This window comes from Suncus etruscus, chromosome 1, assembly GCF_024139225.1.
Source record: "Suncus etruscus isolate mSunEtr1 chromosome 1, mSunEtr1.pri.cur, whole genome shotgun sequence".
NCBI classification, from domain to species: Eukaryota; Metazoa; Chordata; class Mammalia; order Eulipotyphla; family Soricidae; genus Suncus; species Suncus etruscus.
This window is the reverse complement of record NC_064848.1, coordinates 116297877-116442055: the sequence shown is the minus strand read 5'-3', so window position 1 is coordinate 116442055 and position 144179 is coordinate 116297877. Positions and strand designations below refer to the sequence as shown.

General features: G+C 40.2%; 4 protein-coding genes and 1 non-coding gene across 6 annotated transcripts in view; 1 reads left to right on the top strand and 4 right to left on the bottom strand.

The window, feature by feature from the left end:
- Positions 1–33354: 33354 nt before the first annotated feature.
- On the bottom strand, positions 33355–106371 carry LOC126022627 (B-cell receptor-associated protein 29-like). 2 transcript variants are annotated; one of them, XM_049783609.1, is made up of 8 exons: positions 106329–106371; positions 105880–105986; positions 103961–104061; positions 94763–94913; positions 93376–93511; positions 85733–85841; positions 41816–41916; positions 33355–34298 (listed from the first exon to the last, which is right to left on the bottom strand). In XM_049783609.1, exons 2-8 carry the CDS (start codon positions 105969–105971, stop codon positions 34263–34265), a joined length of 726 nt encoding a protein of 241 aa, XP_049639566.1. In that variant the 5' UTR covers positions 105972–105986; positions 106329–106371; the 3' UTR covers positions 33355–34262. The 2 variants fall into 2 exon arrangements, with proteins under 2 accessions (XP_049639566.1, XP_049639559.1); XM_049783602.1 differs by lacking the exon at positions 106329–106371 and adding an exon at positions 106173–106296.
- Positions 91307–91470, bottom strand: LOC126027954 (U1 spliceosomal RNA). The gene has a single exon (XR_007502353.1). It is a non-coding gene; the product is annotated as a U1 spliceosomal RNA (small nuclear RNA).
- Positions 106372–108022: 1651 nt separating the features above from the next.
- On the bottom strand, positions 108023–124275 carry DUS4L (dihydrouridine synthase 4 like). Its single transcript, XM_049783547.1, has 6 exons — positions 124010–124275; positions 119970–120091; positions 114181–114298; positions 112071–112193; positions 110016–110242; positions 108023–108739 (listed from the first exon to the last, which is right to left on the bottom strand). Exons 1-6 carry the CDS (start codon positions 124123–124125, stop codon positions 108492–108494), a joined length of 954 nt encoding a protein of 317 aa, XP_049639504.1. The 5' UTR covers positions 124126–124275; the 3' UTR covers positions 108023–108491.
- A 1369-nt stretch (positions 124276–125644) lies between these two features.
- On the bottom strand, positions 125645–130280 carry LOC126022608 (heterogeneous nuclear ribonucleoproteins C1/C2-like). The gene is made up of 2 exons (XM_049783581.1): positions 130216–130280; positions 125645–127184 (listed from the first exon to the last, which is right to left on the bottom strand). The coding sequence occupies exon 2, from the start codon at positions 127140–127142 to the stop codon at positions 126288–126290; it is 855 nt and encodes a 284-aa protein (XP_049639538.1). The 5' UTR covers positions 127143–127184; positions 130216–130280; the 3' UTR covers positions 125645–126287.
- A 230-nt stretch (positions 130281–130510) lies between these two features.
- COG5 (component of oligomeric golgi complex 5) overlaps positions 130511–144179 on the top strand; it is a 262931-nt gene continuing 249262 nt past the window's right edge. The window contains exons 1-2 of the mRNA XM_049783180.1: positions 130511–130630; positions 137454–137593. Of these exons, the coding sequence (XP_049639137.1) occupies positions 130519–130630; positions 137454–137593 (252 nt within the window). The 5' untranslated portion in view covers positions 130511–130518. The remainder of the gene's footprint in view (positions 130631–137453; positions 137594–144179) is intronic.

The window sequence follows — 144179 nt, the reverse complement described above, 5'->3', positions numbered from 1 at the left end:
CACAGACCTTCCTTCTACATGCAAGGCAAATGCCTTCCCTGAATGCTATCTCTCTGGCCCCCATAAAACATTTTTTAGGGAAAGTACTAAGTTACCCTCCAGCTATGAAAGTTTAATAATATTAAATTATTAATTATTAAAATTAATAATAATGAAAATGATCATTATTACTTTTAGTAATTCTATATAGTTGTCTCTAACAATTATTTAATTCATTTTGTTTTAGGGGCCACACCCAGAGAGACTAGAGGTTACTCCTGGATCTGCATAAATCCTGGCTCTGTAAAAAATTACTTCTGTCAGTGCTCGGGGACCTTAATAAATGCCAAGGATTGAACTCAGATCAGCAGCATTGGAGGCAAGCACCTTATTTATTATCATTATGGCCCATTTTATTATTTTTTTTTAACTTTGAAGGAGTACAACTAGTGGTGCTTAGAGTTTGCTCCTTGCTCCCTGACTCTGTACTAATGAATCACTTCTGGTAGTGATCTGGGGACAATATATGGTGCCAGGAACCTTTGGGGGTCTGCTGGAGGTGATGCAAGCATATTAACCCCTCTATTATCTCTCTGCCCCCCCTTTTCTGTGTTTTTGGCTCACATCTGGTGGCACTCAGTGGTTACTCCTGACTCTGCACTCAGAAATCACTCCTAGCAGGCATGGGGGACCGTATGGGATTCAAACTACCATTGTCCTGGATTGGCTGTATGCAAGGCAGATACCCTACTGCTGTGCTATCTCTCCGGACCAACTGGCCCCTTATTTTAAGTAAAAAAAAATATTGCTCCTTTTTTCATTATTTATGTTGGTATGCAATGTTTGGGGTGTCATATAGAGAGGCTCAACTGTAGATGCTGATACTTTTCCATTTTTATAGAATCAAGGTGAGTTGCAAAGTTGCAAAATTATTCATGATTGAATTTCAAGCATACAATGTTCTAACACAAACCCCTTTACCAGAGATCAGTTCCTGCCACTAATGTGTCTAGTTTCTCTCCAGTCCCATAGCAATACCTCTCTATAGCAGGCACTTTATAACTCCTTTCAATGCTGACCCATTTTGAATTATGGTGCTTATAGGAATGCGGGTGGGGCTTTCATACCAGGTTATGGTGATTGAGCCCATCACAGTGCTCACTGAGGCTTGGGTCCTTAAGTTATAGTTTGCACATATGTTCATTGGTGATTGCACTTCCTAACTGTGTAGCACAGGTATCATTCTGGTTTATTGTGGTACTACTGGGGCTGCATCCCTTTGTGGTGTTATACACCTGGTTGCTGTGCAGCTGGAAATCGATTGCTATGCCAGGAACCACAGAGAGCAGAGCTGCCAGGATTGAGCTCAGTGCTTGTGGTGACTGAGGAGACTTTGAATTTATGACCATATGTTTACAAGGTAGGCATTCTAAGCCTCCATTACTCATCTAGGCTTTGCCCAGACATAATTCATTGCACAGAGGCTGAAGAGAAAGCCCAGCAGGTAGGGTGTTTGTCTTGTATGAGGCCAACCCAGGTTCAATTCCCCAGCATCCCATATGGTCCCCTAAGCCTATCAGGAGTAATTTCTGAGTGCAGAGCCAGGAGTAACTCCTGAGTGCTGCCAGATGTGGCCCCAAAACAACAACAGCCACAAATCATTACATATTGCTTACACTTTTTTTCAATTAAAACTTTACCATGGAGGGCTGGAGTGGTGGCGCAAGCGATAAGGCATCTGCCTTGTGCATGCTAGCCTAGGATGGAAAGCAGTTTGAGCCCCAGGTGTCCCATATGGTCCCCCAAGTCAGGAGCGATTTCTAAGCGCATAGCCAGAAGTAACCTCTGAGCATCAAAGGGTATGGCCAAAAACAAAACAAAACAAACAAACAAAAACTTTACCATGGATGTCTTGCCAGGTGAATAAATACAAAGCTTCTGCCTAGAATTGCATACTATTAACTCATACACTTAATTCCATAGTAACCCACTAACAGATAACTCACCTTTTTTGGGGAGGAGGGTCACACCCGGCAATGCTCAGGGGTTACTCCTGGCTCTGAACTCAGAAGTCGCTCCTGGATGGTTTAGGGGACCATAAGGGATGCTGGGATTTGAACTGGGGTCCACCCTGTGTTGGCTGCATGCAAGGCAAACGCCTTACTGCTCTACTATTGCTCCGGCCCCAATAACTCACCATTTTTATTGAGTTAATTTGAGAGACTTGATGTCAATCAATATAACTATAGCATACAGTCCATTCTGAGATTTTTTTTGGGGGGGGGGCACACTCATTTGACGCTCAGGGGTTACTCCTGGCTATGCGCTCAGAAATTGCTCCTGGCTTGGGGGGACCATATGGGATGCCAGGGGATCGAACCATGATCCATCCTAGGCTACCACTTGCAAAGCAGACATGTCTTACCTCTAGCACCACTGCTCCGGCCCCCCATTCTGGGATTTTTATTCCTTATTATTTTGTTGTTGTTGTTGGGTTGTTTTTGTTTGTTTGGTTTGGTTTGTTTTGGTTTTTGATTTTTGGATCACATCTGGCAACGCTCAGGGGTTACTCCTGGCTCTACACTTAGAAATCGCTCCTGGGGGCCCAGAGAGATAGCATGGAGGCAAGGGCGTTTGCCTTGCATGCAGAAGGACAGTGGTTCAAATCCCCGCATCCCATATGATCCCCCGAGCCTGCCAGGAGTGATTTCTGAACGTAGAGCCAGGAGTAACCCCTGAGCGCTGCTGGGTGTGACCCAAAAAAACAAAACAAACAAACAAACAAAAAACAGAACAACAACAAAAAAGAAATCACTCCTGGCAGGCTCGGGGACCATATGGGATGCCACGATTCAAAGCACCGTCCTTCTGCATGCAAGGCAAACGCCTTACCTCCATGCTATGTCTCTGGCCCCTATTCCTTGCTATTTTGAATCATTTTTACACTGAGACATTTTGTATTTGAACTTTGTATCTGGTTTGGTGTTGGTGTTGTTAAATCAAAATGAGCCCTGTATGCTTATATAAAGATATTACCTTCTCCTAAATGCCTTTCTAGAAGAGAAAGAAGTGATACATGGGCAAATGGCATGCCTCCTACAAGTTTGTTTTTATTTTTTTTATTTTTTTTTTTCATTAAGCTATACAACTTTTTTTTTAAGGTTTTGAATTTGGTTGTATTTTTAAAAACAGAAAAGTGTAAAAGGTATTCTACCAAATTTCCCTACCCAATTTATTTGTTATATTAAACACCACAGATTACTCAGGTTTACAAATCAAGTCCACTTGCTTAACTTAGAGGTGAGTGGCTCTTATTTATTTTTTTATTTATCCAAATTTAATAGTTTCTAGTACTTCATTCAGGAAAGATGTGGAACATACTAGTAAATGTCAGACCATATTATAACTTTCCAGCACTTATCAGTTCATTCAATCCTATTTTAAAACGTAGTTTCTTATTTATCATTTATGCATTTGGAGTATAAACCAAACTTCACTGTAAACTCTACTTTCCACTCATTTGCTCATTAATTCATTCAAGGCTTTATTTTTGTGGTGCATTTGAAATTAAGATAATGCATAAAAATTATACTTAAAAAAGACAAAAAAGAAATATTTATTTATTTATTTGGGGGGGGGTTGGGCCACATTCGGCTTTATTTTTGTGATCCACTTGAAATTAAGATAATGCATAAAACTATACTTAAAAAAGAAAAAAAGAGAAAAAAAGAAATATTTATTTATTTATTTTTGGTCTTTGGTTCATACCCGGTGGCGGTCAGGGGTTACCCCTGACTCTACGCTCAGAAATCGCTCCTGGCAGGCACAGGGGACCATATGGGATGCCAGGATTCGAACAACTGTCCTTCTGCATGCAAGGTAAACACCCTCCCTCCATGCTATCTCTCCAGCTCCAAGAAATATTTGTTGAGAATGCGCTAGTATTGGACATGTTTACAACAATAGTAGACAAAAAGAACATGAATCCAGGGGCTGGAGCAATAGCACAACTGTAGGGCAATTGCCTTGCATGGTCAACATAGGATGGACACAGGTTCAATTCCCATCATCCCATATGGTCCCCCATGCGTGTCAGGGGTGATTTCGGAGCACAGATCAAGGAGTAACTCCCGAGTGCTCCCCTGCCCCCCCCCAAAAAAAAAGGAAAAGAAAATTTAATGTTAGCCCAGAACTTTTATTTTAATTATCTTTACTAATATTGTAAATTGGGCCTTCCTTCATGGAAAGCAGGCCCTCCAGCCCTGTGAGCTGACTCTCCAGTCCAGTAACTACACTTTTCATCACTTTTCTGAGCTTTTCAATAGACAACTGATTGAGTTTGTTTTCAGCAACTCTATAGCATTTGTATTTAATTATTCTTTATGCATTTCCTATATATCACTTTTTTTTTCTCATTCCAGTTATAAGATAGGTCCCTTAAAATAAAAATTGGGGGCCAAGAGAGCTAGTATAGCAAGTAGTGTGTTTGCTTTTCATGAACCAATCTGAGTTCAATTCCTGGCTCCATATGTGGTTTCCCAAGATTTACCACATGTGATCCCTGATCACAGAGTCACGTCTCAGCCTTGAGTACTACTGGGTACAGCCCCAAAACAATACAAGCAAAAACAAAATTGGGCCAGGGATGTATATCCTTTGCATCCATGAGACCTTTGCATACATTGATCCTAGCACTATTATTATTAACAATAATACCAATATTTTATTAACAACAATAGTAATAGCTCATGTATTTTGTATAGAAATAAGTTATATCTATTAAGTGGACAAATCAGAAAATATACTTAAATAGAAAATAGCAACCATTTCTTTCTTTTTTAATTTAAGCATCGTGATTACAAAATGATTTATTTTGGGGTTTTATTCATAGACTGTATACCACCTTTCACCAGTGCTCCTCTTCCATCACTGATATCTCCCATTCCCCCTTCACCCCTTCCACCACTGCCTTGTTCTAGGGCAGGCAATTTGTTTCTCTCTCTCTCTCTCTCTCTCTCTCTCTCTCTCTCTCTCTCTCTCTCTCATTCTTTCTCTGTCTCTCTCTCTCTGTCTCTCTCTGTGTGTGTCTCTCTCTCTGTCTCTCTCTCTCTCCTTTTTGTCACGGTGGTTTGTGCTATTGTAATGGAGGGGAGCCTTACATGTCTCTTTCTCCCCTTTCAGTGCCGAGTTCATGTTCAGAGTGATCAGTTTTAACTGTCATTGTCACAGTAGACCTTTCTCTACCTGCACTTACTGCTCTTTGTGTCAAGCTTCTTATCCAGGGCTGAATCTCCTGACCCTTATCTCTATTGTCTATGGATCTTATTACTATACTATCTCTTGTTTTTCTTATATCCCACCAATGAGTGAAATTATTCTGTCTATACCTTTCCCTCTGATTCATTTCACTCAGCATAATAATCTCCATGTCTACCTATATATAAGCAAATTTCATGACTTCATTTTTCCTAACAGCAGAAAATAGCAACCATTTCTTATCTCATTGTCCAGATAATCATTTAAACTTTTTCTTTATTTCTTATTTGTTTAATTTAGCCCTGCTATAAATATATGTCTACATTTCATTATATAAAAGTAACATAATAATGTTTTTGTTTTTAAATTTTATTTTTTGAAACCATTGTGATTTACAAAGTCCTTCATAATTAGATTTCAGACATAAAAATGAATCAGTGTTTGATTGGGTGTTTTTGGTCACACCAAGTGGTGCTCACAACTCACTTCTGGACCATATGGGATGCTGGGGATTGAACCCAGGTCAGTTGGGTGCAAGGCAAACATTCTACCCATTATGCTATCACCCTGGGCCCAGTGCTGGTTTTCTTTTGTATGTATCTATACATTATTTTGGTGATCTATCAGTAGTTACTGATAGAAATACTGGTTAAATAATTGATCATTTAATAATTTGATTTAAAAATCAAAACCCATGTTTAGACAGCATTGGAGTAGTACTATAGTAGTACTGTCTTGATATACAAAATTATTGCATCTTCACAACTACCAAAGTGGTCAAGTCCTCCTCCACTGTCCTTATGCCACCTTTAGTTCACCACCACCACCCCCCCCCCCCCCGCATTGCTTGGTAATACTAGTTTTGTAATCAAAGGCAAGGGTTTGTTATAATTTGATATTGTATATTCTCTTTTTTGTTTCTCTGTATACCACAAAAAATGATATCATCTGGAACAATACAGGTATTGTTCCCTGTTATTTCCCTTAATATGATACCATCTAGTTCTATTCAAGTTGCAGTGAACTGAGTGATTTCATCTTTTCTTATAGTTGAGTAATATTCCATTGTGTATTTATACCACAACATTTTTTATTCATTCATCTCTCATTGAATATTTGTTTTGTTTCCTTTTCCAGTCTATGCTGCAATGAACATAGGTGTGCATGTATGTTTTCCAATCAATGTTTTTGTGTTTGGGGTTTTTGTGTTTGGGGGGTGTCTAGAACTGGAATTCCTGAGTCATATGAAAGCCCTATTCTTAGGATTTGGACAATTCTCTATATTGTTTTCTATATTAACTGAATCAAACAACATTTCCAATAATAGAAAATGGGGTTCTTATTTGGGGGAGCAAGGCCTGCAGCTGATAATTCTCAGGTGTTAGTCTAGAGCTCAGAGGTCCTTCTTGGGGGGCTTACACATCATGTGTGGTATCAGTATTTGAACCAGAGTTGACCACAGGCAAGACAATGTGGTCTAACCCCAGTACTATCTCTCTGTCAGGTTTCCTACTTCATCACATCCCCACCAATACTAGTTGTTTCCAGTCTTTTATTTTTCTTTGCTTGCAGTGATCAGGACTTATTTCTTGCTGTGTCTAGGGATCTCTTTTAATGATGTTCAGTGGATATATGGTGCCAGGGATCAAAGTTGGATGGAAAGTGCATTAATTGTTGTATTATATCTTAACCCATCCATCCACTTATGTTTTCTATATTTTAAACATTTAACTTTTAAAACTATCTTTTGAATTATATTAACTCTATGAAATAATATAACTCAATGGAAGCAGAAAAAGAAATCTTGAGAAAAGGTCAGGTAGATAGGGATGCACTGTTTTATCCTATGTTGGATATTTAAATATTTCTCTCATTCACCCATTTTGGTTTTTCCAATTAAAAAATTATTTCAGATGTGAATGAATGAGGGAAATAGAAGGCCTGTCTTGAGTACAGGTGTGGGTGAGGTGGGGAGGAGAGAGATCTGGGAAATTGGTGGTGGGAATCTTATACTGGTGAAGGGGGGTGTTCTTTACATGACTGTAATCATACAACTACAATCAAATTTGTAATCACGGTGTTTAAATAAAGATAATTTAAAAAATTATTTCAGAAAGTATGGTTACAATAGTGTTAACATTAATGTTTTGAATATACAAGGTTATTGCAGCTCCTCCACCACCAAAGCATATCTCATTCTTTAATAGGTTCATGAGTACATTTATGTCACCCAGGTGCTAAAGATGCAAAGAACTCATAAATTTAATCACTCCATAAATCAATATATATCTGAAATAATTTTATTTATTTTATGTATATGTAGTTTTTAATTATCTTTATTTTATGAAGACAAAGATGCAAAGAAAGGACAGGGTGAAGTTACAGTGGGAAGACAATCACCTATAAATAGAATTCTCAAAAGAAATCCTCTTGCTGACACCTTAACTTTGAATTTTCTGCCAAAAAAAAATTAAGAAAAATAAAACAAAACACATGCACAATTACTTTGTCCCTCAAGTCCCCAGATTGTAGTACATTATAATATTTCTTAGCAGTACTTAAAGCTTTGTATTTTAAGATATAGAACTCTATCAAAGTAAAATAAACACTGGGTTTTGCTCTCTATCCCCTACTTGTACCAGCCACCCCTGTGCTAGGAAAAATAGTGGTGACTGAGGTTTCTGCCCTCAAAGGACTTAGGATCTCATGGAGATTAATGATTTTAAACCAGTAAATCAAATAATATTATAATTGAAGCCACAAGAACAATAGGGAGAGTGATGTCCTGTGGAATTGCTGAGGGTGTCAGTTCAGAGCACATAGAGAGGGGCTGCTACTGCTTTAGATAGGGAAGGAAGAGAGGCACCTGCTTTCAAGAAGATGATGTTTAAAGAGAGATCTTAAGTATGAGAACAACTTCCTGGAAAAGGAAGCAAATGCAGAAATTGTGAGTCATAATCTAACTCCTCAAAATAAAAAAAAGGTCTTGCTGTTGAAATCCAGATAAGTCAGATGTAATGATACCCAGCTGTGACTCCTCAGCTTGTATATGACACCTAAAACTAGGTAGTTTAAGAGATAGAGTAGGCAGATTAAAAACAAAAGAGGTCAGCAACACACCCTTGAGAGGTCACAGGAGATTGTGGGAGCAATTTTCTCTACAGTTTGTAGAAAATTCTAAACATAGGTAGAGAGAAAAATATATACAAAATATGTATTGTCTTTATGCAGGGGTCTCAAACTCAATTTACCTGGGGCCGCAGGAGGCAAAGTCTGGGTGATCCTTGAGTGCAAAGTCAGTAGTAAGCCTTGAACATTCGGGGGTGTGACCCAAACAACTAAAACTAAACAAAACAAAAAAGATTCCTCTAGGGCAGGGCCACAAAATGTTGTACAGGAGGCCGCAAACAGCCTGGGGGCCGCGACTTTGAAACCCCTGCTTTAAAGTCTTTATCTATAATAAAAGTCTAAAAGTATTTCATTCTCTGAATAAAAAGTATCCCGTTTTTAGCACTAGTAAAGGTAAAACTATGTTTTCTTCTAGTATTGCCAGTAACTAAATTTGGTGTTTCACAAATGCAAGGCAAGACCTCCATCACCAAGCAGCATACTCAGCTACCAAAATTTTCTTCTAAACCAGGTTGTATTCAATTGTTTCTAACTATTAATAATTTGGTACTGGTGGTGCTTTACTCTGTAAATTCTTCTTAGAAGTCAAGATACAGAGAGATCTGAGTAAACATGGGGCAAACTCTGACACTAATTTTGATAGAAACAAAACAAAAAACACACAATAACAAGTTAAGGCATAATATTAAATGTGAGTTCTCTATCTCTATCTCTTTTTCTCTTTTTTTTTCTCTTTTTTCTCCCTCTCTCTGTCTTTTTCTCTGACTCACTGAAAGCTACTAAACTTTATAAAGAATGCTTCTTAGGCACCAAAGAGATAGTACAGGGATTAAGGGTTATGCTTGGCCAAGTGGCACCACTGTGCATCATGGGGTGCAGCTCTGGAGACCTCTGAGCACTACAGGGTAGGCTAGCACTGCAGGGCCTAAGGAGCACCATATTCTCAGGTCCTTTCATTAACCAAGAATTCCTGGAAGGACAACACAGGCCTCCTGCTAAGTGCTAAGAACTACCCCCTATGGGAACATAAAAGAATACTTTCAGAACTCATTTTAACTTTTCTGTCAAACTACTAATTTGATAATAACACAATCAGTTGTCTATTTATTTAGTTATTTGGTTTTGGGGGCCACACGGGAGGTGTTCAGGGATTACTCTTGTCTCTGTACTCAGGGGATCATGTGTGATGTTGAGGACTAAATCTGGTTCTATGGCATGTATGGCAAATGCCTTATTCCTGTATTATCTCTCCAGTCCTTAATTCTTCATTTCAAAGACATTTTAAATATTAATAGAAAGGGAACATCTCAAACAGGGACAATTGGGGGAGATGAGCAAAGAAAGTAAAAAAAAAAAGAAGGAAGCTAAGAGAAGCTAAAAAAAAAAAAAGGATGGGCTGTGAGAGGCTGGAGGCTCAGTATTTTTCTACAAAATGTGTAATAATTCCCTCAGTGATGTGACATAAAGATTAAACTGCTTTCATGCATAGTATTATTTATGATTTATTTCTAGTTTGGAGGTCACACCCAGTAGTGCTCAAATTTTATTCTTGGCTCTGTGCTCAATGATCACTACTGGCAGGGCTCACGACCATATGGGTCTTAGGGATTGAACTGGATTAGCTGTGTGCAAGGCAAATAGTACAACTACCCATTATAGTATTGCTATGGCCCAGAGGCAGAGAAAATACATAGAAAAGTCACCTACCAGGGATCATATATGCTTGTATTTGAATTCAAGCAGACTGGCTCAAAGACTCACTCTCCCTGAAGCTGTCGAGGACTGGAGCAGCATCTGTTCATCTTACTGGTTTCTTATCATATGCCTATTCCTTGCTTCTTAACCCATCCCAAACTTCATAGCCCTTCTGTTAGCTTTCAGCTTTTAAATACAATAATGTATAATATATAGAAACATACCATAGAGATATAGTACAGGTGTACTATATTATTGCATGCAGCTAACACTGGTTCTATCTCTGGCATTTCATATGGTTTTCCAAGCATCACCAGGAGTGATCTCTGAGCACCAGTAGTTGCGGTCCCAAAACCAAACAAGAGACAATGGGATACTATCATGGTGACACACATATATGGATATGGAAAGTAAGCCAAAGCAAGATAGGAGAATAGGTACAATATACTCATTTTTTGTGTGAAAGAAAAGACTAGATAGAGATTAGATGTGTTTCTATAACATTTATCAGAATTCTTCAAAAAAAGAGAAGCCCACTGAGATAGAAATAATAAAGGTATTGTCACAAAACCTGGGAAACCACTAAGGTCTGGAGAAGTACAATAACCCTAGCTGAGAACAGGTGAATGGTTTTCACTCTTTCTGGTTTTTTTTGGGGGGGTCACACCCAGTGGTGCTCAAGCATGACTACTGGCTCTGCACTCAGAAATTACTCCTGGCAGGCTCAAGGGACCATATAGGATGTTGGAGATCAAACCCGGTTGGCCCAGTACAATGCAAATGCACTATCCACTGTGCTATCTCTCTGAGTCCCCTTCACCCACATCCACGGTTCCTTTTATAGAAGAGAATTGTCCACTGCTCTAGATGGAGATGGGAGTGGGAGGGGAGCTGAAGCAGAAACCAGTGAGCTGTGGGTGTGGCCACCCAAAGGTTACTGGGTTCTGTAGCCTTTTGCAGACGGGAATGGAGCCATTGTGAGTTCAAGGAAGTAACTGGGTAAAAAAAAATCCCTTTCTCTAATTTCCTGCAGGTTGATCCTTCCCCATAGCCCAAATTCCACATATAGACAGAGTATCTGCAAAAAGAACCCCAAGTTACTGAGTTCTTGTGAAAGTAAGAGACTTTTAAAAACACTATTTTATGGAGGTCTGGAGTCAGCACAGGGGTTAAGATGCTGGTCTTGCTTGTGACCTGGTCCCCCTCAGAACTACCCTGAGGGAGCACAGAATTTGTAATAGCCTTTTAGTATGATTGTCTTTGGCCTTCATCCTTCAGATAAATATAAAAAAATTATAAACAAATTAATCACTATTTAGAATAGTTTTCATATTTATAGAAAAACTGAGAAGATTATAGAGTTCCCATAAACCCTATATCAAATTCCTTATTTTTGTTTTGTTTTTTTTTTTGGGGGGGGATCACACTCGGCAGCGCTCAGGGGTTACTCCTGGCTCTCCGCTCAGAAATCGCTCCTGGCAGGCATGGGACCATATGGGATGTCAGGGATTGAACCACCATCTGTCCTGGATCAGATGCATGCAAGACAAACGCCTTGTCACTGTGCTATCTCTCCAAACCCCCTTGTCAAATTCATTTGTTGATCACATCTAAATTTGCCACAAATTGAAAAACCCAATATTGGTTATTGATGTTATTGTAAGGGCAAGTGAATCATGTATTCAGACTTCCTTCATTGTACCTAATGTCAGTTTCAGTTGGGGGCACTACAGTACATTTATTCAATTGTCTTGGTTTTTTTTTGTTTTGTTTTTTTTTTGTTTGTTTGTTTGTTTCGATTCCTGTGGGCTGTGACAGTTTTTCCAGCTTCCATGCTTTGGAGGACCTTGACAGTTCTGAGAAGTACAAGTGCATCTTGTAGGATGCATGTCTATCAACATTTGTCATGTTTTTCCTATTTTTAGCTAGTGCAATGAATTTTATAGGGTGGAAGATATAGAGGGAAAAAAGTAGCATTTTCATCTTTACCTTGATCACGTGGCGCTTGTTAGCTTTCTGCACTGCATATTGACTCTCTCTATTCCCTTTTCTAGCCTGCACTTGGAAAGAAAGTTCTTCTATGCAGCCCAGACTTAAGGAACAGGACTTTAATTTGCTTCTCTAAGGGTGGAGCAGTCATGCAAATGCTTGGAATTTTTCTGCAAGGGAGATTTATCTTTCTGCACTCCACCCCACCATTTTTCCTTTTATTCAAGCAAGTATTGGTTATTATGGACACAAGTATTTATTTTATTATCTGCTTTATCAGTCAATACTATTTTATGAATTAAATGAATTAAATCACTCTGTGTTTGGTCATTAGAAACTCTTCTGTATACCTTTGACATGGGCCCATCAGTATAGCACTGTGGTTTTTTTTTTTTTTTTTTTTTTTTTGGAAACAATTCCTTACATTTTTGGGGACATTTCTTTACAGTACATTTATCTTATGTATTTTCTGTACTGCTCACTGAATTAACCATATCTCTCAGGCATGGTTCATTTAATTTAATTTTGGAGGGAGGGTTGGAAACTGGTGGTACTCGAGAGTTACCTACTCTTGGAAGTGCTCAGGGGATTATATGGGAAACTGAGATCAAAACCCTTTGGCTATGTACAAGGCAATTGCCCTGCTGTGCTATTCTCTTCAACCCCATCATGGTTACTTTAATTGGATAATGATTGTAGAAAGCAGCAGTGGTACAAGTGGTAAAACGTCAGCCTTGCCCAAGCTAGTCTAGGGCTGACCGTGGTTGGATCCCCTGGCATCCCATATAATCCCCCAAGCCAGGAGCGATTTCTGAGTGCATAGCCAGGAGTAACCCCTGAGCGTCACCAGGTATGGCCCAAAAACCAAAAACCAAAAACATGGAATCTATTATGCTGAGTGAAAAAAGTCAGACAAAAAGAGAAAGACGGAGAATGGTCTCACTCATCTATGGGTTTTAAGAAAAATGAAAGATATTTCTCAACAATTTTCAGAGACAAAAGAGAGGAGGGCTGGACTTACAGCCAACCTCATGAATCTCACCACAAAGAGTGATGAGTTTAGTTAGAGAAATAACCACTATCCTAACAATTGTGAACTATCCTAACAATGAGAATATATGAGGGAAGTGGAAAGCCTGTCTAGAGTACAGGTAGGGGTGGGGAGGGGAGGAGGGATATTTGGATCATTGGTGATGGGAATGTTGCACTGGTGATAGGGGGGTGCCATCCGATATGACTGAAACCCAACCATAATCATGTTTGTAACCAAGATGTTTAAATAACAAATATTTTTTAAAAAAGCAGTATTTGGGAAACGTGAACGCTCATTGTTGCTGGGATTTCATTGCTTCTGGGCTCTCTTAGCAGACAGAGTAAAGCTAAAAAGATAGAGAGATAGAGATTGATAAGACTGGGACAGATATTTATGAAATGATATTGTGAAATATATTATGATAATACTTATCTTTCTCTACATTACCATCAGTGTCCTTATTAAACATGATTTTATAATTACAAATTTTTTTGGGGGGTCACACCTGGCAGTGCTTAGGGGTTACTCCTGGCTCTGTGCTCAGAAATTGCTCCCAGCAGGCACGAGAGGACCATATGGGATGCCGGGATTCAAACCACCTTTGGTCCTGGTTCGGCCGTTTGCAAGGCAAATGCCCTACTGCTGTGCTAACTCTCCGACCCCCTATACTTACAATTTCTTATATATATATTTTTGGATCATGCTTGTTGATGCACTGGGCTTTCTCCTGGCTTTGTGCTCAGGGATCACCCTTGGTTGTAGTCAGAAGACCGTATGTGGTGGTAGGTATTGAACTGTGATTGATTACATGGAAAACAAGTGTCTTATTCCCTGAACTATCTCTCTGGCCCCCAAAAGACATTTTAAAAATAGTATTTTGAATTAATATTTGTATTAATGTTAGATGTTTTTAGGACACAACTAATAATGCTCAGAGTTTACTCCTGACTCTGTGCCCAGGGATCACTCCTGAATAATTCTGTGCTTAGAAATCATACTTGAAAATGCTCTGGAGACCCTATGCTGTGCTGGAGATTGAACCTGTGTCAGTTGTGTGGATAAAGGTACAAAACTTTATCTATGTACTGTCTCTGCAGTTTCTTATTTAATTTTTATGGTAGTTTATATGTTGCTTTGTCTCTTTAAAAAGAAATGTTTTAAGTGTTCCAATTTTAAGATAAATTGTATAATAGCTAGTAATGAATTATAATTAAAAAACTTTTTATAGCAAAAAAGCTATTGAAAAGATGTATGACCAATAGAAATGCCATGAATCAAGCTTTTAAATATGTTAAGATAACTAGGTGATTAACATTAATCACATTCAGTTTTCTAAATATGGATTCCTTTGTGTATCTCTATGTTGCATGAGTAACTCAACACAGTAAAAATGAGATTACCTTTTGTCAACTCTGTTTTTGAAACTGCTACTGTTCCTGCATTTCCCATAATTCAGGACAGTTTCATTGCAACCACCCAGTTGCAAATGCAGAAATTTAGGAGCCATTATTATCTTCTTTTTTTTTTTTTGTCTTCTTTGTTTTGATCCTTGATGTCATTCTATTGTTAAATCTACTATTTGTATAACTTTTCAATTCTTTGCTTCTCTCCAATTCCATAGCTACTTCCTAAGTTTAGATGAATATTACCCCAACATAATTGTTTTCTGACAGAGATCTGGCTTCTCTTGCATTTACTTAGATGCTCTTCCTGTCATAGGCTCTTAGTTCCTATCTGAATATACTAATAATTATAAACTCTTATAGGGTTTTATAAACTCTTGTAGGTTCTATGAACTCTTGTAGGATCTTAGGAAGAGCCGAGTTGAGGTCTTTTCTGGCTGTTATTTTCTGCAAGATCTTAAGGATTATTTAGCTTCACTTGATTCAATGACCCTATGAATAAAGTAAGATTATCTGAGAACAGTTATAACTCATCATGTCAGTAGGAGAATTATATGCAATGCCTGGCACTTAATAAGCACTTGATAAATGTTAGGTGATTGAATTAAAATTTGGAGCCCTGGGGGCAAATTTGAATTAGATCTTGTTTTATTTTGAGCTGTATTTAAAAAATGGTACTTGAGTATATGTATATATGTCATTTGATGCTGCCAGGAATAGCCAATTTTGTCTGTCAGAAATTTCTTCCTATAACACTCTTTTGAGTCATGGATTTTGGCATTTAAGTAAACTAAAGGTTGCTAATTGGGAGAAGGGCCAGAACAAAACTTACCCATGGCTTTTGAATCACATGTTGGACAAATCTGGCATCACACGCATCAAGCTGCTATTTTTAATCATTTTTCTGTCTACTTTATTCTCTCCACCAAAAGGGATTTAATTGACTTTTGTTGCAGAGCCCATGAGAAATGTCACGAGATATAAAGCCAATTATTTTCAAGTAGGTGGGATCCATGTTTTGTAAATCTTGACATTGGTTTTATTTCAAGCTCTAGGCAGTTTAGTTGTTTCCTAGATTGAGATGATGCACCATTGATTGAAGGGAACTGGCAAGTCTTGGCTGACAGGAATCTTTCATTTCACCCACACTTCTGAAGTTATTGAGAAAAAAAAAAAAGAAAAAAGACCAGTGGCTACATTCTATATATGAAAACCTTTCTGAAAGTCTTCAAGTTATTTTTTTTTTTTTTTTTTTTTTTTTTTTTTTTTTTTTTTTTTTTTTTTTTTGGTTTTTGGGCCACACCCGGTGATGCTCAGGGGTTACTCCTGGCTATGCGCTCAGAAGTCGCTCCTGGCTTGGGGGACCATATGGGACGCCGGGGGATCGAACCGCGGTCCGTCTCCTAGGCTAGCGCAGGTAAGGCAGGCACCTTACCTCGAGCGCCACCGCCCGGCCCCGTCTTCAAGTTATTGTTTTGGGTCATAAGAGTTGATTTATGATACAAAGCCCTATCTCAAAATAACTTCCTTTGGGAAATTTTACTTTTTCCCTAAACTCTTATTTTTTTTCCCTTTCATTGCTTTATTTCCCAAAATTTATCTTTCTCCCACCCTTCAGCCTAATGATTTAAAAACAACTTCCATTCTCTTCAATTTCTTTTCTTTAACACCTTCTTTTTCTTTGTTTGTTTGGTTTTGGTTTTGGGGCCACACCCAGTGGTGCTCAGAGATTACTGTAACCTGTGCTCAGAAATCATCCCTGGCAGGCTCAAGGAACCATGGGAGATGTTGGGGATCCTGCAGGACAAACACCCTACCAGCTGTACTATTGTTTCAGCCCCACTTCCAATTATTTTTAAAATACAGGCATTTGCACCCGCTTTGAAATTTCTAAGAAAAGGGGATCTGGAAATGGCTTCTTTCAACACTCCACCCCAAATCTTGTAAAGTAGTAAACATTAAAAGAGGGGAATGAAAAGGATGGAAAAGAACAACCAGGAACAAAATACAGCTCTTTGGTCTGTCAATCTAGCACTGACCCTACAAGTCTTCAAGAAGTTCCCCTTCACAGTATCATCAAGCCTTTGTATTGAAGGCTTCTTCTTCGGAGATCTTTCTATACTTTTGTCTTTGTCACATGTAACCATCTTGTAGTTACTTAATTTTGTTTGTGTTAATCCCCAAGAGAATTGTTTTGAGGGCTAAAGCTTATTATTATTAATGACTCTGGAAACCTCTCTCCCACATTTTGGAAGTAAGAATCATTCATCACATTGTCATAATAATTAAACATTATTTTATGAACCACAGGAAAGTTTGCTATAGTCAATTCTTTTCTCAGGTTTTGTGGTTTGCTTGATGGTGCCTATTGCTATCTAGTGGCGATGGATATACATGTGATAGGCAGCCTGGATTCTGTGAGTTATGAATTTGGGTTCCTACTCAACTTTCACTATGAAAGTCAGGAAACATTTAATGTCTTAATTATTTAAATTTAATTAAAGTACGTTAAAAATTAATTTAATATTTTAATATTTAATTTATGATTAATTTTAATCTATGCCTCATTTTCCTTGGTGGTATTGATGGTATTAATAGTCTTTTTCTCAGAGGCTTCCTGCAATAAATAAATGAAAAGAGACAGACAAAACAATTAGAATAAGGCACATGACAAATACTCAGTGACTGCTATTTTCTAGTGTAAGGATGCTCGGTGTAGAATAGATGCCTACAGATGCTCAAAATAAACTTGGGAAAAACTCATAACACACCCCTTTAAATAAATACATTTGAGAAGCCAGAGTGATAGCACAGCAGTAGGGCATTTTCCTTGCATGCTGCCAACCCAGAACAGACAGGATTTCGATCCCCAGCATCCCATATGGTCCCCCAAGCCTGCCAGGGGGATTTCTGAGTGCAGAGCCACAAGTAACCCCTGAGCACCGCTTGGTATGGCCAAAAAATAAATAAATAAATAAATTTAATAAGGTAATTTCAGTAACTCTTTTCTATCGAAGGGATGTCTTCTTTTTTCTAAATTTGTCAACTTTGTCTTAAACTTAGACTTTGCAAACTTATTTGCTAGATAAGTTCAAACTGCATTCAAGAAAAAAAAAATTGTTTGGAAGATGGAAGCCAGAAGGCACTAGTAAAGATTAAGATAAAATAAGATACTTAATTCGGTTTAAAATGCCTTTATTAAACAAAAATCCCAATTTTATCAGTGTTATCATTTGTTGACTATTTCAACAAAGGCTGAATGACATAAATAATACCCTCAATCCTTTTTTCTAGTTTTGAACCACCTTCAAATTTCAAATCCTTTAACTGATTCTTTGATGTGTCTGATTGTATCTCTAAGCAACTTTCATTTGTTTCTTTTTTTTTAAGCTTTTTTTTTTAACTAAGAGATGATGATATAGGTTTTCTTTCTCTGCTCTCACCAAGCCATACCTCTGTATAATTCTCATTTACCCATCTCCAATGCAGAGACTTAATTTCAACCATATTTACAGTATTCATATTATTAAAATTCTGTTTTCTATTGTAGGGAGCTACGTGGTAAAACACTATTATTTTTATCTCCTGGACATCTTTTTTTTTAAATTTTTTTATAGGGGGTTGCAGAAAAACTGTTAGTGTTAGGAGCTTGCCTGGTATGTAGCTGAACCCAGTTCAGTCACCAGCATCACATAAGGTCCTCCAAGCACTACCAGGAATGATCCCTGAGCACAAAATCAGGAGTAAGCCCTGAAAACCACCAAGAGTAGCCCTCAAACCAAAACCTTATTTTTTTGTATTGTATTTCTTTCTTTTTTTTTTTTTTTTGGTCACACCCGGCAGCGCTCAGGGGTTACTCCTGGCTCTACGCTTAGAAATCGTTCTTGGCAGGCTCGGGGGACCATATGGGATGCTGGGATTTGAACCACCATCCTTCTGCATGCAAGGCAAACACTCTGCCTCCATGCTATCTCTCCAGCCCCATATATTGTATTTCTAATAGCTTCCACTAACACTTATCACCATGCCCTAAATTCTTCTTCAATATAGATTTTATTCCATATTCAATATGTTTATGATGTTCAATATGTCTATTTGTATCAGGCATTTGATTAACATCATCTTCTTGCAAAAATTTTACCCAGAATTATCTGATGTGCTCCATAGGTAAGTCTGCCTTTTCCCATCACCAATTAAATTCCCAATGTCTCTATTCTGTGTGGATTTCTTTTTCTTCCTTTTTCTGGGTTTACTCATCCTTTAGGTGGAGCACATTCTCCATCCACTAGCTTCCTGAAAAACTGGGTGTGGGTGGTATAATTCTTGAGAACTTGCTAAACTGAAAGCCTTTTTTTCTATGCTTACACTTGATTTATAACTTAATGAAGTATAGAATTCTAAGTTGGAAATGCGTTGTCTCAGAGCTTTGAAAATGTTGATCCCTGAGTTCCTTTTGAGAAATCTGAACAACTGACGCCCCATAATATGTTGTGTTTTCTTGCAGAATCTTCTCTTTGAATTTATTTCATTTGTGTGGGTCTAACTCAGCCACTGTAATGAAGATTTGGTGGGCCCATCTATTTTTTTCTATTGTTCCCTTTTTATAAAAAGAAAATGTTTATGGTTTCCAATTCTGATTTCATAGATTATTGAAATAAGAATCTGTGATTTGCTGAAGATGTTACAAGTTAATTGTTGGACTATGAATAAAGCAAGGTGTGGTATATATGTACAATGGAATCTTATACATAAAGGAACAGAACAAAAGGCATAGACAGGGGCTGGAACAATAGCACAGTGGGTAGGATATTTGCCTTGCATGTGGATGGCCTGAGTTTGATCCCTGGCATCTCATATAATCCCCTAAGCCTGCCAGGAGTAATTTCTGAGCACAGAATCAGGGGAAACCCCTGAGTGCCACTGGATATCGACACACACACACACACACACACACACACACACACACACACACACACACACCTGCGAAAGGCACAGACAGTATCAAATGATGACAAACCTTTACCCTTTGGTGGCAGATCTGAGAATACCAAGCAGTAAATGGAAATGAGAGAGGATAAAGAGGACTTGAAGTGACAGGGGCCAGTAATGGAGAGTCCTGGACACTTCAGTAGTGGGAAAGTGCAGTTCAAATTAAACCATATTACCTAAACTATGATAGTTTATAAAAGGTTAAGCCTGGGTCATGGCTCACTAATAGAACGCCCACCTCACCAGTACCAGACCACCATTTCATCTCCAACACTGTCCCACGTGACCAATTCAGACATCAACACTGCATTCATATCATTCCATATATCAGATCCATCTTGCCTGATATAAGTCCACATCTTTGAAACTCATGCCTGTGTTCTATACCTGACACAGCAAATGGAACCAACATGACCAAGTGTGTGACCTAGGACGCCACAACAAGTACCAGACTTCCTAACATGACCACCACCACAAACAGCTTAGCCATTATTTTTAAATGAATGTAAGTCACAATTTTTTTTTTTTTTTTTTTTTTTGGTTTTTGGGCCACACCCGGCGGTGCTCAGGGATTACTCCTGGCTGTCTGCTCAGAAATAGCTTCTGGCAGGCACGGGGGACCATATGGGACACTGGGATTCGAACCAACCACCTTTGGTCCTGGATCGGCTGCTTGCAAGGCAAACACCGCTGTGCTACCTCTCCAGGCCCCATAAGTCACAATTTTTAAATGTATGCTTTTTCCTATAAACTGTCCCTTTGCACTACATTCTTCTCTTGTTTGTTTTGGTTACATTTTTTTTTATATCCAAGGCCTGTCTCAGACTTATAGTTGCATGTTTGCTTAACTCATATTTAAACACGAGTTCTCAAGAACTACGTAAAGTTTCGGGTGTGTGGGTAAGTATAGCCATTTCTTATCCTCAATCACTTTGCTGATCCTTCAGGGCAAGATAAACAGACCAACTTGGTGGAACTCTTGATGTCAACACCCTCATCACTCATTAGTTCTTTTCTCTAGGTTTGGTTGAGTCTTATCTTTAAAAAGATCTGCTTAGTTTCCTGATTGAGGGACTTATTTCTTTATTCTGTGAGGAGGAAGAAGTCGTAAAGTTAATACGTATACTTAGTTCTATCCTATTCAGAGAGGAAATCTGGTTTCTGCTGGCATCAGCAGGCACAATCTCTCAGTAGTCTTAATCAACAGAGGGCATGTATGGTCCTAACAGCTTTGCAGACACTTTTCAACCAGTCTTCTTGATTCAGTAGACACCTGCTCCCCTTTGCTAAAGCAGCTGGTGCCACCAATTAAATTAATTTGACTTGGTTCTTGGTTTTCTTCATTGAGGAAATTGAACATATTCTTCACTGCTTCAGCTGTCAACATGACTTATCTGATTTACAGTATAACCCAAAGTGATGAAGTTAGTGCTGTTTCATCTTGGTTTCACTTTTTATTATGTTTTTAGGCCACACCTAGTGATGATCAGGGGTTACTCCTGGCTCTGTGCTCAGGAACTTTCCTTCAGTTTCCAGGGGAACGTAAGGGGTGCTGGAGATTGGACCCTAACTGATATACTATGGATGTAGGCCCTCATGTTCACTTTCTCCTGGTAGAACTTTAAAGAAAGTCCTCATGCATGAATTAAGCTTACATATGTCTCAACAATTTTATGACTTGGCAACTCCCCTAAGAGTTCCAAAACACTTTTTTATTTTGGAAAAATATTGTGTTGCTATGTTCACTGCAGCACACTTTTCACAATATACAAAATATGAAACAACCTGAGTATGACTAGAAGAGATGACTGGATAGAAAAACTGTGGTACATATACACAATAAAAACAACAATATCTGAAAAATATCTGGTACCTAGAACTATCTTGTATTTAAGAAAAGAAGAAATCGGGCCCGGAGAGATAGCACAGCGGTGTTTGCCTTGCAAGCATTTCTGAGCAGACAGCCAGGAGTAACCCCTGAGCACCACCCAAACAAACAAACAAAAAAAAAAAAAAAAAGAAGAAATCATGCAACTTGCTATTATGTGGATGCATCTGGAGGGTACTGTGCTGAGTGAAGTAAGTCAGAGGAGAGGAATCAATAAGGAAGATTTTTTTTCTTTTTTCTTTTGGAGGGGGCACACGGATAAAGAAGAATTTTTCTCATGTTTGGGATATAAAGAATATAGTAGAAAAATAATAAACAACCAAAGGTAACGGAACTTGAGAGTTGCTCTACAGAACTAAGCTTAGGGGGAGGGGTGGGGAGGTGGGTGGAAGGAGACCCTGGCATAATGATGGAGGGAAAAGGATACCCTGATGGAAGGTACAAGGTGGTGTTGGAATGTCCTTATACATGAAACCTTATTACACAGTGTTGCAAATCATGATACCTCAAATATTTTTTTAAAGATACTTATGCCTTGAAAGATGCCTTTACTAGGGCATGGGAGCTAGCACTGGCATCAGGTATGCCTGCCTTTCATGAGTGAGGACCCAAGTATCCCACTCCAAGTGTTGTAGGATGTAGCCATGTTGACCACAAACAGTACCATGTTGACTCACTCAAACACTGAACTGTCTGGCAAAGGATTTCTGGGAGTGGCCTGGGGTCCCTGAGCATGGCTTAAGATGTCCTTAAATACATAAATTATCCCCTTACTATTCAGGAACTACTCAAGGAGTGTGTTGAATTGGCTTTTTTTTTTTTTTTTTTTGGATTTTGGGCCACACCCGGCGGTGCTCAGGGGTTACTCCTGGCTGTCTGCTCAGAAATAGCTCCTGGCAGGCACGGGGGACCATATGGGACACTGGGATTCGAACCAACCACCTTTGGTCCTGGATCGGCTGCTTGCAAGGCAAATGCCGCTGTGCTATCTCTCCGGGCCTTGTAAATATTGTTAATTGAAACTCTTTCATCTATGACTTTATTAGTTGTATTTTTTTTAAACTTAACTTTTCAAAGTTTTTTATTTATTTATTTTTTGTTTTAGTTTTTGGGCCACACCCAGCAGTGCTCAGGGGTTACTCCTGGCTATCTACTCAGAAATAGCTCCTGGCAGGCATGGGGGACCATATGCGACACTGGGATTCGAACCAACCACCTTAGGTCCTGGGTTGGCTGCTTGCAAGGCAAACACCACTGTGCTATCTCTCTGGCACCTGCTTTTCAAAGTTTTTGAAAAACAAACAGGAGTGACTGTTTTTCAAAACCAGGTTCTATGGGAAAACAAACAGGTTTCTTTGGGAAAACCCAAGGAAGTCCCTATGTGTTATAGTTCTTTCTCTGTGTCTGTCTGTAATTAACCTGGTGCATGGTGATCTGAGAAAGTAGTTGATACAGTATCTATCCTCTTGATTTTATGGAAGTATGTTTAGAGGCCCAGCATGTGGTATATCTTGAAGAATGTCCCATGTGCCTTGGAGAAGAATGTATTTAGCCTTTTGTGAATGGAGAGCCCTGTATATATCTAGCAAGCCACTCTTCCATTTCTTCCTTCAGAGCCAGTATATTCTTGCTGAGTTTCAGCCTGGTTGACCTATCAAGATGTGACAGATGGGGCCCGGAGAGATAGTACAGCGGCGTTGGCCTTGCAAGCAGCCGATCCAGAACCAAAGGTGGTTGGTTCGAATCCCGGTGTCCCATATGGTCCCCCGTGCCTGCCAGGAGCTGTTTCTGAGCGGACAGCCAGGAGTAACCCCTGAGCACTGCCGGGTGTGGCCCAAAAACCAAAAAAAAAAAAAAAAAAAAAAAAAAAAAAAAAAAAAAAAAAAAAAGATGTGACAGATGGTGTTGAAGTCTCCAACTATTATTGTGTTGTTATTAATGTATTTTTTTTCAAATTTATCAGCAATTGTTTTAAATATTTTTATAGTCCCTCATTGGGTGCATATGTGTTTAGAAGTGTGATTTCTTCCTGTTATACATATCCCTTGAATTTTAAGAAACATCCATACCTAACTCAAAATTTTTTGTTTCGTTTTGTTTTCTTTCTTCCTTTTTTTTTTGGCCACAGCCGGTGATACTCAGGGGTTACTCCTGGCTATGCACTCAGAAATTACTACTGGCTTGGGGGACCATATAGGATTCTGGTGATCATCCTGGGCAGCTGTGTGCAAGGCAAATGCCCTACTGCTGTGCTATTGCTCCAGCCCCTAACTCTGGACCACACCCAGTGACACTCAGGGGTTACTCCTGGATATGCACTCAGAAATCGCTACTGGCTTGGGGTGGACCATATTGGATGTTGAGGGAGTTAACTGTGGTCTGTCCTAGGTCAACACATGCAAGGCAAATGCCCTTGCAAATACCACTTGCACCACACCACTCTGGCCCCAACTCTTACATTTTTTAAGCTTAAAGTCTGTGTTGTCTGATATTAGTATGGCCATCCTAGTCTTTTTAAGGGAATTAATTGCTTGAATGATTGTGCTCCAACCTTTGACTTTGAATTTGTCTTTGCTCTGACTATTCAGATGTGTTTCTTGAAGGCAGTATATGTTGGATTCATTTTGATCTACTTTCCACTCACTTCATGTCTCTTAATTAATGCATTTAATCCACTGACATTGAGAGAGATGATTGTCATGGGATTAAGTGTCATCTTATTGAAGGATTTTGGTTTGCTTATTGGGTCTGCCTTGGCTTAGAGTAGACTGGTCTACTTCAGTTCTTCTTTTAAGGTTGGTTTTGTGTCTGTAAAGTTTCATGTTTATCCATTAAACTGTGTATCCTTCCTTCAAACCTGAATGAAAGTTTGGCTGGTTGAAGTATCTTTGGCAAAGCATACATTTAATTGAGTTATGTCATTATACTCCACCACTGTGTCTGGGCCTTGAGGGTTGGTTTCTTGTGACAAATCTGCTGTAAATCTAAGAATGCCACTTTGTATATAATTTCCCATTTTGATTGTGTTGCTTTTACTATTATATCTCTATTTGCTGTTTTTATCATTATGACTATTATGTGCCTTGGGATGCTTTTCTTTGGAACTCTTTAGCTTGTACTCTTCGTAAATTGTTCCAAAATACAATTGCACGCACTCCTTAGTTCCATAAATTTGTCAGCAATGTTGCTTTTGACTTGATTCTATTTTTTTGACTGTTTATTCTTAATTTGGGTATTCTTCCTAGGTCTCTGGGACCCCAATTATTCTTACATTGTTTCTATTGAGTTTATCCCAGAGTTCTATTGTAATCTATTCACTTTCTTTGAGGATTTTTTCAGCCTCTTCTGTTACATGGAATTGTTATACAGCTCATCTTCTATATCACTGATTCTGTCCTCAATGGCTGCTATTCTGCTGGTGAGGTCTTCAAGTGAGGTTTTCATTTCATGTACTATGTTTTTCATTCCTGATATTTTTGTTTGAAGTTTTCTCATTTCTACTCTCATATCCTCTTGAGTCTTCTGAGCTATTTGTTCCTCATTTCTTTAAGTCCATTGAACATTCATAACATTTCCTCTCTAAAGTCTTGATCAGAGATGTTAGGAAGGTGTCAGGTGTAGGTCTCCCAAACTAGCATTTTCAGTCATAAGATATGGTGGGGTTCTGTGTGATTTTCCCATTGTGAACTTTAATGAATGGCACTGTTATTAAGTGTTGTGGTACAGTTTCTTGACTGGAAGAAATGCACAGCCATGGAGGAAAGCAGTGACTTTGGTCTGGTCTCACATTCCCTATGTGTATTTTTAATATCCCACAGATGAGTGTGATTATTCTGTGTCTCTCCATCTGACTCATTTCACTCAGCATGATACTCTCATATCTATTCGTGTATAAATAAATTTCTTTACTTCATTTTTTTCTAACAGCTGTTTAGTATTCCATTGTGTAGATATACCACAATTTCTTTATCCACTCATCTGTTCTTAGAAGATTACTCAAAGAAGAAGTACAGATGTCCGAAAGGCACAGGAAAACATGATTCACATTATTAATCATCAAGGAGATGTAAATCAAAACAACAATGCGATATCATCTCACACCATAGAGACTGGCACATATCACAAAACAAAACAAAACAAAACAAAACAAGAACAACCAGTGCTGGCATGGATGCAGGAAGAAAGGGAAGCTCATTCACTGACAGTAGGAATATCAATTGTCTCAATTGTCTTAGCCTTTTGGGAAAAACAATATGAACTTTCCTCAAATTGAAATTTGAGCTATTTCAAATTGAAATAGAAATTGAGCTTCCATTCAATTCAGTAATACCTCTCCTGGGAATATACCCTGGGGCCTGAAAAAATAATGCAGCAAAGGCATTTTCACCTCTATGTTCATTGCAGCACTATACACAATAGTCAGAATCTGGAAATAATTATTTAAATTTTGAAGTTTTCAGCAAGCTAAAAACTATAGCCTTTTTTGGGCAGGGGCACACCTGGTTATAACCGGATGTTTTGCCTGGCTCTGCACTCAAGGATCACTATGGGCAGTTCTTGGGGACCATCTGAGATGTCAGGATAGAACCCAAGTTGGGTACACTCAAGGCAAATGCCTAATGCACTACTATTTCTCTGGCTCTGATTACCATAGCCTTGACCTCCCATTTATATTTCCTTGGTACAAATTTATGTAGAGTTAATAAAATTTAAACTTTTTGACTTCTCAAGTTCACAGATGCCCTTCAAATATTGGAGTTGTGTGATGTTCTGAATAGAAGGGAGAAGGTAGGAGCCGTCAAGAAGGGTTCCTGAAATAATTGCCTAAAGAAAAGTTAGAAAAAAAATCTGAATCTCTAAGTTTCAGCACTTTTGTTTTGATTTCTATTATTTTATTTTTTTTTTTTTGTTTTGGGTATTCCTGGTAATTGTGACATTAGGATAAAATATTACACTTAGCAGTGTTCAGGATTTACTCTGTGCTTAAGGATTACAGAGCCCCCTCTTGGAGGGGCTTAGGGGTGTTAAGATCAAACTAAGATCATCAATGTATCCTGTACCCACTCTCAAACTCCATGACTTGTATTCTTATTTTAAATAAATTCCCTTATTAAAATGTACTATTTAAGGCCAGAGCAATAGTACAATGAGGAGGGCATTTGCTTTGTATGCAGCCAACTTGGCTTTCAATACTGCATCCATATGGTCCCCTAAGCACTGCTAAAAGTAATTCCTGAGTTCAGAGCCAGGAGTAAGCCTGAGTCCCACTGAGTTTGGCCCCCCACCAAAAAAACCCCTTAATTTTGCTTAGCTAACTACACACACACACACACACACACACACACACACACACACACACACACACGTGTGTGTGTGTGTGTGTTTTAGAGAACTCTTCAAATTGTTCTAGGCCATTTTGTTCAAAATCTCAGATGTCTCACCTTTTCTTTTATGAAAATTAATTTTAAGGACTGGAGAGATAGTACAGGGATTGCTGTGTTTGCCTTGCATCCTACTGGCTTTTGTTTGAACCCCCTGAACCAAATATGATCTGAACCCCCTGAACGAAATATGGTCCCCCAAGTATTACCAGGAAAATGCTCCTGAGCACAGTGCCAAGAACTGTGGCCCTAAAAACCAAAAACACCACACACACACACACACACACACACACACACACACACACACACACACACACACGGAATGAAAGCAAAGAAAAAAACCCCACCACGTTTCAGGAAGTAATCCCTGAGGATTATTTCAGTAAATACTTGGTCGAGAAGTGGCCTTCTAAAAGTCATCTGTGTTCCAGGAAACTTGCAGCCCTTGGAAAAGTAAGAATAAATTCTTTTAGCATGGGTGGTACTTTAGGAGAACAAAGCTATCAAAAGAAGCCTTATACTTTCTAGACAAACCTGGCTAACCAAGAAGGTATTTGTTTTCCTGAGGCAAAGTGGAAACTTCAAATACATAGTAGCCTCTGACTTAGGAATAAGGGCTGATAGCCCAAAATGAAGCACTGGACTAATCTTCTGTTTCCCCTAATTTGTCACAATTACTGTAAGCTCTTAAGTCCTAGATATACACCTGATGTGATGAAATGCATGAGCATGTGTGTGTGTGTGTGTGTGTGTGTGAGAGAGAGAGAAACAGGTAGCTTTTAAAAATAATTTTAATTGAATCACCATTTGATAGTTACAAAGTTGTTCATGATTGAATTTTAGTCATTCTGTCATTCAATCTTCCAACACTTATCCTTTCACCAGTGCTCAATTTCCACCACCAATGTCCAGTTTCTCTCTCTCTGGCCACCAACCTCCCAATCTGCCTTTATGGCAGACATCTTTCTCTCTCACTCTTTCTCTCTCTCTTCCTCTCTCTGCCCCCTCTCTTCTCTCTCTCATTCTCTCTCTCTCTCATTCTCCACTTTTAGGCATGGTAGTTTGCAATAAAAACACACTATGGTAATGGCAATAGTACCCAAATACAATAGAGACAAGAGCCAGGAAGACTGGTTCATGATAGGAAGCTTGCCACAAATAATGGGGGTGGGAGTGCAGTTATAGAAAGGATCACTATAACAATGATAATTGGAAGCAATCACTTGGGACAAGAAGTGAGTAGTGAGTAGTGAGTGCTGAAAGGAGGTAAAGTGATTCGCATGAAACTAGGTAGCTTTTGTTTTCTTTTGTGGCCACACCAGAGGATGCTCAGGGGTGACCCTGGCTCTTCACTCAGAAATCACACCTGGGGGCGGGAGAGATAGCATGGAGGTAAGGCTTTTGCCTTTCATGCAGAAGGACAGTAGTTTGAATCCCGGCATCCCATATGGGCCTCCGTGCCTGCCAGGGGAGATTTCTGAGCATAGAGCCAGGAGTAACCCCTGAGCGCTGCCGGGTGTGACCCAAAAACCAAAAAGAAAAAAAAAATTGCAATCCTTACATAAAAAGTGGAGAAGACAAGACAAGACCTTCTAAACAGTCTCTTGAAGACTATGGCTTTTAACTCACTTCTTTTTTTTTTTTTTGGGGGGGGGGGATGAAGCCACGTGGCTGGGGCCTAAGCACAAAGGCCTCCATCCATCGCCATCCAGCCCCATCGTTATTTATTTAATTCAACAGTGGCCAAAACAAACAAACAAACAAATAAACAACCCTGGAGACCGAAGAGCCTAAACTATCCAGTTTGGGGGCCAGAGCCATAGCACAGCAATAAGGCGTTTGCCTTGCACTTGGACGATGTGGGACGGACCAGGTTTGATCCCAGGCATCCCATGGGTGTCCCCCCAGCCTGTGCCTGCCAGGGGCGATTTATGAGTGCAGAGCCAGGAGGTTTTAACTCACTTCTAAAGCATAAAGATACTTATACATATTTCTGGTAAAAATTAAAATATCTGGTTCTTTCATTTAACTGTTTATGGAGCATCAGTTCAGAAGAGGTCTGGTGCTCCAATGTCAGGGACACACTGTCTTGTGGCTTAGAATGCATAAACTCATGTTCCAACATGGTGTCTATGTTCTGGGAAGCAGAAGTGTTGCCACCATGTGATATCACATGTGATTCTTTTTTATATTCATACCTATAAAGGGACCAGGAAATACTATCTTTTGGAAGCTATGTGAAGAAGTATCAGGTACCATATTACCACAGATGAATGAATGACAATGGAGGAATGAGCATTCTGCCAGTCATGTTGTAGGATGACTCAATCTAGGCAATTACTATTGCAGGGGCTTTCCTATAGATTGTAAAGTACTTACAACGTTTCCACTGGCCTTTCTCCACCAGAATCATCTCTGTAGTTGTGGCAATCAGAAACCTTTCTAGGCATTGCTACATATCCCCACTCCCTGATATCAACTGCTGATGTACTTGCACAGGAACTGTATTAGTCACTGGGCAGAAAACAAGACCAATATTAAAATCTCAGTGAGATCATTTTAGATAGTGATGAGGTTCTATGATGAAAACAAGATTAGGGTGAAGATGATGTTGGAATTCAGGACATAACTTATTATAAACCTCTGGGCTTGGGGAGAGTTCTCATGTTAAGGAGAATCAGACTGCTGAAGTTGGCTGGGCATGTGGACTGAGGTTAAATTAGAGAATAATGGGAGTCTGGTGAGGTCTTGTGTGAAAAAGCATGGAATGGGCAGACATCAGAGGGAATGATGTGATTCATGAGAGCATGTATATATAAAATTATAAGAAAATGTGAGACTAGTAAGTTGTCAGTCACTCAGGTGAGAAATGGTTTGCTTTATCATGTCAGTGAGAACAGAGTGAAATTAAACTGAAGGACAGGGGCCAGAGAGAGAGCATGGAGGTAGGGCGTTTGCCTTGCATGCAGGACGGTGTTTCGAATCCTGGCATCCCACATGGTCCCCCGAGCCTGCCAGGAGCGTTTTCTGAGCATAGAGCCAGGAGTCACCCCTGAGTGCTCCCAGTTGTGACCTAAAAACCAAATCAACCAAAACCAAAACAAAAAACTGAAGGAGAAAAGGATAGGAGATGCTAAGGATATCTTTGATTTACTCAAATGGCTATTGGAAAAAAGACCGTTTGGTATTATGGGTATACTTCCCACACATGCTAAAATTTCAGTCCACCCCCTTATAGACTTGCTATATTTATTTCTGCCATTAACATTCTATAAATGTATCAGATACCATACACTTTATGGTATGCAGCAACAAGCTCCTTGTCTCCTAGTAATGAAAGATGTCTGAGTTCTTTAATATCCACAGTCATGCTCCAGTGGGAGGATCTCAGGGATAGTTCACTACTTGCCATCTCTGGCTTTTCTGGCTCCTGCCCTTCAATCCCTGGCTCCCCAATAACTGTCCCCATCCCATGGCAATATTCCTTGTGTGTGAGTGTGTGTGTGTGTATGCATACACACACACACACTCACACACAAGGAATATTGCCATGGGATGGGGACAGTTATATATATATATATACTTGTATATATATATATATATATACTTGTAATTGCAGCAAGAGCATATTCAGATGATTTATTTCAAGATCTTTACCTTAATCATATCATTTCCCACAGAAATGTGATATTCCCAGGTTCCAGTGATTAGTATATGGTGGGCCATTATTTAGTCCACTGAAGAGGAACTAAAATTCCTTTAGTGTTGGAGACTACTTTTGTCTATAGACAAAATAAATTCATACATATGCATTCCAGGTATATGCTGTGTTGAGGACAAGACCTAGGTTGTTGAATGCAAGGCAAGTGCATTATCTACTGTATTCTCTCTCCACATCATGTATTTTTGGTGGTTTTATTTTTTTGGTTTGTATTTTTCTTTTATTCCTTTTTTTATATCATGTATTTTTGAGATCTAGGTGAGAAGCCAAAACAATGAAAGTAGGAAAGTAGTAACAAAATACTGCTTATACTAGAGAAGAATTGTGAAATTTTTTTAAGTGTAATTTCAAGAATTCTAGGAAAGGCAAGTCAAAAGATTAAAGAAAATCCTGAAGGCTTTATGGACTCTAGACAAGTGATTTTAGTATTAAAAATCTTAAAGGATGGGCCCGGAGAGATAGCACAGCGGTGTTTGCCTTGCAAGCAGCCGATCCAGGACCAAAGGTGGTTGGTTCGAATCCCGGTGTCCCATATGGTCCCCCGTGCCTGCCAGGAGCTATTTTTGAGCAGACAGCCAGGAGTAATCCCTGAGCACCGCCAGGTGTGGCCCAAAAACCAAAAAAAAAAAAAAACTTAAAGGATTGCTATTTTAACACAATAGAGCAGGCATTCAAGTACATAGGTATATTATGTCAGTAGTGCTGAGGATTGGTTGCTACATGGTCATGAAACACAGGTGAGAATATTAGACCCAAGGCAGTGGACAATAAAATGAGAATGCAGAACCAGACCATTCAGCACAAGGAGAACAAGCTAAATGTGCGGCTTCACACAAGTGGCTGCACTTGGGAAGCCAGGAGAGTCACTGCACGGAAGTAGATTCCAGTACTAGGAACTACTAGGATGGATATTTACATACAAATGAATACCAGCTACAAGTATGGGTATTTAAATATTTTTAAATATATATGTATATATATCATGATGTCGGACAGGATCATGATGAGTAGTTAAAATTACAGTCTACAGAGGTAGTTCAGAAGTTAAGGTGCTTGCTTTGCATAGAGTCAGCTTTGGTTAGATCACCTGCTCTGCATGATTTTCTGAGAACTTCTGGGAGTAATCCTAAACCTTCCCTTGCACCATCTTGACTCCCACTTCCAAACTCTAGACTAAGGTTCAGTATTATTTAGTTATCACTACTGGGACTAAAGATAGATTCAGACAAGCAATTGAGCATTCTTAGCTATAACTTGTTACTTCAAGGAGGTTTTTAAGTAGATAAAGTTTGAATAAATTCTACAAAAATGGGGCCGGAGAGATGGCATGGAGTTAAGGCTTTTGCCTTTCATGCAGAAGGACGGTGGTTCGAATCCTGGCATCCCATATAGTCCCCGTGCCTGCCAACAGCGATTTCTGAGCATAGAGCCAGGAGTAACCCCTGAGCATTGCCGGGTGTGACCCAAAAACAAACAAACAAACAAACAAACAAACAAAATCTACAAAAATGATGAAAAAATTATAAAACTCTTAGATCTGTAATATGGTCAAAGCTATAAAGAAGCCATTACTGACAGAAGATAGTTTTAAAAGGAGTGCAAACATATTCATGAAGTACATTTTTATTTTTAACAACAGAATCTGCTAATCAAAATCAATGGCAAGGAGAGTAAAAGAATTAACAAGCATAGTTTGAAAAACAGTTAGTTATGGTCAAGTACAGAATCTGGAATTAAATTCTTTTAAACCCTGGTTAGTATATGGTAATTGTTTTTATTCTGTTTTGTTTTGGGGCCACACGTGGATATACTCAGGGTTACTCATGTTTCTGCACCCACAAATACTCCTAGTAGTGCTTGGGAGACCCTATGAGATGCTGTGGATCGAACCTGGGTCAATCATGTGCAAGTGTCCTAGCTGCTGTACTATTGCTCTGGTCTCACATGGTAATCTTTTAATGAGCAGTAGTATATGTGTAAAGATCTCAGTATTACCAGGGAACCAAGATACCTAAATTCTAGATTCAAATCGTAACCTGAAGTTAACCAGATTTCCTGCAGAAAACTGCTCTTAATAGTTTTTGCAGATCTGTGAAAAAGAATAGTGGCTGCTAAGGTCACTTAAATGGATACTTTTAAAGTGCTTTCTGGTAGTCGTTCAAATCCTTATGCTTTTTACAGAGCACCCAGACTTGCCCCTTGCTATATAGTCTGAACAGATTCAAGAATCATTTTGCTATATTAGCTTAGAGTGCTGCAAACCTAAATTTTATTACCCCTATTTTGGAGATGGAAGTCTATCAAGTTTGAAAAATGTGTTACAAATTACATGGCTAAATTACTATCAAAATGGTATTATATTTTAGTTCAGCCAATTACACAGCTTTGTATTTCATACTATTCTGATGTTCTTTTGCCATTAAACAACTTCCATATAGTGGTAAGGAGCACAACACCAGTATTTATGCATTTCATGTAATGCTTACTTTGATATTTCTCAATTTATACTCAGGAGTTGTCATTTGTTCATTTCTCTCCATTTTAGTGCCCCTTTCCTTGTTACTTAAGATGTTGTCAATCCATAACTTCCATTTCTTAATCTTGTCAAATATCTTTTACATGTTAGTTTTCTAGCAGCAACTCCCGACTTTTTATATAAAATAAAATTCTTAGGAACCTGCTCATTTCACCCACTGTACAAAAACAAAAAATGACTAAAGTGCTAAAATGATAATAAACAACAAAAGCACAAAATAGTCAAGGAAAGTTAGCACTTTAGTAACTATGTTTTACTTTATCTTCTCTTTAGGTTTTATGAAACAAAAAACACTTTCTTGTCTAAACTCTTGAAAAACCTCAGTTATGTTACAATCATTTCTATTTTCTGAATATTTTTGTGGAAAAACAACTTTTAATACTTAGTTTTCAGAATACAGAAAAAGTGACACCAGCATATGCATATTTGAGGTAAAATTTGTATAAATCAGTAACTCTTATAATGAGAAACACCGCATTTCAAAAATGTATTCTACATTAACTAAGTTAAGAATTTCACTCTGTTCAAAAATATATTTCAGTTCGTGCTATTGTACTTATGCAAATATATGTAAACTCTTACTAGATGATCCTGAAAAAATAGACTGCTTACAATTATGTATTAATACATGTCAACAAAAATAGTGCAATGGGTGTAGAAAGCACATTAATCGAACTATTGCTAAAGTTGTCTGGAGTAAACCCTAGTATTATCAGGCTTAAACACACCCAAATGAGGTCAGGGTCATTGTTTTGTTTGTTTCAAACTCTACTCAAAGGAATGGCTAATTCTTTATCTGATCTACAGCTAATCTATGTAAACAATTATGATGCTAACTATTTCTAAATATCTAGCTGCTATCATTATCTGATTAGACAGTATTATTTTTAATGGAAGTTCATCAAAACTTTGAAAGCTATGAATGGTTTCAAGCAAATGAAATATCTAATTTTGGAAGTAAATGGCTAAAAGAATTTTTCCCTTTATGTGTACAGCTACCATATACATATTACTATCAACATAAAAATAGTGTATTTGACATGCTTGCATTTTTCTTAAGAGTTAGAATATAGGCCACTTATTATAACCTGAAACATCATTACATACTACAAAAATACCATTGTAACATAGCCTATATATCAATGTTAAATAGTTATTGGTTGACCCTAGCTACTTCATCTTTCTGAAGTGAACTGTTCATTTTCCAGACAGGGTAACATTTTTTATCATCCTGACATGGTGCAACACAATCTTCTATAACGTTCACAGGCTCTTCTTTCTACCTTTTCCTGAAATATCCTGGAAGAGAAAAATACATAACTTAGGTGGTTGTATCAGAGTAAGAAATGGATTCATAGGGACTAGAGAGATGGTACAATGGTGTTTGCCTTGCATGTGGCCCATCTAGGTTCGATCTCTGGCATCCCCTATGGTCCTCTGTGTCCACTAGGAGTGATTCCTGAATACAGAGCCAGGAGTAACTCCCTTAGTACCACCAGGTGTGGCCCCCAAACTAAAAAGAGAAATAAATGGGTTCATAGGGCTGAAGAGAATATAGCAGTGGGTGTGAAGGCCAATGCCAGTTTGATCCCCGGCACCAAACCACCAATGATCTCCCCCCTCCCCTCCAGCACACCCTAAGCACATGTAGTCCTAAAATAAAAAAAGAAAATAAATGGAGGTCATATATAGAACAATAAGTTTTTCTTTTCTTTTTTGGGGGAAGGGGAGTGTTTTCCAGTGGTGTTTGGGAGTACGAGTGAGAGCTGTCGAAGATGAGCTGCTCAGGTTGGGGTTACAGGACTGTGGTGAGTGGTCTTGATGCTTTGTAATATCTGGGCAGGGGGCTGGAGAATAACAAAGATTTTTATCCAATATTTTATTTGGGGGCCACACCTGGTGATGCTCAGGGGTTATTTCTGGCTCTGCACTTATCCATCATTCCAACCAGTCCTTAGGGTACTTAAAAGATACTAGGAATCAAACCTAGCATGCAGAGAAGCAGCCTACCCACTATACTATTCCTCTAGCCCCTCTAATATTTCCCTAGTTCATTACAATCTCCCCTAATTTAATCTGACTTAATTTTTTAATGGCAGGAAAACAAAGAAACAAACAAAAATTTCACCTCTCTTGTACTTTTTGCACAGTAAGTGCTCAGAGTTACTCCTGGCCATGCTCTCAGGTATCACACCTGGTGGGCTCAGGGGACCATATGGGATGATGGCGATCAAACCTAGCTTGGCTGCATGCAAGACAAGTGCCTTACACACTATGCTATCACTATGGCCTAAAACCCCTCTCTTGTAAATATTTTTGGTAGCAAAAGAATAAGTGGAACAAACCAAAACCCCAGATAAGACCTTTTATTTACTTATTTTTTCAGTCCTTCAGATATTTACCAACAGAACATGCTTCTTAACGTATACTCTGCTGATTATGGTATACAAGGATGACAACATATTATAAATTACCCTTAAGAGATCACTTGTGGGCCCGGAGAGAAAGCACAGCGGTGTTTGCCTTGCAAGCAGCCAATCCAGGACCAAAGGTGGTTGGTTCGAATCCCAGTGTCCCATATGGTCCCCCGTGCCTGCCAGGAGCTATTTCTGAGCAGACAGCCAGAAGTAGCCCCTGAGCAACGCCGGGTGTGGCCCAAAAACCAAAAACCAAAAAAAAAAAAAAAAAAAAAAAAAGAGATCACTTGTACAAGGCATAAATCCAGGAGACAAAAATAAATTTTCTATTTTTGCTTGCACAAAGGCAGTTTACTATGTTCTTGTTTAGGCTGAGCACTAATGCCATTAGTGCAATTGAAAGAACTGTAAGCAATCACCTAATAGGGCAGAAGGTGATATTCTGAATGGTCAAGTGATTGCTTACAGTTCTTTCAATTGCATGTCAGATATTTTTCTCAAAAAAAAAAAATCCACTTTGAAGGAGCTTTTATTCTGGATATGTCTTTTAAAAGAAAGGTGACTTTTGAAAAAAATTTCTATTTTTTCTCTTCTTGAAGAGGGCCAAGGCAAACAAGGAAAGACAAAAACTACGTATTTTGAAGAGACTGTTTTCTAATATTGATTTAGTGCTTATAACAGGGAAGATAAAAGGGGAAATCCAAAACTCTTTAAAAGATGCAAAGTGGGACTTATTCACAGTTAAAGAAACCTGCTTTCCTCCCTTCCATCTTTAAGCTTTTTCTTTTTAACATTTTAATGACCCTTTAGTTGATGAAAGTTAAAACCAACAAATGTAAAATTAAGAAAGCTGGGTCCGGAGAGATAGCATGGAGGTAAGGTGTTTGGCTTGCATGCAAAGGACGGTGGTTTGAATCCCGGGTCCCCCGAGCCTGCCAGGGGCGATTTCTGAGTGAGGAGCCAGGAAGAAAGCTAAGTTCTCCAAATTTCTTTAGGGTATATTTCAACAAATAAGACTGGTCTGGAAATAAAAATATCATTCATGAAGGAGAATTTAATTTCTTCCTTCTTCCCTTCCTTCTTTCCTTCCTCACTCCCTCCTCCCTTCCTTCTTTCTATCTTCCTCCCTCCCTTTCTTCCTCTCTCCCTCCTTCTTCCCACCCTCCTCCTTTTTCTTCCTCCCTCTCCTTCCCTATCTCCCTCTGTCCTTCTTTCCCTCTCTCTTCCTTCCTTCCTTCCTTCCTTCCTTCCTTCCTTCCTTCCTTCCTTCCTTCCTTCCTTCCTTCCTTCCTTCCTTCCTTCCTTCCTTCCTTCCTTCCTTCCTTTCCTCCCTCCTTTTTTTTTTTTTTGGTTTTTGGGTCACGTCCCGAAGTGCTCAGGTGTTACTCCTGGCTCTGTGCTCAGAAACTGCTTCTGGCTGGCTTGGGGGACCACATAGGATGCTGGGATTCGAACCAACACCCGTCCTGGGTCTGCTGTGTGCAAGGCAAATGTCCTACTGCTATACTATCTCTCTGGCCCCATGATCAAGTTTTTCACTACAGTTACTGTATTGGTTACATAGAGATCTTGTTTCTCATGCTGGGTTCAGAGGGTGAGTAACAAGTTGGAAGGCTTAATTTTAATATAATTTTTCTCATTTTATGTTACCAAACTCTCAGAATCTTATACAGCTTCTTATAGTAGACAGTGAGAGTAGGGTCATATGATATGTGTGATTAGATAGGGTTGAGGCATCCAATCAAGAAACAACTACTAACGTCTAATGGCTATAAAGAGCTTTTCTTATTTAAGACTATATAAAATGTGGGGGATGGAGCAACAGCACAGTAAAGAGGGCTTTTGCCTTGCTCATGGCCGACCTAGGCTCAATCCCCAATATCTTGTAGAGTTCCTCAACTCAGCCAGAATAATTTCTAAGTGCAGAACCAAGAGTAACCCCTAGGTGGCACTAGGTATGGCCCAAACAAACAAACAAACAACAAAGAATTAAGTGAAATGTATTTTCTTGCATAGAATCTGGCTTCCTTCTTGTTTCTAAAGTATTATAATCCTCATTCAAGTAATGAATTAGTCAAGGTACTTGGCTTTCAAACAATTCACCTGAAATTCAGAAAATTGGCAAACTATGGAAATGAGGTTTGATTTTTCTCCCAACATATATTTAAAAGCAAAATTGGTTTTATAAGTGATGAGAGTAGAACTCTGGTGTCTAAGGTTCTTTGGAGATAAGTAACAGCCAGGAGTAAAGGTCACCAGAAAGCAGCTGTTCAGCTTCTGGGGACTGGGATCATGGGCAGAAATGTGGTTGCTTCTGTAGCTGCTACTGAAAGCAGAGAAAGTAGAAAAATAAACCCCGTTTTTCCCTGATTCTGGTATGAGCTAGTATGCCACATGTCAACCTGCCCAGAAGTCATAAGCTGGGACATGTGGCTCCTGAGATAACAAAAGAGCAGAAATCCAAGAACATAGGCTCTTGAAGGAACATAGATCAAAGAACACCATGGGAATATGCATGTTTTGGAGCAAGAGTTCCAGACTCTGGGGACGGACCCATAGAACAGCATGTGCATGTGGCATTTCCCATGCATGCAGCTGTCCTGGGTTCGGCTCATCCCTGGTATCCCATATGGTTCCATGAGCTGGCCAGGAAAGACTTCTGAGTGCAGAGCCAGGAGTAATCTCGGAGTGCTGCCAGGTGTGGCCCTCAAAACTAAGAGTTCCTGACTTTGAATCCCACTTTAAATGATTAAACTTTCCTGTTCAGTGACTTTGGGTATATGCTATAATACAACCAAGTTTTGTGATCATCCACAAAATTGGGTATTAAGATATCTTAATTAAGGGTGATATATAAATATCTTAATTAAGTGGGTAGGGCTCTTGCCCATCCATTGGTCATCCAGATTCTATTGCCAGCACCAACTATGGTCCCGATTATCAAGTCAGGAGAAAGTACTGAACACAGCTCAGAGCTGAATATGGCCCAAAATACACACACACATACACACACACGGTACACCAGGCTCAATGTGTCTACTCTCTTATCACCTATAAACCAATTCCTGCTAATAAATATCTGTGCTGTACACAGATATATACACACATACATTTAATAGACTAATTTAAATAGTTTACTGTGGTGGAAAGTAAATACAATAGCATATATAAGCCCGTATATGGTTTCTGTGTTAGCCATCTACTTGGCCACATCCTTAATAGTCCATCTATTTAATACTGTACAAACCTGTATAAGCTGAAATTAGTTCAAGACCTAAATGTTTTAGTGAACAAAGTTTAACCTTACTATTCTGTAGTGAGGTTCTTTTTCTTTTTCTTTTTGGGGGGGGGGGGTTTTGGGTCACACGGGCGGTGCTCAGGGGTTACTCCTGGCTGTCTGCTCAGAAATAGCTCCTGGCAGGCACGGGGGACCATATGGGACACCGGAATTCGAACCAACCACCTTTGGTCCTGGATCGGCTGCTTGCAAGGCAAACGCTGCTGTGCTATCTCTCCGGGTCCAGTGAGATTATTTTTCAAAAAAACAAATATAGTGCTTCTTATTTTGGAAGACAAAATTATTCATCATTATGAATATGTCCTTGATCAAGAATTTGTAAATTTCATAATTTTCTTGAAAGAAACTGGGTCCCCATGATAGCAATAATAAATAAATAAAAATAATCATAATTTACCATATGGGGACATTCAGCAATGGCCAATGATAAGAAATTGAGAGAGCATTTCTGTTTTTACTTTCTCTGCACAAGGAACTGAACATTTCTGAAGCTCTGCATAGTCCACTAGTGTGGACAGTCATCCTTGCTAAGATTGTCCTGACTTCAAAAAATGGCAGGGAAAACACAGCTATTTTAGACAAGAGATTTCTGAAGTTATTTCTTCACAGCCCATGCATAGCAGATCTTGAAGAGTGCTGTGCAGGAATTCTCTTCTTGTCATGATGAAGTCAGGGGCTTCAAATGAGGGAAGAGTGGATGTACTGAACATGCCACTATCTACTCCAGACCATGGGAATGAAACTTGCAGGATCTTGAGGTTGGAGCACACCGACAATGGCTAGCCTTCTCTGACCTGTTCCTTTTTTGTACTCCTGTTTAGGTAGATTAGTTACATCAAATATGCAGCTTAACTGGGAATACCAGATTACAAATGTGATTTACATGGTTTCTGTTATGGCTTCGAATCAAGGTCAAAGTGACTGATTCAGAGTTAAATCACTCTCTTGACAAACTTCAATAAGATAATTAGTACAGGGCCCGGAGAGATAGCACAGCGGCGTTTGCCTTGCAAGCAGCCGATCCAGGACCAAAGGTGGTTGGTTCGAATCCCGGTGTCCCATATGGTCCCCGGTGCCTGCCAGGAGCTATTTCTGAGCAGACAGCCAGGAGTAACCCCTGAGCACCGCCGGGTGTGGCTCAAAAACCAAAAAAAAAAAAAAAAAAAAAAAAGATAATTAGTACAGACAGTGACCAAATGGTGACCATAACAATTTATTATTTTTTGAGTGTTTCCTCTTGGCTATGCACCTTGGTAGGTATTCTTCATATCTATTTAATTCTCTCAATACCTGTAAGGCAGATGCTATTACTGTTTCCATTTTACTGATAAAAATTTGAGACCCTAAGGGAGACAGACCTGATTGAGATAATGAAGATAGTAGTTTACTACTGCTCTATTAATGCCTGAGTATAGAATCTATTTTCCTCATACCAGGAGCAATGACCATTAAGGTGTAAAAAAAGTGAGTCCTGGGATAGGGCTTCTAGTACAATAAAATAATGTAATTATACTACAATAGCTATAATAACTAAGTAAAAACCAATCCTCCTCTCTAGTACCACCCAAAGATTTCAGAATTCTGAAGAAAAGGTCCAATTAAAAGCAGGACAGTAGAAGCCCTCCTATAGAGAGAGGAGCCTGGGAAGACAAGGGTGTCTCTGGAATGGTCTATTCCCCTGTCCTCTCACCACACTTGGCTGAAAAATCAATTCAATTAAGTGGAAGGCAGCTCAAGAAGAATGAGGAAGTCCAACAGAAATGGAAGTTAGTAACTCTCTCTCTTGCTGAACTAGGGAGAAAATAAAAAAAAAAAAAAGAAAACAAAAGGCTAAGGCTCCATGGGGCCAGAAAGATAGCACAAAGGCAGGGAGTTTGCCTTGCATGCAGAAGGATGGTGGTTCGAATCCCAGAATCCCATATGGTCCTCCGAGCCTGCCAGGAGTGATTTCTGAGAATAGAGCCAAGAGTAAACCCTGAGCACTGCCAGGTGTCTGACCCAAAAACCCACCCCCCAAAAAACCTAAGGCTCCTGACTTTGTGGCTTTAATCATAATTCTCCTTCATCCTACACACACCCCATTTTCTTTTATTCAGTTTTGGGGCCACATCCAGCAAAACTCAAGTGGTTAGTTCTGGTCCTATACTCAGGAATTAAGCCCTGGTGGTGCTCACGGAAACATACAGGATGCCAGGAACCAAACCTTGGTCAACCACATGCAAAGCAAACATCTTACCCATCGAACTATCTCTTGGACCCAGTGTACCCCTGTCATTATCATCTTTTTTTTTTTTTGGGCCACACCCATTTGATGCTCAGGGATTACTTCTGGCTATTCGCTCAGAAATCACCCCTGGCTTGGGGGGACCATATGGGATGCCGGGGGATCGAACCACTGTCCGTCCTACGCAAGGCAGACACCTTACCTCTAGTGCCACCTTCCCAGCCCCGTCATTATCATCTTTTATGTAAACTTTCACATCACATATGTTGAAAGCTTTATTATCTTCATATCACTGACTAATCAATGGGACAGGTGTGGTGCAATGGCACTTTGATCTGGGCATAAATATATCAAACATTTTAAAAGGTAAAATTAAAAATTTGCAGTCAATTTTTTAATGTTGCATTTTTTTTAGGTTCTATTATTCTGATTAAAACTTTGACAAAGCAGGGTCCGGAGAGACAGCACAGCGGTGTTTGCCTTGCAAGCAGCCAATCCAGGACCTAAGGTGGTTGGTTCAAATCCTGGCATCCCATATGGTCCCCCATGCCTGCCAGGAGCTATTTCTGAGCAGATAGCCAGGAGTAACCCCTGAATACCACCGGGTGTGGCCCAAAAAGCAAAACAAAAACAAAAACAAAAACAAAACAAAACAACTTTGACAAAGCAATTACTGCTTTGTGTTGGTATATCATTAGTTCCCTATAATGAAGAATTTTACGTCATGTTCTGATCTTTACTTCAGAGGTAAAAATCTGGTCTAATTATTTAACCAAGACATTTATTGAGTATATCCTCTTGATTTGGAATGAACAAATAAACCACACAAAAATGATATTTCTAAAACATGGGCCCCTAGATAGAATATACTGTTCACCTGAAGGTCCAAGTGCTCTTTCAGGAGTCGGTCATACTCTTTTGACAGTCTGTCTGATTGCACCTTCATTGTTATCACATCAGTTTGAGCCTTAGAAAGTGCTAGGGGAAAAGTAAAAGAGAATTAAAACAATTTTAGTTTAAAATAATTAAAAACTTACAGAAAAGTTCTTTTGTAGCAGAGAGTGCCTTACATAGCCTTAAAATTCAGTAACTGTAAATGTGTTTTATTTGTAGTTATACTTCTTTCCATTCACAAGTTATTTCCTTAGACTGGTTTGGAATACATTGTATTCTATGACCTTTTGAAGTCCATGACCTTTCAAATCAAAATGGAATAAAGATCTTAATATCAGACATGAAACCATAAAATATAGAGAAGAAAACATAGGCCAAACACTCCATGACATGGAGACTAAAGGCATCTTCAAGGAGTAAACACCACTGTCCAAGCAAGGGGAAGCAACAATAAACAAATGGGACTATATTAAACTGAGAAGCTTCTGCACCTCAAAGGAAATAGTGACTAGACTACAAAGGCCACCCACAGAATGGGAGAAACTATTCACACAATATCCATCAGATAAGGGGCTAATATCTAAGTTATACAAGATACTGACAGAACTTAACAAGAAAATAAACATCTAACCCCATCAAAAAATGGGTAGAAAAAATGAACATACAATTTCTCAAAGAAGAAATATAGATGGGGGGGGGCTAGAGCGATAACACAGCAGTAGGGCATTTGCCTTGCATGTAGCTGATTCAGGATAGACCTTGGTTTGATCCCCAGTGTCCCATTTGGTCCCCTCTGAGCCATGAGCGATTTCTGAGTGCATAGCCAGAATATGGCCAAAAAAGCAAAAAGCAAGGAAAAAAAAAATACAGATGGCCAACAGGCACATGAAAAAATGCTCCACATCAAGGAGATGCAAATCAAAATAACAATGAGGTTTCATCTCACCCTACAGAAGAATGGAACGCATCACAAAGAACAAGAACTATCAGTGCTGGCGTGGATGTGGGAAGAAAGGGACTTTCAGTGCTGGTTGGAATGCTGTCAATCCTTCTGAAAAACAATATGACTATACCTTAAAAAAATGGAAATTGAATTTCCTTATGATTCAGCATTACCACTAGTAGGAATATACCCTAGAAAAACAAAAACACAATACAAAAATGATCTCTGCACTCCTATGTTTATTGCAGCACTATTTACAATAGCCAGAATCTAGAAGCAACTCAAGATTGCTTTCAGTGTGACAACAGATGATTGACTAAAGAAACTGTGGTATATCTATACAATGAATACTATACGGCTGTTAGAAAAAAAGATGAAGCCACAAATTTTGCTTATACATGGATGGATATGGAGAGTATTATGCCGAGAGAAATGAGTCAGAGGGAGAGGGATAAACATAAAATAATCTTACTTATTACTGGGATATAAGGAAAATAAAAGTGTGGGAAAGCCCACACTTTTATATCCAGAGACAAGAGAGATAAAAATCAGGAGGACCATTCCATGGTAGGTAGTTTGCCACAAAGAGCAGAGAGTGCAATTAGTGTAGAGAAGGTCTAATATGAAAAGAGCATTCATGGTACCCCATCTTTTGCAGTAGTACAAATCACAATGTCACACAAGAGAGAGAGAGAGAAGTAAAAATGCCTGTGGCACAGGCCTCAGAAGAATGGGCATTCTCCATTCACGCCGGAACCAGGCAAGCTATCTACGAAACATCCAAGGTCTTTTATAGCAACAGCTGGAAGCAGTCCTCTACCAGGAAAGACACTACCAAGGGTCTGACATCAACCTCCTAAAAAGAGACTTCCGTTTACACTGAGAAGACTTGACAGCAACAATGACCTGCTCTACAGGTCATGGTTCTCTCTAGTGCTCCTTAAGTGTCAGGTGAAACGAGAGGATGCTCTGCACCATCCTGACTGCAATATGGGATATGCAGACTCCAGGATCTTTAATACAGAAGCATGATACCAACAACAGAGACTATGTGAGGAATGGAGGTGTATTGCCACTACAGACGATGACTTGAATTGGACAAACTAATTTGCCTGGAGCCTAGAGTCAGTCCTGTGCCAGGAAACTTCAGGGGTAGGGTCTCCTTATATTTAGACCATAATTTGTCTTTCCATGTCCCTTATGTTTTGGTGGGCCTATGCAAACAAATGCCACTTTAATACCGTTTTTACTATGTTCCCTTGACTCCAATCCTTAAGAAAAACAACCCACTAAAACTTTTGAGGTTAACTTATACTAGTTAGCATGTGCATGGAACTAGAGAAATGTACTTTGCCCTCAATGTTTTTTTTTTTTTTTTGGTTTTTGGGCCACACCCGGCGGTGCTCAGGGGTTTCTCCTGGCTGTCTGCTCAGAAATAGCTCCTGGCAGGCACGGGGGACCATATGGGACACCGGGATTCGAACCAACCACCTTTGGTCCTGGATCGGCTGCTTGCAAGGCAAACACCGCTGTGCTATCTCTCCGGGCCCTTTGCCCTCAATGTTTAAGGAGTTACATAAACCTAATGTCTTTAGATTATATTGTGTGCTGCTAAGAAATAGTATGTACTACAACTGGGGATTTGAGGGACAAAGCAATTGTATTGTACATGGGTTCAGTTTTGTTTTTCTTAATGTTCTTTGGCTGAAAGTTCAAGGCTGGGATATCATCGATGGGACTACCGAGAATTCTGTTTATGGGTGATTGGGCTTCCACTGTAACTTTACCCTGTCCTCTTTCTTTTCATCTTTGTTGTCATAATTAAAATAAAAAAATAGCAAAAAAAAAAAAGAAATATATTTACAGATATAAGCAATTTTTACTAATGGGGCTATATCTGGTAATGCTCAGGGAATCATATGGTATTAGGGATAGGACCCAGGTCTCCAGAAAGCAAAGCTTGAACCCCAGAGCTTTGTTTAATGTTTAATGTTTATCTCTTTAGCCTTAATGTTTAGTACTCATTGAGTAGCCAATATATGCTAAGAATAATAAGCACACTATATCTATTTAGCTAATTTTTTCTCATGATAGTTTTATTTGGTATGTATTTTTATAAAACTTTATACAAAACGAGAACCTAGGCTCATAATAAATAAGAAACTTTGTAGTAAAAAAAAAATGCCTGTGGCAGGTGGGAGAGGGTGGGTGGTAGAAAAGAGGGCACCAGAGAGGGTAAGATGGAAACTGTTGACACTGGTGGCAGAAAATGCGCACTGGTGAAAGTTGTTTATACATTGTATGACTGCAAGTCATGATCAACTTTATTTGTAAAAAAAAAAAAAACAAAAAACACAACAACTGCATTATCAACAACTTTGTAACCATGCATGGTGTTTAAATTAAAAAAATAGTTCATGGTCATATTAATACTTCACTGTGTATTTCCTAAGGGATAAAATAATTTATCTCATATATCTTTAGTATTAGAAAATTTACCAATCCATATCGATATCACATTTCTTTTTTGGCTTTGGGGCCATACCTGGTAGTGCGCAGGGGTTCCTCCTGGTAGTGTCTGGGGGACCACATGAGATATTGGGGATCGAATGCAGTTTGGCTGTGTACAATGCCCTATCCAGTATATTATCACTCTAGCCCCAGATCTTCTATCCATAGTCTACTCTTACTAACCCTCTAATTATATCTTTTCTTATTCTTTTCTCTCCTAGACCCATTTAGTTGTTACATCTCTTGGGCTTCCTTTAATATGGAACAATTCTCAGCACTTTTCCTTTATATCTTGACCACACAACAACACTGAGAATTTTCTTTTTCTTTGGGAACGAGTGGGTGGGCCTCATCCAGTGGTGTTAAGATACTATTCCTGGCTTTATAATCAGGGTGACTCCCAATGGTACCTGGGGAACCTTTTGGTGGTAGAGATCAAATCAGGGTCAACCAGGTTAGGCAAGTTTTTTCCTCCCACCCTTAATCCCTCTCTACCTATTCTTTCTCTCTACCCACTAATACTGGTATCTTAAAAAATACAGGCTACTTTTCTTCAATGTTATTTTGATGTGATGTACCCTCATAAGCCATTCCACTTAACACATGATTTTTTTTTTTTTTTTTGGTTTTTGGGTCACAGCAGGCAGCACTCAGGGGTTCCTCCTGACTCTACACTCAGAAATCAGTCCTGGCAGGCTCTTGGGACCATATGGGATGCCAGGATTCAAACACCGTCCTTCTGCATGCAAGGCAAATGCCTTACCTCCATGCTATCTCACTGGCCCCAACACATATGATTTAATGTTGAAAAGTTCTAAACCATAATATCCAGATGCATATCTACCCCTCTTTTTAAGTACTTTTTTGTCCCTCACCCTCAGTATCCAAAAAATAAAATGTGGGAAGTCGATGAAGGTATCCTGCTACTTGTCAAAACAAAATCCACTTTTATATTTAGCATCTATTGGTAATTCTTGCCCAATCTTAATAATGATGGTAACAAAGATAATCCAACTTCACCATTACACATTTATCAGCCAGTATTTTTCTATAATGAGCCTTTCTCTCTTTTTAGGGGGAGAAGCCTCCCAAGTGGTGTAGGGGTAGGGAGGCCTGGTGTCTGCTCGCAGTAATATGGTAATATGTGGGCCAGTAGGCTGAAAGTTCAGTTCAAAGTTCCAAGAATGTGATGTTTCTCAGGCACTTCTAGTGGGGACCAGTAGGACCTATCTTGTGGAGTTGGGGATTGGAGATGCTTTGGGGCCACAACCAGCAATTCTGGTAAAGCCATGCAGTGCCAAGAATTTAATATCGGTTGGTTCACACACCCATCTCCTAGCCACAAAAAAAACCTTCCTTTTTTCTCCATCCAACCATTTACTCATTGTTACTATGAACATAGGTTCTATTTTTATAAACTGTTCCTCAGTTATGAATAGAATCATTTGTTCTTGCTTGATTTAGGTCATATTCAGCTGTGCTCAGGATTTACTTCTGTGCTCAGGGATCACTCCTGGTAGAGACTAGGGACCATAAAGGATGTATAGTTAGTCAATCCATTGGCTCCATGCCAGGCTACACAATCTCTCCAGCTCTATTATTAGCTTTGATGTTCAAATTTCTCTCAGATCTCACTACTGGAAAACTCCTACAGGCTGGTTTCTATCCTTGACTATGTCCCCATTATTTTTTGAAGTACTTTTTTTGTTTGTTTTGTTTCTGGTACATACCCAGTGGTGCTGAGGGCTTAATTCCTGGCTCTGTGCTCAGAGATCAGAGATAAGGCTCAGAAGACCACATTAGGATGCAGGGGATTAAACCTGGGTCAACCTTGTGCAAGGCAAGTGCCCTATCCACTGTACTATCTCTCCAGCCCTTGAGTACTTTCTTTTTGGCATAAGATGATACAGACTTTATCCTAAACCTTCCTGGCTCATTCTGGACTCAGGCATTAAAAAACAGAATCAGAAGGATCTACTTTTGATAGGACCAAGAAAGAAAAATGTTATAATTTTTTGTTTGTTTTGTTTTTAAGTCACACTCAGTGATGCTAAGGGGTTGTTCCTGGCTCTCCACTGAAAAATCACTACTGGACGTGCTTGGGTAACCATATGGGATATCAGGGATTCAATCTAGCTTGGCAGCATGCAAAGCAAATGCTTCAACCACTGTATTATCTCTCTGACCCCAAATATCTTATAATTCTTACCAAGAGATGACTGACCCCATTTCCTTAACAACGAAGAGTAATTTTCTAATGCAAAGCTGAAAAATTGATGGTGTCTAACTTGCATTTAAGGTTTTTTTCCTCAAAATGATACACAAAATGCCTGTAACGTTTGCCTTTGTCTACCCAATAGTTAACAGTTTGTCAGCAGGTTAAATATGTTAATAATACATATTATCAACAGTTGTGTTAATCCACTATAGAGAAACTAATGAGCAAATATGTAAGAAGGAAAAAATGGTTTAAGATGGGCTGACGAATTCTGAATTCTTTCAGCTAGACCTATCTGTAATTTTGCATGTGTAACTTTTAGAAGTTCTGCAATTGTAAATCTTTTGGAGGGTAATGCGATTTATGAATTTAAAAGTTGTGTTGGCTTAATGGAATAATATCAGGGTTTCTACTTATAGACATTCTGGCTAACTTTCCTTTGCAAACCTATTATATGGAACTTTTTTTTTTTTTTTTTTTGGTTTTTGGGCCACACCCGGTAACGCTCAGGGGTTACTCCTGGCTATGCGCTCAGAAGTCGCTCCTGGCTTGGGGGACCATATGGGACGCCGGGGGATCGAACCGCGGTCCGTCTCCTAGGCTAGCGCAGGTAAGGCGGGCACCTTACCTCCAGCGCCACCGCCCGGCCCCTATATGGAACTTTTTAAACATATAAGTAATGTCACTATCAACCAGAACATCTTTCGTATGAGAATGATCTAGACAATGTTGTTCAAATTTGTCATTGTTCTATATCTGCTTTGTCCAATAAATGTTCTACATCTGTGCTGTTCGATAAGGTAGCTCTTCAGTATACATAATATTAAATGACTATTTTTAAGATTTATATAATCATAGTTCTTTGATTTACAATATTAATGATGGATTTTCATGCACATAATGCCAATACTACATTCATCACCAATGCACCCTTCCCCAAGAACCCCAATGTTCTTCTTCCCTCCCAACCCCGTTTCCTCCACTACTTAACTGGACAGATCAGTTCTGCTTTGTTGCTTTTTGCCCTGAGTGTTTTAGGTATACTTACGTTTTAAATGTGTCCAGTCCAGCTGAGAAAATATATGTTACATTATTTACTTTGGGAAAAGTTGTGGAGAGATCATATCCTGCAGAGCTAACGGGCCCATGGTGATGAAGAAAAATAACTAGAGTTGGCTGTATGCAAAGCAAGTGCTTTAACTCCCTATCATCTCTCTGGTCCCTAACTTTATTTTGCATTTTGATATAAGTAGACCACTGTAGTCAGTGATCCCACCCTTTTACTTCTACGTATATGTCAAATAGTATTAAAAATTTAATTTGGGGGCCGGAGAGATAACATGGAGGTAAAAGCATTTGCCTTGTATGCCGAAGGTTGGTGGTTCAAATCCCGGCATCCCATATGGTCCCCAAGCTTGCCAGGAGCGATTTCTGAGCGTAGAGCCAGGAGTCACCCCTGAGCGCTCCAGGGTGTGACCCAAAAAACAAAACAAAACAAAACAAAACAAAAACAAAAAAAGGGAGAAAGAAAAAAAAATTTTTTTTTTTTGGTTTTTTGGGCCACACCCATTTGATGCTTAAGGGTTAATCCTGGCTAAGCGCTCAGAAATTGCCCCTGGCTTTGGGGGGACCATATGGAATGCTGGGGGATCAAACCATGGTCCTTCTTGGCTAGTGCTTGCAAGGCAGGCACCTTACCTCTAGCGCCACCTCGCCGGCCCCAAAAGAAAATTTAATTTGACAATAATATAGTCACTTGGTAAAGGTATAGACTATGTATATAGGAGAGAGATTTTAGTTGTGTTAATTTCATGAGTATTATAACCACAATAAAAAACTATGTACTTGCAATCCATTTGGGTTCCACCAGGCATTCTCTGAGGCTACTTGGCAAGGTAAACATGGAAAAATATTCAGGCTTTTATTAAAAATGTATAGGAGCCTGATTTCTGGCATATAAATAGGTGAAAAAAACCCTGCAGTGGTGATTTCAAGAATGTTGATCAGGAGCTTATACAGAAGACTGAACTCAATGTGAAAAGCTATTTAAATTTCTGAAGGGAACAGGTTACACTTAGGACATTCCATAAATCTTAGTATGAACTAATTCCTTTAAAAAGATACCGTAGGGGGCCAGAGTGATAGAATGGAGGTAAGGCATTTGCCTCATGTGCAGAAGGTTGGTGGTGGTTCGAATCCTGGCATCCCATAAGGTCCCCTGAGCCTGCCAGGAGAAAATTCTGGGCGTGGAGCCAGGAGTGACCCCTGAACGCTGCTGGGTATGAGCCCCCCCCAACAAAAAAGAAATAAAAAGATACCATATTTTTTCAGAAATCACTGGAAGAAAGACAATGTGAGGTGGTCCTATAAATTTATAAAGAAAGTACAAAAGATTACTTGCATAACAATCCACATGTATCTCTGACAACTACTAGTTTGATACTATATTTTAAGCCATGGTAATACTTTTTGTGTTTCTTCTTGTTTTTGGAAGTTATTAACAAACCTGAGTTTTACTATCTTATTAAATTTACTCCAATTAGGAGAGGCTGTTATTTGCCTAAAAATAAAATTTTCCAACAAATATTGCCTACAAATATTTTGGACTATATCACAGTTTCTCCCTCTTGCTATTTTTTTTTCAAAACTTCTAGTACTGTGTTTTGGATGTTTTCTATCTCCTCCTGCACTGTAGTCATGACTAAGAGATTATATAACCTTGTTACCTGACATTTGAATATGCCTGCTTTATTTTCAACCGTATCATCTTGGAAACAGTATTTTACAGGGAAGCCATTATTAGGTACATAGGACTGAAATGATACATCTAAGCCACTACCTTCAATATTTTCATCGGCAAATAGGGGTTTCTTGCCAGCAATTTGCCAGCAGCTCTATGAAAATGAGAACAAATGGTCAGATTCAAGTAGAAACTAGTTCTAGTTATTAAGAACTTTTTGCGGTACATGCATCAACTATTAAGATAAAAAATAACCCCTCTTTATGTTGCAGTGACGTGCAACGAAATATAGTGTAGAGCAGGGGTCTCAAACTCGCGGAAAAAACGGCCCTCCATACAACATTTTGTGGCCCTGCCCTAGAGGAATCTTTGTTTTGCTTTGTTTTAGTTGTTTGGGTCACACCCCCCAATGTTCAAGGCTTACTACTGACTTTGCACTCAAGGATCACCCTGACTTTGCCTCCTGCGGCCCCCAGGTAAATTGAGTTTGAGACCCCTGGTGTAGAGGTTTGTCTAAAATGCTTTGTTAGAAGGTAAAAATATATCTGTGGCCTTTCCAAATGCCAACGTCACATTTATGCACAGTGGAAGGAGAGTGCTGTTTATATGTGTGTGTCACTGTGATTTCTAAAGAAGATAAGAGACATCAACAGAAATCAAACAACTGTGAGGTACTGGTAGGCAAACTAACTGGCTGTTGTGAAATAATTACCGTATTTGCTGGCATATAAGACGACCCCCTAATTTTGCAGTTAGAACATAGGTTTAGGCCTATGTTCGCTGTATTAGACAGAACGTTCCTGTGCTGCAACTGTAAGTACCACAGTGAGCCAATCAAAACAAGCAAAGGTTCAGAGGTTATACTGTAATAGACTTCTTCTCTGACTCTGGCCAATCTGAGCAGGCTTTTTACAGTGTAGATTCGGGTCCAAAACATTGTCTAATTTGCATGCATAAAAAGGCTCAGAATGGTGGTCCAAGTAGCCTTGCAGTGATTGGTCCTTTATCATAGGCACCTTTTCTGGTAATTCCCTGGTGACGTCAGTTAATCTCCCCCACTACATGAACCAAACAACACCCCATCCTCAGACCCTAGCACTGAACCACCAACATGGTTAGCTGGTTTTTTTGCCAGAAGTGGCTCCCAGATCTCCTGAGTACTGTTTGGGAGCCCCCAAGAAAGAAATTTGGAAACTCTGCGGCCTGATTTTTTGGTTGTTTCGTTTAGCAGCATATTGAAACATTTTTCGGGATATACTCAGCGTATAAGACAACCCCTGATTTTCGGTTGACTTTTTTTTGTTTCAAAAGTCGCCTTATATGCCGGAAAATACGGTATGAGTAGTGTATCACTGGGGAAAAACATCTAAAATTTGAATAAATTAATTATAATAATCATTCAATGATGGTTTCAGATAATTTGGCTCTATGTTGAAGACCATGAATGTAAGAAATACTGGATCTGCATAGGACTCACTTTTCATATGTATGCAATAATCATTCCTGTAATTACAGTGATCACTTACTGAACCATTCATTAATCCATAGAAATACTTCCAAGGCACTTGCGAAGTAGCCACTATTTGGTAAGGAATGTCTGTTGGTGGTTTTAATTAGTTATTTCTATATATAGCTGTATTTTTAGGGACAAGCAGGTAAGGTCTATATTTTGTTATCACTTCAGTTGTCACCCTTTCCACTTCTTTTCTTTTGCCCTGTTCTATTGATTGCATTCCATCTCATTACTATTCTCAACTCTCGCTTAGATTACTGAAATAAAAACCCACCTTGTTTCCTGGCTCCCTAATTCATCTTCAACAGCACCATGTGAGAATGTGAAATGTGAAAATGTGAGAATGACCACTCCTTTGTCAAATCCCCTCTGACAACCCCTCCCCCCCAAGGTAACACACAATCATAGCATCTGAGGCCTTTCATGATGGACTCTAGGTCTGTGGCTCATTTTTCGTACCATCCTTTCTAACCTTATGCTTAGTAACACAGCACCACTTGTAGCACTTCAAAAGAGCCGTATGCTTTCAACTACATGCTGCTCATTTTGTTAAAACATCCTTGACCATTGCCTTAATGTTCCTGCTTCACCCAGTCTCTTCATTCCATCAGGCTGATTAATATTCATTCCTCAAACTAATATCAAGTAGGTGTCCCTGATCCTAATTCTTGGCTTCTACTACATCTTGAACATACTTTTATTACAGAATTTATTATGCTGACATGTAACTATAGTCAAGAAACAAGCTATGTCTTGTCTCTGTTCTGAGCACCTAGTAGCACATGTGTGGTGTATCTAAGAAGTTCTCTGAAGGAAGAAAATAATGTATAAAATTAAAATGTGGGCTTTAGACATTTTAAAAGTTCACTTGGGTGGAAATGGTTCATTTTGTGAAAATAAGATAACTTGCAAGTAAATAATGAGGTGTCACTCAAGTCTCTGGATAGGATTCTTGGTTGAAAGTAAAAACAAGCTTATCATTAATCAGAAAAGAGAGAGGAGAGAGAGAGAGAGAGAGAGAGAGAGAGAGAGAGAGAGAGAGAGAGAGAGAGAGAGAGAGAGAGAGAGAGATCACACAAAAGGCCATTCTTCAAATAATCTGTTGAAAATATCACATGTGGGCAAAAGCTGGCTCCCTGTGTGTGACACCAGGCGGGGAAAATCCACGAAAGTACACCGGCCCAGTGGGGCTCAGCTGTGAAAGACTGTGAGTGTGACCTGTCTATGTCTGTCTACTGTCCTCTTGCGTGAAACTCTTGCGAGTGGCTCCGCTTCGCTACGCGGCCGTGCACTCTTTCTAAGGAAAGAACTCCATTGCAACAAGAAGGAAAAATCACACTAAGAACGGCGCTATATCACAGAAGCAAACATTTCTCTCTGGACTGTCTTCTCTGTTGCATGCTCGGGCCTAAGATTTGACCCAGTGTGAGGCTTCATCCACAGAGGACTCCCCTCCCTTAGAGGCAAGTCAGCCCATCCAGAAAGGGAGGAGCCAGAGGAGTGTGCTGCCTTATCATATAGACAATGAATACCACCACAACGCGTAGAAAAACCCACAATACAAGTGTGACAATGGGGAAACAACGCAGGCCAGCATCAGACATAGAGAATGAAGATGACAATTCTGAGGACCAGATAATGACTGAACAACTAATCAACCTCTCAGATAAGGACTTTAGACTAGCAATATGGAAGGTGCTCAACAGACTCCAAGAAACCATGGATCGAGTTGAACAGAACACTAATAAGAACCAAGAAAATATGAAGGCAGAAATGACAAAACTCCAAACTGAAATAACATGTCAACTAACAGGACTGAAAAAGTCAGTAAACGAAGTGAATGACAAAATGGATAAGCTCTGGGACAGGGTATCAGAAGCTGAGAATAGACTTGGTGCTGTGGAAGATGAGATACATAACAATTCCATACAGCAGGAGAGATTGGACAAAAAACTTAAAGCAAATGAGCAGACAATGGAAAAATTAGTCAAAGAATGGGAACAGACGAAAATAGAAGTCTATGATAAGATCAACAGAAACAACTTAAGAATCATTGGAGTCCCAGAGACCCAGGAAGAAAATTTCCAGGAAGAATCAATGGTCAAGAACATCATTAAAGAGAAACTTCCAGAGCTAAAGAATATATGTGATCAAATCCTGCATGCCCAAAGAGTACCAACCAAAAGAGACCCCAGAAAAACCACCCCAAGACACATCCTAGTCACAATGACAAATCCCACAGATAGAGACAGAATTCTGAAAACAGCAAGATCAAAAGGGGAAATCACGTTCAAGCAAGCTTCCCTGAGATTTACAGCAGACCTGTCACCAGAAACGCTCAATGCCAGAAAGCAGTGGTGGGATATTGTGACAAGACTGAATGAAATGAATGCTTCACCCAGAATACTATACCCAGCAAAACTCACTTTCCGGTTTGATGGAAGAATACATGGTTTCACAGACAAAAAACAGCTCAGAAACTTCACAGACACAAAACCAGTCTTAAGAGAAAAACTGAAAGACCTAATCTAAGACAAGACTACCCAAAAGACACACCAAATTTTGAAATAAAGATGGCGTTAAATCCCAGGACAATTCTTTCTCTCAACGTCAATGGACTAAATGCACCAGTTAAGAGACACAGAGTGGCTAAATGGATCAAAAAACTCAATCCAACCTTCTGCTGCCTACAAGAAACGCACCTGAATAGTCAGAACAAACATAGACTCAAAATAAAAGGCTGGAGAAAAGTTATCCAAGCAAACAACACCCATAAAAAAGCTGGAGTGGCCATACTAATATCAGATAATGCAAACTTTATACTCAGGAAGGTTGTAAGGGACAAAGACGGACATTTTATATTAATCAAGGGGTACGTAGAGCAGGAAGAATTCACTCTCCTAAACATATATGCACCGAATGAGGGGCCAGCAAAATATTTAATACAACTGTTGACAAATCTGAAAAATAATATCAACAACAACACAATAATTGTGGGGGACCTTAACACGGCTTTGTCAACACTGGACAGGTCAACCAGACTGAAACCCAACAAGAATATACTAGACCTGAGGAGAGAAATGGAAGAAAGAGGCCTAGTGGATATATATAGGACACTCCATCCCCAGAAACCTGGATACACATTCTTCTCCAATGTACATGGGACATTCTCCAGGATAGACTACATGCTGGCACATAAAACATACCTCCATAATATCAAGAGGATAGAAATTTTGCAGACTACCTTCGCTGACCACAAGGCTCTGAAATTATTTGTGAACTCCAAAGGGACTCAGAAGAAACACTTTAACACCTGGAAGTTAAACAGCCTCATGCTCAATAACCAGTGGGTCCGAGATGAAATCAAGGAGGAAATAAAAAGGTTCCTGGAAACAAATGACAATAAAGACACAAACTCTCAGAACTTATGGGACACAGCAAAAGCAGTACTGAGAGGAAAATTTATAGCTTTGCAAGCACACATCAGGAAGGAAGAAGGAGCTTACCTGAGTAGCTTAATGACACAGCTAATAGAACTAGAAAATGCTCAACAAAAGGACCCAAGAATAGGAAGACAGAAGGAAATAACAAAGTTGAGAGCAGAAATCAACGAAGTGGAAACTCAAGAAACAATCCGAAAGATCAATGAAAGTAGAAGTTGGTTCTTTGAAAAAATAAACAAGATTGATAGACCACTGGCAAACCTAACAAAGAAAGAGAGAGAGAGAAACTTGATAACTCGTATCAGGAATGAAAAAGGAGAGATCACTACTGATATGACAGAGATTCAAAGGGTAATCAGAAACTACTTTGAAAAACTCTACGCCACTAAAAATGAGAACCTGGAAGAAATGGATAAATTCTTGGACTCTTATAATCTTCCACGGTTGAAGGAAGAGGATGTAGCATATCTAAACACCCCCATCACCATTGATGAAATTAAAACAGTAATCAAATGTCTGCCGAAAAACAAAAGCCCAGGTCCAGATGGATTCACTAATGAATTCTATCAAACTTTCCAAGAGGAACTACTGCCAATCTTGGCAAGACTCTTTCATGAAATTGAACAAACAGAAACACTTCCAAATAGCTTTTATGAAGCCAACATCACCTTGATACTTAAACCAGACAGAGACGCTACCAAAAAAGAAAATTACAGACCAATATCACTGATGAATGCAGATGCAAAGATCCTCAACAAAATCCTGGCAAATAGGATTCAATGCCTCGTTAAGAAGATCATCCACTATGATCAAGTAGGTTTCATCCCAGGAATGCAAGGCTGGTTTAACATCCGTAAATCTATCAACATAATACACAACATCAATAACAAGAAAAATAAAAACCACATGATCATATCAATAGATGCAGAGAAAGCATTTGATAAGGTCCAACACCCATTCTTGATCAAAACTCTCAGCAAGATGGGAATGGAGGGAACCTTTCTCAATATAGTGAAGGCCATCTACCACAAGCCAGTGGCAAATATTATCCTCAATGGAGAAAAACTGAAAGCCTTCCCTCTAAATTCTGGCACAAGACAAGGCTGTCCTCTCTCACCACTCCTATTCAACATAGCACTGGAAGTACTTGCTATAGCGATTAGGCAAGAAAAGGATATCAAGGGAATCCAGATAGGAAAGGAAGAAGTCAAGCTCTCACTGTTTGCAGATGACATGATACTCTACTTAGAAAACCCTAAAGACTCTATCAAAAAGCTTCTAGAAACAATAGACTCATATAGCAAGGTGGCAGGCTACAAAATTAACACACAAAAATCAATGGCCTTTCTATATACCAATAGTAATAAGGATGAAATGGACATTAAGAAAACAACCCCATTCACAATAGTACCACACAAACTCAAATATCTTGGAATCAACTTGACTAAATATGTGAAGGACCTATACAAAGAAAACTATAAAACTCTGCTCCAAGAAATAAGAGAGGACACACGGAAATGGAAACACATACCCTGCTCATGGATTGGCAGGATTAACATCATCAAAATGTCAATACTCCCCAAGGCATTATACAGATTTAATGCCATCCCTCTAAAGATACCCATGACATTCTTCAAAGAAGTGGATCAGACACTCTTGAAATTCATTTGGAACAATAAACACCCTCGAATAGCTAAAGCAATCATTGGGAAAAAGAATATGGGAGGAATTACTTTTCCCAACTTTAAACTGTACTACAAAGCAACAGTTATCAAAACAGCATGGTATTGGAATAAGGATAGGTCCTCAGATCAGTGGAATAGGCTTGAATACTCAGAAAATGTTCCCCAGACATACAACCATCTAATTTTTGATAAAGGAGCAGGAAATCCTAAATGGAGCAGGGAAAGACTCTTCAACAAGTGGTGTTGGCACAATTGGATAGCCACTTGCAAAAAATTAAACTTAGACCCCCAGCTAACATCATGTACAAAGGTAAAATCCAAATGGATTAAAGACCTCGATATCAGCCCCAAAACCATAAGATATATAGAACAGCACATAGGCAAAACACTACAGGACATTACAGGCATCTTCAAGGAGGAAACTGCACTCTCCAAGCAAGTGAAAGCAGAGATTAACAGATGGGAATATATTAAGCTGAGAAGCTTCTGCACCTCAAAGGAAATAGTGCCCAGGATACAAGAGCCACCCACTGAGTGGGAGAAACTATTCACCCAATACCCATCAGATAAGGGGCTAATCTCCAAAATATACAAGGCACTGACAGAACTTTACAAGAAAAAAACATCTAACCCCATCAAAAAATGGGGAAAAGAAATGAACAGACACTTTGACAAAGAAGAAATACGCATGGCCAAAAGACACATGAAAAAATGTTCCACATCACTAATCATCAGGGAGATGCAAATCAAAACAACGATGAGATACCACCTCACACCCCAGAGAATGGCACACATCACAAAGAATGAGAATAAACAGTGTTGGCGGGGATGTGGAGAGAAAGGAACTCTTATCCACTGCTGGTGGGAATGCTGTCTAGTTCAACCTTTATGGAAAGCGATATGGAGATTCCTCCAAAAACTGGAAATCGAGCTCCCATACGATCCAGCTATACCACTCCTAGGAATATACCCTAGGAACACAAAAATACAATACAAAAACCCCTTCCTTACACCTATATTCATTGCAGCTCTATTTACCATAGCAAGACTCTGGAAACAACCAAGATGCCCTTCAACAGACGAATGGCTAAAGAAACTGTGGTACATATACACAATGGAATATTATGCAGCTGTCAGGAGAGATGAAGTCATGAAATTTTCCTATACATGGATGTACATGGAATCTATTATGCTGAGTGAAATAAGTCAGAGAGAGAGAGAAAAACGCAGAATGGTCTCACTCATCTATGGGTGTTAAGAAAAATGAAAGACACCCTTGTAATAATAATTTTCAGACACAAAAGAGAAAAGAGCTGGAAGTTCCAGCTCACCTCAGGAAGCTCACCACAAAGAGTGATGAGTTTAGTTAGAGAAATAACTACATTTTGAACTGTCCTAATATTGAGAATGTATGAGGGAAATGTAGAGCCTGTTTAGGGTACAGGCGGGGGTTGGGTGGGGAGGAGGGAGATTTGGGAGTTGGGTGATGGGAATGTTGCACTGGTGATGGGTGGTGTTCCTTTTATGACTGAAACCCAAACACAATCATGTATGTAATCCAGGTGTTTAAATAAAAAAAATTATGCATTAAAAAAAAAAAAAGAAAATATCACATGTGATGGTGTGATAGTACAGTAGGTAGGGCATTTGCCTTGCATGAAACAGACTTGGGTTTAATTGCCACATTCCATATAGTTCCCTGAACCAGCTAGGAGTGATTACTCAATGCAAAGCCAGGATTAACTCCGGAGCAGTGCAGGGTGTGCCCCCTTCAAATACAAAAACAAAACAAAACATCAAATTAAGGCTGGAGTGATATTACAGTAGGTAGGGCATTTGATTTGCACATGGTCAAGGCAAGTTCCATTCTTGAGCCTGATTAAGAGTGGTCCCTAAGAGATGCAAATCAAAACAATGAGGTATCATCTCACTCCACAGAGAATGGCACACATCACAAAGAACAAGAAAAACCAGAGCTGGGGTAGATGTGGGGAGAAAGGGACTCTCATTCACTGCTGGTGGGAATGCTGTCTTGTCCAGCCTTTCAGGAAAACAATATGGCTATTCCTTAAAAAACTGGAAATTGGAAAATTTCATGACTTCATCTCTCCTGACGGCTGCATTATATTCCATTGTGTATATGTACCACAGTTTCTTTAGCCATTCGTCTGTTGAAGGGTATCTTGGTTGTTTCCGGAGCCTGGCTATTGTGAATAGTACTGCAATAAATATAGGTGTGAGGAAGGAGTTTTTGTATTGTATTCTTGTGTTCTTAGGGTATATCCCTAAGAGTGGACTAGCTGGGTCGAATGGGAGTTCAATTTCCAGATTTTGGAGGAATCTCCATATCGCTTTCCATAGAGGTTGGACTAGACGGCATTCCCACCAGCAGTGGATAAGAGTTCCTTTCTCTCCACATCCCCACCAGCACTGATTGTTCTCATTCTTTGTGATGTATGCCAATCTCTGTGGTGTGAGATGGTATCTCATCGTTGTTTTGATTTGCATCTCCCTGATGATTAGTGATGAGGAGCGTTTTTTTCATGTGCCTTTTGGCCATTTGTATTTCTTTTTTATCCAAGTGTCTGTCCATTTCTTCTCCCCATTTTTGTAAAGAATCTATCACGCTGAGTGAAATAAGTCAGTGGGAGAGAGATGCAGAATAGTCTCACTCATCTATGGGTTTTAAGAAAAATAAAAGTAATTTTTGCAACAATCCTCAGAGACAATGAGAGGAGGGCTGGAACGTCCAGCTCACTTCATGAAGCTCACCACAAAGAGTGGTGAGTGCAGTTATAGAAATAACTACACAGAGAACTACCATAATCATGTGAATGCATGAGGGAACTGGAAAGTCTGTCTGGAGTACAGGTAGGGGTAGGGTGGGATGGAGGGAGATTTGGGACATTGGTGGTGGGAATGTTGCACTGGTGAGGGGGTGTTCTTTACATGACTGAAAACTAATCACAATCATATATGTAATCAAGATGTTCAAATAAAGAAAAAAAGAAAAAAAAGAAAAAAGAAAGTAAATGTTGCACTGGTAAAGGGGGGGGTGTTCTTTACATGACTGAAACCCAATCACAATCATGTTTGTATGTAATCAAGGTGTTTAAATAAAGATATTAAAAAAAAAGAAAAATAAGATATTTTAAAGAAAAAGAAAGCAACATATTGCCTCAGGCATTGCTTGATCCAAAAAACAAAACAAAACAAAACAAAACAAAACAAAACTGGAAATTGAGTTTCCTTATAATCCAGCAATACCATTCCTAGGGATATACCCTAGGAACACAAAAACACAATACAAAAATGCCTTCTGTATTCCTATGTTCACTGCAGCATTATTTATAATAGCCAGGCTCTAAAAGCAACCCAGGTATCTGACAATATATGATTGGCTAAAGAAACTGTGGTATGTTTACACAATGGAATACAATGCAACTGTTTGGAAAAATGAAGTTATGAAATTTGCTTATAGAAGGATGGACAGGAAGAATATGCTGAGTGAAATGAGTCAGAGGGAGAGGGATAAACATAGAACAATCTCACTTATCTATGGATATAAGGAAAATAAAAGACAGTGTGGGGATGATATTCAGAGACAATAGGTATGAGTATTAAGAGGACCAGTCTATGGTAGGAATCTTGCCACACAGTGAAAAGTTCAGTTTTAATACAGAAGGGTATAAGATGAAAGGGACATTCATGGCAACCTTTCATTACCAGTAGTGCAAACCACAATGTCAAAATTGAAAAAAGAGAGAGTCAAAGAGAGAAAGAGTAAAAAAATTTATCTGTGAAAATGATCTGCAGCATGAACAACCTTTTAACCATGGTGTTTAAATACAATTTTTCTTAAAGAGTGGTCCCTGAGTAAAAGCTAAAAGTACCCCAACATCTGACCACCCCCAGGTGTGGCCCCAAAACTCAGTGTGTAGGGTGTATGTGTGATCAAGTTACAAACATGAGAACATTCCAGATTTAACCAAAATTGAACCAATAGTATCAGAATTCAATTTATTTAAAAGAAAATAAAGGTCCCCAAAGTGATAGTACAGCAGGTAGAGGACTTGATTTTGCACAATTCTAGGCATCTAGTCTTTCTAACTGTAGTCTAACACCATTAGAAGTGAACTCTGACCAGAGTCAGGATTAAGCTCTAAACAGAATCAGAAACAAGCTATGAATACCATCAAATGTGCCCCCCCAAACAAATATAAAATGGGAGTGGGGATTTAGTACAGGGAGTCTTGCATGTGCTTTGTCCAGCTGCAATCTCCAACACCATGGGACTCCTGAGTTCTGATAGGTGTGGCCCTTGAGGCCCCAGGCATGGCTGGAGTGGCCCTAGTGGACCCAAGTACAGCAAGCTTGAGTAGTGTCACGTCCTTGGACACTAGTACTGAACTACAGGCTTGGCTGGTTGAGAATTACCCAGAACCCCCAAGCTCTGAGCACTGTATGGGAAGCACCAAAACAACACCTACAACACAAATTCTAGGTATGGGACAAGATAAACCTGAGTTAAAGTATCAGAATATAAGGAAATCTCAAAAAATGAAACCCCCGCCCCAAATCCAAAATTAGGGGGACCTGTATCCAAGTTATAAAGTTAATAAAAAATGGCTCCCAAATGCCAGAGATCAAACAACTTAAGCAACAAAATTAATAAGGTAATATTAACTATAACCTGAATCATAAAGGAAAGAGTCCAAAGTGACACAGATAAACTGAGAGAGAAGAGGTTCCAAGGAATCTTTATAGAAACTCTTTCATTAAGGAGGAGCCTAACTCCCTACTTTGTAGGAATGGGGATAGGATAAATAGTGATGTATTTCCAAAGAGGAAAGAGAGAAAGAGGAAAAAAAATGCATGGAAAAAGAAATGTATGGAAAAACATAGAAAGAGGGAAAAATGTAATCTGCAGTAGAGAAACTTGAAAAAATACTGTCTTGGTCAGGGATTCTGGACTGATGAAGCCATGTTGGTGGTATGTACTCTGATAAAATCGTTTGATAAAAGACACTTCTCTGCCAAATTCCTTCCCCATGGACCCCAGTTTTACCATGAGAAAAAGAGGAGGTAACTCCGAACATAGAAGCAGTCCTGCTCAAAACTGTTAAGGTCATAAATAGGAAGAAAGCCTGAGAAATGATTAAAGCCAACCAGAATCCATGGGGATTCGAATGCCATTAGTAGCAAGGTGGTATCATGAGTAGCAGGGTCCTGAGTGAGAACAAAAACAACAAAATTTAAGAAAATCTGAATAAACTATGGTCTTTAGGCAACCATATTATTATTAGGTCATTATTATATTAAATATATATTTATTTATATTATTAATGCAAGAAGTTAACTAAAATTAGTGTGGGATATGTGAAAATTCTTTGTGCCATTGTAAATTTTTTGTAAATATAAACTGTTCTATACAAAAAGCTGATTTAAAACAAGTTCAATGATTATGACCAATTTAATAAATCCTGGTGCTTAAATATTTAAAAAAGTTCAATAAAATAAAATAATCAAAATGATACATCCTATCTACATGTAGCCATAGATAACATAAAGTTCACTCAGCTGGAAATACTATCAAAGTAAGAACATATCATATGAACCTCTAAATTCTTGTTTTAGTTAGACAAATTTTACCAGTTTCTTCTTTTTTTATTATACCTATTTTAACTTATGTCTCACATGTAATGTGGCAAGTACGTATATATAAAAAATAAAAATCAAAGTAGTAATACTTTGACAGATAGTGAGCACTGAGAAAAAAAAAATGATGCCAAACCAGCATGGAACTAAGCAATAAGAATAACAAAGTTGGGGATCGTAGCAATAGCATAGCAGGTAGGGTATTTGTCTTGCATACAGCAAACGTCAGTTTGACCCCTGGCATCTCATATGGTCCTCTGAGCCTGCCTGAAATTATTTCTTTTCTTTTTTTTTTTTGGGGGGGGGTGAATCACTCCTGCCAGCACTCAGGGGTTACTCCTGGCTCTAAGCTCAGAAATCTCTCCTGGCAGGCTCAGGGGACCATATGGGATGCCGGGATTCGAACCACCGACCTTCTGCATGAAAGGCAAATGCCCTACCTCCATGTTATCTCTCTGGCCCATGCCTGAAATGATTTCTGAGTGCAGAGCTAGGAGTAACCCCTGTCCCCCCTAAACAAAAACACAAAAAGAATGTCAAATTAAAGGAAACATAATCTCTGTCTACCTTTATTATCTACAAAAGAATATGTTACTTAAGAGAGCTAAAGGGAAATACAGTAATAAATGTCTTGAAAATAAACCAAAATGTTTCTAGAAAATCATACACTAAGGTCAGCAGAAACAATGACTATAAAAGGCCTGTGAACACTTAGCAGCAATGCTAAACCTTTCCTGTTTTTATCAAAAATGATAAATTCCCTCCAGCCCCAGTCTCTAACTGCTTTGAATCCAAAATACGCTATGTTGAGTTCCTCTAAAGGTTTTCACTATTCATGCATGATCTTAAGCGATAGATGAAGCTGCCTTAGGATGAGTTATCCACACACTACCCATTCAACAATTTAAAGGATGTCTGCTATGCTCCAGACGTTTGTCTCAGTGCTGAGAAACAGTAAAAAGAGAGCAAAGGTCTTTGCTCTTATTACACTTATTTGCTAGTCCAGGAGAAAGATGCATAATAAATGGACAGCCAACTATTTAACTGTGAGAAAAAAAACTTAATGGGGAATTTTAAAAAGGGAGTTGTTATGATATAAATATATATAGAATAATTATTCAGCTACATTAGAATGAACAGTCAGAAACCTCTCTACAGACGTGAATGAAATTTAAGCTACTACCAGTTCTGATTGCTGGGGGAGGGGGGCCTAAAAATAGTGGACTCCAGTTGCAATGAGCACAGCTATGGCCCAGATTTTATTTTCTAAAAATATTACCTGTTTAAAGGAACCAAGAATTACTGTTAATTCAAAGGCTGAAGAAGGAAAAGTACAGCTGAGTTTGGAAGATCTTATTATACCAAAAAGCAAACATTCAACAGGATGGGAGCAAAACAGAGATGGATCCCAGTTTACAGAGACTACCTGTGGGCTGGGGAGCTAGATCAAAAGGATGGAGCACATGATTTGGATGCCTTAGTGAGGTCTGGATTCTATTCCCACAATGCAAGAGTGAGAGTCATTCCCCTCTATTATTGAGGCATGGAATATTAGGTGCATTCTAAGGACACAGGTATGACTCAGATGTTTTTGGCAAAGCACTGATTTAGTAAAGGTTATACAAGTTGCTTTGCAAAGGGTATGCTTTATAAAGAACTTTCAAGTTTCAGCAGTACACGCAGAATCTGAATTAGCAGCCTACAATCTGTGACAACTGAAGGAGTCAGTTTACTTCCACTAAGAACAAAAAACTAGCCTTACTGGATATAAGCATAGATACTACCTTAAATTATTTAATTAATGCATGTTAAACAAACATTGAGGTAAACAGTAAAATCTGCAACACCGATAGCTGAAACAACTTTCACCTCACTTATATTTAAAAAGATCTTTAGGGGCCAGAGCAATAGCACAGTAGTAGGGTGTTTGCCCTGCATGCAGCTAACCCAGGATGGACCCAGGTTCAGTTACCAGCATCCCATATGGTCCCCCTGAGCCTGCCAGGAACGATTTCTGAGCACAGAGCCCAGGGTAGTCCCTGAGCGCAGCTGCATGCTACTAAGAAACCAAAATAAAATAAAATAAAAAAGACCTTTAATTTGAATAGGGGTAAAAAGTGATCTTATAAAGATCAAATAATAAACAGCTTTACTTTCTGTGCCATACAAACTCCGTCCAGTCTATTCCATACTGAAACCACAGAAATTAAGCAAATTAAGGAGCATGAATATCTAAAATTTATATATATTTTTTAAAAAATCAGATAGAATTTGACCCACAGGAGATAGTTGATAAGCCACACTTCTAAAATAAAATTTGTGTATTTTGTCAGTTTCTTTTGGATTATAAATTTGCTCAAAATAGGGGCCAAAGCAATAGTACAGTGGGAAAGGTGCCTGCCTTGCATGATGCAGATCTGAGTTTGATCCCTGGCACTGTATATGGTTCCCTAAGCACAGCTAGGAATGATCCCTGAGTGCAGAAGCCAGAAGTAAGTCCTGAGAGCACCATCAGGGTGTGGCTCAAAAACAAACAACCAATTTTGCTCAAAAAACTCTAAAAAGGGGGCCAGAGCGATAGCATAGTGTAAGGTGTTTACCTTGTATGAGGCCAACACAGGATGAACCCCAATTCGAATCCCGGCATCCCATATGGTCCCCAGAACCTGCCAGGAACAACTTCTGAGCACAGAGCCAAGAGTAACCACTGAGAGCGACCGGGTGTGACCCCCACCAAAACAAAAAAACAAACAAAAACAAACAAAACCCCAAAAACTTTACAAAGCAAATAAAAGAAACAAGACATAAATGAAGTGTCAGAACATAAGAGAAGACCCAAATTATATGGGAAAGTTTAAGATATCTCCTAAAAGCTTCCCATTTTATCAACATCAATTTTTCTAAAGAACAGTAACTACACAGTAGGGGATGTTGCAGTGATACATTTCCCCTCTTAATTTCCAAGATCATTATCCTGGTTTGAGATTTTTCTATTCATTACAAAACTGACTGAGACAGGAACCAAAAGGGGACAATTTGGGAGAGGAGAAGGTAATTTCCACATTGCATCTTGATATGAGACTGCTTAGATTTTCATATGGCTATGACCACAATAAAGTAACTCTTTTTTCTTTTTATAAAGTAATTGTTAAAATAAAAATACTCATGCTCTAGTTTCCAAAGCAAAGCAAAACAAAATAACCCAAACAATTCATCTCATTGGTATTCACACTTTGAATGCAGAAGGTCCATAGCACTGTTTAAAGGACATTTAGCACTAAGCTGAGTGTCCCTAAACACTGCTAGGTTCGGCCCAATATCCCACCACCACAAAGAAGAATTCAAGAATAAAATATCCCAAGCTAATTAGTATATTCAAAACCCACAGATTATTGTTATTCTCCCCCTGCCCGGTTTAAAAAAATAATCTAGTTCCAGCTTTAATTAGAAAAAGAATTCAACATCTATCATTACATGTTTCATCACTGATAGGGCTGAGAGTAATTTAGAGTATCTAATATGAGTTTAAGTAACATTTGGTTCATTTATTTGTATTAATGACATTCAGAAAGAGGCACTATTATATGGATTTGGAACGTCAGCAAATTTCAAAAATATTATCCTAACCTTGAAAAAGATGTTTTGAATTATTACTATTTTTGCTTTTTTGGGCCATACGCAGTGAAGCTCAGAAGCACTTCCCAGCACATTGCTTGGTGATATTTGGACCATCTAGTCCTTAACACTATCTCCCTGACTTGAAATTAGCTTTGAAATGTTTTAGACTGACAGTTTAAGTCTATTTTCTTCAGTCATTTACTAGTCATTCAAATATTTTTTTTGAGATGACAATAACCACAAAAATAATATGCAGTTACCTTAACTTTTTTTTGTTTTTGGCTCACACCCAGGAGTGCTCAGGGGTTACTCTTGGTTCTGTGCTCAGGGTCATGCCTGGTGGTGCTCAGGGGACCATATGGGATACTGGGTATCGAACCCGGGTTAGTCACATGCAAGATAATGTTCTACCCACTGTGTCATCACTCCAGAGCAGCTATTTATTAAGCTTTAATACAGATAGGAATATTGGTCATGAATGTTCCTTAATGCAGTGGCTAGAAAGAATGATAAGCTTTTCTCTAAAGTCACATAAAAGGTTTTCTGTTTGTTTCTGGCTATATGTATTATATTATCATATATAATGTATTATGTTATATAATAGCTCAAAGTTTCTTATGTACCTCCTTTCAGTGAAAGAAAGTACAGTTCCTCCTCCTGCATGACGTCTAAGTCTTATTACCATGGCCCTGGCATTGCTCCAGTGCCCTGAGGAAGTGATATTGTCCACTCCAGGGAACACTGCTTTCCATTTTCTGTAGACTTACTTAGCGTTTGTGCACACACTGAAAAATAGAGTTTCCTAGGTACTTGGAGTCTCGAGAATCTTTAATACCACCTTTAAGTGGCAGTGAATTAAATGCCATGAGATGCCATGAGTAGTTACCAAGAACAATCTGATTCTTCTTAGCCCAACCCTCAAATATTCCAGAATTCAATGTCTTATGACTCTTTTCACTAATATATTCCTCTATTACATTGCCATCAGGTCCTTGATTTGACTACCAGATCTATCTGTATGAGCCTCTTTGTCTATATTGAGATTATCTTTCTTCCAAAATTAAACTCTTATTTCTAGCGGTTCTGTAGGCATTTTCACTAGGATATCCTGATACTCCTTAAAATCTAGAATTTTTAAAATAGTCAAACTCATTATTTTTTTTGCTTCCTCTAACTCCAAATAAAAAATCTTATTCCTCTTTTGTCTCTCCCTCACCCCCTCATTCCCTATTTTGGATAAAATATTGCCTATCTAACAACCAAATTAGAAATAGAGATCTCTTATAACATCTACTTTTCCTCATGCCCAAGATCTTGTTGATTGTTCAAACTACCTCCTAAAATTTCTTAGTTTCATAACCCAAGCTATAGACAGAATGTTCTGCAAGTTTCCAAAGGCAAAACAAAACTGGCCACACACACAAAAATAAATGGGACTGGAATAACTCTGACCTAGAAACAATAGAAGCCAGAAGATAATGAAGAACTACATTCAGATTTGAGGTTATATATTTTCTAACTAATAATGAGTCTAAAATAATGACAATCATCTTTCCATTGCAATGGGTTTCAGATTTGGAAAGAGTTCTGGTTTCATTTTATGGTTTACTAATATTCATATTGGGATTTAATGATGACCCCTTTCCCCTGAAAACCTTTTTATCCTGGGGAGGTAAAAGCATCTCTCAAGTAATGCTTAGGGGAATGAATGAGTGTGTGTGTATGTGTGTGTGTGTGTGTGTGTGTCTATTAACCCTATTGTATGTGTGTGTGTTTATTAACCCTATTGTATATGTGTGTGTGTGTGTGTGTGTGTGTGTGTGTGTGTGCATTAACCCTATTCAGCCTGCCTCTGCAGGTATAATAGTTAAATGTTAGGGTTTGGAACTGCAATGCTACTGAGACTCAGGGGTGCAATGGCAACCAGGGCTAAACAGTGCAGTTCTTGGGGACCACGTGGCATGGGGAACTATACTGAGCCTCCTAATGTAGCTACCAGAATTTTCCCACAAAGGTTTATTATTCCATATCAGTGGTTCTAACAGATGTCTAAACAACTAATCACATTATGACATTAATGAGAAATGATTATGTATACTGGCATCTGCCCTCTCTTCCTCCACCTAGGAGAATTAAGCATTTAAGATGTGTGGCGCCATTCCATTTAGTTAACTTGGGTTAAGAGCTAACAGATGGCTAAACATGCTAGGTCCTGTCCTAATGATTCAAAATGAATCATGAAATATTTTTTTCTGCATGAAATATTTTTTCTGCATGAAATATTTTTTTCTAATTTGAGAAGTAGCATTTAATTAACCACCTGCTGAATTGAACTCGGAAGAGGGACATTACGGTGCAGTTTCTGATCCGAAAAACTAATTTTTAAAAGTAAAAATGACAACACTGGATACAGTTCTTAAGGCTCAGTTATTGTTATTTGGTGCTAAATACATAAGATATTAAAAGCAACTAGTCTGTGGGTACGAGCAATAGTACAGTGGGTAGATCACCTGCCTTGCATACAGCCAACATGAGTTTTATCCCCAGCATCCCATATGATCCCTCAAATCCACCACGGATTAGTCCTGAACAGAATAAGTAACAAGCTCTTAGCACTGCCTCATGTGGCCGAAACAACAAAAACAAAAAACCAACAACAAAGTCCATTGCATCATTTTCCTGAACACTGGCTAAAATAGGTGGTGTCGTGATCAAGCCTATCCAATACATTTTGACTGTTTTTGTAATGTAGTTCATGTAACTTAGTATACTGTTAAAGAACTTTTAAAATTACTTTTAAAATAGGGAGCTACACATTAAATAATTCAGGCCACAAAACTACTTGGCTTACGTAGGTATTTGCAAGTGCTTTTCTGGGTGAGGGAAGGACAAATAATGATGTACTCTAGGTTCTGTGATTCAGGTTGGCCCTCAGAGGTGCTCAAGGGAGCATGAGGGGCTGGGGATTGAACAAGCATACAAAGCATGTGCTCAGTCAGTGTGCAATGCTACCTCTCTAGCCTTGGAAGTATAATTTTTTACATAAATAAACCTCACCTTTTCATTTTCCGAATAAAAAAAGTTCATTATAGAAAACAATTGAACCACCAGTAAGAGATTCTTCATTAGGGGCTGGAGAGATAGCCTGGAGGTAAGGCATCTACCTTCCATGCTGAAGGATGGTGGTTCGGATCCCGGTGGATCCCGGCATCCCATATGGTCCCCTGTGCCTGCCAGGGGTGATTTCTGAGCGAAGAGCCAGGAGAAACCCCTGAGTGCTGCCGGGTGTGACCCCCCCCCCCCCAAAAAAAAGAAATTCTTCATTGTGCATGCCAAAGACAGACGCTATGAATATTCTGGTGCATACCTTTTAATGAATGTATTTTTAGACACAGAACAGTCTGGTTTAATTTCTGCACTTGGCTGTAAACATAAACCTGATTGGGCTGTAACTATAACCACAAAAGCAGCTGCCATGTTCACATTGGGCCAGCTCTTTTTTCAAATGAGGTGTAAACCAAGCATGAAAAATTTGGGTACACTGGCTATGCTGGCTAGGCTGAAGCTCTCAGGAGGAGATGGCGGGCCAAGCCCCCATTCAATCCCTGAAGCCACACCTGCTGCATTCATCATCCAGAACTACTATTTTGTTGATGGCCCTGCTTCACCACCTTTCTATGAGTCCCTTCAGGGACACCAATTTGACTAACCAAACTTCAGGTATACCAGTATTTGGGCTGATATCATTACCAGGGCTTTTTAGAGCTAATGTGGACACCCTCCCCTGCATCCTCCTTTTTCCAGGAGGTCTGGCAGCTGAAAACATGCCCCACAAAAGTCACAGTATCAGTAATAGAGCTTTAAATTGCTGGACAACTTCATTTGTTTGATGCTGTCAACCCTAAAGTAACATGCTCATTTAACAAAATGGGCAGCTAACAATAAGAGCTTCCAGATCTTCTGCCACTGTGGTAATACATTATTGGAGATACAATAATTTTCACAAATGTGCTTGCTACTGTACTTCCTTCCTTCCTTCCTTCCTTCCTTCCTTCCTTCCTTCCTTCCTTCCTTCCTTCCTTCCTTCCTTCCTTCCTTCCTTCCTTCCTTCCTCCCTCCTTCCTTCCTTTCATTTCCTCCTTCCCTCCCTCCCCCCTTTCCTTCCTTCCTTCCTTCCTTCCTTCCTTCCTTCCTTCCTTCCTTCCTTCCTTCCTTCCTTCCTTCCTTCCTTCCTTCCTTCCTTCCTTCCTTCCCTCCCTCCCTCCCTCCCTCCCTCCCTCCCTCCCTCCCTCCCTCCCTCTTTTCTTCCTTCCTTTTTTCTTTTCTTTCTTTCTTGTTTTTGGGCCACACCTGGTGGCACTCAGAGGTTACTCCTGACCCTGCACCCAGAAATCACCACTGGCAGGCTCGGGGAACCATATGAGATGCCAGGAATCGAACCTGGGTCTATCCTGGGTCAGCTGTGTGCAAGGCAAATGCCCTACTGCTGTGCTATTGCTCCAGTCCACTTTTTCTTTTTCTATTCTTATTTTTTTCTTTAAACTTTCTATCACTTATCTGAAAATAAATGTATTATGGTCAACTATGTGGTGCCTTTTTTTTTTGGTTTTTGGGCCACAACCAGTGATGTGCTCAGGGGTTACTCCTAGCTCTGTGCTCAGAAATTCTCCTGGCTAGGGGACCACATGGGACGCCGGGGGATCAAACTGCTGTTTGTCCTGGGTCAGTATCATGCAAGGCAAATGCCCTACCACTGTGCCATTGCTTCAGCTCCTGTGATGCATTTAAGAAAAAGTAAAATAACCCATAAACCTGATACAAGCCGACACATATGTCATAAATACATTTACCATGGAAGCCTTAATGATCATAACTGTCTAGGCTGGGAATAAGTTAACAGGGAAAAATACAAAGCCATTTTAATCACTCTTTCCAGTCTCTGAGGAGCTCCATCAATTTATCTCTCCTTATTCGACCATATCTTGCCTTGCATTAACTTTTGACAAATAAGACAGTGATATACTTTGTTCATCTCACCACAAAAATGCCATTTTACTCCTTTTCCTGCCAGCTTGTGTGTCTAGCAATTTTAGAGAACTCTGTCTGATTATATTTTATTAGGAAAGTTCACTGTTTTATTCAGTTAGTACTTGACATATTGTATTCTAAGTGTTCTGATAAACTAACTTAGGGCAGGAAGTAAACTGCAGTCATTTTCATATATATTATGGTGAATACACATGTACAGACTATAAGCTTATGGGTTAAACACTGATTTATTTTACTTTATGCTCCATCTGGACAGCACTTGCCAATGCTATTGATGATACAGATAATATGTAAGGTATCCCTGGTGATCATCGTCAGTTACAGTTCACCTTTCTAGCTATTCCTCCTGCCTACTAACAACAATTAATATACTCATTGCATACAGGTCCTTGACACAGACAAACTGCTCATAACAAAGGAAAATTTCACAACCAAGTGGAAAACTGACAGGAAGCAGACAGGATAAAATGCCAGTGACAAATTAGTACCCAAAAAACAGTCCAATGCCAAGTTTGTCTAGTTAGACAACATGTGCATGTGTTTAGTTGACACACGTAAAGAAAAAGTAGTTAGTGGTAATTCATCCTGTAATTCACAATACCACCACCCCCTAAGAGCTAAAACCTGACTGAATGGATGAGTCTGAGATTTCATTATTATACTTCGCATACTATCAATATATACTGCCCATTTCATTATCAAATAAAGTCAACTCATTTTCTGTAATATGAATTTTCCCTTAAGTTTATTAATAAAAAATTTTGGTCAAAGCAGCAGAAATTTTCAGGCATGTAAACAGAGAAAAAATAGTTTTTTTTTTTTTTTTTTGGGTCACACCCCGCGGTGCTCAGGGGTTACTCCTGGCTGTCTGCTCAGAAATAGCTCCTGGCAGTCATGGGGGACCATATGGGACACCGGGATTCGAACCAACCACCTTTGGTCCTGGATCGGCTGCTTGCAAGGCAAACGCCGCTGTACTATCTCTCCGGGCCCGAAAAAATAGTTTTTAAAAATGATTCTTTCTCCAAAAATATTGTTCTTTCCATAATCAGTCATGAAAACTTATTAAGGGGTAAGAAAGTAAAATTTATGACTAAAAATAATATTTTTAGAAGCCTGTGGGAAGTACAATGGGTAGGGTGCTTGCATTGCACATGACTAACCCAGGTTCAATCCCCACTGTTGCATATGGCTCCCCCCAAGTCTGCCAGAAAGAAGTGACTCCTCAGAGCCGAACCACTGAGCATCACTAAGTGTGGCCCAAAACCAAGAATATTTTAAATAATGATTAAAAAATAAGATAGTAGCTTTAATAGGTTAAAGATATTGCATCCATGCTTTAAGAATTTACAAATATAGGGGCTGGAGTGATAGCGCAGTGGTAGGGCATTTGCCTTGCATGTGGCTGACCCAGGACAGAACATGGTTCGATCCCTGGTGTCCCATATAGTTCCCCAAGCAAGGAGCGATTTCTGAGTGCAGAGCCAGGAGTAACTCCTGAGCATCACCGAGTGTGGTCCAAAATCAAAAATAAATAAATAAATAAATAAATAAATAAATAAATAAATAAATAAATTTACAATTTTAGGGGCCAGAGTGATAGCACAGGAGGTAGGATGTTTGCCTTGCACATGGCCACCTGGGCTCAATCCCTGGCATCCCATATGGTCTCCTTAGCCTGCCAGAGTGATTCCTAAGCATAGAGACAGGAGTAACCACTGAGCGGCCACCATGTGACCCAAACACACACTCAAGCACACACACACACACACACACACACACACACACACGCACGCACACACACACATACACACACACATACACACACACACACACACACACACACCCTGAAATTTTTTTTTCTTTCACTATATGAAAGTATGACTTGTTTATTAATGGCTTTAGATGATGGCATTAAAAAACAAGGGGCTGGATAGATATCATGGAGGTAAGTCATTTGCCTTGCATGCAGAAGGATGGTGGTTCGAATTCCGGCATCCCACATGGTCCCCTGAGCTTGCCAGGAGCAATTTCTGAGCGTAGAGCCAGGAATAACCCCTGGGCACTGCTGGGTGTGACCCAAAAACCAAACCAAATCAAACCAAAACAAAACTCTAACAAATTCAAGGGTGGTGAAGTCAATCTGAAAAAGGAATGTTCTTTGCAAAGCAAAGTGCCACAACAGGGGAGCATTTATATATGAAGAGAGTTAAGAGTATCAATGAGAAGGTACTAAGAACATGATCAACTACAAATTTAAACAAGCATAGGTTTTGCTCCCTGAACAAATCTAAGCCTTGTTAAATACTGCCAATACACTGTAGGGTTTACATCATAGGTCTTACACTAAAATTATTACTTCTTTTTTTTTTCATTTAGGCAACTTTTACTTTATCCTTTATAGTATATATTTTAAATTGTTTTAATTATATCTTATATTTTTTGTGCCCCACCCAGTGATGCTCAGGGGCTACTCCTGCCTATGCACTCAGAAATTGCTCCTGGCTTGGGGACCATATGGGACACCGGGAGATGGAACTGCTGTCCATCCTAGGCTAGCGCAAGGCAGACACCATACCGCTTGCGCCACTGTTCCGGCCCCTAATTATATCCTATATTAAATGATCTTGCAATGGATAAATTACTTGAAAAGCTCTTTGAAAAGTTGATAGAATAAAAGGAAAGGGAAAATAAAGGTAGAATAGTATAAGGAATTAACCTCAATCTCTTTTCTCTCATTTCTTCCTCCCCCCCTTTTTGTAGGAAAAATGTATTATTATTCCATCTGTGTTGTAAGACTGCCAGACTTACAAACTTCTTTTTTTTTTTTTTTTTTTTTTTTGCCACACCTGGCGGTGCTCAGTGTTGACTCCTAGCTCTGTGCTCAAAAACCACTCCTAGAAGTGCTCAGGGGACCATAGGAGGTGCTGAAGGTCAAACCCAGGTTGGTCTTGTGCAATGCAAATGTCCTACTCACTGTACTATTACTTGGGGCCCCAGGAAACATCTTTTTAAATTAAAAAATGAACCTAAGGAGCCGGGCGGTGGCGCTGGAGGTAAGGTGCCTGCCTTGCCTGTGCTAGCCTAGAACGGACCGCGGTTCGATCCCCCGGCGTCCCATATGGTCCCCCAAGAAGCCAGGAGCAACTTCTGAGCGCATAGCCAGGAGTAACCCCTGAGCGTCACAGGGTGTGGCCCAAAAACCAAAAAAAAAAAAAAAAAAAATGAACCTAAAGGAAAAGAACATTTCTATATGCAGCTAAATCACTTTTAAAACCATATCTACTTTTCTGTAATGAATTTAAAAAATCATGCGATTTGCTTCAACATGAATGGAACTAGAGGATATTATGTTGAGTTAGATACAGAATGATCTGTCATGTGTGGGACAAAGATATAAAGCAAAAGGTTAACAAAAGGTCAAAGGCAATGAAAGAACTGATCCACAAAATTGAGTTTTTGGAGGATTGGAGGATTGAAAGAGAGGGGTGTTGGGATCCTTGAAAGAGGGAGGTAGGCACATTGAGATGGATGTGGTGTTAGAATTATGTACATAGAAAGCCATCATAACAGTACTGTAAACCATAACACTTTAAATCAATCTAGAAAAAAATGGACTGGGACTGGAGCAATAGCATAGCAGCAAGATGTTTGCCTTGCACACAGCCAAAACAGGACGGACCTCGGTTTGAATCCCAGCATCCCATATGGTCCCCTGAGTCTGCCAGGAGCGACTTCTGAGCACATAGCCAGGAATAACTCCTTAGCGATGCCGCCGCCGGCAGATGTTGGGGTAGGGCAGGAGTGATAGCACAGCAGTATGGCATTTGCCTTGCACATGGTCCCTGGCACGGATCTGGGTTCCATCCCTGGCATCCCATATGGACCCTGAGCCTGCCAGGAACGATTTCTGAACACAGAGCCAGGAGTAACTCCTGAGTGCCACTGGGTGTGGCTGAAAAAACAAAACAGAACAAACCCTGAGCACAACTGGGTGTATCCCCCAAAAAATTTAGAAGAAAAAAAAAGAGAGGGGCACAGTGATAGAGCCTTGCATGCTGCCGACCCAGGATGAACCTTGGTTCGATCACCAGCGTCCTTATGGTCCCCTGAGCACCATCAAGGTGTGGCCAAAATAAAAAAAAGAAACCTAGAAAATAATTGTTTTTGCTTTTACCATTGCTAGATGCATGCAAGAAATGAACAGTTTGTATTTCTTTGGTTTAAGGAATAAATATGGAGAAGGAATTATTTACAAGGATAAGTAGAAGTCACCATCCTGAAAGTGTCCTTTGAAGTCAATCTCCTTGAACATCACAAGGTTTTCAACTAAAAAAGCAGTCTGTTTTTATTATTAGAGCTTGTGAGCTCCACTAAATTCTTCAAAGCTTAAGGTCTCATTTTTCATGGCAGTGCTCTTTCCCAATTATTCCACATACTGGGACAACAAAATTATTGTTAAATAGTTCATTAGAAATGACAGACCAGGTCCTTCCACCTGAATAAATTAGTGCTGAGATAAATTAGGTGCTCTGGGACCTGCATGTACTCTTTGGGATCAGTAAGGCTATATTACTGCACTGAAGCAGTAATAAAGATGACAATCTGATGGTTAAAAACTGATGTGAGTTTCCTGGCACAGGACTGACTCTAGGCTCCAGGCAAACTAGTTTGTCCAATTCAAGTCATAGTCTGTAGTGGCAATACACCTCCATTCCTCACATAGTCTCTGTTGTTGGTATCATTCTTCTGTATTAAAGATCCTGGAGTCTGCATATCCCATATTGCAGTCAGGATGGTGCAGAGCATCCTCTCGTTTCACCTCACACTTAAGGGGCAATAGAGAGAACCATGTCCTGTAGAGCAGGTCATCGTTGTTGTCATGTCTTCTCGCAGGTCATTGTTGTTGTCACGTCTTCTCAGTGTAAACGGAAGTGTCTTTTTAGGAGGTCGATGTCACACCCTTGGTAGTGTCTTTCCTGGTAGAGGACTGCTTCCAACTGTTGCTATAAAAGACCTTGGATGTTTCGTAGATAGCTTGCCTGGTTCCAGCGTGAATGGAGAATGCCCATTCAACTAGGGCCTATGCCAGGTTATTATATCAATATTCAGGGTGTAAGGTACATTGTAATGAGATTTATTAGATAATAACTAATCTGTATGTATAGTGTTTTCCCATTTTAATGTGTCTATGCAAACAAGGATCAATGCCACGAAGCGTTATTGGTGCATCTGGAGGCAATAGGAACAAGACCAGCAATTTCCATGACATAGTTCAATCATAGGCATCAAACTGAGGGACAGTTCCACCACAATCCTTACTGAACAGCTTACAAAGAAAAGACAAGATGAAAAGTGGATAGAAACATCATGGTAGAAGAATATATAGAGAGTTACAGCAGTTAAAGAAAATAATCATAAAATATTCAAAAGATATATGTGTTCAATATGTGTTCGATTTATGTCCTTCTAAATAGTTCTGGGATTTGTAAGATCTACTGTATGTCTTTGGTCAGAGATTGAAGCTGTGGGTTACTGAAGTTAAGAAGGGTAAATCTGGGGTACTGATGGTTGGGAGGAGCATATGATCAAAATGTAGACTGGTATGAAATTGCCAGTGACAGCCTGAGTATAGCTGAGAAATTATCTGCCACTCCCCAGATCAAACGCCACCCCCTGATCCAAACTCTGGAGCCGGCCTGGGAGTGGGGAAAACCCAGGGTGCCCCATGAGCTCCTCCCAGAAACCCACCTGGAGATCCGGAGGAAAGGGGGAGAGGGGGTTCGGGTGACCCAGGTCCGGGCCCCCCACCCTAGGCCAGGCCAAAAGGCCGCTGGCACATACGGAGGTCTGCCAGCTGCCCGCCCGTGCTGCTAAAAATCCAGCTCCAGGAAGGGAGAGAGACCCTCCCAAGCCCGAAGGACAGGGATTTAAGCCCAACCTAGGCCGGTCCCCGGACCCGGCCTGGGAGTGGGGGAAAACCCAGGGTGCCCCATGAGCTCCTCCCAGAAACCCACCTGGAGATCCGGAGGAAAGGGGGAGAGGGGGTTCGGGTGACCCAGGTCCGGGCCCCCCACCCTAGGCCAGGCCAAAAGGCCGCTGGCACATACGGAGGTCTGCCAGCTGCCCGCCCGTGCTGCTAAAAATCCAGCTCCAGGAAGGGAGAGAGACCCTCCCAAGCCCGAAGGACAGGGTCTCCATGTATTTAGACCATAATTTGTCTTTCCATGTCCCTTATGTTTTGGTGGGCCTATGCAAACAAATGCCACTTTAATATCGTTTTTTACTATGTTCTCTTGACTCCAATCCTTAAGAAAAACAACCCATTAAAACTTTTGAGGTTAACTTAAACTAGTAAGCATGTGCATGGAACTAGATAAATGTACTTTGCCCTCAATGTTTAAAGAGTTACATAAGTCTAATATCTTTAGATTATATGGTGTGCTGCTAAGAAACAATATGTACTACAACTGGGGATTTGAGGGACAAAGTAATTGTATTGTACATGGGTTCAGTTTTGTTTTTCTTAATGTTCTTTGGCTGAAAGTTCAGGGCTGGGATATCATCGATGGAACTACTGAGAATCCTGTTTATGGGTGATTGGGCTTCCACTGTAACTTTACCCTGTCCTCTTTCTTTGCATCTTTGTTGTCATAATTAAAATAATAAAAAAAATAATTAATAAAAAAAAAAAAGAAAAAAAAAAAAACTGATGTGAGTTTGGCACTGCTGATAGGGGATGCAGAATAACTGCCTTCAGGATGCCACTTTGCCAATTAACCAGCTTAAATAAGCACTTGTATTTATGTTTTATTTCCATTCATATATACTGGAGAAAATGCTTCACTTACGTTAAAGGAACACAAAGAATAAGACAATTTTCAATTTTTATAGAAAATACAGTTTGAGGGACCAGAGAGATAGCATGGAGGTAGTGCGTTTGCCTCGTAATGCAGGTCGGTGGTTCGAATCCCGGCGTCCCATGTGGTCCCCTGAGCCTGCCAGGAGTGATTTCTGAGCGTAGAGCCAGGAGAAACCCCTGAGCACTGCTGGGTGTGGGCCCCCCCCAAAAAAAAGAAAGAAAAAGAAAAAAAAAAAAGAAAATACAGTTTGCTTTCCCTTCTCTCTCTCAATCTCTCTCAAGAACAAATCATACTGCTTTGCCATTCAGGTTTTTTTTTTTGCTTGTATGTTTTTGAGCCACACCTGGTGACATTCAGGAGTTACTCCTGGCTCTGCTCTCAGAAATCGCTCCTGGCTTGAGGGATCATAAGGGATGACGGGGAATTGAACTGTGGTTCTTCCGAGGTCAGCCGCTTGCAAGGCAAATGCCCTACCATTGTGCCACCGCTCTGATCCAGGTTTTTTTTGTTTTTGTTTTTTGGCCATACTCAGTGATGCTCAGGGGTTACTCCTGGCTATACACTCAGAAATCGCTCCTGGCTTGGGGACCATACAGGACCTAGGTTAGTCGCATACAAGGCAAATGCCCTACGGCTTGCTCCACTGCTCTGGCCTCTGCCATTCAGTTTTCAAATATAAAATAACTTCCTGAAACATTTTTAAAAATTTCCCAAGGAGGCTGGAGTAATAGTACAGCGGAAGGCCATTTGCCTTGCACGCAGCCGATGCAGGATTAGTCCTCCGTTTGATTCCCGGCATCCCATATAGTCCCCAATGCCTGCCAGGAGCAATTTCTGAGAGCAGAGCAAGGAGTAACCCCTGAGTACAGCCAGGTGTGACCCAAAAAACAAACAAAAAAATTCCCAAGGAGACAGATAGTAAACAATTTTATTTAGGAAATATGAGAAGAGAGGAATGAACTTGATAAAATTAAAGAAATTACTGGCATATCCCATTCAGAGGGTACAGATAACCCCTGAAAAGAGTAAGCCATAAAGATAAGGGAAACACTGGACTCCTGGAATAGAGGTGTGTGGGTAATCCCAAGATGGAGTGAACAGAGTAAAAGGAACTACATGCACCAAGGTTGACTGTGTGCAACCCAAAAATAAGAGTCCCAAACATTCTTTAGCAGTGTTAGCCTTCATACCCTCACTTCTTAGATACAGTGAATGTTAAGCAAGAAAGATAGAACAGTGGGTAGGGCATTTGCCTTGCATGTGGCTTAACCAGGTTAGATCCTCGACATTCTATATGATCTACTGAATGTGCCAGGACTAATTCCTGATTACTGAGCCAGGAGAAACCTTGAAACTGCTGGGTGAAGCCCCCCTCCCCCCCCCCAAAAAAAAACCCAACCCAACAAAAAGAATTCAGTGAATGTTCTGGCATTTTACTATATGTACAGAGTATTGTATTGTATACTGTTCTATTGATTTATTCCTTGCCTTAATATATTGACTGGTATAAGTGTGAAGGGATCACAGCCAAAAGGATACAGCTCCTTTTGAGAGGAAATTTCATTCTTCTCAAGGTCATTAATAATGTTATCTAAAATAATAACTTTGGGCAAATAAATTGTGTTCATAAAATATTGTACACCTTGAAGGAACCAAACAGGACACACTCAAACAGGTAAAATCTGCTTCTATCCTAACAGTGCTTCATGTCAAAAGTAGCTCTATAGTCTACACTTGAAACACAGAAGCTGGTCATATCTTAAAAGATCATCTTTTAGAAACATCTACATTCTTAAAATGTTGAGTCTCTTTACATTACTATTATTGGAAGAGGCTACCCTTATCCACAGACCTGCCAGTATGGTGCTCTGGACGGGTGCTGTGGTACCACTCAGGCTGTATGGATGATATACAGCCTGTCTGTCATTTATTTTTATTTAGTTATTTATTTTTGTTTTTTTGGGCCACACCCATTTGATACTCAGGGGTTACTCCTGGCTAAGCACTCAGAAATTGCCCCTGGCTTGGGGGGACCATATGGGACACCGGGGGATCGAACCGCGGTCCTTCCTTGGCTAGCGCTTGCAAGGTAGACACCTTACCTCTAGCGCCACCTCACCAGCCCCAAGTCATTTATTTTTGTACCACCTTGCTTACAGCATGGCGAATGGAGAAAGGAATCCTGGGCTCAGAAGAATAGCTTAGTGACTCAGAACACGTCTCTTGCAAACATAAGGCCACGAGTTCAATATCAGGTTGCTTTCACAACCTGAGCATGAGCCTGGCAGTTCTGTAGTCTGTGAGTCCTAGACCCATAAGCTATATCTGCCAGGGGATTGCAAGCACCAAGGCCAAAAAGCTGGATGCTGGGGTATTCTATGGCCAGAGTCTGACTAAGTGAGCTGCATAACTTCAGGAGTGTGATTTGCTGCAAACAGCACAACTAAAGGAGCCAGACTTTGGCAAGCACTGAAGCTTTTAAGGTGTTAGAGACCCACAACCTGGTATGTGACCTGGAAAACACCATAATTATATGACTATATGTTAAGTACAAGACTAGGAGAGTGTGTCTCGATGAATTTTTATAGCAGCAATTATCATCAATAACAAAAGGGGATTAAAAAAAGAATTATAGGGGCCGGAGAGATAGCATGGAGGTAAGGCGTTTGCCTTTCATGCAGGAGGTCATCGGTTTGACTCCTGGCGTCCCATATGGTCCCCCGTGCCTGCCAGGAGCAATTTCTGAGCCTGGAGCCAGGAATAACCCCTGAGCACTGCCGGGTGTGACCCAAAAACCACCAAAAAAAAAAAAAAAAAAGAGAGGCATTACTTTGCCCAATTTTAAGCTGTTATAAAAACAGCATGGTATTGGAATAAAGACAGACCCTCAGATCAGTGGAATAGGCTTGAGTACTCAGAGAAGGTTCTTCAGACATATAAGCACCTAGTTTTTGATAAAGGAGCAAGGAAAGCCTATTCAACAAGTGGTTTGGCACAACTGGTTAGCCACTTGCAAATAAGCGAACTCAGACCCCCAGCTAACACCATGTACAAAGGTAAAATCCAAATGGACTAAAGACCTTGATATCAGATCTGAAACTATAAGGTATATAGAACAACATGTAGGTGAAACACTCCAGGACATTGAGACTAAAGGCATCTTTAAGGAGGAGACAGCACTTTCCAAACAAGTGGAAGTAGAAATAAACAGATGGGACTATATGAAGCTGAGAAGCTTCTGTATCTCAAAGGAGATAGTGCTCAGAATACAAAGACCACCCACTGAGTAGGAGAAATTATTCACCCAATACTCATCAGATAAAGGACTAATATCCAAAATTTACAAGGTATTGACAAAACTATACAAGAAAACAACTAACCCCATCAAAAAAATCAAGAAATGAACAGACACTTTGAAAATGAAGAAAGGCAAATGGCCAAAAGGCACATGAAAAGATGCTCAACATCACTAATCGTCAGGGAGATGCAAATCAAAACTACTATGAGGTACCACCTCTCACCACTGAGATTGGCACACATAACAAAAACGGAAAACAAGCAGTGCTGGCGGGGATGTGGAGAGAAAGGAACTTTTTTTCACTGCTGGTGGGAATGCCGTCTAGTACAACCTTTGAAAGCGATATGGAGATTCCTTCACAAACTGGAAATTGAGCTTTCATACGATCCAGCTATACCACTCCTAGGAATATACCTGAGGAACACAAAAATACAATACAAAAATCCCTTCCTTAAACCTATATTCATTGCAGTACTATTTACAATAGCCAGACTCTGGAAACAACCAAGATGCTCTTCAACAGATGAGTGTCTAAAGAAACTGTGGTACATATACACAATGAAATACTATGCAGCCATCAGGAGAGATGAAGTCATGAAAGTTTCCTATACATGGATGTACATGGAATCTATTATGCTGAGTGAAGTAAGTCAGAGGGAGAGAGAAAGACGCAGAATGGTTTCACTCATCTATGGGTTTTAAGAAAAATGAAAGACATTTTTTAACAGTATCTCAGAGACAAGAGAGATGAGGGCTGGTAGGTGCAGCTCATGACATGAAGCTCATCACATAGAGTGATGAGTGCAGTTGGAGAGATGACTACACTGAAAACTATCATAACAATGTGAATGAATGAGGGAAGTAGAAAGCCTGTCTCGAGTACAGGTGTGGGGGGTGGGGAGGAGGGAGATCTGGGAAATTGATGGTGGGAATGTTGCAATGGTGAAGGGGGTGTTCTTTACATGACTGTAATCATACAACTAAATCATATTTGTACTCATGGTGTTTAAATAAAGATAATTATAAAAAAATAATATACTTAAAGATCCTTTTTTGTTTGTTTTTTTTTGGGCCACACCCATTTGATGCTCAGAGGTTATTCCTGGTTAAGTGCTCAGAAATTGCCCCTGGCTTGGGGGGACCATATGGGATGCCAGGGGATCGAACCGCAGTCCTTCCTTGGCTAGCACTTGCAAGGCAGACACCTTACCTCTAGCACCACCTCGCCGGGCCCCTAAAGATCCTTTCTTTTTTGTGTGTGGTTTTTGGGTCACACCCCGGCAGTGCTCAGGGGTTATTCCTGCTCCAGGCTCAGAAATTGCTCCTGGCAGGCACGGGGGACCATATGAGACGCCAGGATTCGAACCGATAACCTCCTGCATGAAATGCAAACGCCTTACCTCCATGCTATCTCTCCGGCCCTGATCCTTTCTTATATATAAATGAATATAAGGGTAGGAACAATCATACAGTGGAGAGGGTGCTTGTTTTCCATGAAGCCAACTTGGGTTTGATCCTCATCACCCCTTATGGTTCCATGAGCACAGTCAGGAGTGATCCCTGAGTGCAGAGTCAGGAATAACTCCTGAGCACCGCTAGGTGTGATCCAAAAACAAATTTAAAGGCATCCTGGAAGTAGAACCAGGTATCCTTGTAGGATTAGCATAGTATTTTATGTTGGGTGAAAATGGTACACTGTTTCTCTTATGAAATATCTATTATAGAGGGTAGATGACTAACACAATTATTTCAAACTTCTTACTCCTGTTTTTAGACATTTTTATTTTATTTTTGTGCCATACCTGACTATGCTTGGTGCTTACTATTAGCTCTGCACTCAAGAATAACTCTAATCTGGGCTCAGGGGATTATACGAGACACTAAGGGTTGCATCTGGCAAGCAAGCTGCCCACAGTACCATCTGTCCAGCCCCACAGTTTTAGATCTATTTGTTGCTGTTGCTTTGTTTTATTTTTGGACCATACTTGGTGGTGCTCACAGTTTATTCATGGCTGAGCTCAGAAATTACTCCTTGTAGGCTCGGGGATCATATTATGGGGTGCCAGGGATCAAATCTGGATTGGCCACGTGCACAGCAAACATTCTACCTGCTGTGCCATCATTCAAGTATTTTAGATCTTTTTGTACTAGAGAAGTCAGTAGAAATGACAATAAAAGCTTTTAAAATTTGGGCTATATCAGGACATTAAACTGTTCCTACTTGTTCATTTTCCCCTGAGATTTCTACAGGACCCCCTGCAATAGCTATTTAAAATAGGTACACAAATAAATTAACTGATAACATTTCATATATTTACTGTAATATAATTTTGTTTTAAAGTTGAGGATATCCAGTATAGACTGCAACCCAGAGTTTAAGAAGCTATGAACTAGGCCATACCACACACACTACCCTTTCCAGAAGAGTAAGCTATGTTTAAATTACTGCCTCTATCATTTTTCACTGTAAAGAAGAAAATAGCCAGATAATTTTCTGTGAAAATTATAAAATAATCATGAAAAAATTTATAGATTTTTGCTTTATAATTCTTCTCAGAAACAGCTTATATTCTGGGGCATTCCAGCTCAAATCTAAATATAACATGATATAAACACTATCCTGACATTGAGAATTAATCAATAATAGCAATTACCTTATAGGTGTCTTCTTTTTTTTTTTTTTTTGGCTTTTGGGCCACACCCTGTGACTCTAAGGCAGTGGTTCTCAAACTATGGCCCGCAGGCCACATATTGTATTTGTATCTGTTTTGTTTCTTCATTGCAAAATAAGATATATGCAGTGTGCATAAGAATTCATTCATAAGTTTTGTTTTTACTATAGTCAGACCCTCCAATGGTCTGAGGGACAGTTAACTGGCCCCTGTTTAAAAAGTTCGAGGACCCCTGCCTAAGTGGTTACTCCTGACTATATGCTTAGAAACTGCTCCTGGCTTGGGGTACCATATGGGACGCCAAGGAATCGAACCACGATCCTTCCTAGGTCAGCCACATGCAAAGCAAATGCCCTACCACTGTGCCACTGTTCTGGCCCCCTTATGGGGATCTTCTATTGTATAGCAACCATACAGTAGAAATAAATAAATACATACATTTTTTTTTAAATTTAAACTTACAAATGGCACCAAGTAGTCTCTGATTCATTCATTGGACTTTTACACCAACATAAAGTAGTGGGAAAGAACTGACACTGGAAAAGGTCTATATATTAATCACCATCTTAAACCTAACTGGCTGAGAGGTGACTGAACAGCATCAGAAAAGACATCACTGGTAGGGAATGCTGCTCTAAGGGGACACCAAAACTCTTTTTGACTAAGTGAAAGAAAAATATTGTGGGGGTGGTGGTTATTGTTTTGTTTTTGGGTCACAACTGGTGGTGCTAAGGGCTTACTCCTGGTTCTGAGGTCGGGGATCACTCCTGGCAGAGAACTACATGGTTGACAGGAACTGAATCTAGGTCGGCTGTGTGCAAGGCATGCACCCTATAGACTGTACTGTTGCTCTGGCTGTTTGCATTGCTTTTCTTAATGAAAGGAAGGAAGGAAGGAAGGAAGGAAGGGAGGGAGGGAGGGAGGGAGGGAGGGAGGGAGGGAGGAAGGAAGGAAGGAAGGAAGGAAGGAAGGAAGGAAGGAAGGAAGGAAGGAAGGAAGGAAGGAAGGAAGGAAGGAAGGAAGGAAGGAAGGAAGGAAGGAAGGAAGGAAGGAAGGAAGGAAGGAAGGAAAAGAAAAAGGAGGGAGGGAGAGGAAGTAAAGAAGGATGGAAGAAAAGAAGGAAGGAAGGAAGGAAGGAAATGGTGGTCTTCAGACAAATGGAGAGAGGATGTCCCTTCTGAGCTCTCTCTGCAATGCCTTTTGGAATGAGACATTCAGATTCTCAGTAGTAGATAACCCAGATTGAATTGTTCAATGACTATCCATTTCAGGGAATGCCTTCCTTCTGCTAGGTAAAAAACATTAGGATCTAAGATAAATAATTCATTTTCTTAGAGCAAAACTCTCCCCTGAAGCAATATATTATGATAGAAAATGTAATTTAATTTTTTAAAGATGTGCTTATAACAAAGTTTTCATGAACATAGCTAAGAGCTAAGGTAGGCACATTTATATTTACAACACAAATCTGAAACACCTACATGTTTTCTTGTATAACAGACCATGTTTCTCTTGGCCGACACAATGTTTTATCTTTATATTTGAGCAGGAATTTGTAAATAGGTCATTCTTGGTATTATAGTGAAAAGAACATAGAGCCATTAGCTTTGTTTTAGGGAAAACAGTGAAATGCAACAGCATAAAATATCATGCTTCTCTTTCTACTTTTATGCATGCATACAAAGTTACCATCTGATGTCTTTCTTAATTCCATTTGCAGTTTTTCCTGTTCTTCTAATAATTTTCTGTTTTCTTCTTCCAAATCATTTTCCTCTTCCTTGCCACAGCTTTTCAACATCTATTGCAAGAGAGTTAGAAAAAATACATAAACTTAGACTGCAAGAGCCAGTCTTCTAGAAATGGGCTTTATAATGCAGTTAAAATGAATGATCTTGACCCTTTTCAGTATTTTATAATTTTGCAACATGTTTTTGCTAACAGAAAACCTGGGAAATCTGGAAAACACAAAAATATTTCTTCTTACTATGACTGGAGACTATAAAATGAAAATGACAAAAGATTTTCTGTTTGGGCTATGACTAAAGTATTTTCAAAACTAATAGGTAAATAATGCATAATATTTATACGTCTGATGTAACTCTAAGGAAAAAAGTAGTTTTGTGAATGACAGAAATAGGATAAAAATCATGTTCCAATGGCAATGTTTACTCATACTATTTTTATATAGATGACTTTGTACGATAAAAATCAGCAAGGGTAAAGATGACAGGGATATCTATCTCTATGTTTAGAAAATCCAATTTAATTTTCCAAGAATAGTCTTCAATGACTGGTGTTTACTTAATTCTTTACAGTGTTCTTTTATATTCAGAAACCTATTCTAGTTTCAAAAATATTTAATGTTTGCAGTTTATTTTGTGAGCAAGTAAAATGAAGGTTTGAAGAGTGAAATATTTAAGATAAAAATACAGCAAACTTTTCATTGTCGGTATGTCTGGATGGAGCTTATCACTGTGAACACAATTAAGTTCACTTATCCTTAAGAAATTTAAATGACTAAGAAAGATAAATGAGAATGATCTTTGTAAAATATGTATGTACACACTGGAACAGGTTATTTGACTAAATATAGGAGCAGCAACTTGACACAGCTTTTTAGGTAAAAAAACAATTTTAATGGATAGACAGAGAGTAATTTCAGATGTAGAGTGACTCCCCTTTTTATGCAATTTAACAAAAAAAAACTTAAAACATTTCTCTTGAACACTGAATAGTGCAAGTGTTGTTTTTTTTTTATTGCTTGATGCTATCTGGGATAAAAATGTAAGAGAAATATGGTTGCTGTTCTTATATAAATTCAGTGTAGTGGAAAGGATGAGTCAAAGGCATAAAAACTGAAGCATAATCTCAAATACACTGGCTGGAGAGAGAAAGTGTTGTTAGGTGCTCACTTTACCTATGGCTGACCCAGTACCACCAGGAATGATCTCTCGAGTACAGAGCTAAGATTAGGCTCAAACAACAATAACAACAACAACAACAATATATGAAATATAATATCATGTTATAATAATCATTAGATAAGTAGAAAAATTAAAATATTTAATAAATTCTATAATCCCAATATTTTTTTAAATTTTTTTACTATAACAAAGGCTCAATCCTCCACACTAAAATTATTTTTGAAGGCTTGGAAACAAAGGGATTTATCTTTATTGATCTGGTACCCACTTCAAGTTCAAAAATAGTCCGAGCTGTTACTTCACTGCATTTAGTTTACACTCTCCAGCAATTACCCAAATTGGAAGAAAACCACTGAGTGGCAGGAGTCTTTACAGTGACTGCTTGAATTATTATGCCACTGAGTTGGAAAAGGCGGATTTGTGTTGGTCTTGTAAATAAGCTTCCATTAAGTTTGCACCTGTACAGAAAGACCAAGAAGAGCCTTGGAAACTAATTATCAATAGCTCCACCTACAGTAATGCACATTTATGTTATATTCCTTCAAACGTATTTTCCTACCCCAAAGTTCCCTATGTGTTGTTATTTATTTATTTATTTATTTTGGTTTTTGGGCCACACCCGGCGGTGCTCAGGGGTTACTCCTGGCTGTCTGTTCAGAAATAGCTCCTGGCAGGCACGGGGGACCATATGGGACACTGGGATTCGAACCAACCACCTTTGGTCCTGGATCAGCTGCATGCAAGGCAAACACCGCTGTGCTATCTCTCCGGGCCCTGTGCTGTTATTTTTAAGCAGCTGATTTTTCTTTGTTGTTTTTTATTTCATTTGATATATATATATCAATGCCAGGATTTGAACCATCATCTGTCCTGGGTTGGCTTCATGCAAGGCAAATGCCAAACCACTGTGCAATCTCTCTGGCCCTCACTTGAATATTCTTTTTTTTTTTTTTTTTGGTTTTTGGGCCACACCCGTTTGACGCTCAGGAGTTACTCCTGGCTATGTGCTCAGAAATCGCCCCTGGCTTGGGGGGACCATATGGGACGCCGGGGGATCGAACCGTGGTCGTTCCTTGGTAGCGCTTACAAGGCAGACACCTTATCTCTAGCGCCACCTTCCCGGCCCCTTGAATATTCTTTTTTTTTTTTTTTTTTTTGGTTTTTGGGCCACACCCGTTTGATGCTCAGGGGTTACTCCTGGCTATGTGCTCAGAAATCGCCCCTGGCTTGGGGGGACCATATGGGACGCCGGGGGATCGAACCGCGGTCCTTCCTTGGCTAGCGCTTGCAAGGCAGACACCTTACCTCCAGCGCCACCTACCCGGCCCCCCCTTGAATATTCTTAATGGGGGCTCCCACCTTGGGACAGAAATTACTTTGTTTTACCTCATATTTCTGTGTCTTTCTACAAACTCACAAAAGGAAGAAAAAAAAAAAAGTGGATAGGGCCCAGGGGTCAAATGGTCTCAGGTGCATTGTTGGAAAAAAAACAAAAAGAGGTCAAAACTAAATACCCAAACCAAAGTCAATGATAAATAGAATCAAGAGACCCAAACTATAACAATCTAAACTTTAAATGGACCTGTTACACTGGTAGTCCAGGGGGTTAAGGTTGGAGGTATGGGATACATGCTGGGAATTTTGATGGAGGGAGGTCAACACTGATGGTAGGAATGGCCCTAATTCACTGTCACTATATGCCTGAAATATATCTATGAAAGATTTGTAATTCTGGGCTGGAGAGGTGACGTTAGAGGTAAGGTGTCTGCCTTGCAAGAGCTAGCCAAAGAAGGACCGCAGTTTGATCCCCCAGCATCCCATATGGTCCCCCTCAAGCCAGGGGCAATTTCTGAGCGCTTAGCCAGGAGTAACCCTTGAGCATCAAATGGGTGTGGCCCAATAAAAAGAAAAAAAAAAGAAAAAAAAAGAAAGATTTGTAATTCACAATTTTCTCAATTAAAAATAAAGATAAAACAGCTGAATTAGAAATTAATTCACATTTCATTAATGGGGTCTTAAGTACCATCTATGAATAAATGTCTAAGTCAATATATGAGAACAGGGTACAGGACAGTGTAGCTGAGTGGATTACAGACTCAGGCTACTTGGATTCTAATCTTAGTTCTGCCACCTAATTGCAGAATGATTTTGTATAAATTACTTTACCTCTTAACCTTTACGTGCCTAATTCATCAAATGCAGATTATAGAGTTGCTATGAACATTTAGTTTCTAAAGTTCACTGTGAAGCATTTGAAACATTACCATATTTATAACCTTGAAATACAGAAGTTAGGAGGTGACTTGCCCTAAAATTCTCTCTTTTTTTGGGGGGGGGGTCACACCTGGCAGCGCTCAGGGGTTATACCTGGTTCTACGCTAAGAAATCGCTCCTGGCAGGCTCAGGGACCTTATGGGATGCCGGGATTCGAACCACCGTCCTTCTGCATGCAAGGCAAATGCCCTACCTCCATGCTATCTCTCTGGCCCCCTCCATTTCTATTATTGGTACTTCTGTTGTCAGAATCCAGAAGATGTCAAGGCAGTATATTATCCATTAGATAATATGTTTCTGAGAGATGAACACAAGTTCTACTAATTTTATCTTCTTTTTATGGACAGATATAAAACCTTCATCCAGAAGGCACCTTTCTTTCATTCTTAATCTATGACCTTTTTCATAAATACATATACTTTGGGCACTGAAATATTTATGTCTAGTTCACAAGCATTTCTTCAATGTGTTCTGACTTAAGCCCAGCATATTAGTGAACATATAGTGACTAACATTGGGTCACAGATACATCTAGGGAACAGGGGACTTGGTTCCTCAAAAAATAATAAAACCTAGAGGGAGGGGAGGCCAAAAAGTAGAGAAGGGTGATCACATAAGGTTCAAACTGCTACAAAACACAGACATGCCTACAGGATCCATATGGAGCCCCACAGAGGAAGCGCACAGGAGGAACCAGCAAATGGCTCTGGTTTTCTCTTAGTAGTTACAACTCATTACTTCAACAAAATGGGCATGATTTTAAATCAAGGGTGGAACCAGATAAATATACAAATACAAAGGCAGTATGTGCTTCTGTCTTATATATTAATCAAAGCTTTGAGGGTTTTTGGTTCCCCATTGGAAATAAGATCAAAGGATAAAAAAAATGAAACAAATAATAGTAAGACACAAAATGAGGCTGATAGAGCTGATGAAAATTTCAAAATAAGCAAAAATGACTTATTGCTTTTTTCTGAATATAAAAATACCTACAACTTGATTTCCAAAACCTTTATTTACTATAAAGGGAAATTTACAGATATCTATAGAGCAATACTTTACTAAATAGAACAAAAAAATTAAAAAAATATACAGACTAGCTTGGTCTTTAGAAACTTGCTTCAAGGATTTTGGTTATCATTTATTCAGACTCATTTTTTAATTTTTTTAAAATTTATTTTATTTTATATTTTGGTTTCTAGGTCACATCAAGCAGCGCTCAGGGATTACTCCTGGCTCTGGCTCAGGGGACCATAAAGGATGCCAGGAATTGAACTGAGATCCATCTGGGGTTGACCGTGTGCAAGGCAGATGCCCTACCGCTATGCTATTGCTCCAGCCCCTCAGACACATTTTTAATTGTTTCTATGAAAACAAGTCTTTCTCTTATGATAGCAGACACAAGCAAACCACAAGGCATAGTTTTTTAAATATCAAAACATGGTTTTTGAAATATGGAATAACAATACTGTAACACAAACAACAGAAAAAAAACTTTTGTAATTAATTTTTCCTTATTTAAATGTTTTTTTTTTTTTTTGGTTTTTGGGCCACACCTGGCGGTGCTCAGGGGTTACTCCTGGCTGTCTGCTCAGAAATAGCTCCTGGCAGGCACGGGGGACGATATGGGACATCCGGATTCGAACCAACCACCTTTGGTCCTGGATTGGCTGCTTGCAAGGCAAATGCCGCTGTGCTATCTCTCCGGGCCCTATTTAATATTTTTTAAAAATTATTTTGGTGCCCTTTCTGTGGCAGGAACTCGTTTTATTTTAATTTTTTAAAAACTTTATTGATTGACTTCATGATTGGTTTTTGGGCCACACCCAGCAGCGCTCAGGGGTTACTCCTGGTTCTGCACTCAGAAATCGCCCTTGGCTGTCTGGGAAACCACATGGGATGCAGAGAATTGAACTGGGTCCCTCCTGGGTTGGCCGCAAGCAAGGCAAACTGCCTACCTCTGTGCTATCTCTCCAGCTCTTATTTAATGTTTGATACTTATAATGTACTATGTAATGTGTTACGTTATTCAGAACAAATAAAGGTGGTTCGTTTTTCTCTTTTACAGGGGAGAGCGCGCACGCAGTCCCCCACTACCACAAATTATGCAGTAGAGTTTCCCACATTTGGAGAAATCGCAGGGGTCAGCACACCCAGAGTGCAATGGGTGAGCCTCGCCCTGGGGAAACCACCTTCATGATCATGGTATCTCCCCTGCCAGGTAAAGGCTCTTTCTCTATGAGGCTACATTTTAGGCATTAGATGAAGATTTAATGCTCAATTATTAGATTCAGAATACTTTTTTACATGATATAATTTGTATAATATATAACTATATTTAAATTATAAATAAGAAATAACATAAAGAATGTTTTCATCAAGAAAATGTTTCCAGGGGGCTGGAAAGATAGCACAGCGGTAGGGCGTTTGCCTTGCAAGCAACCAACCCAGGCCCAATGGTGGTTTGAATCCGGGCATCCCATATGGTCGCCCGTGCCTGCCAGGAGTGGATTCTGAGCACAGAGCCAGGAGTAACCCCTAAGCACCATCAGGTTTAAGGACACTCTCCCAAAAAAATATTTCCTGGGGCTGGAGCAATAGCACAATGGTAGGATGTTTGTCATGCATGCTGACCTAGGACAGACCTCGGTTCAATTCCCAGTATCCCATATAGTCCCTTGAGCCTGCCAGGAGTGATTTCTGAGCACAGAGCCAGGAGTAACCCGAGTGCTGCTTGCTGGGTGTGGCCCAAAAACCAAAAAAAGAAAAAAAGAGAAAAAATGTTTCTTTTCTGAATGGCTCCATTAACTATTTTCTTAGCAGTAAAATTTGAACTAAAAATGCTCAAGTTATAATATCTAACTCCTAAATTTCAAAGTAAAGAACAAAAATAGCCAAAATAACTGTATTTTTACTTTTTATTAATCTCTTCATCTATTATTATTATTATTATTATTATTATTATTTTGTTTTTTGAGTCACACTCAGCAGAGCTCAGGGGTTATTCCTGGCTCTGTGCTCAGAAGTTGTTCCTGGCAGGCTCGGGGGATCAAATGGGATGTCGGAATTAGAACATTCTGTCCTGTGTTGGCCAAGTGCAAGGCAAAAAAGCCTTACTGTTTTGCTATCGCTCTGGCCCTTCCATCCATTATTTTAATGAATAAAACATTAATACCTAGGGTTGGGAGTGTGGCTCAATGGTTAAACTTACATTTTGCATATATTAAGACTATGGTTTTTTTCTTTTTTATTTTTGGGCCATACCCTGTGATGCTCAGGGGTTACTTCTGCCTATGCGCTCAGAAATCGCTCCTGGCTTGGGGGATGGAACCAAGGTCTGTTCTAGATGGGCCACGTGCAAGGCAAATGCTCTACCACTGTGCTACTGCTACCGCTCAGGCCCTAAGACTATGGATTTTTATCCCCAGCACGACAACACACACACTATTCAAATACTACATGGCAGGGGAAGGATATAATATAGGACTCTTAAAGGGGAAATATGAAAGGTATCACCATAGTTCCTAAACTTTTTTAAGGGCCACACATGGCAACACTCGGGGTTACTTCTAGCTCTGCACTCAGGAATCAATTCTGACAGTGCTCTGTGGACAACCAGGGACAAAACCCAGGTTGGCCACGTGAAAGGCAAGTGCACTCTTTCTCCAGCCCCAGGTTGTTAATGTTCTACAAAATCATCAAACTCGCACTACTTTTCTTTGCTTCCTTTATTATAGTAATTGTTAAAAAGAAAACTAAAACAGGAGGTTTAACAGAGACATCTAAATACTTGTTTTAGATTTATTGGATATTATTAAGATCATTAAAATAATATCAATATCATATATCAATATAATATTAATATTATTAATATTAATATTTTCAGAATATTGTTTTCTCCTTGGGTCACAGAAAATAGATCCAATGACACTGATCTAATTATGGACAAAAACTGTTGGAACAGAAAATATCTAAAGGACAATAAATGCATTTAAAATATCATTTCATAGAACTGTATTGTTATTTATGATCTTCCTCCATTTGTAAATTCTGAAGATTTCTTTTTATATGAAAAATCAGATATACCCTTCAGATATACCTTTGCACATATGTTTATAGAGAACATTTAAATACCTGTTTAAGTCTTTCATTTTCTTCCATGAATTTTTTGGCTGCCTCAGAGGTATTTTCTGCTTGTTTTTTAAGTACTGCTTTTTGTGTCATTTCTTTTGCCAGCTGAGTAATAAGGGTAACCAGACGTCTCAATACTCTAAAACAAACAAAAAGAAAGCTAGAATAATGTATGACTAGATTAATCATCTGGTATTGTGACTTTAAAATTGATAGTTAAATGACACTCTTAGTTAGGTATGGGTGTTAAAAATGAAGGGATGTTTGGGAGGGGGGGGGGCGATAAAAGGACTTATTTCCCCTAAAATCTATGACTGCCAGTCAAAATAAGCCTGAGTCTGTCTCATTACTTTGGAATCACTGTTAGAAGATTAATATTTGGACTACAGGTTCAGTGATATATATAAATTTGATGATTTCCTTTGTAGAGGCCTTTAGCTAGGAAGAGCAGAAAAAAGAATTTTGGGGCCAAATGAAGAGGTTGTTGGGTGGAAAATTTGTTTTTCCATAAGAGCACTATGCCTGGTTATACCTAAAAACTGCTCATTCACAGGGCCCGGAGAGATAGCACAGCGGTGTTTGCCTTGCAAGCAGCCGATCCAGGACCTAAGGTGGTTGGTTCGAATCCCGGTGTCCCATATGGTCCCCCGTGCCTGCCAGGAGCTAGTTCTGAGCAGACAGCCAGGAGTAACCCCTGAGCACCGCCGGGTGTGACTCAAAAACCAAAAAAAAAAAAAAAAAACCAAAACTGCTCATTTACATGTTTTGGGATAACATTATTAGATATAGCAGATATTCAAACTTGAAACAATATTTTAGTGTCAAAGATAGTAGAGATGTTAAGGTGCATGCTTTGCAAACACCCAGTCCAAGTTTAATCTTCAGTACCACAAATGGTCCCCTCCCCTGAGCACCCCGGCAGGAGTGACCCGAGCACAGAGCCAGTAGTGCAACCCAAATGAAACACTAAAAGACCATAAACACCCAGTATTTCATTATGGCAGAGTATAGCAGGAGATCTATTGATATGGGATAAGTGATGGCTCAAAGCTTCCCTGTGACTAGGGCTCAAAATGTTAACTGGGAAAAAAGAGAGGGAGCTGAGTTCTGGCAGAACAATTTAGTGCCAGAACATTCAAGTTGGAAGATCTAAATACAACACGAGCTAAATAATTAATTGTTGCAAGAGAAAATGAGCAAACAATAAATAGGCAGGTGAGTGTGGTGAATCAAGGTGCCAGAGAGAAGCATGGGCCCAGACCATTTGAGTATTATGGGCCGATGGAACCTATTTACTTACTCTTCCCTTTTACAGAAGTTAGTAAACAAATAAACCAACAATAGAGTTATTAAAAAAAAAAGGAACACATCATATTTTAAAATTACTTACAGCCAAAAAAATAGAGAAAAACCAGAAATGTAGAGATTTCTCTGAGATCTAAAAAGTTTCATCTGCATATGCTCATAGGCATTAGGTTTGCTGGTTGAGGTCTTTTCAATGACTGGAGTAGCAGAGTATTTCCTTACTTCCCTTATAGCATCTATGACATGGCAAAGAATAAATATTATTTTGTGCTTCTAAGAACAGAAAATGATTAATAAGCAGTCAGCAGTCATAGAATAATAATCTAACATAACAGATTCTAGGTAAGACTTTTTTGGTTAGTTTTATTTTCTCCTTGACAGTAACTGGAAAGGCACCATATTCAAAACAGATCTATTAATGAATTAGCAGTGTTAAATTTAAATTGTGATAGTTTTTTTTGGTTTTGTGGGCCACAACCAGTAGTGCTCAGGGGTTACTCCTAGCTCTGCACTCAGAAGTCAATCATGGCTCGGGGGACCATATGGGATGCTAGGGATCGAACCTTCGTCCGTCCTGGATTAGCCACATGCAAGGCAAAAACCCTACGGCTGTTCTACCACTCTGGACCCTAGCATTTATTTGAAAGACAACTCATTTTGGACTCACTTTCATTATACTGTCTTTTTACCATTTCTGTACTGTTGTAAACTATTCTCCTTTATATTTTTTTGTTTTGGTTTTGGTTTTGGGGCCACACCCAGTGACGCTCAGGGCTTACTCCTGGCCATGCACTCAAAAATCACTCCTGGCTTGGAGGACCATGTAGGATGCTGGGTATCGAACCCAGGTCCGTCCTGGGTCAGCACATGCAAGGCAAACACCCTACCACTGAGCTATCATTCCGGTCCCTTCTCCTTTATCTTTTTATCCCTATCCTCTTTCTATTAAGTTTTCCAACAGAAAACAGATTTAATTAAATTTATACTTAAGAGACTTAGTCATTGGATATAGGTATTCAATGGGAAGGTGGATTCTGTCTATATCTCAAGGGCAAAGGAGTATATAGGAAAGTTCAATTTCTTCTGTACAGCCATCAAAACTTTAAAGGAAGATTTACCGTCACACAGGTAAAAGGAGTATAGTTAGAAATCTGATGACATTAGAGAAAATTTAGTTAGGACCAGACAGATCGTTTAAGTATTCAATAAACACACATGCCAGGTATGGGCCAGGCCCTGAGTCCAACCACCAGCACTATACGACTCTGTTTGGACCTGCTGGCCTAAGTTTCACCAGAAATTGGTATTGTAAAGCCTGAATAATATTCCATTGTACCACATTTGGTATATTCATTCGTCAGCTGATTTCAACTTCTTGGTTATTATATGTTGTTGCTATGAACTTTAATGTATAAGTCTTTAGAGTAACATGTTTTCATTTCTTTTTGTACACACTTGGGAGAGGAAATGCCGAGTTACATAGTAACTCCATGCTTAATTTTTTTTTTTGCCACACCCGTTTGATGCTCAGGGGTTACTCCTGGCTAAGCACTCAGAAATCACCCCTGGCTTGGGGGAACCATATGGAATGTTGGGGGATCGAATCGCGGTCCTTCCTTGGCTAGCGCTTGCAAGGCAGACACCTTACCTCTAGCGCTACCTTTCCTGCCCCTCCATGTTTAACTTTTTGTTTGTTTGTTTGTGGGTCACACCTGGTGGTGCTCAGGGGTTACTCTTGGCTCTGTGCTCAGAAATCGTCCCTGACAGGCAGAGGGGAACATATGGGATGCCGGGATTCGAACCACCTTCCATCCTGTGTCGGTCTTGTGCAAGGCAAACACCTTACTGCTGTGCTATTGCTTTGGCCCCCAGCCATGTTTAACTTTTTGAGGATGAGGAACTGTAAAACTTTTCTGGGAAACATCTTATTTTGCTGTGTGATTACTCTAAGAAGTGCCTGAGGCATCAAAAAACAAGAACAACCAGTGCTAGTGCAGGGAGAAAGGGTCCCTCATTCACTACTGGTGGGAATGGCAACTGGTCCAGTCTTTTTGGGAAACCATATGGATTTTCCTCAAAAAACTAGAAATTGGGCCCGGAGAGATAGCACAGCAGTGTTTGCCTTGCAAGCAGCCAATCCAGGACCTAATTTTGAATCCCGGTGTCCCATCTGGTCCCCCGTGCCTGCCAGGAGCTATTTCTGAGCAGACAGCCAGGAGTAACCCCTGAGCACCGCCAGGTGTGGCCCAAACACCCCCACCAAAAAAAATTAAAAAAAAAACAAAACAAACAAAACTAGAAATTGAGGCCGGAGAGAGAGAGCATGGAAGTAGGGCATTTGCCCTACTAGGCATTGCCCTAGAAAGACGGTGGTTCAAATTCCAGAGTCCCATATGGTCCCCTGAGCCTGACAGGAATGATTTCTGAGTGTAGAGCCAGGAGTAACCCCTGAGCTCTGCCAGGTGTGACCTAAAAATCAAAAAAAAAAAAAAAATACTCCTATGGAACCTGATCTGGTCTGTTTAAATTTTCTATTAAGGGTTAATTTGCTAGATTATATTTCTTTACAAAATTGCTCTTTATCTAGGATTTCAAGTTTATTAAAAATCATACAAGTGAACATAAAAACCGGCAGGCTTTTGCAGAAGCCGGGTTCCCTGTTTGGGACATCAGGTGGGGAAAATCCACGAATCTATGCCTGCCCAGTGGGGCCCAACTGTGAAAACCTGTGAGTGCTACCTGTAAATGTCTGTCTACTGTCCTCTTGCGTGAAACTCTTGGGAGTGGGGCAAAAGAGGTTCCAGAGAACTTGCTCTCCCAGAGGCCATTTTCAGGGCGGGACTCCAGAACATAAAAACCGGCAGGCTTTTGCAGAAGACGGGTTCCCTGTTTGGGACATCAGGCGGGGAAAATCCACGAATCTACGCCTGCCCAGTGGGGCCCAACTGTGAAAACCTGTGAGTGCTACCTGTAAATGTCTGTCTACTGTCCTCTTGTGTGAAACTCTTGGGAGTGGGGCAAAAGAGGCTCCAGCAGAGCACTTTGGCTTCGCTTTGCTACGCGGCCGTGCGCTCTTTCTAAGAAAAGAACACCATCGCAACAAGAAGAAAAAAATCACACTAAGAACTGTGCTATATCACAGAAGCAAGCATTTCTCTCCGGACTGTCTTCTCTGTTGCATGCTCGGGCCTAAGATTTGATCCAGTGTGAGGCTTCATCCACGGAGGACTCCCCTCCCTTAGAGGCAAGTCAGCCCATCCAGAAAGGGCGGAGCCAGAGGAGTGTGCTGCCTGCATCATATAGCCAATGAATACCACCACAACACGTAGAAAAACCCACAATACAAGTGTGACAATGGGGAAACAATGCAGGCCAGCATCAGACATAGAGAATGAAGATGACAATTCTGATGACCAGATAATGACCAACCAACTAATCAACCTCTCAGATAAGGACTTTAGACTAGCAATATGGAAGATGCTCAAAGAACTCAAAGAAACCATGGATAGAGTTGAACAGAACACTAATAAGAACCAAGAAAATATGAAGACAGAAATCAAAAAACTCCAAACTGAAATAACATGTCAACTAACAGGACTGAAAAAGTCAGTAAACAAAGTGAATGACAAAATGGATAAGCTCTGGGACAGGGTATCAGAAGCTGAGAATAGACTTGGTGCTGTGGAAGATGAGATACATAACAATTCCATACAGCAGGAGAGATTGGACAAAAAACTTAAAGCAAATGAGCAGACAATGGAAAAATTAGTCAAAGAATGGGAACAGATGAAAATAGAAGTCTATGATAAGATCAACAGAAACAACTTAAGAATCATTGGAGTCCCAGAGACCCAGGAAGAAAATTTCCAGGAAGAATCAACGGTCAAGAACATCATTAAAGAGAAACTTCCAGAGTTAAAGAATATATGTGATCAAATCCTGCATGCTCGAAGAGTACCAACCAAAAGAGACCCCAGAAAAACCACCCCAAGACACATCCTAGTCACAATGACAAATCCCACAGATAGAGACAGAATTCTGAAAACAAAAAGATCAAAAGGGGAAATTACGTTCAAGCAAGCATCCTTGAGATTTACAGCAGACCTGTCACCAGAAACACTCAATGCCAGAAAGCAGTGGTGGGATATTGTGACAAGACTGAATGAAATGAATGCTTCACCCAGAATACTATACCCAGCAAAACTCACTTTCCGGTTTGACGGAAGAATACATGGTTTCACAGACAAAAAGCAGCTCAGAAACTTTATAGACACAAAACCAGTCTTAAGAGAAAAACTGAAAGACCTAATCTAAGACAAGACTACCCAAAAGACACACCAAATTTCGATATAAAGATGGCATTAAATCCCAGGACAATTCTTTCTCTCAACGTCAATGGACTAAATGCACCAGTCAAGAGACACAGAGTGGCTGAATGGATCAAAAAACTCAATCCAACCTTCTGCTGCCTACAAGAAACGCACATGAATAGTCAGACAGAACAAACATAGACTCAAAATAAAAGGCTGGAGAAAAACTATCCTGGTAGGGCACTTGTTTGCATATGGCCAACCTGGGTTTGATCACCAACATCTCATCTGGTCCCCCAAGCCCACTAGGAATTATTTTTAAGTGCAAAGCCAGGAGAAAGCTTTGCGCATTGCCAGATATGGCCCCAAAAAGAACAAACAAAAAAGCATGCCAACTGCTATAACTAAGTGACAAAGAAATAAGAAAAATCAGTACTTCTGGGCTATTTTGAGTTACCCAGAAAAACTCAATGGTATTCAGATGGTTACAATTCCTTTCCCTTGGAAATGAAAATACTCCTAGATGTGGACATGCTAAAGATAAACAAGTAATAGTGGCCTCTCTGTGTAAATAGTCAAATAAGTACATGTGTAATGTGAACTGCCTAATAATGAGAATGGACCTGAAATATGGACTAGGAGTATAATATAGTTCAGCAGTAGGACAGATGTCTTTGTGCGACACATCCGTGATGGAGCAACACACTTACAAGGTGGAATGTGACATTAAGGATTGTGTGGGACGTAGATTTTCTCAAAATTATATGAAGGTAGTCTCCTTTTTGAGATCACTTGAAAAAATTTCAAATTACTTGGATGCAATTCTGTTGCCACTGAATATACTGCTGGATTTCCTCTCCACTCCAGCTCTGCCTATGTCCACCTTCTAGCACATACTTAAGGTGCACACCTATGTTATAGTTCTAGAACTCATAAGCAACTTGTAAGAATCCTGTTACACAGTTGACAAAAAAAATGAGAGGTCAAAGAGAAACAAATTAGGCTTCAATAATCTGCTGGTTTAACATCATTTATACCACTGACAGGACTATGGACATACGCTACTGCATCTACATCTTCAAACAACTAAGTTGGGTGTGATTTTCTGATTCTGAGGAAAAAACATTGATATTTAATGAGTTTAGAATCTATCTGCTTGCCTTTACCATCTATAAAAGATGAAAGCCCATACAGTAATTATTCTAGATGTCTCTAGTCTCTGGGAATTGCTTACTTAGCACACAGATCAGGCTTTTGCCAGCAATCATGATTCTGACACAGTTATAGCCTCACTAGAAGAGGGCTGGAAGCTAGTTGGTCTGACTTTTTCCTCTTAGGACTGAAACTGGATATTCTTTGCACATGCTTAGAATAATAAATGACATTTGGCAAAACCCTGCGGCTCACACTCTGCTCAGAGACTAGAGCTCAGTCTGAGAGAAGAAAGAAGCAGACCTCAGAAGTGTTCAGCATAAAAAGGACACTTTAGTTACTAAGACTAGTTCCTCCAAAAAATTTGGTTTATTTTTTTTGGGGGATGCACACCTGGCAGCGCTCAGGGGTTTCCTGGCTATGCGCTCAGAAACTGCTCCTGGCTCGGGGGACCATCTGGGATGCCGGAATCAAACCCGAGTCTGTCCTGGGTCAGCCGTGTGCAAGGCAAACGCCCACCCTACCACTGTGCTACTACTCCAGTGCCAAGAATTTGCTTTCTTTTCTTCCGCGGCTGTTCAACAAGAACTTGTACTTTATTATTATAAATTGTTCTTTCTTGCTCAAGTGAGCTCAAGTTTGTTTTTGGTACTATATGTGATCAAATGAACCTTGATGACATGGATATCCTTACATGAATAAGCATCAGTTTTCTGTAAAAATTGTAACTATATATATATATATATATATTTTTTGTTTTTGTTTTTGGGCCACACCCGGCAGTGCTCAGGGGTTACTCCTGGCTGTCTGCTCAGAAATAGCTCCTGGCAAGCACGGGGGACCATATGGGACACCGGGATTTGAAACAACCACCTTGGGTCCTGGATTGGCTGCTTGCAAGGCAAACACCGCTGTGCTATCTCTCTGGGCCCATAACCATATTTTTTTAAGAGTTAAAAAAAGATCACAATACTTGCCAGGAGAGATAACTCAATGTGCTAAGCACATGTTTTAAGAAAGGAAGACCAGGTTTTTGTTTGTTTGCTTGCTTGTGGGCCACTCTTAGCAAAACTCAGGGGTTACTCCTGTCTCTATACTAGGAATTATTCCTATCAGTGCTCAAAGGATCATATGGGATACTGGAGATGAAACCCGGGTAGCTACGTGCAAGGCAAGTACCTTACATGCTATACTATCTTTTGGTCCTCATCTCTCCCTTTATTTTTTTTATTTTATTATTAATTTTTTGTTTTTGCTTTTGGGCCACACCCATTGACACTCAGGGGTTACTCCTAGCTATGCACTCAGAAATTCCTCCTGGTTTGGGAGACCATATGGGATACAGGGGGATTGAACTGCGGTCCGTCCTAGGTTAGCACGTGCAAGGCAAATGCCCTACCGCTTGCACCACAGTTCTGGCCCCTCTCCCTTTATTTTTTAAAACCAACTCAAGGGGCTGGAGCGGTGGTGCAAGCGATAGGGTGTTTGCCTTGCACGCACTAACCCAGGACAGACTGTGGTTCGATTTCCCCAGTGTCCCGTATGGTGCCCCAAGCCAGGAGCGATCTCTGAGCTCATAGCCAGGAGTAACCCCTGAGCATTACCAGGTGTGGACCCCCAAAAAACCCAAAAAACACCAACTCAGAGAGATGAAATATATTCCAGAGATCATCTGGTTAGTTGATTCTAGAGATGGAACTCGTGTTCCTTTATTGGTCTTTATTTGCTTAGTGTTATTTCTATATGACTGGAAATTTAACCTGTATGATTAACACTAATATATAATATGCCATATTGATTGACATGAGACACGGACTCATTCATACTCTAATACAATTACTGGCTCATGCAATCTCAATCCAGTTGATCTCAGGTTTATTAAGAGGATACTAAATCAAAGATTGGTGCTTTGAGAAAGCTGAAAACAGGGGCATAAAAAGTGGTTATGATTCCAGTAAAATACAGTTAACACATAACATTATGACTAATAGACTTTTGAAGGGAAATAAGCTCTGTGTTGTGTATCAAAAGCTAGTGTGCCAAAAGTAGTTGGGAAATCTTAGACAAATCACTTAATCTCCCTGAGTTCAGCTGCTTCTAAAAAAAAGCATGGTAATTTAAACTAGTATAATAAACAACTAGTTTTTCACTCCTAGATATAACAACAGTTAACATTTTGCAATACATTCTTTATCTGTCCCTCTTTATCTATTTAAATTTTTTTTGACACACCTGGCATTCAGGCCTTTCTCCTGGCTCTGCAATCAGAAATCACTCCTGGCAGGCTCAGAGGACCATATGCCATGCCTGGGATCTAACCTGAGGGCAGCTTTGTGCAAGGCAAATGGCCTACCTGCTGTGCTATAGCTCCAGCCCCTATCTGTCTTTTTTTTTTTTTTTTTTTTTTTTTTTTTTTTGTGGTTTTTGGGTCACACCCGGCAGTGCTCAGGGGTTATTCCTGGCTCCAGGCTCAGAAATTGCTCCTGGCAGGCACGGGAGGACCATATATGGGACGCCGGGATTCGAACCGATGACCTCCTGCATGAGAGGCAAACGCCTTACCTCCATGCTATCTCTCCGGCCCCGCCCTATCTGTCTTTTAAAAAAATCCTCAAAGTTGGGCCCGGAGAGATAGCACAGTGGCGTTTGCCTTGCAAGCAGCCAATCCAGGACCAAAGGTGGTTGGTTCAAATCCTGGTGTCCCATATGGTCCCCTGTACCTGCCAGGAGCTATTTCTGAGCAGAGAGGCAGGAGTAACCCCTGAGCACTGTCGGGTGTGGCCCAAAAACCAAAAAAAAAAAATCCTCAAGCTGAAAATATGATGACATTCTGCTCATATTTAAATTCCCTAGGGAGATTGGAAAAAGAGTTGAGGGTTGGAGAATGTGCTTTGCATGTACCAGCCCTGGCAAAGAACCATGGGTTTGAGCCGAAGTAACAATGTTTTCTTTCATGGTACTAGGAGTGCCCCCCATCCTAAATTGCAGCAATGTATGTAAAATATATAGTCCAGAGTTTGCATCAAATAGAATGATAAGGGGATAAATTAACACATACTTCAGCATACATTTGCTAAGACTGAAGATATATTCTTATATTACAGGCTGGGTAAAACTTTATTTCTATAAAGTGGCAGAAGGTAATAGAAGATTCTATTAAGTCTCTTATTCTGTAGGCACACGTGGAAATAGCTACAGCACAGATAATATATTAACCAGTGGCTGAGGCTAGGTTCCCAAACAATTTTATTTACAAAACATTTGCCTCCAGGCTACAGGGGTTGCTGGCCTCTGCAATCTAATAATGCTGTTATATCAACTACAAACACAAATTGCATATTATTTGTTAATTAGTCTGTATCAAGAATTTTATTGTTGTTCTCAAATGTCTGTTATAGCTGTTTTAAAGCATGATCTCATCAAGATTCCCATCCTGCATCAAAGGTGCCTTTGGAAAGCATAATTCTACTCTTCTATTTACCTCCTCAACAACCAAGTGTTTAGGACAGCCTTAGACATAACTGTTATCTCTGAAGAGCTGGCTATGTATTGCATTTAAATCTAAAAAGAACATAAAAGAAGAAGGGCTGGGAGAAAAAAAAGAAGTTAAAACATCACTGCACTAGAAGAAATCTATACCTGTGCATATAAGGTAAGAATAGCAATTGTATTAATATACTAATATCTACTTTATATTAATATACACTATATATATTCAACTGTTTCAAGAGCATCAATTCAATAAATTAAAAAAAATAAACTCACAACATTAAAAATTAACTACAGTTAATGCTTATTTAAAGGAGGAAACTAGTACTCACCTAGAAATAAAACAATCAAAAGGACTATCACAGTAAGGAAAGCCTTGTTCCAGAAACTTGCAATTTTACCCCAGACACTGAATGAAAAAATCTTCTGCCATCTGTAAAACAGTATAATATCATTAGCTACCTACCTAATAAATCAAAATGTTTTGAAATACTTTACAAACCAAAGCTAACATTTTGGTAACTAAAAAGAATTACAGGTATTTGTGAGCGAATCCTCTCCAACAGTTGTTTGGAACAGGGGGATCATTTAAGGGCAAGCTTCCCTCCAAGGCATGTGGTTCATCACTGACTGGAATTGGGGCACCAGAGACAGCCTGGCTTGGTTTGGTGGACATCAAGGGCTATACCCCATAGTGTTCAGGGACAGCATGTGAGTGGGGATCCTCCTTTGGGTTATCTTCCCCCACTCCCAAAATCTAGTTTTTTATGTCAGATCATAGAAAAAGAGGAAAACGTCTCATACAATAAGAAATAAGTTTTAGGGGCCTGAGCAATAGAACAGCAGTAGGGTGTTTGTCTTGCGATTAACCTGGGATGGACTCCCCCCCCACCCCACCCCCGGGCATCCCATATGGTCCCCAGAGCCTGCCAGGAGTGATCTCTGAGAGTAACCCCTGAGTACTGCTGGGTGTGGCCCCAAAACAAACAAACAAACAAACAAAAACTTTCAAATTTTATTGATTCTCCTGAGTCCTCTTGGGAATGGCCTAAATATCAAGAACTTTTTTGTTTTTGTTTTAGACCAAATCCAGCAATGCTCAGGTATTACTCCTAGCTCTGCACTCAGGAATTACAAGTAGGGCTCTCAGGGGACCATATGGGATACCAGGGATTGAACCCAGGTGGGGCCCACGCAAGGCAAATACTCTACTTACAATACTTTTCAACCCCTCCTGAGAATTTTAAACACCCTTCTAAAATGTTGATAAGCAACAAGCTCTATTTAAAAGACTAGCAGTTTTCTGAGCCAAACTACAAACTTCCTACGTCTCTTTTAGTCCTGGGATCCTATAAACTTCAGTGGGTTATCTCCAGCATATAACTTTTGAAACATATTTTTTTAATGCCATAAGTTAGAACAAATGTACTGCAACATTTCTTATTGCAAGTGTATTTCACCATTCATACTCAGTTCATTAACCTGTAGGAGGAAAAGGAAGAGGTGGCAAAAGTACTTTTTGCTTACGTAAGACCCACATCCAGAACCACTTATTGGTCCAAGTTGCTAAATTAATCATTTCATCAGCCTAAACAAAACATTTTGTATGTTCCTATGCTGTGCTGTACCCATAACTTACCCAATGAGGTTGATTTAATTTAGATGTTTAAAGCATAACCATCCCTACTTTGTTAGACTGTGTCTGTCATCAACACCACCCCCCAAACTGGGGCTCTTTTCCTTGCATAGGTCAAGGGGAAAAAAGTTTCCCCACCTGTACAGTTTTCTTTGGTGTGGCCCTGGAGCATATGCTGGGGTGAAGGTACAACATGCCTTACACACACCAGACCTAGACAAGCTTCCACACACCACATATTCCTAAAGCACTGCTGGCTGTGACCCTGGAGGAGCACCCCCTCCAGTACCCTTGGGGTGTTCCTAAGGGACTCTTAAACTGCAGGGTCCCGGAACTGAACCATCCAGGGTGAGAATAGCAGGGTGTGGTCTCAGGGTCCCCAAAGCCAACCCTCCCATCACCAGTTTTCTATAAGGAATCAAGTTCCTACTGCCATTCCTGTTTTGTTTGCTTGTTTGTTTGTTTTCCGAGGGAGGTAGGGGCTTGATCCTCAGGATCCAACTCTGGACCTGGCTTTACTTCAGCTGTCAGTGGTCAGATCACTTGTCTCCCTCCACCCGGCCACAGCGCAGGGCGGCGCCCACCTGCAGGCAGCACGGCCAGGGAGCTTCCTACCTCTGAGGAGGGATGAAGGGCAGACAGAAGATCAGAATGAGCCCTATCTCGGCGTACAGAAAGGTGGCGACCGCCGCCCACTGGAGGCTCATTTTCTCTCTTCTCACCTAGACACAGAGAGAACAACTTGAGTCTGCGGCACTTTACTGGGAAATGGGGGCAGGACCCCGGAGGGTGGCGCCGGGGCTGGTTTCAGGAGGGGTAGGATTCACAGCGCCCGGCTTTCCCCCAACCGGTGCGGCCGGCGGGCGGTCACAGGGTCCCGCGGGCTGGGAGCGGGCGTGGGAACGCACCGGGCGGCCGCACGGCTCAGCCCAACGCCCGCGGCCCGGGCCCTCCGGCTCCGCGAACGCGCTGGGAGGAGGGGGGAGAGCTGGGCCGGCCTCTCCGGGGGCCCAGTGGCTCCGCACGTCGCGGCCCCCCTCACAGCAGCCAGCACTCAGCCTTACCCAGCCCGCGCCGGCCCGGCTGACTCCCCGCGCAGCTCCGCCGCCGCCGTCTGCGACGCGCGGGACGTCAGACGCCGCCACGCCGGGGGGGGGTGTGGAGGGGGGGAGTGAGGGCAGCGGCTGCGCGGCGCCCCGCCCCCAGCCTTCCAAAAGGTTCCTTACTTGAACGTGCGCTTAGAGGCCGACTCTGCGCAGCGCTCCGAGCCCTGCGTGGGGGTTGCGACTGCTTCCGCGGGGCTGGGGACGGGGAGTGGGGAGGCCGCCGGACGCCGAAGCCGAGGCTCCCGCGCGCCCCTTCCCGGCTCCTCGGCGCCCTCGACCGCTTCCTGCAGACGCGGCCTGCGATTGGGTGGATGGCCGTGGACATTTTGTGCTTTAGCCGGGGCTGCTGGCACACTCGCCCCGAGCCTCCCGTGCTCTCGGTCCCTCGGATCAAGGAGGGAAAATGGACGAGATCCCGCAGGTTGAAATAGAGTTTGAAGTCGGGCTGCGTTTGTTTCAGGATCAGGAGAGCCCAAGGTGCTATTTGCACACTGGTAGGCGGGGGAAACAACGTAGGAATTCACTGGGCGGCCAGAAAAACACCAGTTATGGCTATTTGCTTTGAATTATTATTTTGCAGATTGCATGAATACTCTCGGATGAACACCCCCCCCCCCCATTGGAGCGCAAATGAGAGTATCATGTTAGTGGGAGTGTGAAGTGTGACCAGAAAGACTCAGTCAAGTTGCAGCCCTCTCTTTTAGGCCACACTGGTAGTGATGGAGTTGGTTCCTGGTGGTGCCAATGGAAACTGGGGCTGTACTGCCCCACCCCCACCCCCCATTTCTGAGCTACTTTCACAAACCAGGCCACAATTTTTTTATCGCAAAAATATCTGAAACCATATAAAAGACAAAGACTAACCACAGAAGAAGAAAAAAAGGCACTAAATGTGTTTACACTCCTTTGCTAGACTTGGCCCCTGGGGTGCTGGAACGACTGTACAGCGGTAGAGGTAGAGCGTTGCTTAGCATGCTGCCAACCTAGGTTCCCAGGCGAAATTTCACCCCTTGCTCCCCTCGCCTTCCAGGAGTTATTTCTGAGCTCAGAGCCAAGAATAACCCCCTGAACGCTGCTGGTGTGGCCCCTCCCCACCAAAGACTCTACACCCTAACCCTAATGTAGAGAGTATGTGTAAAGCAATAATAAACTTAACTTGAATCAGTCTTTTGTTTGTTGGGCCATACCTGGCGATGCTCAGGGTTTACTTTAGACTTTACTCAAGAATTATTCCTGGGCGGTGCTCAGGACCACTTGGGAATGCCACATGGGATGTTAGTGGTTTGCCTTTTTTTTTTAAATTAAAAATTACCCCTGAATCCTGCCAGGTATGCTCAAAAACCAAAAATAAATAAATTAAAAGTAAGCCTTGGTAACTATTCCTCAGGAAATAATATTTTAAATATATAATCATTTTCAGATCAGTTACTCACCCAACTTTTATCACTTTAAAAGCCATATTAGTGAAGACTCAATGTGCCAAGGATCTCTACATACTGAACTATAAATCAAATGTAACTTAAGTGTTACACTGTTTTTTCAGCTTTTAGTATATGAAATATGTTCAATTAAAACTCAGTGATAGAAAACAAAACTTGGTTATATCCAAAAACAAATACTGTGAGGTATATAATTCATCTATGAAGTAACAATTTCCTTTTCCAATCATATTTTTAATGTAAATTGGGAATACAATCCTATACAGAATTTATTCCTCCTTGTTTAATATAGACATTGGCATTTGTTCTGCCACTGCTCTGCATTTATTTCAGTAAAAGCGTCTTGCCAACTTATAGATGAGTCACTTTATATTAAAAGTATTATAAAATATGTTAAGAACATGATCCCTTTAAGAAAAGCATCACATTAAAAATAAATCCGTATTAGCATTCAGACGAACTTTTGTCAAAGTTTGGACCAACTACAATGAAAATGTTTGAGCCATTTGAAACGTTTAAAAATGTAAATTTTAGCGTCATTCTATTCTGTATCAGGATTCTAAAGATGTTGCCAAAGGATCATTTGAAAGCCACTGATTTAAAGAAAAAAAACAAAACATAACCATCATGTTTTCATTGTAGGCATAAGATGAAGTAGGTCAAAATAATTTAAGAAGCTCAGTTAAATCCTATAATGGTCTGTAAGATAATCTAAGACTGCTGATGTACTTGACAAAGCATTAAAAACTCTTTTTTCCTGTTTTGAAGTTATTTTTTCCATCATGTACATTAAATGTTGATGAAAACACATAAAAGGAGTTCCAAGGTCAAGAGCAATGTCAACCCAGTCCCAGACGCATGTTAGAGGGGTTTCCGCATACCCAGCAAACATGGCGGGATTTGTTAAGAGTCCTCTTGCAACCATAACACCTACAAAGTAAAAATATTTAAGAGCTCAAAGTGTTACATAAAGATAAATGTAAATATACACATAGTTTGGAGATCAAATTCTATAAGACATTAAAAAACAAAGCATTATTATTAGGTTCACAAGGACCTTATGCTAAATAATAATTATAAAATGATTTCAAAATGTTTATGTTTGGAATTATAATTTGTGTGAATTAAGTCATATTCAAGTATGAGCCACTGGTATTGCCAGCATCAATGTGTTAATAAACTAATTAAATTTAAATGTACCTAGACAAATTCTTAACTTTTTTTAAAAGATTGGTAAACCATTTAGTATTGACCTTTTTCTTGCCTACTTTTTAATATAATTTTTATTTTGATCATAGTGGCTTACATATTTTTGACAATAATATTTTAGGTACATATTAACATAAAATCAGGGGAATTCCCATCACTGAATTGTCCTCCCTCCACCTCTGTTTCCGTCCTACCTCCCATATCCTCCTCCCTCACCCCCGGGGCTGCTAGAATATGTGGTCCCCTCTGTGCCTAGCTTACTACTTAGTGGTCTTACACCTGTTTGGTCTTGGTACCTCCCTTATTTCCCCCTCTAACTGGGAGGCAGGACTAGACAGTTCAAGTTATGCGGTTTTGTTTGAAGAAGAGAAAATTAATAAACTGGGGTAAAAATCAAATACGCTGAAAATGGGCGAAGTCCTTCTAGAGGCTCTCATCATCGGTTTGAGAGACGAAGGGGAAAAAGAAGGTGAAACACCTTTGTTTTGTTTTTAAGGGTAAATCCAGATAGTCATACACTGGATTTACTTAAATTCGCTCTGAATTCTTCCACCTAGCTGTAGTTATCAAAGGGTTTGGATGCTAACAATATGAGGATAATGAAAGTTCTTTCTAGAATGGCTCTTGTGTTCATTCTCATTCATTTCTATCCTAGGTGCTCTATTTTACCAATCTCGTCTGTTAGTAGACTGTCAAACTAACAGAGTTGATTAATCTCTTTGGAAGAATCTTCATTCAATGGATAGGACAGGCTTTCTGAAGATTCTTCATTTGCAGAAAAGTAACAGAATTAACTTGTTTCAATTAAAGTGATTTACTATTTTGAAGTAGACCAGTTAACATTATTTAAATAAACCCCTTAGCTTAAATTAGCACAATAAGAAATATGGCTCTATTTTAAATAAAAATAATGAATATCACTAACAGTAGTACATTTATGTAGAGAATGTTTTTAAAAAAACTAACAGACCAAAAAAGGCAATGACTTATTTCTTACCATCTGTCCCAGTAATATGGCACACATTTTCTGCTTCTTTTAAGCTTCTGATGTCGCCATTAGCAATTACTGGTATAGATATATTTTCTTTAATTATTTTAATGGCCTCATAGTGTACTGGTTGATGTCTTTCTTCAACCGTTCTTCCATGGACTGTAATCCAGGAAACTCCTGTTGCTTCAGCTTTTCGACAAAGATCTATAGTTCTTGTAAGATCATCATGGATCCTGTAATTTCAAAATAATACTAAAAATACTAAATAATACTAAAAATAACTAAAATAAAATAATATTTTTCACAGGACATAAATTCTCACACTAAAATAAGCTAAATAGTATTTCCTAAAGCACATCATTCAGTTAACTTTACTGTACTGTATTATTAGTTCATAATCTGCCTCTATTGAAAGTTTTGTTCAGGGATCAGCTCTTTTTTGTTTGTTTTTGTTTTGGGGCTACACTTGTTGCTATTCAGGGCCACTTACTCTTGGCTCTGTGCTCAGGAATGATTCCTGGTGGTGATGGGGAACAAAGCAGGGTTGGCTCCATGTAAGGCAAGCTCCTTATCCCTTATTTTTGTCCTATCTCTTCCGTGCAAGGGATCAGTTCTTATTTAAGACATTAAATGTAGCTATACACTACTGCAGCAATAGGATGACAAATTTTTGTTTTGTTTTTGGGTCACAATCGGCAGTGCTCAGGGTTTTTACTCCTGGCTCTATGCTCAGAAATCGCTCCTGGCAGGCTCAGAGGACCGTATGGGATGCCAGAATTTGAACTACCAACCTTCTGCATGCAAGACAAATGCTTTACCTTCATGCTATCTTTCCGGCCCCCGGATGACAAGTTTTATCTTTTTTTTTTTTTTTTTTTTTCTTTTTTTTTGGTTTTTGGGCCACACCCGGTAACGCTCAGGGGTTACTCCTGGCTATGCGCTCAGAAGTCGCTCCTGGCTTGGGGGACCATATGGGACGCCGGGGGATCGAACCGCGGTCCGTCTCCTTAGGCTAGCGCAGGTAAGGCAGGCACCTTACCTCCAGCGCCACCGCCCGGCCCCGACAAGTTTTATCTTATCTAGACAGTCTTCCCTTTGTGCTTTGAAAACTGAAAAGGTTGTTAAAATACAGTCACAGAAGAATCAAAGATGCTACACTAACATCTGTCATGCATGCTCCTATTAACAAGTAGGATAATATAATACTTGATTTCCATTTTCATGACTAAATTCTTTTTTTTTTTTTTTTTTGGGGTCCACACCTGGTGATGCTCAGGGGTTACTCCTGGCTATGCACTCAGATATTGCTCCTGGCTTGGGGACCATATGGGATGCTGATCCTCCGTGGTCCGTCCTAGGCTAGTCCAGCAAGGCTTGGTGCCTTACCGCTTGGCGCCACTGCTCCCGCTCCTCATTCCTAGACTTTTAGTACCCATGTCATTCATACTTTCTATGCATGAACCAGCAATATTTTTTTAGCATTTACTAAATAGTACATGAAAAAGTAGAAAGTGGGCCGGAAGATGGTGCAGCGGTAAGGCATTTGCTTTGCAAGCGGCCGACCCAGGACCAAAGGTGGTTCGAATCCTAATCCTGGCATCTCATATGGTCCCCTGTGCATGCCAGGGGCGATTTCTGAGTGCAGAGCCAGGAGTAACCCGAGTGCCGCTGAATGTTACCCCAAAACCAAAAATAAAAAAAAGTAGAGGGTACTTTTTGAGCAAATGTTTTTAATAATAAAGGTGTACTCTAAGAGAGTAGTACAGTATATAGGGCACTTGCCTGGCTAATTGGAAAATACCCATCATCCCATATGGTCTTTGAGCATACCTAGAAGCTATCCCTGAGCCCTGAGCCCAGGCAAGTGTGGCACAAAACTAAACAAGTACAAAAAGGAAACTGGAGATTATAAAAAATATTTCAAATTATCACTGAATATCTTATTTCAACATTTTAATATATCAACTTATTACATACCCACACATTCTAGACAAAAGAATATTCTTTGAAAAATGTTAAGCAATGGAACAGCTTATCAATAGATTAGAGTATTATCCTTACCTTATTTTAATAGATACTGAAAATCTGGGATTTTCCACTTGATTTCTTACTTGTTTTACCATATCACGAACAAGCTCTGGTTTGTTTATTAAGCAAGCCCCATAACCTTCTGTCATTGCCCACCTTTATTAAGCAAAGATGACAAAAAATATACTGGTCAGTAACTGAAACAGAAAACACTTTCTTTTTCTTTGGTGTTTGGGCCACATCCATCGGTGCTCAGGGGTTACTCCTGGCTGTCTGCTCAGAAATAGCTCCTGGCAGGCACGGGGGACCATATGGGACACCGGGATTCGAACCAACCACCTTAGGTCCTGGATCGGCTGCTTGCAAGGCAAATACCACTGTGCTATCTCTCCGGCCCAGAGAAGACACAATTCTAAAAGTGCTATATACCCACATCTATCTGTGCTGCTATCTAACAATTTGGAAAGGAATGAGTTTTTTTTTTTTTTCAAATTCATAGATCCAAGATTTTTAAGTGGATCAATATTAGATTTGGATAACATGTTTTCAGATTAAAAGTATTCAGATAGGGCCAGAGCGATAGTACAGAGGGCAGAGCATTTGTTTTGCATGTGCCCAACCAAGGTTTGGTCCCAGGCATCCCATATGGTTTCCTAAGCTTGCCACAAGTAATTCCTGAATGCAGAACCAGGAGTGACCTCTGAGCACCACCAGGTGTGGCCCCAACACAAAACAAAGTATTCAAGGACTCTGGTTTTCCCTGGCAAGTGAGAAAGGTAAATTAAAATTCTTTCAGTCAAAACAGTTTTAAGAATTTGTAGTTAATTGCAACTACTTGAGATATTTTAAGCCTCCAATTTGATGTTTATTGTTTGTAGTAGGAGGTTTTATTAATTTTTTTCGGGGGGGGGGGCCCACACCCAGTGGTGCTCAGGGATTATTCTTGGTTCTGAACTCAGAAATAGCTCCTGGGAGACTCGGGGGATCATATGGGATACTGAGGATCAAATTTGGATCCATCCTGTGCTGGTCTTGTGCAAGGCAAAATGCCCTACCCATTGTGCTGTTGCTCCGGCCTGTTGGCACTCAGGGGTTGCTCCTGGTTCTACACTCGGAAATTGCTCCTGGCAGGCTTGGAGGACCATATGGGATGCCGGGATTTCCTTCTGCATGTAAGGCAAATGCCTTAACTCCATGCTATCTCTCTGGCCCCAGAATGATATTTTTGATTTAAGCATTCAGCATCAGTAAATAGTTTAATTTTCCTAATTAGTACACTAATATGTCTAATCCGATTTGGATTATGCTGTATTTAGATCCTTGCTTTACTCTTTGAACACAATTTGAATGTCTGACAGATAATCTAGTACAGTGCTGAGACAGTAGGGATATTATTGTTCAACAAAGTACAGTCAAGCACTTAAGATTCAGCCAAATAATCATTGTATAGAAAGAAAGGGTATAATTAAAATAAAATTGGGAGAAAACAGTGCTCTCCCAAATTAGATTTTTTTTATAGCAAATACATGTGACACGGCAGTAAAAATACATTTTAGGAACTTGTTATGAACACAAGAGTTGTGACTTATTAATAGATGGGTTATACGCAGATTCCAACATAAAATAATTCTGATGGTGAGGCCAGAGTGATAGTTCATAGTTGCATTCAGCCAACATGGGGTCAATCCCCAGTATCACATACAGTCTACTACACCCGCCAAGAGTAATGCCTGAGTTCAGAGCAATGGAAGTATCACACCCTGAGTTTCCTTGGGTGTGGCCCCAAAACAAAATTCTAGTGGTTAAGTGGTATAAAACATTTAGTAAGGGTTTAAATGTGTGGCTCAATGGCAAAGCACATGCCTTACATGCATTAATCCAGAATTTGATTCTTAGCATCACAGAACAAAAAACTAAAAACACCAAAAAACATGTACCAAGGGTATATGCATTACTGCTACCATCATAAATAATTTTGCATTTATGTTCTGATAACTTTTCCTTATTTTTCTCTCCTTATTTAGGTCCCAAGTACTTTACCTCTATTTTCCTTTTTAATTTTTGGAAAACTAGACAGTTTACTATATTCATAGTTTTTTCTCCTAATATTTTTGAAAATTCCTCCAAATTCTCTGAGCTTTACCTCTGAGGGCAACCACAGTTAATGTCTATTCCATTCGCATACGGATGGACTATACGAGCAGCCTCAGATAAAAGTCCTGCATCATTCGCTGCAAACTGAACAATCAGTGGACAATCACCTAATAAGACAAATAGCTCAGTATTAGAATTCACAGAAACACAGGTAGGATACAGAGTACATGATAATTATTTTTCGTCTAAGAAATATCTGTTCAAATATGGTAGAATTAAAATGATTTAAAATATCTTGGTAAGGGGCCAGAGTGATAGAACAGCTGAATGTTGTTTCCACCCATCCTCCAAGTAGAATAGGGAAAGGCACAGAAATGTGTACCTCAGAAATGTGGTATGATAAGGTGTGGGTTTCACCATAACAGCAAACCTTCAGTATGAGGTTTGGCCAGAGAGATTGTATATAACAGGTCCTAAAGTTGCTTTGCTCAGAACAGGAAAGAAAGAAAAGAGAAAAGACAAAAAAGAAAGGTGAAAGTCTGCAAAAGAGAAAGATAAGGGAGGGAGGGAGGGAGGGAGGGAGGACAGTAGGAAGGACTGATTAGTATGGCAGGTAGGGTTCTTGAGCTTCAGCTATTAGGCCTGCCATATGGTCCCCCAGCCCATCAGGTGTGAGTGATTCCTGAGTGCAGAGTCAGGAATAACTTCTGAGTACTGCCTGGTGTGGGAAGGAAGAAAAGAAGGAAAGAAGGGAGGGAGAAAAGGAGGAATAAAGGAGGAAGGAAGGAACCTCAGAGAAGTGTGTGTGTGGTGTATCTCCCCCCCCCCCCCCCGCCCACTTCCCTGGAAAGAAGATTGCCTTGCATGTGGTCAACCTGGGTCTAATAACCAGTACCCCATTTGGTCCTCTGTGCACTGCCAGGAGTAATTCCTGAGTGCAGAGTCAGGAGTAAACCCTGAGCACTGCTGGATGTGACCTCTCATCCAAAATAAACCCCCAAAATGATTTAAAATACCTTTAAAAGAGATTTACATTTAGTATAAATTCAAGCAGTTTAAATGTGATGAATCGAAAAGTGCAACAATGTTTTTGTGGTGGGTGTGTGTTTGGGCAGTGCTCAAGGCTTACTCTGTGCTCAGGGATCACTCCCGATGTTTCTTGGGGATTATATACAGTGCTAAGTACTAAACTGGGGTTGGTGGTGTGAAAAACTAGTGCCGTAACCTATCATCTCTCTGACCCTCAACCAGCTGTTTTGAAAATAGGGGCAACAACTAGCAATTCTGGAGGGTCCTGAACTACTTTGTGACATTTAGCTAGACATGGCTGGCCTGTTGTTGGTTTAATGCACTAGGCCTACAGATCACATCCAGTATTAAAATGATGGAACGACATACAGTGCCAGAGGGTCAAATTCAGAGCTTCACAAAAAACATAATACTCTTGACAGATTCCTAAGATGAGAATTAATTTATTGTATTAGAAGATAATCTTAAGTATACCTCTATAATGTAAACAAATTACATTACATTATTAGAATTGCTGCTTTTTCCTCTCCATTGTATTTGGGAGCCATAACTGGATCTATTTTCTTCATCTTAGTGACATGTTCTATTGCAGGGAGGGTCATACAATGTATTTCTAAATTGTTTTTCATTTGTGGCTCTCAAATGATGATGCAATGAAGAGACCCTTAAATTTATTCTTTGGTGAGTATATTCACAGGGCAAATTATTAGGAGTAAATGTTAAATAGGAATCTAACATTTTGATATATATTACACAATTTTCTTTCAAGACTTTATAACAGACATATACATAGATAAAAATTCATTTCCTCACAACTTATCCTATATTGCATGTACTTATATAATAGTGAATATATTACAATAAGTATACAAAATTTTTATAAATTCTTTAATTGAATCATTGTGATATAAAGTTGTTCATGATTTTCAGTTATACAATGTACAACACCCTTCACCAGTATGCATTTCCTGCCACCAATGTCCCCACTTTTCCTTTCAACCTCCCATCTGCCATCTCCCCTGCTGCCTCTGTGGCAGACATTTTTCTTCCCTTTCTTTTTTTTTTTTTTGGTTTTTGGGCCACACCCGGTAACGCTAAGGGGTTACTCCTGGCTATGTGCTCAGAAGTTGCTCCTGGCTTGGGGGACCATATGGGACACCGGGGGATCGAACCACGGTCCGTCCAAGGCTAGCGCAGGCAAGGCAGGCACCTTACCTTTAGTGCCACCGCCCGGCCCCGCCTTTTCTTTTTTTTCCCTTTTAGATACCATGGTTTGCAATGTTGGTACTGAAGGGGTATCATGTATATTGCTTTATCTTCTCTTTTAGCACCCAATTCCTGTCCAGAGTGATCATTTCCAACTATTGTCATAGTGGTCTTTTCTCTTCCCTTACTGTACTCCCCTGGAATTTGTGGCAAACTTTCTACCTTGGGCTGATCCTCCCGATCCTCATATCTAGATATCAATACCCTACAATCTTTATTTTCATATTGCACAAATGAGTGCAGTCATTTTCTTTTTATTTTTTCTTGGTTTTTGGATCACACCTGCCAGCGCTCAGGGTTACTCCTGGCTCTATGATCAAAAATCGCTCCTGGCAGGCTCAGGGGACCATATGGGATACTGGGTTTTCAAACCACTGTCCTACTGCATGCAAGGCAAATGCCCTACCTCCATGCTATCTCTCCGGCCCCAGGAGTACAATCATTTTCTATCCCTCTCCCTCTGACTCATTTTCTCAGCACAATACTCTATATCTATGGTGTATAAGCAAATTTAATAGTGAATATATATACACATATATGTATGTATTTGATTTTTAGGCCACACCTGGCATCGTTCAGGGTTTAGTTATTCCTGGCTATGTGCCCAGAAATTACTTCTGGTAGGCTAAGGGGACCATATGAAATGGCAGAGATTGAACAGGGTAGGCTACGTGAAAGGCAAACACTACTGGCTATGCTATGGCTCTGGCCTGTGAATTTTTTTTTCTTTTTCTTTTTTGGGCCAAACATAGTGATGCTCAGGGGTTACTCGTGGTTATGCACTCAGAAACTGCTCCTTGCTCGGGAGACCATATGGGACGCCGGGGATTGAACCCAGGTCCGTTCTGGGTCAGCCACATGCAAGGCCAATGCCCTACCACTTGTGCCACCACTCCGGTACCCCATGAATATATTTTTATCTGTAGTACTTTCTCCATTTTCTTCAGGCATTTTTTTTATGTGGAGCTTCTCTTCCAGCTGTCCCTTTAAAAATATTTCTTATAGGGGCCAGAGTGATAGCAGTGTGAGTAGGGCATTTGCTTATTAGCACATGGCTGACTTGGGTTTGATCCCAGCATCCCATAAGGTCCTGCAAGCCTGCCATGAGTGATTTCTGAGTTCAGAGCCAGGACTAACCCCTGAGCACTGCCGGGTGTGGTCCCCAACCCACCCTTCCAATTTCTTACAAAACAAAGAAACTTGCCATTATCATTTTTATACAATATTATAAATAATTCTGTAGGTCTTTGAGTATATTTGTACCTAGAAAAGCTAATGTACAAGCAATTCCTGACTATCTTTTTGTGTGTGTGTGTGTGGGGGACACACCTATTCTCTAGATTTTAAAACCTATTTTTCTCATCTCTGGCTTATTATACACTGAGTGGATGTTCTTTAATTTTTCTAAAGTTTTTTTTAGTACTACCTGTATTTATAATATTCAATGTTATTTATAAAAATGCAGGTTTATGGGTATCATCTAGCTCTAAAATTCAGAATTTCTGTGGAAATTCAGAAATTTATAGATTATGAGATAAGAGTATTAAGAATAATTTCTTGGGGCTGGAGAGATAGCATGGAGGTAAGGCATTTGCCTTGCACTCAGCCAATCCAGGACGGACTGTGATTCAAATCCCAGCATCCCATATGGTCCCCCAAGCCTGCCAAGAGCAACTTCTGAGCGCAGAGCCAGGAGTAACTCGAGTGCTGCCAGTGTGACTCAACCCCCCTCACCTCCCCCAAAAAACAAACAAGAAATAACTATGATTTTCAGAGTCCCTTATCTAGTAGGAAAGACTTTAAGACTCTAAGGAAATGCCTCTAAGAAAGAAATTATAATACAGAAGTATAAAATGTATTTTGAAAATGCCTGTTCTTAGAGAGGATGAGTGGAGAAAGATCAGGAAAGTTCTTTGCTGACAAACTTTGAGAGCTAATGAAGTATGAGCCAATGTTTACCAGAGATAGGGACCTTAGGGATAGTCATGACTGTGGAAAGCAGGACTAGAGTTTTTGAAGAGAGTTGGTGGCCTGTAGAAAGGAAGTGAAGAAAGACAGCTATAGGAAATGTACAGAGAAAAGGTGCATGTTTCCCCAAGTGGGTCATAACAGTCGCTAAGAGGAACATGGGTAGAAGTGGTTTGAGATGCATTTTTTTGGGGAGACAGTACTTTTTTGTTTACTTAGAAAAGGCAGGTTGCCGGGATTGAGTAGTTTTTATTTTTTTCTGACAAGGAGCAGTAAGTGAATTAAGCTTGGAACGTCTGTATTTATTTATTTATTTGGAGCCACAACCGTTTGATGCTCAGGGGTTACTCCTGGCTAAGTGCTCAGAAATTGCCCCTGTCTTGGGGGGGGACCATATGGGACGCCAGGGGATCGAACCGCGGTCCTTCCTTGGCTAGTGCTTGCAAGGCAGACACCATACTTCTAGCACCACCTTGGCAGCCCCAAGCTTGGAACTTCTGGACTAGATTATAAATAACATTCATTCTCAGGTGCTGAAATTTTGTTAGGTTAATTTTGAGCAAACTTAGAATCAACAAGAGGGTTTTAAAAATATAGATTTCTGTAGTACAAGCCCAGAATTTCTGACTCACTGAAATCTGAGGAGGAACCTGGTAATTTTAATTTTTAACAAGTTTCCAGGTTCTGGTGATATGGGGAGATATTTTGAGAACCATTTTTTGTTTTTGTTTTAGGTTACTCCCAGCAGTGCTCAGAGATTACTCCTGGCTCTACGCTTAGAAAGTGCTCCTGGCAGGCTAGGGGGACCATATGGGGTGCTGGAAATCGAACCACTGTCTATCCTGGGTTGGCTGTGTGCAAGGCAAACACTATCGTTGTGCAATCTCTCTGGCCCCTAGAGAACCATTCTTTAGGTGATTAAAGACCTAAGAATTTAAAACATAGTAGGAAATAGATGTGGTCACTTTGACATCCTATAAGTCACTTTGAGTTTGTATGAATGATAGTGTGGAATGGGACAAGTGGGCTTTATCTAACTAAAGGGGCCAAATGAGAGGTTGGGGTCCTTAAGGCTGCCTTTCTCCTGCTTTTTTATAGTTATGCATTGTCTCCAATGTACTGAGTATATTATAAAACTACTTAATAAACCCATTTAAAATAAAGATTTAAAAATAGAACTTCTGAATGTGCTTTTTTATTAGGCAAGAGGTTATTATTTTTACTTTTTTGTTGTATCTCTGATTTTTGGCCCAGTGGGTTTTTTTTTTGGGGGGGGGGATCATCCCCCGTGGCACTCAGAAGTTGCTCCTGGCAGGCTCAGGGAACCATATGGGATGCCAGGGTTCAAACCATGGTCTGTCTAGTGTTGGCTGTGTGCAAGGCAAATGGCTTACTACTGTGCTATTGTTCTGGCCCTGTTGGCCAAGTGCTTGAAGGACCATGTGGAACTGGGTATAGAATTCAGGGCTTGAACCTAGGATTCCATACAAAACATGCTGCAGCCTTCTGAGCCATCTCTTCATGCAGGTTTTTTAAAAAGAATTTTATAGTTAGTAAACTTCAAATTTCACATACCTTGATTAGTGGTAAATTCACTGTCTCTGGCTTTTACAGATTTGACGAAATCAGCAGCAACTATCATTGGAGTGTAGCATAGATCACAACTGTATTTTCTTACCAGTGTCCTAAAAGCCAACCTGTATGCATATGAAATGTCTATTAGACATTTGCAACATACCGTCATTATATGGATTTCCAAGTTTGATGTGGCTGTCATTAAATATTTATTAGAGGGACGTTCTGGCAATGGGAATATGGGGTAGATATATTTTTCTTTATTCTCCCTGCTCAGTAATAACTAAAAAAGCTAGAATAGACAATAAGCTTAAGAGCTCTGAAAGGTACCGAAAATCATAAATTTAGATAGTTTTGGTCTAAGTAAATACCAGAAAAATCCATGGCCTTACTGCAGTGCTTCTCAAATAGTGGGGCATGCCTCCCCCGCCCATAAAGGGGGGGCGCGTTTGACCTCGGAAAAGTCATAAGCTAAGCCCCGTGTTTATGTCTCTGGAGCTGAGAGCTGCTGTGCCTTGCTTCAAACCCCGCTTCGAAAAGCTATGCATTTGGGCCTGTAGAGATAGCACAGCGGCGTTTGCCTTGCAAGCAGCCGATCCAGAACCAAAGGTGGTTGGTTCTAATCCCAGTGTCCCATATGGTCCCCCGTGCCTGCCAGGAGCTATTTCTGAGCAGAAAGCCAGGAGTAACCCCTGAACGCCGGGTGTGATCAAAACAAAACAAAACAAAACAAAAAAAAACAAAAGGAAAGCTATGCATTGCAAAACGTGCTCATTGTAGCCATTAATCCAGACATCACCTCTGATTAAAAAATCAACTCAAATTATTTTATATATTTTTGTTTTGCAGGTAAAAGTTTTTTTTTTAATAAAGATACTATTTACAGTTGTGCGGGGGGGGGGGGGAGGCGCAAAAAATGTTTTCTTCTTCCTAGGGTGGCATGACAGAAAATAATTGAGAAGCACTGCCTTACTGCCACAAGTGGAGGGAAGTCTCGATTTTTCATCCTTCCAAAGCTGTAACAAGGTTCTCCACAACCACACCACCATGACATAAGACAATGTGTGGAGTTGGGTCTCTTAATTCCTCATGGCCACTAACCTGGTCCCTCTGGTGGTGAGTAGACGGACATTTTATTGGGAAGTAGGATTCCATGTTCACCCCAATGTTGTGAGTTGTTCCCTTCCTCCAATGTAGTCAAGTCAGAGGATACTTAGCCAAGAGGGAGGTTTTCATCACTGCTTTGAGTTACCAGGCCACCTGCTCATGGACAGCTAAACACTGTCTCTACTTAGCAGGAATGAAGATTCCTTTTTAAAATGGGGAAACCAAGAAACCAAGTAAGAAACCTTGATTTCTATCTCCTTCTGAGTAATGTGCTAGGTTCTTTTCATTGGTCTTCTACTATAGTGGTATCATAAAAGGTCAGTTAAAACAGAAACTGGGTATACAGAATCAATTAATAGAGTAATCCACAAAATTAATACTTTGAAGAAAAACTATATGAATTAATCACTTGACATGTCTTTAACAAAATTTTCTTTTGGCCTTGAGACCACAGGACTTACTCCTGACTGTGCTCAGGGAATCACAGGGGTGTCTGAGATTCAAACCCAGTCAGCAATATTGATGGCAAATATCTATGCGCTCCATTCTCTTTCCAGCATCGTTACTTTTATGATTTAAAACAAAGTTAAATGTCAAAGACAGAACACTTCCCTAGATCAAGAACAGGCAAAGGTATCTGTTCTCATCACTCTTATTCAACTGTTGAAATGTTTTGTCAGTGCAATAAGGCATAAAGAAATAAGAGGTCTGTAATAAAAGAAATTAAACTTCCTATTTGTAGGTGATAATTTAAATAGAAAATTCTACCGGCTCCTGGCCTCATACAATTCTAAAAATCTATAAAAAAGAAACCCTAACTTTACAGTCATAATTTTCATAGAAATACTGATTTTCTATATCAGTTTCTCTGAACACTCAATTTATATGTGTAAGTACTATTTATGATCGTTACTATTATGATCACCATGCAGGACTGACACACTGAGAATTGTATAATACTTATGAAATCCAAGACCTACCTACTAGAATACTAAGAAGTGTGGGGTTGCAGGATAAGTGAACTAGATTAGAAGTGACTCTGGGACAGTGGTGGAGGATCTTGGGCACTTTGGTGGTGGTGAGCAGCAGCAACTTTGTACATCAAAAGCATAAATACTAATAGTATTGTAGTTATGTCATTTCATTTACAATAGAGTTGAAATAAAAAAAGGATATTCTGATCTAAGATACATGTGACTATGAAGACATGAAGCTAAAATAAGTCACTAGCATTAGACTATTGGATCTCAGAGTGTCAGTCAAGAGTAGTGTTGCCCCAAACTGGGATACAGCCCCTGGGAGTGCTGGGCTGACTGAAGAGTGGGTGGGAGAGGCCTGGGTGCTGTATGGGGGAACTTTCTGTTTATTAAAGTTACTAAGGCAGGTACTGAGGCTTTCCCCTCCACTGCCCATTCCTGGGAGAAATAGGGCACGTACACTTGAGAACATGTCATAGAATGAGGACAGTTACCAGGGGTTTGAGAGAGGTGAACGGAGTTACTGTTTACTAGATACTGTTTGTTTAGTATGTCTTAAAAACTGGATGTAAAGCAATGTAAATGTATTTAAAACCAGTGAGCTTAAAAATGGCAGCTTTTGCAACTACCAAACTTTGTAACATGCCTATCAAGGTGGCAGGCAGAAGGGGCCTGGGGGATAGGTGGAGGGTAGGGAACATTAGCAATGTGAGTTGGCACTGGTGGTGGGATAGCTGTTGAAATATTATATCCCTAAAATTCAACTACCAATAATTTTGTAAATCACAATTTTTTTTTTTTTTGTGGTTTTTGGGTCACACCCAGCAGTGCTCAGGGGTTACTCCTGGCTCCATGCTCAAAAATTGCTCCTGGCATGCATAGGGGACCATATGGGACGCTGGGATTCGAACCGATGACCTTCTGCATGAAAGGCAAATGCCTTACCTCCATGCTATCTCTCCGGCCCTGTAAATCACAATTCTTTAAATAAGAATAAAAAAAAACTTTTAAATTGTGGGTATTATATTAAGAAAAACAAAGTGAAAATAGTCTAATTCTGAAATAATTACAATATGAGCAAAATATAAGATATATTTTATACAGATGACAAAGATATGAAGGCACTCAACTTTTTTTAATCTTTTAATGTGATATATGCATATATATATATATCACACCTACCAGAATAGCTTAAAAAGTGACATCAGAAGTTGGTGAGAGTGAAATTCAGATCCTTTGGAAGCTTGTAGGGGGGTAAATGACAGCCCCTATAAAAACTTAGTTTATTAAAAATCTTTTTATATTTGGGGCCACACTCAGCTGTGCTCAGAAGTGATTTCTGGCAGTGTTTAGGGGACCCTTGTGGTACCAGGATTTGAACCAAGGTCCTCATCTGCAAAGCAAGTACCTTAACCCATGAACTCATGCAAAGAAAGAGCCTGAACCTCTGTACTTTTCTCTCTCCACCCTCATGTTTCTTAAAAAACACAACTACCTTATGATCTAGCAATTGTAGTCCTGCAGATTTGTAGCGTATAAGTTTGATTCACACAAAACTTGTAAATGAATGTTTATAAGCTTTGAATCTTTATTGGGGAGTGACAACTACTTTTGTTTTAAAAATACAAAAAAACTGAAGTTTGGAAAAATTGTTTATTCATGAAACATAGAGCAGGCACATACTAGCTCTAGGATTAAGGCTAGATAGCAATTCCAATTAAATTGATTATTCCATGTTATACCATATTGTACTTTAAAGTAGCATTCCACAAGCTTTTTATACCTGTAGACTGGCTTGTGTCTCAAATGCCAGTAGATCGGCAGTAAGGTAATGTTGGTTTTTAATATTTCTATAGCTGCAATGCAGCACAGGTCATGGACAAGCAGTTGAAGATCACTGCTTTAAAGCATAAAAAAGAAACCACATCCAAGCTCATTATCACTAACAATACTTACTTTGAGTATCGAACCATTGGGGCACAGACTTTTACCAGCTGTCCAGAATGAAACATTTCTACTGGGTCTTTTTTTCTTTCTTGACATACTGTGGTTTGAATATAATCACTCTCCATGAATTTAGATTGATTTCAAATCTGAAAACGACAATCAGTTTGCTTAGAGAAAAGATACTTTTTACTAGATGAATTTCCAGCATTTTAATCATTTCTCTTGCCAAAATAGTCAGGCCTATGGATTTAGGTATCTTTGTAGCTTTTTATACAGTATCTAATACGATACTACAGAATTTTTTATTTTTCTCAGGTATAAGATATATTCTATACAAATTATGCTTAAGTTCAATAATAATACTTTACTGTTTTCTATTCTTAATAACTGATGAATGTTTAAGATGTGGAAATGGTAAATATGTTCTCCTTGTATACTGTATTTTGCATGTTTTTCGAATTTTCATTTATCAATGCCTCCATTGATAAACAAGAAATTCCATTTTAATTTAGATGTCATAACATGATTTCTGACAATTTGAAGTATTTTATGTAGAAAAGCTAAATGGCAAAAATGTAAAAAATAGCGTAATTTCAAAAATTTATCTGTATGTTTAATGACTATTTTTCATATTTGTGAACCAAGAGGGCAAGACCTTACTCATTATTTAAAAAATCATACCATGGTTGGCTAGGTAGTACAGCAGGTAGTGTACTTGTGTTGCATGTGGCTCATCTAGATTTGATCTGAGACATCTCATATATCTTGAGCACTGGCAGAGATTCTGGAGTGCAAAGCCTAGGTAAGCCCTGAGCACAGCTGGGTGTGGTTCAAAAAACAAACCCCCCAAAATTTTGTTTAGGAAAAATTTTATATGCCAATAGCTACAACTATTGGTAATTCAGGGCGCTGGAGTGATAAGCACAGTGGTAGGGCATTTGCCTTGCACGTGGAAGACCCGGGACAGATTAGGATTCGATTCCCAGCATCCCATATGGTCCCCAAGCCTGCCAGGAGTGATTTCTGAATGCAGATCCAGGAGTAAGTAATCCAAGTACTTTTGGTGGGGCCCAAAAACCAAAAACGGGCTGGACTGGTGGTGCAAGTGGTAAGGCATTTGTCTTGCACGCACTAACTTAGGGCGGACAGCGGTTCGATCCTCAGGGGTCCCATACAGTCTCCCAAGCCAGGAATGATTTCTGAGTGCACAGCCAGGAGTAACCCGAGTGTCACTGGGTGTGGCCCCAAAAAACCAAAAACAACAAAAAAAGCCAACAATAAAACCAAAACAAAACCAAAAAACCCAAACAAGAAGGAACAAAAAAGCCAAACAAACTTGGTAGTTCCTGAGTGAGTGCAATACTTAAAATGCGATAGCATTAAATACCATATTCCAATTTTTTTGGCTCGAGTAACATGAGATAAAAGATGAGTGACCAGACTTAATATAGCGCAGGGCACTTGCCTTGTACACAGGCAATCCGGGTTCTATCCTGGCATGCCTTAAGTCCCTGAGCCCCAGCTAGGAGTGGTCCCTGAGTGCAGAGACAAGAGTAAGCCCTCAATATCTCTGGTTGTTGTCCAAAACAAACAAAGAACAAAAAAACAAAACAAAAAGACAAAGATGAGCCAACACTAGAAAGATCTAGTTGTTCAACATGCTATTTTTTATTGGGTCACTCCAGAAAGTACTGATATAATATAAATATAAACCAGTAATTTAAATCTTAAGTAGAATGTACAAACAGAGTAAGATGAACTAGTTTTACTCTCTAGTCAATCAGATACATAGGTTCACATACTTATTTGGCCTACCACCCCCCCCTTCAGAGAAACAAAAACAACAAAAACATTCAGGTCCCCTCTGGAAATCTACCCTCTTTATGAGAACAGAAAGCACCTCGCATTGCAGACGAGGTTACTACTGCCCTACCCCCATCATTCCAGTACCCCTCAGGGGTGGCATCGCCCACTTTGAGAAACACTGGTCTGATAATAAAAATTTAGACAAAGTTACTAGCTTATCTCTTCTTAAACCGTACATCCTTAAGTCATAAAGTATCAAAATTAAAAGCAAAAATTACAGGGTAAGACTTAACAAAACTACCAGGAGCATCAAAGGAAGTGAAAATGGGACTAGGCGCAGGGCAATATGAATGAACATGGGAAGGTCAAGGATGGGGAAACAGTGAGCATGTGCTAAAGATACTAGGGGAGAGGAACTGGTGAAAATTTTGATCTTAGACAAGCGCCTAGATAAAGAAATAATGGGACAAGATTTCTAAACTTAAGAGTCATCTTCTCCTTCTTCAGCCTCTTTTTCATCTTCCTTGACCGACTCCAGCTGGTCTTCTCCTCGATCTTCGTTATCATCATCATCCAGTAAATCTGCCTCTTCGGCAAGGTCATCTGCACCACCTTCGGACTCCATCTTCACATTAGTCTCCTCTTTCTTCGCGGAACCGCCACTCTGCTCCTCTTCTGGCTTATCATTCTTCACCTCTGCCGCTTGCTTGTTCTGCTCCTTTTCAAGTTTTTCCAGGTTTCCCAGTAGAGAATCTACTTTTTGTTTTATCTGGGTCAACACCTTCTTAATGGCCTGAATATTATCTCCTTTCAACTTTCCAGACTTGGAAGATCCTCGCTGCCTACTCTTAGAATTGAAGCCACTTTTGCCCCTTCGTGAGGGGTTTCCTGAAACGCGCTGGCGTTTTGAGGGCACCACAGCCCTAGCAATCGGGGGCGGTGGTGGGACACGTGCCGGATAACCATACATCCGGTCATAATAATCACGTTGAAAGTCATAGTCCAAACCAAATGAGGAGCCATACATCTCTGCTGCAGATCGCTTCACTCCGGCTTTTCCTCGATTTAGTTTTGGCTCCGCAGCCAGATTGATGTCTAAAACCTGGCCGGCAATCATTCTGCCATCCTCTCCTGCTACTGCAGCCCGGGCATTTCTCTCATTAACATACTGAACAAAGGCAAAGCCCTTATGAACAGAGCAGCCCACGATTTTGCCATACTTGGAGAAGATCGCCTCCACATCAGACTTCTTGACCACCAGTGTATTCAGATTCCCAATGAACACACGGGAGTTCATGGAGCGAGGATCTGTCTTGTTGGTAACATTGCTGGCCATTGTCTTTGATGATCTGGTTCTCGAAGTCCTCAAAAAAAGTAGCTGAGGATAAAAAAAAAAAAAACAACTCACAAGAGGGGAAAGAGAAAGATTTGATTCTGACTCTCCTATTCCAGGGTTTTATGTAGAGCAATGGAAAGGTTTACAGCTGCTTGGGGTTGGCAATGCTGTGGCAACGGATCAGTCTTCGTCTCTTCACAAAATTATTTCTTTTTTAAGGTGAAAATTCATGACTAGAAAGATGTAAGCCACCTACACAGGTAAAATAGAAACAAGAAGAAGATAGTTTCCTTTTCATAAGTCCTACATTTCATAACCTGGTTATGCTGTACCATCAACCCCTATTCTATTTATTTAAGCCATAAATTTGGGGGCATTTCTCTACTTCATTTTATCAACCCAGTGAATGGTACCCAGATCTAGAACATAGCTCACTGCCTGTATTCTTTATGTTTACTGTTCCCCATCTTGATCACTCTAATAGACTTCTATGAATCCCAGATTTTATTTACCCACTACAGCTGAACAATGCCTGCTACATTGTGGGAAATTGCCACTACTTTAAAATCATGGACCTAGTTTATCTAAAAAAAATGTATCACAAAAGACATTACTCTAATACACCCAAATTTGACCACTGTGAAATGGTCTAGGGAAGGTTATTTCATCAACTGTGGAGGTGGAAAAGCTTGAGTTGGACAATAGGAGACAAAGGCATGTCTAAATACAGAGAGCAAGAAAGAATAAGTCAGAAGCATGAAAATGTTTTCAGCAAACTACTTGTAGTATCGCTTGGTTCCCGACTATAGACCTAGATAGCAACGGGCCTTATATATTTGGTTAATAATTTAGTTTTTATACTACAGTGTCTTGATTATTAACCATTTCCCTCCTTTGTGGTAAACTTTGATGTTTTTTCATTGTATGTAAAATATATATATACTTCCATATATACTAATTATAGTATGGAATTTGTTTTAGAGGAAAAATCACGTATTTTTAATTAAAATTTCACTGAGAAGCATGGAGTTTTGGGCAAAATATCAGATGGAAAGATTTGATACGAGGTCATTATAGACCAGGACATGCATTCTAAGTAATGGAGCAGATAATGAAGAAAGTGATACATTTTGGAGTTACTAAAAATGAGAATAAGGTGAGAATATGTTTAGGAAACATCATTTGATCACAGCCTCTCCAGTAAGAATTCTAGATAATGTGAAGTTTTGGCTTTAGTCCCTGGGTCCAAACTTGGCACTTCCAACACAAAGAAAGAAAAGGATCAATAAATAGGGCACACTGAACTTGAGTTATTCAAGGGACTAACAAATGTTAATGTCTTGTAACTGTTTACACAGACTTGGTACTCAGGCTAGAGATTTATTGAGAATCTTTAGCCTTCAGGTGAAAATAGCATGAGTACTTAAGGATGCTGCATGTTGCAAGAAATTCTTAAAACCACCATTTTAAGTAAAAGTGGTGGGGTAGAAGGTGGAGATTCCACAGAAGAGAGATGAATTCTGGAGCGGGGAAAAATAAACCTAAAAAGTGATACCCAAAACCAAGAGAGGAAAGAGTATTAGGCAGGAAGGAGGAAAAGCAGATCATCACAAGAAAGGTACTTAGGTAAGATATAATCTAAAAAGTACCAAAGGCACTTTAGGAAGAACAATTTTGCTCTCATTCTTAATAGTATCGCAAAAGGCCTTGTTTAGGTACACACTTGTTGGAGAACAAATTAGGAGTTCTCAACTTTAGAATTTCTTTTTCTCCCCAAAATCAGGATGCCCAAACCATACTCCAGAAAATTAAATACGCATATCTGGGAAGGATACAGATTAGTAGTTTTTAAAGCCTGTAGGTTACTTCAGTGTGGAGTCAAGACTGGGGAATATATAAATCCACACACTTCGAATCATCTGGTTTGCAAAGTAACTTTCTGTTGGGTTATTAGCTACTTCAGGGCAGGATAGGGATTGAGTCTGGTTACCTCAGACTGCTATGTGTAGCAGTCTCACAATTTCATCGGGGAAAAATTTTTTTCCCCTAAAATCTTCCAATGTAGAAATAAGGAAATAAAAAAAAAAAGAAAAGAAAAAGAAAAAGAAAACTTTCCTATACTATGGCTAATGAAATCGAAGAGTCTGATCACAGGGCCCACTCCAAATGGGATGCTTCTACACTCCTATCACTCCCTATTTACTCCATGATCGAGAGCAAACAATACAAGGGAAAGAGCTCTGAGACAAAGGGAAAAGCACAAAGCAGAGGAGCAGGAAACTTGCTCGCGTGAGTTACTAAGAGTATCGATTATGTTTAGGTTCATAAAGAAAGAACTTTTCTTTATTGAAAAAAAAAAGTAGTGTTTGGCACAGGGCGTTATGATGGCGTCGTCTTGAAATACTGTTAGGCAGATTCAAGAAAACCACGTCGCTCTGAAACGGGCGGGGGGGGGGGGTAAAAAAAAAAACAAAAACCCTGGTTTTCCTGCGTGGTCAAGCTAGGGTGCAAAAAAACCAGAAAAATTTCCTTTTGTGGAAGCAATTCTCAAATTCTTGCCTAAGCGCGGCCGGGCCGGCCTGTTCCAATGCCAAGCGCCCCTTCCATCTCGGGGAGAAATGTACGTGGAATGAGGCTGGATGGCTCCTGAGCTGAAGACAAGAATGAATCGCACGGCTCCAACGCCGTTCTGCTGCCACGAGGGGCGAGCCATGGGCTCCTGAGGAGAAAAAAAGGGACGAGCAAAGGGGGGTCGCCGCACTCAGCACGTGGCTGGCGAGGAGAAGAAACGGCAGAGAAAAAAGAAGAGCCCGAGGTCACGTCCCAGGGCCGGAGGGCTCGGCCCGCTCGCTTCTCCCGCCCCGCCGCCCCTGCCCGGCCCCGGGGCTCCCTCGCAACTTTCCTGCCGAGCGTTTCCCGCCAGCGCTCTCCCCGCGATGGCGAACCCACCCCGTGTGCGAGGAGCGAGCGAGCGGGGAAGCTCCCAGAACCCTCTGCTCCCGCCCGCCCGCCGCCGCCTCGCGCTCCATGGCGGCCTCCGCCCAGAGGCCCCGGCCCAGGTGGGAATACTTGCTTTCGAGTCAATCGCGACGCCTCCTTCCCCGCGACCAGCCTCTCGGCTTCGGCGAAGCAGCCCAGCGCCGGGGGGACGACGGCGAGGAAACGCTGGCCTGCGAAGGCCTCGGCCTGCCTGAGCGCGCCTTCTTGGGCCGCCAACGCCGGAAACCACGCAGCTGCAGACGTGCTCGGCGCAGCGGCGGCGGAACCGACACTCGGGGGCGGGCCCGGAGCAGCTGCGACCAGGGCGGGCCGCGCGGCGCGGGCTTTCGACGTCACGGAGGGGGCGTGGCCGCGCGCGCGCCCGCCCGCCGCCATCATGCCGGCACCTGCCAACATGGAAGGTGGCCCGGGCGCTGTTGCCGGGAGGGAACGCGGCGCTCCGGGCTCCGGAGCGGCGGCGGCGACGGTCCGCGAGCTTCTGCCGGATGGTAAGGCGTCGAGACGTAGTCGGATCGTGCTTCAGGGTTGGCAAGTTGTGCTTTTCCAGCAGGCCCGGGAGCGGACCCAACCCGGCGTTTTGCTGAAAGTTTTCCCTTCTGGGCGTGACGTGGCCACTCCCCCCCCCCCCCCCCCAACCCCAGCCCGGCTCCCCTTTGGCGTCTCGGCGCCGCCGGGCTCGCCTACCTGTTTCCGCGCCTCGCCCGTCCCCTCCCTCCACTTCCTCCAGGCCACCATCTCTGGCTGGCGTCCCCTTCTCCCCGGCCCCCCACACTTAGTGGTCATGCAAGTTGAGGCTGCCACCGTTTTTCTTGATTGACAGCGGGGTCCCAGTCTGGATCCATGCTAGAACTCTTAGGAGGGCCGCATGGTTGGCAGAGTAGGGAACCTAGCTTCTTCGTTTCTGAGCAGCCACAAGTCGCCCCACTTGCTCCTTCCCCTTCCTTTCATCCACAGGCTTGCCAGGGAGAGAAAGAGTTGGAGCACCCTTGCAATATGTGATTCATCTCACCCATCCTCATTCTGGCAGTCGGGAGGGAGGGATGATTGATAGTTTTGGAAAGAAATGGCCAGGAATGAGAGGCTTTCAGTATATGTAGTATGCCCGAGAAACATGACCTTGCGTTATGTTGCATTAAGCAAACGTGCTTGCTTAATAAACGTCGTTTATTCTTTGGAATAAAGTTTATAGGTATTGTTCACAGGATTATATTGTATTAAAATCCACAGGCGTTACTTGTATTAAAATAATGCGTACGAGCTCCTTACTTTCTCCAGTACTGCGTTGTAAAAACCTTTTCTGTCCCACTGTGCTAATAATAATATCCAGCATACAGTAGGTGCAGAATAAATATTTTTAAAATGCCATACCCACCGTATTGTTGTCCACTGTCCCCACGTTGTTCTTTTTATAGGGGTCCTAACTCCTTGGTGCTCAGGTGGCCACTCAGTGCCAAGGACCAAACTCAGGGTCTCGCTCATGCTAGGCATACTTTTCCACTTGAGCTATTAACTCCCAGTCTTTTAGTGTTCTTAATATGTATGTTTTCTTTAGTTTGCCCTTAATTTAGTGGCTTGCCCCCAATTCTGCAGATACTTAACCTCTCCCCAGCATAAAGAATTTAACAGTTCCAGCAGTAACCCACTGTCAGAGATTTGCCAGTGACAAGCAGGATTGGTAGGGTTGGTGAACAGATAAATATTTTTTATTTTTTTGTGAGATATTTCTTATAGATCTCATAGTAATGAGAAAACCATAAACATTTTTTGTTTTAAAGATGTTTTCGTTGGGCCAGAGTGATAGCACAGTGGGTAGGATATTGACCTTGTATGTGGCTGACCTGGGCTCGATTCCTGCCATCTCTTTATGTTCCCCCAAGCTTGCCAGGAGTAATTTTTGAGCACAGCGAGGAGTAACCCCTTAACAAGGGTCTCAAACTCAATTTACCTGGGGGCCGCAGGAGGCAAAGTCGGGGTGATCCTTGAGTGCAAAGTCAGTAAGTAAGCCTTGAACATTGGGGGGTGTGACCCAAACAACTTAAACAAAACAAAACAAAAAAAGATTCCTCTAGGGGCAGGCCACAAAATGTTGTATGGAGGGCCATTTGTGGCCCACGGGGCCGAGAGTTTGAGACCCCTGCTTAGCACCTCTGGGTTTTGTTCCCAAACAAACAAACAAACAAACAAATAAATAAAGACTTCATTGGGCCAGAGCCATAGCACAGTGAGTAGGGCGTTTATCTTGTATGTGGTTGACTTGAGTTTGATCCCTGGCATCCCATATGGTCCCTCGAGACTGCCAGGAGTGATTACTGAGTGCAAAGCCAGAAGTAACCTCTGAGTCTCTCTGAGTGTGGCCCCCACCCCAAAATGACTTATTCTTCATTTGCCAAGTCCAGTAGCTAGTATTGAGCCTTCATTGTTTTTGATCTTTGTAAGGTATTTGATATTACTGACCACTTAAATTCTTTACGGTGTTTTTGTTTTTTTTTTTTTTTACCTCATACTTAATTTTTTTTTTTTTTGGCCTTGCTCTGTTAACAGGGGTTAATCCTGATGGTGCTACAGAGATCATATGAGGTTCCAGGAATTGAATCTGAGTTAGCTACATGCAAAGCAGTACTCTACTATGTCTGACCCCTTAAATTTTTTTTGTTTGTTGTGTACTTTTTTTTAAATCTCATACACACATATATTTTTTAAATTTATTTTTATTTTATTTATTTTTTTGTTTTGGGTCACACCTGGTAGTGCTCAAGGGTTACTCCTGGATCTGGACTCAGAAATCACCCCTGGCAGGCACGGGGGACCATATGGCATGCCAGTATTCGAACCACCATTTGTCCTGGATCAGCTGCGTGCAAGCCAAACACCCTACCACTGTGCTATTTCTCTGGCCCTAATTTATTTATTTATTTATTTATTTATTTATTTATTTATTTATTTAGTGGTTTTTTGGGTCACACCCGGCAGTGCTCAGGGGTTACTCCTGGCTCCATGCTCAGAAATTGCTCCTGGCAGGCACGGAGGACCATATGGGGCGTCAGGATTCGAACCCATGATCTTGCATGAAAGGCAAATGCCTTACCTCCATGCTATCTCTCCGGCCCCTCTGGTCCTATTTTTAATTGATTTATTTAAGCACTTTGATTACAAAATTGTTCCTTGTTGGGCTTCAATCATATAATGTATACCATCCTTCACCAGTGCATTCTTCTCAACACAGATGTCTCCAGTTTCCCTCCTACCCCTGCCTTGCTCTAGGGAAGGCATATTGTTTCTCTCTCTCTCTCTCTCTCTCTCTCTCTCTCTCTCTCTCTCTCTCTCTCTCATTTCTCTCTCTCGTTTCTCTCTCTTTTCTCTCTCTTTTCTCTCTCTCTCTCTCTCTCTCTCTCTCTCTCTCTCTCTCTCTCCTTTCTGACACTGTGACACTGTGGTTTGTATTATTGTTAATGGAGGTACCTTACCTGTTAGTTTCTCCACTTTAGTGCCTAGTTCTTGTCCAGAGTAATCCTTTCAAACTGTCATTGTAATAGTAGACCCTTTTCTATTCTAGCAGGGGTCTCAAACTTGCGGCCCGCGGGCTGTTTGCAGCCCTCCGTACAACATTTTTGGGTCATATCCCCCAATGTTCAAGGCTTACTACTGACTTTGCACTCAGGGATCACCCCGACTTTGCCTCCTGCGGCCCCCAGGTAAATTGAGTTTGAGACCCCTGAGCTACACTCCCTGCTCCGTGTCGTGAGTTTTCTCCTGGGCTGGACTTCCTGACCTTTGTCTCTATTGTCTTTGGTTATTATTATCATACTATTTCTTGTTTTTCTTTCTTTCTTTTTTTTTTTTTTTTTTTGGTCACACCCGGCAGTGCTCAGGGGCTACTCCTGGCTCCACGCTCAGAAATCGCTCCTGGCAGGCTCGGGGGACAATACGGGATGCCGGGATTCCAACCAATGACCTTCTACATGAAAGGCAAATGCCTTACCTCCATGCTATCTCTCCAGCCCCTTGTTTTTCTTTTTTTTTTTTTTTTTTTTCTGGTTTTTGGGTCACACCCGGCAGTGCTCAGGGGTTATTCCTGGCTCCAGGCTCAGAAATTGCTCCTGGCAGGCACGGGGGACCATATGGGGTGCCGGGATTCGAACTGATGACCTCCTGCATGAAAGGCAAACGCCTTACCTCCATGCTATCTCTCCAGCCCCCCTTGTTTTTCTTATATCCCACAAATGAGTGAGGTTATTCTATGTCTATTCCTTTCCCTCTGGCTCATTTCACTCTCATGTCTCTATGTCTATCAATGAATAAGCATATTGCATAACTTCATTTTTCCTAACAGTTGCATAGTATTCCATTCTGTAGAATACCACAGTTTCTTTAGCCACTCACCTGTTGTCAGTTATCAAACAACACCTGGGTTGTTTCCAGATTTTGGCTATTGTAAACAGTGCTGTGCTGAACATAGAAATGCAGAGAACATTTTTGTATTGTGTTTTTGTGTTCCTGGGGTATATCCCTAGGAGTAGTATTACTAGGTCATATGGAAATTTAATTTCTAGCTTTCTGAGGAATGTCTATATTGTTTTCCAAAAAGGAAAGACTAATCTGCATTCCCACAAGAACTGAATGAGAGTCCCTTTCTCTCTACATCCATGTCAGCACTGGTTATTCTTGTGTGTGTGTGTGTGTGTGTGTGTGTGTGTGTGTGTGTGTGTGTTTTGCGACGTGTGCTAGTCTCTATGGTGTGAGATGATAACTCATTATTGTTTTGATTTGCATCTCTCCCTGATGTTTAGTGATGAGGAAAAAAATTTTTTTATGTGCCTTTGGCCATCTGTATTTCTTCTTTGAGGAAATGTCTATTTCTTCTCCCCATTTTTTGATTGGGTTAAATGTTTTTCCTTGTCAAGTTTGATCAGTGCTTTGTATATCTTAGATATTAACCCCTTATCTGATAGGTATTGGGTGAAAAGTTTTTTCCATTCCATGGTAGCCTTTGTATACTAGTTACTATTTCCTTTGAGATATAGAAGCTTCTGAGTTTCTTTGAACACTCAGTCTAATTGCATTCATTTCCTCTGTCCATTTCCATTTATTTATTTATTTTTGTCTTGTCAATGTTTTTTCTTTCATTTCTTCCTCATTTCTCTGTTTTTGACATTCTGAAATTTCTTCGTAAAACATGAGGTCCATTTTTTTATTTTTAAAACTGTATGGAGCCAGAAAGATAGCACAGCAGTAGGGCATTTATCTTGCATGTAACTGACCCAGGACGGATGTGAGTTCGATTCCCGCCATTCACTATGGTCCCCCAAGCCTGCCAGGAGTGATTTCTGAGCACAGAGCCAGGAGTATCCTCTGAGCACTGCTGTGTCTGGCCCAAAAACAATAACAAAAACAAGTAAAAAAAAATTACTATGGTGGGCCAGAGCAATAGCACAGTGGTGGGGTGTTTGCCTTGCATGCAGCCCTACCTGGATGGACCCTGGTTCAATTCTTGGCATCCCATATGGTCCTCCGAGCCTGCCAGGAGCAGTTTGTGAGCGCAGAGCCAGGAGTATCCCCTGAGCGCCGCCAGGTGCGATCCAAAAACCAAAAAAAAAAAAAAAAATTACAATGTCGTCATACAGATATACATAAAAGATCTTTATCTTTTCTGAGTTAATGTCACAATTTTCTGATCCCTTCTGCCTTGAAAGTGAACAAAGAAATATTCTTTGTACATATGAAAACCCACACATGTAGATACATGTTCTGCATATAAGAAAGATCTCTGCATATAAAATAAAGAGATAGTTTTTCTTTTACCTAGAGATCCTGTAACCATTAATTTATTTATTTATTTATTTATTTATTTATTTATTTTTTTGGTTTTTTTTTTTGGGCCACACCCGGTAACACTCAGGGGTTACTCCTGGCTATGCGCTCAGTAGTCGCTCCTGGCTTGGGGGACCATATGGGACACCGGGGGATCGAACCGCGGTCCGTCCTAGGCTAGCGCAGGCAAGGCAGGCACCTTACCTCTAGCGCCACCGCCCGGCCCCCTTTTTTTTTTTTTTGGTTTTTATGTAACCATTAATTTATATAGTTTCATTTATACTTGGTTATGAGGCCAGGATATATTCATCTTTGTGTGTGTTTGTGTGTGTGTGTTTTGGGGCTACACCTAACAGTGCTCAGATCTATTCCTGGCTCTATATTTAGGGATCACTCCTGCTGGGCTAAGGGAAACATATGAAGTACCAGGGATTGAACATAGGTCAGCTTTGTGAAAGGTAAGCACCCTCTTTGTTGTGCTATTGCTTTGGCCCCTTAATGTTCATCTTTGTATATCTAGTGTCTACCTTAGTGCCCACTCACTCGATTTTCTGTCATTTAAAAATCAAGATATTTGCAAATAATCCACTTTTTGCTTTATCCAATTACTCATTTTCAGCTTGTCAGTAAGACATATATTATCATGTCTGAGACACTGTCAAATGATTCATTGACATTTGTGTGTGTGTGTGTGTGTGTGTGTGTGTGTGTGCGCGCGTACACACTGGAAATGGAACCTAAGGCCTTCTAGAAGCACACATTCTAATACTGCACCACACACCTAGTTGTAACATTCTTTGTGCCACTGTCTTAAACCTTTATTGTGTCTCTGTGACTCTTAAGGCACTCACTGTTAAGTAGATACGGATTCTGTGTCTCTCTCTATTCCACAACCCGATTTGCTAAGATGGCCCTGATTTTGTAGAGCTGAATTTTGTGGTGTCAAGATTCTGACCATTGTTTATTTTCAGTTCTTTACTTGTAATTGCAATTGGCTTAAATCATTCTTGAAAATTGACAGTTTGGGATTCAGGATATGATCTAGCTCCAGCTCCATTGTGTAGCTAATTTCTTTTTGATCATCCTCTATTTTGCTGCCAGAATTACTGTCTGCCGCTACCTACTCTTCTTACTTCTCATGGAAAACTTTTAGAAAAGTTTTTAGTATATAGAAAACTCTTATGTGGGGCCAGAGAGATAGCATGGAGGTAAGGTGTTCGCCTTTCATGCAGGAGGTCATCGGTTCGAATTCCGGCGTCCCATATGGTCCCCCGTGCCTGCCAGGAGCAATTTCTGAGCCTGGAGCCAGGAATAACCCCTGAGCACTGCCGGGTGTGACCCAAAAAACCACCAAAAAATAAATAAATAAATAAATAAATAAATAAATTAAAAAAAAACTCTTATGTGTGCTAATTATATTTATAATTATTCTTTTGTTTAGTATCTGTGGTTTGGTGTAGTATAATTGATAATGAAGGACTCATTTCTTTATTTACTCCTCAGAATGTTACAGTGATTTTTTAAGTGAAGACTTTGATGTGAAGTCTTACACTTCTCAGTCTATTCATCAAGCTGTTATTGCTGAACAACTCGCAAAACTTGCCCAGGGAATCAGTCAGCTGGATAAAGAACTACACCTACAGGTAATTTTAGACTTTTGGATCATACAGCTAATTCAAATGCATATATATTTTTTTTTTTTTTGGTTTTTGGGCCACACCCGGTAACGCTCAGGGGTTACTCCTGGCTATGTGCTCAGAAGTTGCTCCTGGCTTGGGGGACCATATGGGACACCGGGGGATCGAACCGCAGTCCGTCCAAGGCTAGCGCAGGCAAGGCAGGCACCTTACCTTTAGCGCCACCGCCCGGCCCCTCAAATGCATATATTTCTATAAAACTGCATAATAGCATTATGGTTTCTTTTTTTCATAGCTTATTTTTGAAGTTTACGATAAATTTTTTGTTAACTGAAAAACGGTATTCTCATCTCTTCACAACCTTTTATTTCCTTGCCTTAACTCAAGTGCATATAGTGGTGTACAAAAAATAGGCTATTTTTGGTAAAGATAATAGAAAGTGCTATTTTGGCAGATTGTGAATAAGAATTTTTTTTTTCTTGTTGGGCAGTGATGTATAGTGACCATCTGGGTTGACCTTGTGGCTGGTTAGGGTCTATTTCTGGGGACTGAGAATGGTCTTCCCAGTAGGTCACCAGGAAGCAACTGTGCTGAATATGAAAATCCTAGAGAGTTTTATTCTTTGTAACCAAGCTCCTGTAACACCAAAAGAGGGAGGGACAGGGAGTTCTGAAGGATCATTTGACAAAGCCTGGAGGATTGGGGTGAAGCTGTTCTTGAACAATGGAGTTTAGAAATGCCCTGGAGCAACACAGTGTTAACCAATTTTATTTCTTGAGCTCTCTGTGTAGGAGGTGGGACAGCCCAAGGTTAAACTCATTAAGGAATCTTGGGTGGGGGGGATGGTGCATCTTTGTGTTGTTTATCCTCATCTCTGGTCTGGTGGTTCAGGAACAGCATCACAGAGGGCATACAGCAACCTTCTACATGGGTATTAAAGTTTTAAACATCATTGTGACTGCATAAATGGAAATAAATTAAAAATTGGGTGTTAGACAGATCATTCACATTTTTTTGTTTGTTTGTTTGTTTTTGGGCCACACCCGACAGTGCTCAGGGGTTACTCCTGGCTGCTTGCTCAGAAATAGCTCCTGGCAGGCACGGGGGACCATATGGGACCCCGGGATTCGAACCAACCACCTTTGGTCCTGGATCAGCTGCTTGCAAGGCAAACGCCGCTGTGCTATCTCTCCGGGCCCAATCATTCACATTTTATGAAAACAAATTGTACATTTGTACATATGGACCATATGGAACACCGGGATTCGAACCACCATCTGTCCTGGATTGGCTGTTGGCTGCGTGCAAGGCAAACACCCTATCGCTGTGCTATCACTCCAGCCCCCATTGTTAATTTAATTTTTTTAATGTTTATTTTGTTTGTTTTTGGTTTTTGGGCCACACCGGGCAGTGCTCAGAGGTTACTTCTGGCTCTGCACTCAGAAATCGCTTCTGGCAGGCTTGGAGGACCATATGGGTTGCCGAAAATCCAACCTGGGTCCATCCTGGGTTGCCCATGTGCGAGGCAAACGCCCTATAGCTGTGCTATCTCTCTGGCCCTTCCTTAATTTCTTTATTAGTTAAAAAAACAGCAGGTTGAAAATATTAGGATGACTTCTAAGGTCATTTTAACTCTAAAATTTTAATATGTTATTCTGCCTTTTTGTACTTGATAGTTTCCTTCTTGGATCTGCAGGAATTAGATTTGGAAATTTAAGATTAAAAAGATATAAACTGCAGTTATCCCTAATGTTGCAAGTTTTGCCTTTCTGAGTGTTGTTGGAAATGTAATATTCAGTAGCAGAGAGAAGAAAATTATTGAGGGGGGATTAAATTAGTGAGGAAATTGTGACTTACACATTAGTTGTTAGATCTAATGGAAGCACAGTTTCTGCTCTGGCAGAAGTCAGACAATTGCTAAGTTCATGTTCCTCAAATGATTGACTAATTCAGCACTTGCCTGAAAACTAGTTGTAATAAGTCAATCTTCCTCTTTAGTACTTTGGGACATTCTCTGAAACTGATGCCAACAGTTTAATTTGCATATTGATGACTAGTATCTGAGGCAGTAGGAACATTTTTACTCTGAAAAAAGTAATATTCCTGAAATATGGAGACTAAGTTGAAATCACATTTAAGGAATTGCTGGCTGGTGGCCAAGAGCACATGGGTTTGGAAAAATAAGATGAATTTAGAAAGGAAGAGTAACTAAAATGATTGAAATTATAGTTTAGGTTTAAGAAGCCATGTTAACATCAGGGATAAGACTTGCCACAAGAGGGCCAGAGAGATAGTAAAGTGGGTAAGGTGTGCTTGCTTTGTATTCAGCAACTGGGATTCAAACTTTCACATCTTAAATGGCCCCTTAAGCACCATCAGGAATAATTCTTGGGGCCTGAGGAATAGCACAGTTGTAGGGCATTTGCCTTGCACATGGCCAACCCAGGACAGACCCTGGTCCCCCGAGTCTGCCAGGAGCGATTTCTGAGCACAGAGCCAGGAGTAACTCTGGAACGCTGCCAGGTGTGACCAAAAAAAAAAAAATAAAAAATAAAAAAGGAATGATTCTTGAACATTAGGAATAGAGCTAGGAATAACCCCTGAGCATCACTGTATATGGGTCCAAAACAAAAATAAAAAGATAAAAAAATACTTGCCACACAGGGCTTGAGAGATAGAACTGAAGTTAATGAATTTACATTGATGCAGCAGGCCCCAGTTTGGTTTGTGGCACTGCATATGGTCCTCTGAGTACTGCCAGGAGTAACCTTTGAACATAGAGCCCTGAGTATCACCAGGTGTGGGCTCAAAAGAAAACAAAATATAAATAAAATAGTTGTTCATCCTAAAGAAGTAAATTCATGTACCTTTACTGTTTTTTTGTGTGTTTTTTTGGGGGGGGTTTGGGCCACACCCATTTGACGCTCAGGGGTTACTCCTGGCTATGTGCTCAGAAATTGCTCCTGGCTTTGGGGGACTATATGGAACACCGGGGGATCGAACCATGGTCCATCCTAGGCTAGCACTTGCAAGGCAGATGCCTTACCTCTAGCGCCACCACTCCGGCCCCCCTTTACTGTTTTTGTTGTGCTCACTCCACTGCCTCTGCCTTTGTTGTCAGGTGCTCTGTGATCTATGACAGATCTCTCTCTATAGACATAAAGAACTGAATTTTTTTTGTTGTTGTTGCAGGGCTATCTAGATTAGGCCTGGGTGCCTTGAACTTCAGGAGAGTATTCTCTTCCTGTTACTGATTAGCACTTCTTATTTCTACCCAGACTTAGAAGAGATTGTTTAACTTTGAATGTTCTATAAAGAGTTTGAACACACCAATATCAGTCTTTTTTGGCCAGGTTCTGACTGGAAGAGAGCTCGTAGCTCAGTCAGTCAACTTGAGTCACCAATGTTTTGTTATGTCCTAGCCAGTTTTGTGTGGCCTGATGTTTTAAGTTATAGATAGAAATGTACTGGTCTTTGGCCCCTATTTATCATTTTTTTCCTTTCAGCTGCAACCACTTCTTTTTTGTTGCCCAAATCTTTGCTTTTTCCAAAATTTTAGTAATTGTCTTATAGTATGAAGCCCTCTCAATTGGTTTCTTTCATAGAAATATGCATTTCCATTCCGTCCATTCTTTTTCATGGCTGAAGAGCCAGTTGTTTTAGTGCTGAATAACATTTCACTGCCTGGAGGTACCACTATTTTTTAATTCATCCATCTAGGAATTAATTCTGTATTTTATATGTATTAGGATTTAATGTAAGAAGCAAATTATTTGGTAATTAAAGCAGAAGCTTATTTAATGCAGTTTGAAGCTTATGGAATTATTACATGGACAGCCAGTGGACTGAGTTGGGGGAATGTCTGTAAATGGAACACAGAGTTCTGGAAGCTCTTGCTTTTACCTTTTTTGCCATTGCTAAAATTCTGCTTCCATGTCAGGGAAAGTAAGAAATTGAGATGGAAAGTTAAAGGAGGTAATAGACCCTGGTTCAGGGACCTCAGGCACATTGTGAGAAAGAAATATGGTATATCTGTGTGTCGCAACCACAGAGCTACCAACACTATAAGCATGAGATTCAAATAACAACCAAATTTAACAATGTGCCTTTCAAGGAGACTGGCTGGAATATTGGGAGGGAATCTGGGAACATTTGTGGAGAGAAGTTGACACTGGTGGTGAGACTGGTGTTAGAGCATTATAAGCCTGAATAATTGTTCAAATCATAGTGCTTTAATAAAAGATTAATTAAAAGAATAAAATTCTACTTCCTGCTTTCTTAGTTAAGTCTGCAATTGCCAAAATTTTTTTTGCAGCTAACTCGGAATCCTGAGATCTCAGAACCCTGTTCTAGTCTCTCTTTAAAATTTTTTTTGAATTATGGGGTTGGAGTGGTGGTGCAAGCGGTAAGGTGTTTGCCTTGCATGTGGCTAACCTAGGACAGACCTCAGTTTGATCCCTGGTGTCCCATATGGTCCCACAAGCTAGGAGTGATTTCTGAGCACATAGCCAGGAGTAACCTCTAAGCGTCACTGGGTGTGGCTCATAAAAGAAAAAAAAAAACCCAAAAAAACAAAAACTTCGTAATTTGTCCAATGATGACAAGGGAGTCATGAAGGTTTAATTTTAGACTTCTCAGAGCTAGAGTGGTAGTATAGTGGGTAAAGGCCACTATAGATCTTGTATGTAGCTGACTCAGGACTTTTTTAGCTGACTCTATCTGACACCTATATGGTCCCCCTCCCCTGCCAGCAGTGATCTCAAAGCCCCAGGAGTAAGCCCTGGACAGTAAGTATCAGGTGTGGCCCAACCTCCTTCCAAGGGCTACCACCCTTTGACCCTGAGCCCCAAAGACTTTTCAACCTTTCTGAAGCTTATTTCCACAAGGACAAAGAAAATCAGAGTATTTAGAGAAAATTAGTCAGGTTATGGTGGATGCATTTATGGGAGACTTGCTAGGATGACAATGATATCTGAAAGAGCAATGTGGAGGAAAAAGGGATGTCAGGGAATAAATTAGTTGCTACTGATTAGGAGCTTCAATTTATAGACCTCACAAGAGTGAAGGGTATAAAATTCTAAAGATTTTGTTTGTTTTTAGAGGGTGCCTGTATCTAGTGGTGCTTGGAGGGTTGTTCCTGGCAGTGCTTAGGGAACCAAACAGTGCCACTTGCATGCACTCTCAATCCCAAGGATTCTTGTGCATTCATTATTCTAAATATTGATTCAGTTTACTGATCTTTCTAGGAGTTCATGAATTTGGACTTTTACTCTTTTGGGGAGGGGGCAAACCCATGATTTTTAGGGTCTATTCTCTGTGATGTTGGGGGATACTCTGGGTGAGGCTCAGAACCATGCTGTGAGTAAGCCCAGGTCTTCTTTGCAGAGTATTTATTTGTCCTTTGAATCATCACCCCAGACCTAGACTTTAACTCTTATTTGGAGTTGGGCATTTTCCCAAATGATGTTTAGAAGGCCCAGCAGCCCACCAGTGATTTTTTTGGCCAATCAGACCAGTAATATAAAATGGAAGAATCCTAAATATTTAGTACTCTTTGGGCTCTGTGGTGATGGTGACTATCTGGGCTTCTCTGGTAGTTTGGAACAAACGCCAGGGTTGCATTTAACAATTTTCAGGGAACCATGTGGTGTCAATTATTAAAGCAGGAATAGCAGTATGCAAGGCATATGTCATAATCCTTGAACAGTTTCTCTGGCCCTTAAATTTTAACTCTCCCTCCTCCCCATTTTTTTTTCTCTTAGTACTGTTATTTCTAATTCTATTGCTAATAGAATTTCAGGCATACAGTGTTCCAATCCCACACTATTTGGCACATCGAGTCCTGGCCATCCCCAACACCACTCCCTTGGCAGACTCAGTTTTATAGGTCAATTTAGGATTGGTTACCATTGTCCTATCATTGTTCCTTTATGCATCCTTATACTTTACATGTGAGAGAGACCATTCTGTATTTTGAACTTGAAAAAAATATTGTAATTGTTGTAATGTTTAAGGATAGGTGACACTTTTATTTTGCAGCTTAGGAAAAATGAATTAATGAAACTGAATTAAGTTTAAGAACTGAGAGAATGTGATGTTGGGAAATGTTTTTTTTTTTTTTTGGTCACACTAGGCAGCACTCAGGGTTACTCCTGGCTCTACTCTCAGAAGTTGCTCCTGACAGGCTCAGGGGACCATATGGGATGCTGGGATTCGAAGCACTATTAGTCTTGAATCAGCTGTGTACAAGGCAAATACCCTTCTACTCCAGCCCTGGGAAATGGTTTTTTAAAAGGGAAAGTGTGAAATAAGAGTTAATCTTTTTTTCCTTTTAATGTTGGCTTTTCTTCACTTACAATTACAGGGGTCCTCAAACTTTTTAAACAGGGGGCCAGTTACTGTCCTTCAGACTGTTGGAGGGCCAGATTATAGTAAAAACAAAAATTATGAACAAATTTCTATGCACACTGCATATATCTTGTTTAGAAGTGAGGAAACAAAATAGGAATAAATACAATATGTGGCCCGTGGGCCATAGTTTGAGGACCATTGAATTTTATTAGTAAGGCGCAAGAGCAGGTGAAAAGGCTAT

Bases quoted from the DNA above. Each gene is read 5' to 3' on its own strand.
- LOC126022627 (XM_049783609.1), bottom strand. From the start codon at position 105,971: ATGAGCCTCCAGTGGGCGGCGGTCGCCACCTTTCTGTACGCCGAGATA. The intron at 94,914-103,960 runs GTGAGTACTAGT...GCCATGTCATAG, and splicing joins TTTGATTGTTTTATTTCTAG to ATGCTATAAGGGAAGTAAGG. The intron at 41,917-85,732 runs GTAACTTTGTAT...CTTTTCCCCTAG, and splicing joins ATTAAGAAAGACATCAGATG to CACTTTCTAAGGCTCAAACT.
- DUS4L (XM_049783547.1), bottom strand. From the start codon at position 124,125: ATGGAGAGTGATTATATTCAAACCACAGTATGTCAAGAAAGAAAAAAA. The intron at 114,299-119,969 runs GTATGTGAAATT...TTGTCTTATTAG, and splicing joins TGAATTTACCACTAATCAAG to GTGATTGTCCACTGATTGTT. The intron at 112,194-114,180 runs GTAAAGCTCAGA...TGCTTAATAAAG, and splicing joins AACTGTGGTTGCCCTCAGAG to GTGGGCAATGACAGAAGGTT.
- LOC126022608 (XM_049783581.1), bottom strand. From the start codon at position 127,142: ATGGCCAGCAATGTTACCAACAAGACAGATCCTCGCTCCATGAACTCC.